At 42.6% G+C, this 138,173-nt stretch overlaps 3 protein-coding genes and 1 non-coding gene across 4 annotated transcripts in view; 2 read left to right on the top strand and 2 right to left on the bottom strand.

The window, feature by feature from the left end:
* Positions 1-32,704, bottom strand: part of jak1 (Janus kinase 1) — a 91,060-nt gene extending 58,356 nt beyond the window's left edge. The window contains exons 1-10 of the mRNA XM_039002827.1: positions 32,466-32,704; positions 25,866-26,071; positions 17,565-17,688; positions 16,539-16,692; positions 13,111-13,274; positions 12,083-12,428; positions 11,623-11,805; positions 11,065-11,222; positions 10,744-10,858; positions 9,397-9,595 (exon numbers count right to left, since the gene is read on the bottom strand). Of these exons, the coding sequence (XP_038858755.1) occupies positions 9,397-9,595; positions 10,744-10,858; positions 11,065-11,222; positions 11,623-11,805; positions 12,083-12,428; positions 13,111-13,274; positions 16,539-16,692; positions 17,565-17,688; positions 25,866-26,064 (1,642 nt within the window). The 5' untranslated portion in view covers positions 26,065-26,071; positions 32,466-32,704. The remainder of the gene's footprint in view (positions 1-9,396; positions 9,596-10,743; positions 10,859-11,064; positions 11,223-11,622; positions 11,806-12,082; positions 12,429-13,110; positions 13,275-16,538; positions 16,693-17,564; positions 17,689-25,865; positions 26,072-32,465) is intronic.
* A 6,351-nt stretch (positions 32,705-39,055) lies between these two features.
* On the top strand, positions 39,056-43,605 carry ak4 (adenylate kinase 4). The gene is made up of 6 exons (XM_039002004.1): positions 39,056-39,143; positions 39,617-39,798; positions 41,681-41,800; positions 42,382-42,554; positions 42,853-42,971; positions 43,315-43,605. Exons 2-6 carry the CDS (start codon positions 39,654-39,656, stop codon positions 43,442-43,444), a joined length of 687 nt encoding a protein of 228 aa, XP_038857932.1. The 5' UTR covers positions 39,056-39,143; positions 39,617-39,653; the 3' UTR covers positions 43,445-43,605.
* A 13,153-nt stretch (positions 43,606-56,758) lies between these two features.
* On the top strand, positions 56,759-120,940 carry dnajc6 (DnaJ (Hsp40) homolog, subfamily C, member 6). Its single transcript, XM_039001743.1, has 18 exons — positions 56,759-56,963; positions 67,763-67,913; positions 82,433-82,482; positions 84,967-85,115; positions 96,599-96,721; positions 99,968-100,101; positions 101,007-101,201; positions 106,609-106,726; positions 107,469-107,548; positions 107,805-107,998; positions 108,688-109,083; positions 109,276-109,431; positions 112,867-112,965; positions 113,354-113,488; positions 113,810-114,157; positions 114,377-114,525; positions 114,736-114,912; positions 117,979-120,940. The coding sequence occupies exons 1-18, from the start codon at positions 56,759-56,761 to the stop codon at positions 118,078-118,080; spliced, it is 2,961 nt and encodes a 986-aa protein (XP_038857671.1). The 3' UTR covers positions 118,081-120,940.
* Positions 69,658-69,712, bottom strand: LOC120055231. Its single transcript, XR_005477684.1, has one exon. It is a non-coding gene; the product is annotated as a U7 small nuclear RNA (small nuclear RNA).
* Positions 120,941-138,173: the final 17,233 nt, after the last annotated feature.

The raw sequence follows: 138,173 nt of genomic DNA, 5'->3' as shown, positions 1-138,173 counted from the left end.
TAAAAAGCATAAGCTCTACTCGTTTGTTTTTTTAAAGCATAAGCTCTACTCGTTTGTTTTTTAAAGCATAAGCTCTACTCGTTTGTTTTTTTAAAGCATAAGCTCTACTCGTTTGTTTTTTTAAAGCATAAGCTCTACTCGTTTGTTTTTTAAGAATAAGTAGTTTGTTTTTTTAAAGCATAAGCTCTACTCGTTTGTTTTTTTAAAGCATAAGCTCTACTCGTTTGTTTTTTTAAAGCATAGGCTCTACTCGTTTGTTTTTTAAAGCATAAGCTCTACTCGTTTGTTTTTTTAAAGCATAGGCTCTACTCGTTGTTTTTTAAAGCATAAGCTCTACTCGTTTGTTTTTTAAAGCATAAGCCATACTCGTTTTTTTAAAAGCATAAGCTCTACTCGTTTGTTTTTTAAAGCATAAGCTCTACTCGTTTTTTTTAAAGCATAAGCTCTACTCGTTTGTTTTTTTAAAGCATAAGCTCTACTCGTTTTTTTAAAAGCATAAGCTCTACTTGTTTTTAAAAAAAGCATAAGCTCTACTTGTTTTTAAAAAAAGCATAAGCTCTACTTGTTTTTAAAAAAAGCATAAGCTCTACTTGTTTTTAAAAAAAGCATAAGCTCTACTTGTTTTTAAAAAAAAGCATAAGCTCTACTTGTTTTTAAAAAAAAGCATAAGCTCTACTCGTTTGTTTAAAAAAAAGCATAAGCTCTACTCGTTTGTTTAAAAAAAAGCATAAGCTCTACTCGTTTTTTTAAAAAAAGCATAAGCTCTACTCGTTTAAAAAAAAAAAAGCATAAGCTCTACTCGTTTAAAAAAAAAAAAAAGCATAAGCTCTACTCGTTTTTTAAAAAAAAGCATAAGCTCTACTCGTTTGTTTAAAAAGCATAAGCTCTACTCGTTTGTTTAAAAAAGCATAAGCTCTACTCGTTTGTTTAAAAAAGCATAAGCTCTACTCGTTTGTTTAAAAAAGCATAAGCTCTACTCGTTTGTTTAAAAAAGCATAAGCTCTACTCGTTTGTTTTTTTAAAGCATAAGCTCTACTCGTTTGTTTTTTTAAAGCATAAGCTCTACTCGTTTGTTTTTTTAAAGCATAAGCTCTACTTGTTTTAAAAAAAAGCATAAGCTCTACTTGTTTTAAAAAAAAGCATAAGCTCTACTCGTTTTTTAAAAAAAAGCATAAGCTCTACTCGTTTTTTAAAAAAAAGCATAAGCTCTACTCGTTTTTTTAAAAAAAGCATAAGCTCTACTCGTTTTTTAAAAAAAAGCATAAGCTCTACTCGTTTTTTAAAAAAAAGCATAAGCTCTACTCGTTTAAAAAAAAAAAAGCATAAGCTCTACTCGTTTTAAAAAAAAAAGCATAAGCTCTACTCGTTTGTTTAAAAAGCATAAGCTCTACTCGTTTGTTTAAAAAAGCATAAGCTCTACTCGTTTGTTTAAAAAAGCATAAGCTCTACTCGTTTGTTTAAAAAAGCATAAGCTCTACTCGTTTGTTTAAAAAAGCATAAGCTCTACTAATTTGTTTTTTTAAAGCATAAGCTCTACTCGTTTGTTTTTTTAAAGCATAAGCTCTACTCGTTTGTTTTTTTAAAGCATAGGCTCTACTCGTTTGTTTTTTTAAAGCATAGGCTCTACTCGTTTGTTTTTTTAAAGCATAGGCTCTACTCGTTTGTTTTTTTAAAGCATAGGCTCTACTCGTTTGTTTTTTTAAAGCATAGGCTCTACTCGTTTGTTTTTTTAAAGCATAAGCTCTACTTGTTTTAAAAAAAAGCATAAGCTCTACTTGTTTTTAAAAAAAGCATAAGCTCTACTTGTTTTTTAAAAAAAGCATAAGCTCTACTCGTTTTTTAAAAAAAGCATAAGCTCTACTCGTTTTTTAAAAAAAGCATAAGCTCTACTCGTTTTAAAAAAAAAAGCATAAGCTCTACTCGTTTAAAAAAAAAAGCATAAGCTCTACTCGTTTTTTAAAAAAAAAGCATAAGCTCTACTCGTTTTTAAAAAAAAGCATAAGCTCTACTCGTTTGTTTAAAAAGCATAAGCTCTACTCGTTTGTTTAAAAAAGCATAAGCTCTACTCGTTTGTTTAAAAAAGCATAAGCTCTACTCGTTTGTTTAAAAAAGCATAAGCTCTACTCGTTTGTTTAAAAAGCATAAGCTCTACTCGTTTGTTTAAAAAGCATAAGCTCTACTCGTTTGTTTAAAAAGCATAAGCTCTACTCGTTTGTTTTTTTAAAGCATAAGCTCTACTCGTTTGTTTTTTTAAAGCATAAGCTCTACTCGTTTGTTTTTTTAAAGCATAAGCTCTACTCGTTTGTTTTTTTAAAGCATAAGCTCTACTCGTTTGTTTTTTTTAAAGCATAAGCTCTACTCGTTTTTTTTTTTTAAAGCATAAGCTCTACTCGTTTGTTTTTTTAAAGCATAAGCTCTACTCGTTTGTTTTTTTAAAGCATAAGCTCTACTCGTTTGTTTTTTTAAAGCATAAGCTCTACTCGTTTGTTTTTTTAAAGCATAAGCTCTACTCGTTTGTTTTTTTAAAGCATAGGCTCTACTCGTTTGTTTTTTTAAAGCATAGGCTCTACTCTTTTGTTTTTTTAAAGCATAGGCTCTACTCGTTTGTTTTTTTAAAGCATAGGCTCTACTCGTTTGTTTTTTAAAGCATAGGCTCTACTCGTTTGTTTTTTTAAAGCATAGGCTCTACTCGTTTGTTTTTTTAAAGCATAGGCTCTACTCGTTTGTTTTTTTAAAGCATAAGCTCTACTCGTTTGTTTTTTTAAAGCATAAGCTCTACTCGTTTGTTTTTTTAAAGCATAAGCTCTACTCGTTTTTTAAAAAAAGCATAAGCTCTACTTGTTTTTAAAAAAAGCATAAGCTCTACTTGTTTTTAAAAAAAGCATAAGCTCTACTTGTTTTTAAAAAAAGCATAAGCTCTACTTGTTTTTAAAAAAAGCATAAGCTCTACTTGTTTTTAAAAAAAAAAAGCATAAGCTCTACTTGTTTTTTAAAAAAAGCATAAGCTCTACTTGTTTTTTAAAAAAAGCATAAGCTCTACTCGTTTGTTTAAAAAAAAGCATAAGCTCTACTCGTTTGTTTAAAAAAAAGCATAAGCTCTACTCGTTTGTTTAAAAAAAAGCATAAGCTCTACTCGTTTAAAAAAAAAAAGCATAAGCTCTACTCGTTTTTAAAAAAAAAAAAGCATAAGCTCTACTCGTTTTTTAAAAAAAAGCATAAGCTCTACTCGTTTGTTTAAAAAGCATAAGCTCTACTCGTTTGTTTAAAAAAGCATAAGCTCTACTCGTTTGTTTAAAAAAGCATAAGCTCTACTCGTTTGTTTAAAAAAGCATAAGCTCTACTCGTTTGTTTAAAAAAGCATAAGCTCTACTCGTTTGTTTTTTTAAAGCATAAGCTCTACTCGTTTGTTTTTTTAAAGCATAGGCTCTACTCGTTTGTTTTTTTAAAGCATAGGCTCTACTCGTTTGTTTTTTTAAAGCATAGGCTCTACTCGTTTGTTTTTTTAAAGCATAGGCTCTACTCGTTTGTTTTTTAAAGCATAGGCTCTACTCGTTTGTTTTTTTAAAGCATAGGCTCTACTCGTTTGTTTTTTTAAAGCATAGGCTCTACTCGTTTGTTTTTTTAAAGCATAGGCTCTACTCGTTTGTTTTTTTAAAGCATAGGCTCTACTCGTTTGTTTTTTTAAAGCATAAGCTCTACTCGTTTGTTTTTTTAAAGCATAAGCTCTACTCGTTTTTAAAAAAAAGCATAAGCTCTACTTGTTTTTAAAAAAAAGCATAAGCTCTACTCGTTTTTAAAAAAAAGCATAAGCTCTACTCGTTTAAAAAAAAAAGCATAAGCTCTACTCGTTTGTTTAAAAAGCATAAGCTCTACTCGTTTGTTTAAAAAGCATAAGCTCTACTCGTTTGTTTAAAAAAGCATAAGCTCTACTCGTTTGTTTAAAAAAGCATAAGCTCTACTCGTTTGTTTAAAAAGCATAAGCTCTACTCGTTTGTTTTTTTAAAGCATAAGCTCTACTCGTTTGTTTTTTTAAAGCATAAGCTCTACTCGTTTGTTTTTTTAAAGCATAAGCTCTACTCGTTTGTTTTTTTTAAAGCATAAGCTCTACTCGTTTGTTTTTTTTAAAGCATAAGCTCTACTCGTTTGTTTTTTTAAAGCATAAGCTCTACTCGTTTTTTTTTTTAAAGCATAAGCTCTACTCGTTTGTTTTTTTAAAGCATAAGCTCTACTCGTTTGTTTTTTTAAAGCATAAGCTCTACTCGTTTGTTTTTTTTAAAGCATAAGCTCTACTCGTTTTTTTTTTTTAAAGCATAAGCTCTACTCGTTTGTTTTTTTAAAGCATAGGCTCTACTCGTTTGTTTTTTTAAAGCATAGGCTCTACTCGTTTTTTTTTTTTAAAGCATAGGCTCTACTCGTTTGTTTTTTTAAAGCATAGGCTCTACTCGTTTGTTTTTTTAAAGCATAGGCTCTACTCGTTTGTTTTTTTAAAGCATAAGCTCTACTCGTTTGTTTTTTTAAAGCATAAGCCATACTCGTTTTTAAAAAAAGCATAAGCTCTACTTGTTTTAAAAAAAAGCATAAGCTCTACTTGTTTTTAAAAAAAGCATAAGCTCTACTCGTTTGTTTTTTTAAAGCATAAGCTCTACTCGTTTGTTTTTTTAAAGCATAAGCTCTACTCGTTTGTTTTTTTAAAGCATAAGCTCTACTCGTTTGTTTTTTTAAAGCATAAGCTCTACTCGTTTGTTTTTTTTAAAGCATAAGCTCTACTCGTTTGTTTTTTTTAAAGCATAAGCTCTACTCGTTTGTTTTTTTAAAAGCATAAGCTCTACTCGTTTTTTTTTTTAAAGCATAAGCTCTACTCGTTTGTTTTTTTAAAGCATAAGCTCTACTCGTTTGTTTTTTTAAAGCATAAGCTCTACTCGTTTTTTTTTTTTAAAGCATAAGCTCTACTCGTTTTTTTTTTTTAAAGCATAAGCTCTACTCGTTTGTTTTTTTAAAGCATAGGCTCTACTCGTTTGTTTTTTTAAAGCATAGGCTCTACTCGTTTTTTTTTTTTAAAGCATAGGCTCTACTCGTTTGTTTTTTTAAAGCATAGGCTCTACTCGTTTGTTTTTTTAAAGCATAAGCTCTACTCGTTTGTTTTTTTAAAGCATAGGCTCTACTCGTTTGTTTTTTTAAAGCATAAGCTCTACTCGTTTGTTTTTTTAAAGCATAAGCCATACTCGTTTTTAAAAAAAGCATAAGCTCTACTTGTTTTTAAAAAAAGCATAAGCTCTACTTGTTTTAAAAAAAAGCATAAGCTCTACTTGTTTTTAAAAAAAGCATAAGCTCTACTCGTTTGTTTTTTTAAAGCATAAGCTCTACTCGTTTGTTTTTTTAAAGCATAAGCTCTACTCGTTTGTTTTTTTAAAGCATAAGCTCTACTCGTTTTTAAAAAAAAGCATAAGCTCTACTTGTTTTTTTTTTTAAAAAGCATAAGCTCTACTTGTTTTAAAAAAAAGCATAAGCTCTACTTGTTTAAAAAAAAAGCATAAGCTCTACTTTTTTTTAAAAAAAGCATAAGCTCTACTCGTTTGTTTTTTTAAAGCATAAGCTCTACTCGTTTGTTTTTTTAAAGCATAAGCTCTACTCGTTTGTTTTTTTAAAGCATAAGCTCTACTCGTTTGTTTTTTTAAAGCATAAGCTCTACTCGTTTTTTAAAAAAAAGCATAAGCTCTACTTGTTTTTTTTTAAAAAAAGCATAAGCTCTACTTGTTTTTAAAAAAAAGCATAAGCTCTACTTGTTTTTAAAAAAAAGCATAAGCTCTACTTGTTTTTTTAAAAAGCATAAGCTCTACTTGTTTTTTTTAAAAGCATAAGCTCTGCTTGTTTTTTAAAAAAAGCATAAGCTCTACTTGTTTTTAAAAAAAAGCATAAGCTCTACTTGTTTTTTTAAAAAGCATAAGCTCTGCTTGTTTTAAAAAAAAGCATAAGCTCTGCTTGTTTAAAAAAAAGCATAAGCTCTACTTGTTTTTTTAAAGCTCTACTTGTTTTTTTAAAGCTCTACTTGTTTTTTTTAAAGCATAAGCTCTACTTTTTTTTTTTAAAGCATAAGCTCTACTTGTTTTTTTAAAAAGCATAAGCTCTACTTGTTTAAAAAAAAAGCATAAGCTCTACTTGTTTAAAAAAAAAGCATAAGCTCTACTTGTTTAAAAAAAAAGCATAAGCTCTACTTGTTTTTTTAAAGCTCTACTTGTTTTTAAAAAAAAGCATAAGCTCTACTTGTTTAAAAAAAAAGCATAAGCTCTACTTGTTTTTTTTAAAGCATAAGCTCTACTTGTTTTTTTTAAAGCATAAGCTCGAGTTGTAAAAAAAAAAAAAAGCATAAGCTCTAGTTGTTACGGCTGAAATCCCGTTAACGGGATCCATATGACAATAGCCAGTGAAAGTGCAGGGCGCCAAATTCAAACAACAGAAATCTCATAATTAAAATTCCTCAAACATACAAGTATTATACACCATTTTAAACATAAACTTGTTGTTAATTCCACCACAGTGTCCGATTTCAAAAAGGCTTTAAGACGAAAGCATACCATGCGATTATGTTAGGTCAGCACCTAGTCACAGAAAAACACAGCCATTTTTCCAGCCAAAGAGAGGAGTCACAAAAAGCAGAAATAGAGATCAAATTAATCACTAACCTTTGATGATCTTCATCAGATGACACTCATAGGACTTCATGTTACACAATACATGTATGTTTTGTTCATTAAAGTTCATATTTATATCCAAAAATCTCAGTTTACATTGGCGCGTTATGTTCAGTAATGTTTTGCTTCCAAAACATCCGGTGATTTTGCAGAGAACCACATCAATTTACAGAAATACTCATAATAAACATTGATAAAAGATACAAGTGTTATGCATGGAATTATAGATAAACTTCTCCTTAATGCAACCGCTGTATCAGATTTCAAAAAAGCTTTTCGGAAAAAGCACACCATGCAATAATCTGAGTACAGCACTCAGAGACCAAAACAAGCCATACAGATACCCGCCATGTGGAGTCAACAGAAGTCAGAAATAGCATTATAAATATTCACTTACCTTTGATGATCTTCATCAGAATGCACTCCCAGTCCATCATTTATGTCCAAATACCTCCTTTTTGTTTGCGTGTTTAGTTCACAAATCCAAATTCACACGGCGCAGGCACTTAATTCAGACGACAGTTCCATTACAATTCGTAGAAACATGTCAAGAATCAATCTTTAGGATGTTTTTATCATAAATCTTCAATAATATTCCAACCGGACAATTCCTTTGTCTTTAGAAAGGAAAAGGAACGCAGCTAACTCTCACGGGCGTGCGCCTGACTGAGCTCATGGCAATCTGCCAGACACCTGACTCAATCAGCTCTTATTCTCTCCCCCTTCACAGTAGAAGCCTGAAACAAGGTTCTAAAGACTGTTGACATCTAGTGGAAGCCTTAGGAAGTGCAATCGGACCAAATTTTACACTGTATATTGGATAGGCAAAGACTTGAAAACCTACAAACCTCAGATTTCCCACTTCCTGGTTGGATCTTTTCTCAGGTTTTTGCCTGCCATATGAGTTCTGTTATACTCACAGACATCATTCAAACAGTTTTATAAACTTCAGAGTGTTTTCTATCCACATCTACTAATAATATGCATATCGTAGCTTCTGGGCCTGAGTAGCAGGCAGTTTACTCTGGGCACCTTATTCATCCAAGCTACTCAATACTGCCCCCCAGCCATAAGAAGTTTAAAAAAAGCATAAGCTCTAGTTGTTTAAAAAAAAAGCATAAGCTCTAGTTGTTTTTCAGCTTAGATTTACTCAAGAGGCTTATGCCTATAAAGCAGCATAGGCATAGCATATAGGGCCAGTGTTTTTATTTAGTAAATATACTATTATTTATTCATTCACAGTGCAGACCGAACCGAGGTCCCCGTACCGAACACCCCTACCATAAAAACACAAATGTGATGGGCCTCTCATAGCAGGTAACCCACTCACACTGTAAAAAGAGGCGAGCTGTGTGTGTGGAAACCACAGTACTACACAGTTTTCCTTCTCCTGATGCGCACACACACACAGAGAGAGAGAGAGAGGATACACAAGACAGGGTACTTACAGACACACAGTACATGCACACACACACGATTGCAAAAACACCCACATATAGACACTGTCCCTCCCTCTCACTGAAAAGCACACACACACACACACACAGTACACAGCAAAATAATGAAAACATTTGACAAGTTCATAACCTAAACAAAACCAAAAAACGGGAATTTAGAATGCAAGATTAAACATGTTAGTCATCTATTTCCAGTCAGTTTCCAACCAGGAGAACACCAAAATCTCCTAAGTGTTCAGATTTTACTTTCCTATCATCTTGTTTAGAGTGCATTTAGTCATTCGATATTGATGTGACTTTCCATGACTTTTATTTAGATCAGTGTTAGGAATGTCTGTCAACTAAACAGGACATTTGATTCAATACATCTTTTAAAATGTTTGTTGATCAACTGTGTTGAGTTCATTTCTGTTATCATATTTCCCAGCATCTTTTGCTGCAGGTAGATTTTTACAATTGTTTGTTTTAATATCTATGTTTCCTCATGCACATTGATTGATTTCAATCGTATACAAAGATAAATAACTTACATTGTTCTAAATTATCTAAAGTAAAATATTAATTGAAACACATTCCCTTATTGAATGCAACAACCATGTATATCACTAACAAACACAGTCATGGGTGGGTCTCTCTCACATTCACTCAAAAGGCACGCTGGGAAGTATGCAAATACAGCTTTACACCCTACAGTGTTAAAACAACACCCCCAGTGTTAGTGTTTAAAACCTAAACGCCTTTTACTGAATAATTGTGCTCATGTGTTTAAAAAGTGTTTCAGCGAATAAACATGTTTACAATCTAAACACTGTGACACATTTTCACTGAAATTCTAAACGCCTCGATGCGTTTAAAAAGTGTTACAGAAAAGTGTTTAGTTATGTGTTCAGATCCTAAACACTTGGTTTTACAGTGTATACATACGACAACACATAGCCACATCCAAACACGGTTGCACACAGCTACAAAACAGAGCTGAGGTATTGAGAGGGTTAAGCGAGTGGTAACCATGGTGAGGCAGTGTCGCTAAGAGAAACTAGAACTCATGGTGTAAACAGGCTTTAAAAAGGAACATCCTTTCAGCAGACCAGAGCCAAATCACACTAAGGGTTTAGGGCAATGTGTGTGTTTGACGCGTATACAAAGACATTCTGAGGGACTGCAACAAAAATACTAAAAACTGAAGTGAGTTTCATACTGACCAAGGTGTGTGTACGTATGTGTGTCTGTGTGTGTCTCTCTCCCCCTACCTCTGGGCTGTGGGGGGCAGCAGCGGCTGAGCTGGAAGCGGAGGTTGTCGGTACGGAGGTTCTGTCCAGACAGGTGGTCTAGCAGCTCTCTGAGAGATGACCTGTAGGTCTCTGTCCCGTACAGACGAAAACCCTCTGAACCCACCTCGATCTGGAAGTTCTTATACTGACGCACCTGTCTCGACTCACACAGATCCAACTGAAGACAGAGGGGGGGGGGGACATAGGGAGAGGTTCAGCTGGTAGTGAAAGATGTTACAACAACCACACAAGAGTTCAGCTGGTAGTGAAAGATGTTACAACCACTGTCAACAAAAGGCTAATAGATACTTTGAACAAAGCTAGGTCTTTTAAGCCTGTTTTCACTAATATGTTTAGATTAGACCCGAGTTAGCTGGATAAAACAAACTGTCCACTGGAACACCACATCCCAATCAGCCTGTACATTAAGTCACATGCTATTGACTGGAACTGAATTAATTTAATTGAGAATGGATGCCTCAAACAAGAACACACTCACATACTCTCTCTCTCTCTCACGCACGCACACTTGGAGCCTATGTTTGACCATGTGTTGTGCATGCATGTGAGGCTGCTCAGAGTGTTGACACTGAACAACAGTGTTTACTAATGTAGGTCATCTTACCATGATGATGTGATACAGACACCAGACCAGACCACCAGGCTCTGCTCAAAATCTACTCTGGTGTGTCACCTGGTATGTGCTTGTTTTGACAGTAACCACACATTGTCTGAAAGGGACTTTAATTGCTCTTCTGTCATCAACATGGTTCTCAGTACTCTTTATCAGACAATAACGGAACAGTCAGACAATGAGCAGTGTGTGTGTGTGTGTGTGTGTGTGTCATGTTTTGGCATCATCTGTGTTATATCTGTTCTTAGTCACTTCCTTGTGTAATGATCTCTGAACTCTGAACTTTGGCCTTTTATCTGACTTCTCCACTTGTTCCACCTCGCCCACTTCAGTCATTTCCACCCCACTCTCCCTGCCTGCAGAAATACATTGTTTGTGTTCTCAGTAGGGCTGTGACGATATCAATATCGCAATATTTTTTCCATGGCAAAAAATGAAAACACAAAGCAGACCAAACTCTTTGGTCCTTTAAAAACTTGCTGTATGTAAAATATTGTGTGCTATAGGTTAGAAAATAAATACATTTGACTCTGGAAGACAACATAATGATGCTTGTTTCTAACATTAGAGCCATTTTCCTAAAGAAGTTAAATCAGCTTCGTTTTTTGTTTACTTGCCACGATACTAACGAGTATCGCGATACTGGTATCATCCCGGACCTACTTCTCAGAGTGTGTATGTGTGTGTGTTACCTCGCTGCAGACCACGGTCATGATGATGTAATGGTAGTCAGTACAGGACCAGCGCAGGACGTAGGTTCCCTCCTCGTTGCCCTCCTGACGAAGCTTCTGGTTGGCATACTCCGTACTGCAGGGCAAACAAACAGAAACCAATGGTCAAAAACACAAAACTCAACGCTAGATTAAGAGAAATTAAACAGATAGAGGTGATGGAAGATAAAAATGGGTATGAAGAGAGAGAACAAAAGCCAGAGAGAGAGAGAAACAGTCAGAGAGAGAGCAAGCTAGAGAAAAAGAAATAGACACACACCGAGAGAGTGTCTGAGTACTGACCAGATAGGTCCATGACAGCAGTTCTGTAGGTTCTGCACCACAGAGGAAGGGGCCACCTCTGTACACAGGTAGTGGTGGGCATCTACCGTTAGACGGAAGTACCCATCCACCAGGGCAGCGAACGCCAACGCCTCTCCTTTAAACTCCAGCTGCACCTCCTGTGGGACAATAGGAGAATTAAACAATAGTAAGAAATACTTTATAAATCAATACATTTGATTATTTTTTCTTTATTTAGATCCCCATTAGCTTTTTCCTTTAGTCTGTGTTCCAAAACACTGCACTAGTGTCCATTCCTTAGTGTCCTGGGCCTGTATCGACAAAGCATTTCACAGTAGAAACTGGTCGATAATCTAAACACAGACTACTAATCACATTATTTGTCCCTTAGCTATGTTGGCTGGCTGTTAGGTCCGGTGACATTTGAACTCTGGCTGGCTGGAGCTAAGACGGTACAGTAGAGACAACGTTCATTAATCACTCATTAATATGCTACTGTCACTGCTTAATCTAGTAATCCAAGCTCAGGTAGTGTTTGGAAAGATGTGTGTGTCTCACCATCTTCTTGTTATCCTGTCTGAAGATGGTGACAGTGGACTCTTTGATGACAATGTGTGTGATCTCGTGGAAGTCACAGAATGTCACCCAGCCGTCGCTGGCGTCTTTCTTCTTGGGCTTGGTCTGTTTGCCCTCAAACTTGTTCTTTTTGGACTTGTTCTTCTCTTTCAGGATCAAGGTATTCTATTGCCAATGAAAGGAAAAATACATTTAAGAGATTTCTCTTAGATGAGTTTCAAAATACATTCAGATACTTCATCAATACCTTCCAAATTCACTCCAACTTCAGAGATAATATACCGTTTCTCAAGCCAACTCAAAATCACACCCACACAAGTACCACATTCTACACACTCAAATTAACAAAAAAACATTTGAAAATCTCCAAACATCTCACACCAACTCAACTCAAATCCCACACATCCTCCTTAACATAAAAAAGGACACAGTGACCACTCACATTAGGGGGCTTCCTCCTGTATGATATCCCTGTGGTGCCAGTAACCTGGACCTCCATGGCCAGGGAGGACTCCGGCCCGTGGCTCAGCCCCCCATTGGTCTCTACCTCTTGGGTAACTACCAGGGCCCTGGGCTCCAGCATCTCCCTCCCCAGGCCCCGGGTCAGGCCTTCCAGGGTGGACAGGTACTTGATCTTCAGGTCGTACAGTGTGATGTTACTGTCCTGAACAGTGCGACTGTTGAACTCATTCAGGAAGTTCTTGAAGACGTTGTTGATGCGGAGCCGGGTGAGAATGTTCCGCTGTTTGATTTGCCTGTTCAGTTTCTCCGGGATGAAACGCTTGTAGCTGGAGAGAGAGGGAGTAGCGATGGAGAGAGAAGGAGTAGGGAGGGAGCAGAGAGGGAGCAGAGAGGGAGCCGAGATGGAGCCGAGAGGGAGCAGAGAGGGAGCAGAGAGGGAGCAGAGAGGGAGCAGAGAGGGAGAAGAGAGGGAGAAGAGAGAGAGCAGAGAGGGAGCAGAGATGGAGAAGAGATGGAGAAGAGATGGAGAAGAGATGGAGAAGAGAGGGAGCAGAGATGGAGAAGAGAGGGAGCAGAGATGGAGAAGAGAGGGAGCAGAGATGGAGAAGAGAGGGAGCAGAGATGGAGAAGAGAGGGAGCAGAGATGGAGAAGAGAGGGAGCAGAGATGGAGAAGAGAGGGAGCAGAGATGGAGAGGAGAGGAAGCAGAGATGGAGAGGAGAGGAAGCAGAGATGGAGAGGAGAGGAAGCAGAGATGGAGAAGAGAGGGAGCAGAGATGGAGAAGAGAGGGAGCAGAGATGGAGAGGAGAGGGAGCAGAGATGGAGAAGAGAGGGAGCAGAGATGGAGAGGAGAGGAAGCAGAGATGGAGAGAGGGAGCAGAAATGGAGGCAGTGGAGGAATTAGGGACATTGTCATTCCTTTCCATTTGTGAAATATGTGTGTAGAGATTAGAGTATATCTGTGTGTGTGTCGTGTGTTAGAGATGTACATAGATATACACACACTACCTGATCTCATTGGAGGCAGTAGACAGGGGAATCTCTCTGGTCATAGCATAGTGAGTGATGGCCAGTACAGCCATGCCCAGGCACTCATTCTCTATCTCATGCTGCTCTGCCTCACTCTGGGGGCAACGAACCACAGCCAGACCCTTCTGGAAATCATGCTGGCCCTGGAAACACACCCACACACGATTGGCTGACTAATGTTCCAATGAAATGAAGAGTAGTGAATCATATCCAGGGCCTTCATATCAAGCTGTCCAAAAATGTCCAAAGACTTCAGCCACCCAAGACATAGACTGTTCACTCTGCTACCGTCCGGCAAACGGTACCGGAGCACCGGCTCTCGGACCAACAGGCTCTGAGACAGCTTCTATCCCCAAGCCATAAGACTGCTAAATAGTTCATTAAATGGTTACACGGACTATCTGCATTGACTCTGCACTGACTCTATGCACACTCACAAGACTATATATTAGAGGTCGACCTTTTATGATTTTTCAACGCCGATACCGATACTGATTATTGGAGGACCAAAAACAGCCGATACCAATTAAATCGGACGATTTTTGTTTTTTTTGTTTGTAATAATGACAATTACAACAATACTGAATTAACACTTATTTTAACTTAATATAATACATCAATAAAATCAATTTAGCCTCAAATAAATAATGAAACATATTCAATTTGGTTTAAATAATGCAAACACAAAGTGTTGGAGAAGAAAGTAAAAGTGCAATATGTGCCATGTAAGAAAGCTAACGTTCCTTGCTCAGAACATGAGAACATATGAAAGCTGGTGGTTCCCTTTAACATGCGTCTTCAATATTCCCAGGTAAGAAGTTTTAGGTTGTAGTTATTATAGGACTATTTCTATCTATACCATTTGTATTTCATATACCTTTGACTATTGGATGTTCTTATAGGCACTTCAGTATTGCCAGTGTAACAGTATAGCTTCCATCCCTCTCCTCGCCGCTACCTGGGCTCGAACCAGGAACACATCGACAACAGCCACCCTCGAAGCAGTGTTACCCATGCAGAGCAAGGGGAACAACTACTCCAAGTCTCAGAGCGAGTGACGTTTGAAACGCTATTAGCGCGCACCCCGCTAACTAGCTAGACATTTCACATCGGTTACACCAGCCTAATCTCGGGAGTTGATAGGCTTGAAGTCATAAACAGCGCAATGCTTGAAGCACAGCAAAGAGCTGCTGGCAAAACGCACGAACTGCTGTTTGAATGAATGCTTATGAGCATGCTGGTGCCTACCACCGCTCAGACTGCTCTATCAAATCATAGACTTAATTATAACATAATAACACACAGAAATACGAGCCTTAGGTCATTAATATGGTAGAATCCGGAAACTATCATCTCGAAAACAAAACGTTCCGTATTTTATCTAACGGGTGGCATCCATAAGCCTAAATATTCCTGTTACATTGCACAACCTTCAATGTTATGTCATAATTACGTAAAATTCTGGCAAATTAGTTCGCAATGAGCCAGGCGGCCCAAACTGTTGCATATACCCTGACTCTGCGTGCAATGAACGCAAGAGAAGTGACACAATTTCACCTGGTTAATATTGCCTGCTAACCTGGATTTCTTTTAGCTAAATATGCAGGTTTAAAAAGATATACTTCTGTGTATTATTTTAAGAAAGGCATTGATGTTTATGGTTAGGTACACGTTGGAGCAACGACAGAACTTTTTCACGAATGCGCACCACATCGATTATATGCAACGCAGGACACGCTAGATAAACTAGTAATATCATCAACCATGTGTAGTTATAACTAGTGATTATGATTGATTGATTGATTGTTTTTTATAAGATAAGTTTAATGCTAGCTAGCAACTTACCTTGGCATCTTACTGCATTTGCGTAACAGGCAGGCTCCTCGTGAGGCAGGTGGTTAGAGCGTTGGACTAGTTAACCGTAAGGTTGCAAGATTGAATCCCTGAGCTGACAAGGTAAAAATCTGTCGTTCTGCCTCTGAACAAGGCAGTTAACCCACCGTTCCTAGGCCGTCATTGAAAATAAGAATGTGTTCTTAACTGACTTGCCTAGTTAAATAAAGGTGTAAAAAAAAAATATATATATAAAAATTAAAAAATTCGGCATAATCGGCGTCCAAAATCACCGATTTCCAATTGTTATGAAAACTTGAAATCGGCCCTAATTAAAATCGGCCATTCCGATTAATCGGTCGACCTCTACTATATATACACACACATTCACTCATACACATTACACTCTCACACAAAACCCACACACATACACTAAATACACACACACACGCTGTTGCTACTCTTTATCCTTCCTCTTATTATCTATCCTGATGCCTAGTCACTTTACCCTGTCTTTATGTACATATCTACCTCAGTATTATCTATCCTGATGCCTAGTCACTTTACCCTGTCTTTATGTACATATCTACCTCAGTATTATCTATCCTGATGCCTAGTCACTTTACCCTGTCTTTATGTACATATCTACCTCAGTATTATCTATCCTGATGCCTAGTCACTTTACCCTGTCTTTATGTACATATCTACCTCATTATTATCTATCCTGACGACGTCTAGTCACTTTACCCTATCTTTATGTACATATCTACCTCATTATTATCTATCCTGATGCCTAGTCACTTTACCCTGTCTTTATGTACATATCTACCTCAAATACCTTATTATTATCTATCCTGATGCCTAGTCACTTTACCCTGTCTTTATGTACATATCTACCTCATTATTATCTATCCTGACGACGTCGTCACTTTACCCTGTCTTTATGTACATATCTACCTCATTATTATCTATCCTGATGCCTAGTCACTTTACCCTGTCTTTATGTACATATCTACCTCATTATTATCTATCCTGATGCCTAGTCACTTTACCCTGTCTTTATGTACATATCTACCTCAGATACCTTATTATTATCTATCCTGATGCCTAGTCACTTTACCCTGCCTTCATGTACATATCTACCTCAAATACCATATTATTATCTATCCTGATGTCTAGTCACTTTACCCTGCCTTCATGTACATATCTACCTCAAATACCTTATTTTTATCTATCCTGATGCCCAGTCACTTTACCCTGCCTTCATGTACATATCTACCTCAAATACCTTATTTTTATCTATCCTGATGCCCAGTCACTTTACCCTGCCTTCATGTACATATCTACCTCAAATACCTCATACCCCCTGCACAATGATCGGGTACTGGTACTCCCTGTATATAGCTGCACATTGTACTGGTACTCCCTGTATCTAGCATCATTCTTCTGTTACTATTTTTAAGCAAGCATTTCATTGTAAATTCTACATCCGTTGTAGTCAGCATATGTGACAAATAGCATTTTTACCTGCACAGTGTACACACCCTCCCATACAGACACACACCCACACGTACCTGGGCGAACAGGTAGTCAAGGGAGGCCGCGTCCAGTAGGGGTATACCTTCAGGGGCCCTCTGTGGGCCGAGACCTCCCCTCAGCTTACTGATACAGTGTCTCCACACTGGAGACTCACGCTCACTGGTACCATGCCAGTTAGTGAAGTAAAACCTGATGGATGGGAGAGAAGAGACAGGACCATGTTAATATCAAGACATGGCCGGGACTCGGTAGGTGGGTGAGGTGTGTGCATCCACGTATTTACAGTAAGTATACGCATTTGTTTGTATTTGTGTACAAAGGTTGACCATAATCTGTTGTTTGACCAAGTGTACCCTGGCTGTATGATGCAAATTCAACTCAACAATAGGCCTGCTCATTAAGGCTCTCACCACATTCACCCTCCCCTCCTCGCTCTCTATTTTCTTGTGAGAGAACAGAAAGAGGATGTCTGCGTGACACCACATGTTTGCTATCCTTCCTCTCGGAGTTAACAGTTTCTCTTGGATCATACACAACGGAACTGGCAAGGCAACTGAATATCTCCCGTTTCAATGCCCTCAGGTGTGCCAAACAAACACATCCACTTCATACTTTAAGCATTGGATTTCTTCCTACCTTGTATCCATGTTTACATGTGGATTGTAAAACCAGTTCACAAGTAAATCCTAATTAATTACATTCTACTGTATTTTAATCTTATCTGATGTAGACTAGTTTACCAGCTCAGCAAGTGCCAGTTGACTCTGCACAGCATGGTGCCAATGTCTCATACACCCTACCTGCATGACAACTCTCTGGTTACACAGAATCATGGTTGATGAATGATGGTTAAGTATCAGCCCTGTTGAATAATCTAGAACGTAGTGACAGGTGATGCTGAGAGCTCACAACAGCAACAGGTAACAGTGGTGGATAACTAAGTAAGTAACAATGTTAGGTGTATTGACGTATGGTGAATGGCGTCAGTGAGATATTCATCATCCATTAGAATGATTTGATAATGTAATAACACACACAACGCAGTAGGCCTGTCTAAGTACCTCATGCGGTAGTGCAGCTTGATGCAGGTCTCATCAGTAACCTTGATGACGTGGTTGGGAGCGTACCACAGCTGTTGGTTCTCATCATACAGACCAAACAGATTACAGCACAGGGGGGAGATATCTGAGAGAGACAGAGAGAGACAGAGAAAGGGGATACATTACAACATTATTCATCCCTTCATTCATTTTGACACTGACTCGTCAGTACCACAAAGTTCATACAGGAGTCATCGTATAAATAGCATAACATACTAGGGCTGGGCGACATATCGAATTAATTTGAAATGATGTTTTAGCGCGATGTTCAATAATGCCTGTATTGCAAGAATCAAGTTAAAAGAAAACAAATTATACAAGGGGGGAAAGTATGAGCGTTCTATGTATTTTTGGTCTGGTCTCCTAACCACCTACCGACAGAAACATTATTTTACTGTAATAGATGACAACTTAACCTTTCTAACTCCCAAAATGTAGAACAGAGCTTACCCTACTAAAACGAGAGCATCAATGAACATGATTGTGGAAAATGAATGCTCTGTTTGTCAGGCTTTTCATTTACCAAGTAACGCAAGCAGCATTTTAGTCACATACTGTTATGTGCTAGCTGTCTAGTCTGGGTTTTATAAATGTACAATGAGCATAAAAATACACATTTATTTAAGGAATTGGCAACTCGTTCTCATTCTGAGAAATACGCATCTTCTTATCCAGGTAGGCCACTGGTTTTCGATATGTAAACAAAGTGAACAGGCTGTGTTGTTCAAACTGTTGGAGACAGACAAGAGGGTGTGTTCATAACAGTTCAACTGTTCTACCTTTTTAGCAAGCAAATAGATCCAAGTTAGCTAGACTAAATAAAGATTAGCTGGCTACTCACTAGCATGTGGGCTTGTGCTTGATTGTTTATGAGACCGGTGTTAATTTTCTATAATGTCTGTTACAAGAAGTTTGTCATTGGGCTATTAGTGGATGTGCATGGTTCTAGTTAAATTTGTAACAAAAATGGCATTTTCATAAACAGACTTGAAAACTAGATCAGTGATTATTGCCAAAAAAAGCACATTACACTATTTTAATAAAATAATTACATTATTAGTAGGTCTTATGGTTGTGGAAGGCTTATATTTAGCCTATGTATTATTTTACAAATTTGAGGTATGATTTAGGCCATAATCGCCCATCCCTATAACATACAGTACAGCAGGCCTACTCAATAGGTGGACCGCAGTCCGGATCCCGACCCAGAAGAGTCAATACAGTGCAAGGAACTAAAAATTGGGCTTTCAATTTACTTCTGCTGAGAGTTGTAATAGTAGAATGCACAAGGTGCAACATTTGATAGTACATGGGCAGTTTTCCTCTTGTTAAACTATTTCAATCATTGACAGACCTTAGAGAGTTATTTATAAACTGCCAGAAATGTCCAGTTGATCAACTAGCTGTAGGTAGTAATGCTAGTCTAATCTAAGACTTGTAGAATAGTAGTTGTCATGGCCAGATTATGTGCCCAGGGACTCGACACCCAGGGAGCCCCCATTGATTTTGTTGAGTCACTCCGGTATCATATGAACAGACAAGACATGGCAAAATGTGTAGAATGGCAGAAAATTAGCTTTAAAACTGCAACATTTTCTCTCTGCGCCAACAATAGGGGTGTGAACAGTTTGGGGTCGCATAGGTTACGAGGTGCAGGTTTGTTACTACGCCGATAAATTATAATATCCATCCGGACCTTTGAGGGCAGGTTTCATTGGGTCAGAAATTCACTGGGCAGCCAAGGAGACAGGAAGGAAGGGAGTGGTGCACTGAACTGAACTGTGAGAAATTAGTTCCGCAAAACACACCGTGTTGGACGGAGAGAGGGAATCCCCCAACATACAGTGCCTTCGGAAAGTATTCAGACCCCTTGACTTTTTCCACATTTTGTTACATTACAGCTTTATTCCAAAAATGATTAAATTGTTTTTTCCCCTCATCAATCTACGCACAATAACCTACAATGACAAAGCAAAAACAGGTTTTTAGAATTTTTTGCAAATGTATTACTAATAAAAAACTGATATCACATTTACATAAGTATTCAGACCCTTTACTCAGTACTTTGTTGAAGCACCTTTGGCAGCGAATACAGCATCAAGTTTTCTTGGGTATGGCGCTACAAGCTTGGCACACCTGTATTTGGGGAGTTTCTCCCATTCTTCTCTGCAGATCCTCTCAAGCTCTGTCAAGTTGGATGGGGAGCATTGCTGCACAGCTATTTTCAGGTCTCTCCAGCGATGTTTGATCGGGTTCAAGTCCGTCTTGGTTGTGTGCTTAGGGTTGTTGTCCTGTTGGAAGGTGAACCTTCACCCGAGTCTGAGGTCCTGAGCGCTCTGGAGCAGATTTTCGTCAAGGATGTCTCTGTACTTTGCTTCATTCATCTTTCCCTCAATCCTGACTAGTCTCGAACTCCCTGCCACTGAAAAACATCCCCACAACATGATGCTGCCACCCCAGTGCTTCACCGTAGGGATGGTGCCAGGTTTCCTCCAGATGTGACGCTTGGCATTCAGGCCAAAGAGTTCAATCTTGGTTTCATCAGACCACAGAATCGTGTTTCTCATGGTTTGAGAGTCCTTTAGGTGCCTTTTGACAAACTCCAAGCAGGCTGCCTTTTACTGAGGAGTGGCTTCCAACTGGCCACTCTACCATAAAGGTCTGATTGGTGGAGTTCTGCAGAGATGGCTGTCCTTCTGGAAGGTTCTCCCATCTCCACAGAGGAATTCTAGCGCTCTGTCAGAGTGACCATCAGGTTCTTGGTCAATTCCCAGACCAAGGCCCTTCCCCCCGATTGCTTAGTTTGGTGGTTCCAAACATTTTCCATTTAAGAAATGGAGGCCACTGTGTTCTTGGGGACCTTCAATGCTGCAGAAATGTTTTGGTACCCTTCCTTAGATCTGTGTCTCGACACAACCCTTACCTCGGAGCTCTACAGACAAGTTCTTCGACCTCATGGCTTGGTTTTTGGGGGAACTTATATAGACAGGTGTGTGCCTTTCCAAATCATGTCCAATAAATTGAATTTACCACAGGTGGACTCCAATCAAGTTGTAGAAACATCTCAAGGATGATCAATGGAAACAGGATGCACCTGAGCTCAATTTTGAGTCTCATAGCAAAGGCGCTGAATACTTATGTAAATAATGTATTTTAGTTTTTTATTCTTAATAAATTTGCAAAAATGTCTAAAAACCTGTTTTCACATTGGCATTATAGGGTATTGTGTGTAGATTGCTGAATAAAATTAATGTTTAATCCATTTTAGAATAAGGCTAACACATGGAAAAAGTCAAGGGGCCTGAATACTTTCCGAAGGTACTGTAAATCAAGCCTCGATAACTCAGATTAAAATATCTGGATGTTACTCCATCTTAAAGTATTGCACTAAGCATGACTGTCATGAGTCTACTGTAGAGTCTCTAGACTGTCATGACAAGTGTAAGCTATTAGTGATAGTAACGGCAGCAGTAGTAGTCCTATAACATACAGTAGGAACTTTTACTACTACTACATAACCTATAGGCTAACACTTTAGACTTTACAGACGAACCCTTCTAATTGTTGCAAACAATAAAGGGAACATAGTGAGAGACAGGAACATGCCGGGGCCAGGATACTTCCTCTTATCTAAGCTCTCCTGTTTTGTTGTGACTGAGTGTGTGTAAACTACCTACCACTGACCACACAGACAGAAAGGCCCTTCACAGACACACTTGCTATAAACAGATCATACATTTATGTTGGCAGCTGCTTCGCTTGTTTAGCCTCTAAGGTCAACTAGTGAATGTTTGCATATGGACTATGGTAGCTGTGGAGCTGAACTCCTCCTTGGTCTCCCCTCTCGCTCTGCAGTACTGGGAAAATATGTTTTGGCTTTACACAAAGACAAAATTCCAGAATCTGGCCCATTCTGGCCAGACCCCAACCAGCCGCCATCTTGTCTTGGAGTGTCTGGCTGAAAGTAAGAGCTGGACGGACAGACCCACTCCTTTCTCGCTCCCTTTCTATCCATCCCTCGTCCCACTGGCAGATGTTCTGGACTTTTAGAGCAAGTATCAGAACAACGTTTTAAATATCGTCCAAAATGTGTCTGTCAAAAAGAAGGCTACCAAATAAGCATTTTTAGAATGATAAGAAAACAGATGCTGGATGTTAGTGGCCTTTCTCATGAGGGTTAGTAGCTGGGCTTTATCAATCAGTCCGTATTATGTGCCTTATATCTGTCAGTTACTGTAATAGCCTGTTAACATGGTTACTACTAGCATCAGAAGCATTTCTTATATTAGGATTTAGCGTTTCTTATCTTAAACATCGAGATTCAGCTGTAATAAAGAGCATCCACTGACAAACAGATTGTTGGCAATAAAACAAAGATCCACAAATAACACAGATAGGCCTACATCTTTGGAACATTTTCAGGTCCCGTATCATATAGACTAGAATCTACTGTATGACACAAATGAGCAGCACACAAAAGAGACAAAACATCTCCTACTATGAAGCCATTTCTTAGTTACTGTATTACTCCTTCTTGTCTCCTAGGTAACAGTTCTCATGTGACAGGGCCTATTTACAGTGGCACAGTGGACTTCTGTTGGCAGACAGGCTCAATCAGGATAAGTCTAATTTATCCCTAATTAGTTCAAAATGAGCAAATTTAAAGGTCATGAACAGTCAAAATCATGTTTTTCATGAAATTGGATGATATTCTAAGGAAACCAGATCACAGTTTAAAAATGACTTGATTCTACATTGTACATATAGTTTGATCAATAAAGTCACTGGTCCCCTCAAACACTTGGATTCATTATTAAAGGGAACAAGATGACATCACCTGAACTTTCATTTTAATACACTAATGGTAACATGATATTCTCTTAACTAATTTAAAAAGGTACCACCTCATAACCAACACCGGAGAAGGCGTGTTTGCAGAGGGGCGTGGTATACAGTAGCTAGATAGCTAATCTACGGGTGCAAATTTTTTTACTGTATGCCGTCAGCAAATATAATTAAAAGTTTACCCTATTCATATATGGCCAAGATACTCGTTTCCCCTTTCATCTGTGTCTGGTTTTAACAAGTTACTGTCTAGCTACAGTTGAAGTCAGAAGTTTACATACACCTTAGCCAAACACATTTAAACTCAGTTTTTCACAATTTCTGACATTTAATCCTAATAAAAATTCCCTGTCTTAGGTCAGTTAGGATCATCACTTTATTTTAAGAATGTAAAATGTCAGAATAATAGTAGAGAGAATGATTTATTTCAGCTTTTATTTCTTTCATCACATTCCCAGTTCGTCAGAAGTTTACATACACTCAATTTGTATTTGGTAGCATTGCCTTTAAATTGTTTAACTTGGGTCAAACGTTTCGGGTAGCCTTCCACAAGCTTCCCACAATAAGTTGGGTGAATTTTGAACTTGTGAACTTTTGAAGTATGCTTTGTCTATTGTCCATTTGGAAGACCCATTTGCAACCAAGCTTTAACTTCCTGGCGGATGTCTTGAGATGTTGCTTCAATATATCCACATCATTTCCCTCATGATGCCATCTATTTTGTGAAGTGCACCAGTCCCTCCTGTAGAAAAGCACCCCCACTACATGACGCTGCCACCCCCGTGCTTCACGGTTGGGATAGTGCTCTTCGGCTTGCAAATCTCCCCCTTTTTCCTCCAAACATAACGATGGTCATTATGGCCAAACAATTATATTTTTGTTTCATCAGACCAGAGGACATTTCTACAAAAAGTACAATCTTTGTCCCCATGTGCAGTTGCAAACCATAGTCTGGCTTTATTATGGCAGTTTTGGAGCAGTGGCTTCTTCTTTGCTGAGCGGTCTTTCAGGTTATGTCGATATAGAACTCATTTTACTGTGGATATAGATATTTTTGCACCTGTTTCCTCCAGCATCTTCACAAGGTCCTTTACTGTTGTTCTGGGATTGATTTGCACTTTTCGCACCAAAGTACGTTCATCTCTAGGAGACAGAACGCGTCTCCTTTCTGAGTGATATGACGGCTGCGTGGTCCCATTGTGTTTATACTTGCGTACTATTGTTTGTACAGATAAATGTAGTACTGTTGATGGAATTTATATGAATGACTAGAATAGTCCACCCTGAACCCTGAAGCCGTCTAAACGTATGAATATGAAATTGATTAGAATTATGTATAACCATAGTCTGTACAATATGTCTATAAACCTTATTTGAATAAAAGACAGACTGTCTGAGCAAGATTCAGTGTCTTCCCAGCGTCTCCCTATCTTGAGCGAGGATGGGGAGTAAGTCTCCCGGAATCCCCTAATCTTGTCGGCTGGGTAGCAGGACATTGTGTGCTATTGTTAGTGTGAATGTGTGTGCGTATGTTAGTGTGAATGTGTGTGCGTATGTTTGTGTAAATGGGTGTGCGGGAGAAGCCAGTATAAAATGTATTGTTTTGTACAATAGAGCAGCGCGTTCTCGTAAATAAATGTTCTGACTATCGTAGCTGGGCCTCCGTCTGATTCATTTCAACCAGTTTCCTACAAATTCTGGGTTTCAGGCTGAGTAGTTAATTGAATTGGGTTTATGAACATCGAGAACATAATTCTCGTGACAAGTACCTTCAGGCGTTTGGAAATTGCTCCCAAGGATGAACCAGACTTGTGGAGGTCTTAATTTTTTTTCCCTGAGGTCTTGGCTGATTTCTTTTGATTTTCCCATGGTGTCAAGTAAAGAAGTACTGAGTTTGAAGGTAGGCCTTGAAATACAGGTACACCTCCAATTGACTCAAATGGTGTCAATTAGCATCAAAAGCTTCTAAAGCCATGACATCATTTTCTGGAATTTTCCAAGCTGTTTAAAGGCACAGTCAACTTAGTGTATGTAAACTTCTGACCCACTGGAATTGTGAAACAGTGAATTATAAGTGAAATAATCTGTCTGTAAACAATTGTTGGGAAAATGATTTGTGTCATGAACAAAGTAGATGTCCTAACCGACAAACTATAGTTTGTTATTAACAAGAAATTTGTGGAGTGGTTGAAAAACGAGTTTTAATGACTCCAACCTAAGTGTATGTAAACTTACGACTTCAACTCTAGGTCTTCAGCCAGCATGGAACAAAATGGGGGGTGGGACGGGTCAAAACTTCTACAGTAATGTGAATTCTACCATGATTCCGGATAATTCTGAATGAATCGTGAATAATGATGAGTGAGAAAGTTACATACGCACAAATATCATACCCCTAAGACATGCAAATTTCTCACCATTACAATAACAGGGAGGTTAGCAATTTTGGGGGGGTATGATATTTGTGTGTCTAACTTTCTCACTCATCATTATTCACGATTCATTCAGGATTATCCGTAATCAAAGTAGCATCTACATTAATGTAGAAGTGTTTAGAAACATTCTATTCTTACCTACAATAAAAATGACTCCAAAATGACACAATACATGATTTTACCATTCATTTCCATTGAGCACTAAATGATCTGAAACAACCAAAAATAAACAGAAAATGCATTCAACAAATGTTTTGAGTCACTTTGATTCACAAGCTTGATGTAGTCATTATCTGCTATAAATATGGGACCAAAAACTTCACTTTGACTACTTTAATACACATGTAAGTGAATTTGTCTCAATACTTTTGGTCCCCTAAAATGGGGGGACTATGTACAAAAACTGCTGTCATTTCTAAACAGTTCACCTGATATGGATGACAATACCCTCAAATGAAAGCTGACCGTCTTCACCTTAACTTCATGGTCATAGACTTTTTTTTCAAATCCAAACTTTTGGTATATAAAGCCAAAATAAATGCTTCACTGTCCCAATAATTAATTATGGAGGGCACTGTTGGTGCAATTTCAATGTTGTTTGAGTTGCTTTTAGTATCACCGAATTAGCTTTAGAGGATTTTACTGCAACATTGCTCACTGCAACCAAGTTGCTTAACATAGGTGTTTCAAAGAGCTGTCAGTCAAGGCGAGCTCATGAACACAAGCTCCCCGCCCACTCAGCCTGTTGTTTTAAACTTCCTGGTAGTTAGCCATGAGAGAAAAAATACTTTTCAGAATGACTTTTCAGGACCTTTAAGATAGGATGTTCCTGAAAACTTCCCCCAATCAAATCATAAAAACACAGACTAGGCTATTTAATGCTCTGGCATACGGGGAAGCACACACTCGGATTCCCGCAGGCAGGCAGGCACACACACACACACTCAAACACACACACGGCAGGAGTTGAGACAGTACTTACAGCATCTTTTGGCGGCCTCCACACACAGCTCCTCAGCGGTGAAGCTGTCTTTGAGGAACTCCAGCGGGTGAGTATCTGGTAGGTAGAAATGAATCTCCAGACCTCTCATGGTCACAGTGACGGGGCCCTCGGCCTTCCTCGACCTCCTCATCTTCCCACACAGTTGCCTGCCCAGCTCCATCACCCCCAGACTTGGCATCCAGACTCTGGAAGGAGAGGGACGGTGAGTTGGAGTGGGTAAGTGTGTCAGGAGTGGTTAATGTATTGATCCAGAGGTGAGCTCACTGTAGCAGCGATGCAGAGTCCTGCATACCCTGATGACTCATGTTCCAACATGGGCTGCCCCCAACACACACCTACTGAGGCGACGTCATTCACAACACACACACACCTACTTAGATGATCTCACCAAAGCAAACACACACCTCTTGAAATGTCATTCACATACCTTCATAGATTAAATCAAAACACACACACACACACCTCTACCAAGGTAACCCTATTAATAACACACACGCCCAGTGAATTGAAGTCATCGAGAACAACCACAGAATTATAATTACTCTAGCCATGTTATTTCTAAGAGCACAACACGCCCTGTGGTCCCGTGATGTGGCAAGCCAAGGACAAGAGAGTTGACCGAGGATACACTGTCCCCTTTACCCAAATCTCCTACTAGAGGAAGAGAGGATGAAGGGAAGAGAGGAGGGGATGAGAGGAAGAGATGGAGGAGAGATAGTTCTCCTGCATGCAGATCATCACATTAGTTCTCCCAGCAGCGTTTCCCCTTCCTCTAGAGCGGCGCAGGCAGCACCCCAGTGGCTAGGACACAGCTTGTTTCATAACAGCCCTTATCAGCCTATCGCCCGTGGCGGCGGAACTCTGATCTACTGACTGATGATGCGATCAGCGGGGTCACAGTACACACACAGCGTTTACACAGGTGGCCCAATTTGGAACTTTTTTTCACTAATTGGTCTTTTGACCAATCAGATCAGCTCTGAAAAATATCTGATGTGAAAAGATCTGAAAATACCAATTATTGGAGAAAAAAAAATCAGAATTGGACTGACACACACACACACACAAACAAAATAGGCCAACATTAATCATACATCTCTCCACTGATAGGAATATAGCAGGACATAATAAGGATTACATTAAATATGTCTATGCGGAATATAACGCATCTCAACATCAACTTTTCAGAGGAGACTGCGTGAATCAGGCCTTCATGGTCAAATTGCTGCAAAGAAACCACTACTAAAGGACACCAATAAGAAGAGACTTGCTTGGGCCAAGAAACACCAGCAATGGACATTAGACCGGTGGAAATCTGTCCTTTGGTCTGATGAGTCCAAATTTGAGATTTTTGGTTCCAACTGCCATGTCTTTGTGAGACGCAGAGTAGCTGAATGGATGATCTCCGCATGTGTGGTTCCCACCATGAAGCATGGAGGCGGAGGTGTGATGGTGCTTTGCTGGTGACACTTCTAAATAAATCACAGACATTCAAGGAACACTTAACCAGCATGGCTACCACAGCATTCTGCAGCGATACGCCATCCCATCTGGTTTGCGCTTAGTGGGACTATTGTTTGTTTTTCAACAGGACAATGACCCAACACACCTCCAGGCTGTGTAAGGGCTATTTGACCAAGAAGGAGAGTGACGGAGTGCTGCATCAGATGACCTGGCCTCCACAATCACCCGACCTCAACCCAATTGAGATGGTTTGGGATGAGTTGGACCGCAGAGTGAAGGAAAAGCAGCCAACAGGGGCTCAGCATATGTGGTAACTCCTTCAAGACTGTTGGAAAAGCATTCCAGGTGAAGCTGGTTGAGAGAATGCCAAGAGTGTGCAAAGCTGTCATCAAGGCAAAGGGTGGCTACTTTGAAGAATCTCAAATCTCAAATCTATTTTAATTTCTTTAACACTTTTTTGGTTACTACATGATTCCATATGTGTTATTGCATAGTTTTGATGTCTTCACTGTTATTCTACACTGTAGAAACTAGTAAAAATAAAGAAAAACCCCCTGAATGAGTAGGTGTGTCAACTTTTGACTGGTACTGTATATAAAAGTACTATGTATGCTAAATGTATAAATAAAATGTATATGTAAAGTGTTATATGTAAAGTGTATGTATACATAGCAACAAAGCTGTAATAACAAACAAACATATTTGTGTGCGCCGAAGAGGGGTTAATAAAACTTAAATTCGTTTTCTAGAAACTATAAAATAACTAAAAAAGAGACATGCAACAATTTTTTAAATTTTACTGAGTTAGAGATTCATATATGGAAATCAATCAATTGAAATACATTCATTAGGCCCTAATCTATGGATTTCACATGACTGGGAATACAGATATGCATCCGTTGGTCACAGATGCCTTTTAAAGTAAGGGTGTGGATCAGAAAACCAGTCAGTATCTGGTGTGACCACCATTTGCCTCATTCAGCGTGACAAATCTCCTTCGCATAGAGTTGATCAGGCTGTTGATTGTGGTCTGTGGAATGTTATCCCACTCCTCTTCAATGGCTGTGCGAAGTTGGTGGACATTGGCGGGAACTGGAATACGCTGTCGTATGTCGATCCAGAGCATCCCAAATGTGCTCAATGGGTGACATGTCTGGTGAGTATGAAGGCCATGGAAGAACTGGGACATTTTCAGCTTCCAGGTATTGTGTACAGATCCTTGCGACATGGGGCTGTGCATTATAATGCTGAAACATGAGGTGATGGTGGTGGATGATTGGCATGACAATGCCAATCAATAAAATGTGTTTGTTGTCCGTAGCTTATGCATGTCCATACCATAACCACACCGCCACCATGGTGCACTCTGTTCACAACGTTGACGTCAACAAACCGCTCGCCCACACAACTCCATACACGTGGTAAGCAGTTAAGGCCGGTTGGATGTACTGCCAAATTCTCTAAAGGGATGTTGGAGGCAGCTTATGGTAGAGAAATGAACATTAAATTACCAGGCAACAGCTCTGGTGGACATTCCTGCAGTCAGCATGCCAATTGCATGCTCCCTCAAAACTTGAGACATCTGTGGCATTGTGTTGTGTGACAAAACTCCACATTTTAGAGTGACCTTTCATTGTCTCCAGCACAAGGTGCACCTGTGTAATGATCTTCTTCATATACCACACCTGTCAGGTGGATGGATTATCTTGGCAAAGGAAATATGCTCACTAACAGGGATGTAAACAGAAATAAGCTTTTTGTGCATATAGAACATTTCTGGGATCTTTTATTTCAACTCATGAAACATAGGACCAACACTTTACATGTTGGGTTTATATTTTTGGTCAGTGTACTTATTCCATTGTGTGGTAGGCCTAATATTAGCCTGGAGATGGGCCTACCACTACTGATGCACTACAATCACAATAATACAACATTAAAGCAAGGTTTATAATGTGAGATACAAACATCATTAATGCTCATTTCATATTTAGAACTGTGGTAGCTGGACTAGTGAAACATTGTATACATAATCAAAGGGACTTTTAAAAAGGCCCAATGCAGCCATTTTTATATCAACATCAAATAATTTCTGTGTAAAAATCAAGTAACTTACTGTAATAGGTAATAGATTCCCATTAAAATGGGAAAAACTATTTCTAAAGCAAGAATTTTGCTAGGTCTGTCTGGGAGTGGGCTGAGTGTTGAGGGGAAAACTGAAAACTGCATAGCTGTTATTGGCAGTGAGGTTTGGAACTTTTTTCTGATATTGGTCTATTAACCAATTGACCGCATGGTGTCACCATGGAAAGCTGAATCTCCCGCCCATGCAAACCTGCTGATTAAAAAAAATTTAAAAAAATAAAAAAACAACTAAATTAGATTTTCTAAGTCCACAACAATACTTAAACAACATCAGGAGACCACTTTTGAGGCCTGGGATTTTTTGTTGTTGAAATTACTAGTTCTGGGTGTAGTTACCCTTTAATCCCAGCGTCCACCTAGGAAGAGGCTATTGTTTAGTGGTGTTTTTATAGTGGCTACACAAAGTGGCAGCCTCGCGGACCACACATACAGACAGGGAATTCTCCTTGCCTCTTCAGAAAGTTGCAGGAAATACAAATCACTGATGCATTCTGTTCATGTCTTATGATAAAACTTGGGCAAATTACATTTAGTTAATTTCGTACTAAATTCAATAGACTATTGAATATTGTTAAATTGTGTTTTATTTACTGGATTCCGTGATTTCGTCCACGTTCTCCGCATCAAGGATTTTATAGGGCCCTATAAAACATTTTGACTGCACTGGGCGTATCAATACACCCAGCTACTACAAAGATACAGGTGTCCTTCCTAACTTAGTTGCCAGAAAGGAAGGACACCGCTCAGGGATTTCACCATGAGGCCAATGGTGACTTTAAAACAGTTGCAGAGTTTAATGGCTGTGATAGGAGAAAACTGAGGATGAATTACTCCACAATACTGGCCTAATCGACAGTGTGAGTGAAAAGAAGGAAGTCTCTATAGAATAAAAATATTCAAAACATGCATCCTGTTTGCCATAAGATACTAAAGTAAAACTGCAAAAGAAATGTGGCAAAGCAATTAACTTTTTGTTGTGAATACAAAGTGTTATGCTTGGGTCAAATCCAACAACCCATCACGGAGTACCACTCTCCATTTTTCAAGCATAGTGGTGGCTGCATCATGTTATGGGTATGCTTGTAATCGTTAAGGACTGGTGAGTTTTTCAGGATAAAAATTTTAACGGAATTGAGTTAAGCACAGGAAAAATCGTTGAGGAAAACCTGGTTCAGTCTGCTTGCCACCAGACACTGGGAAATGAATTCACCTTTCAGCAGGACAATAACACAAGTCCAAATCTACACTGAATTTGCTTACCAAGAAGACAGTTAATGGTCCTGAGTGGCCGAGTTACAGTTTTGACTTAAATCTGCTTGAAAATCTATGGCAAGACTTGAAAATGACTGTCTAACAATGATGAACAACCAATTTATAGTGCTGGGCGACTAACCGAAATGTCAGTTGACCGACATCGGTTGAATTATTTGAATTCCATTTTGTTCAGTTTTCTTCTGTGAGCTCAATACACACATTGCACAGTTCTCTATGGATAAATCAAATACAGCCTGAACTGTCTGATGTAATAGGGAGCTGTCGTTTCCAACTATTCTACATAGTTTAGCTCATAAAACATGACCTACAATGATATTTGTATGTTCACAGATTAAATTTCATGTTTCACCATGGCTTTTCTTATGATCCTAACAAATTATGCATGGATTTTCTTACGAGCCTAACGATGTGTAAGTTCGATGTGTAAGTTAAATTTTTTGGCAGCTATCTGGCTCCATAAACCCTTGCCTCCGTTCTCTTATATCGAGGCGAAGTTGGGTTTTAATGACTGGTCGCAGCAACAACATTGAGTCAAAATTTGTTGATTCTTGTAAATATGCTATTTCTGAAAACTCTTAGCTACATGTACCTATGTTTGTACTGTACAAATACGGTCCTTCCGCGGGGTGTTAATTCATCATTTTAATAAACTTTTAGTGAATACAATCACAGACTTTTCCCTCGCTGCTCATACTACGTAAACTGAACTCCAATTGGGTCCGTGCTATTCAGGTTCCTTGGGATGTCCCTTGCTGTGTTCAAGCGTTAGTCGGAACAAGGAAACTCAGAAAAGTCCGACTTTCTAACTGGTTGTAGTTATACACCTGCAGTTATACATTGAAGTTGACATTTTAAATGGTTACGGTAGAGATTAAAGCTGCAACATGTAACTTTTGAGCGAACCGTTATAGATCTGCCATTCTCATTTAAAGCAAGTCCAATAAGCGGTAGAACTGTTCTATGTGCGCCATTTCTATGCTTTCCGTTCTTCCGTTTTTGCGTCTTTTACTTTCGGGTTTGTACACCAGCTTCAAATACCTGAAAATATAATATTTTGGGTTATGAAAAATATATTTTTATTTTACAGCGGCTTAGATGGTTCGATTCTCTACACTGATTGTTTTGTCACAAACTTTAATTTGGCGAGCTATTCAAATTGGTGGAAATGGTGGAGCGATGTCTGCATATTGCACATTTAATATTAGGGTTAGGTACGTGTTAAGGTTAGGGCTATGGTTTAGATTAGGGACCTCCCAATGATGCCGGATAGCACAGACTCAATTGAATCTCAGTTTACGTTGTACGAGTAACGAGATAAAAGTCCGTGGTTGTATTCGCTAAAAGTTTTTATTGGAAGTATGAATTTCAGTACCCCTCGGAAGGACCGCAGTTGTACAGGACAAACATAGGTACAGTTAAGAGTTTTCAGAATTAACATTTTTACAAGAATCGACCGATGGTGACTCAATATTGTTGCTTGTAAATCCCGCGACCAGTCATCAAACTCAACTCCGCCTCGATACAAGAGAACGGAGTTGAGGGTTCCTCAACTATGAGATCCCGTGCATTTGTAACAGCCCGCAATAAGCAGGTGTGAATCTAATAACGATTCTAGTTCAAATAATATCAGCGGCTTGATGGCTGGTATTTTACTCAATATCAATTTAAAACAGATTGTATGTGGTTTTTACTCACCTAGCCGTTAGCAAGCTAGCCAGATGGCAAGTTTACTTCCGTATCGTTCTGTTTGTAGATCCAGAATATAATTATCCGTTGTGAAACTATAAAGACTGAGTTGATCTTGACAAGAAAATATCCTTAGGCATGTCAATATTCCAAACGAATTTGTTTTTGCCCGACGAGTTTCTTTCCCTTCTGGTCGAAAGCACATACATAATCTTTCTAGCTAACCCTTCCTGTCAAGTAACGTCCCTATTCCCGAAAATAGTGCATCATGCTCAGCTTTACGCATTCTGATTGGTGCATTGCTCCTTCAGTCAAGTGATCCTTTAGCCCACAGACACTGTCATATATGTTGTTAACCCTAGACTGGAGGGAGCAGTAAACTGAAGGAAATCACATCCATTGTAGTGTGTGTGTGTGTGTGTGTGTGTGTGTGTGTGTGTGTGTGTGTGTGTGTGTGTGTGTGTGTGTGTGTGTGTGTGTGTGTGTGTGTGTGTGTGTGTGTGTGTGTGTGGAGATAATAAAACTATTCCTCATCTTTCATGGGTCTTAAAATCCACACAAAACGGTGTGAGGTTATTATAAATGTCACAATTTCTGTTGCCATGTAGGCTTTTGGGAGTTCTTTGCATAGTAATGTTCTATGTATATTACTCATGTAATACACCATGCACAGTACCCTACCCTGAACCTTAGACACTGTCACTAGCCGGCTACCACCCGGTACTCTGCCCTGCACCTCAGAGACTGCTGCCCCATGTACATAGTCATTGAACACTGGTCACTTTAATAATGTTTACTGTTTTATCCACTTGATATGTATATACTGTATTCTAGTCATGGCTCACCTTATATAGCTACTGCTGTACATAACTGTTCTATTCATATACTGTCCATACTGTCTACACACCATTTACATACATACATTTAAGCAATAAGGTGGTATAGGGCCAATATACCACGGCTAAGGGCTATTCTTTGGCACTACGCAATGCAGAGTTCATTGATACATCCCTTAGCCGTGGTATATTGGCCATATACAACAAACCCCTGAGGTGCCTTGATGCTATTATAAACTGGTTACCAACGTAATTAGAGCAGTAAAAATAAATGTTTTGTCATACAGTCTAATATTTATTTTATTTAACTAGGCAAGTCAGTTAAGAACAAATTCTTAATTACAATGACAGCCTAGGAACAATGGGTTAACTGCCTTGTTCAGGAGCAGAAGGACCGATTTTTACCTTGTCAGCTCAGGGATTCAATCTAGCAACCTTTCGGTTACTGGCCCAACACTCTAACCACTAGGCTACCTGCCGCCCTGATATACCACGGCTGTCAGCCAATCAGCATTCAGGGCTCGAACCATGCAGTATTTATATTCCGGACTCTGACATTGCTCCTTCTAATGTGTCTTAATTTAACTGTTGGATTATGTGTGTATTGTTTTTGTATTCCTAGCTAATGCTGCATTGTTGGACCTGCAAAATTGTGTACATGACCAATAAACTTTGATTTGATTTGATGCATACATTAGTCTAATGTGGATTCGATACCCCAAAAATATATATACAGTAGATATATCTTGCCTCTTTAACAGGCACTCAGTGTCTGGTATAGCTCAATACAAATGCACCGAGACTCTAAAAGCATTTCATTATATAATTTGCAACACATGGAATGGTTAACAAAATCAATTCCTTCTAACTGTTACAGTAATATCACTTATATTTGCATGTCAAAAATCCATCTGTTGTGGGTTACAGGAAACATTGATTGTCCTTGGTGAGGAAAACTCCAGTCACAATTGTGTTTGTTTCTGACCATCTTCATAAATGATTTACATCTTTAATAAATAACCCTTTCTCTGTTAAAAAGATGGGAAAGGGCTTTTTCTGTTGCAATTGAGATGTAATAGGGAATTATGCTCCTCCATTTCTTTCCCATCTGATCATATTTCAAAATATGATCATCAACATTTCTTATTTACAGTATTGTCACGTAGTCCAAAAAGGAGGCCAACTGTCAAATGGAAACTGACATCCTCGTAGTGAGGTGGGAGGAAATAGAGAGCCAGGTCTTTTAAGATGGTCCAGTCTGTCTGTAGGAGAGGGACTTCCCGTCCCATATCTGATGTGTTACAAATGTGTTCGTTTTCCAGGAACCGTGGGCAGAAATTTCCCAATAATGTTGTAGTCACTGACACAATAAGAAAGTGCAAGGTGTAGGCCAAATGTATTACAAACCTACCATATTAAAACTAGCTTTTAAAAATACTGTATACAGGTATGTATGTTTTTTTTTTTTACATTCTATATGATTAATAGAACCATTCATATGTAACAGTCCCAAACGTGTCAATCACAGAAGTGCTTATAAAGTAGTCATTATGAGACTGTGGTGCTGTAAGTGTGAATGATGATTTGTTATAGCTTCAGCTGGAACTTCCAGGTTCACAGATATCCTGGGGTCTCCAGTAAACTGAAAGGCAAGGGAATGCCATTACAGTGTAGTGAACGAAAAGCAAAAACCACAGGTCACCATTAGCAAACCACTACTTTCTCACAGCTATAGGAGAAAATAAAACATTTATTTTCAAAATAGGGATGTGAAACAGAAGTCGACTTTTAACTACAGTTCTTTGTTTACCAAATTTCTCTGTCAGTGGTTTTATTATTTACCAGAATTAATGTTCCACTGATTGCCATATCTCCAAAGTTAAATTGTGTGATTAGGGTAATTCAGGAACCTTTTTTTTAATCCTCAAAACCATTTAAAACTTTGATCTGTCCAGTTAAACCGAACCGTGTGGATTGATATCTGTTGTGGTGAGTGAGTGGAAAAACATGTATGGGCAGAGAAAGGAGAGCGAGCGGGATAGAGAGGAGGGTGGGGGCAGAGACAGAGAAAGGGAGGGGGTAGAGAGAGGGGATAAGGAGGGAGGGGCCAGAGAGAGGGTGGAGGCAGAGGGAGGGAGAGTGAAAGATGTGATGTGACCTTTTGTTTGTCTGTGAGGGGATTTCCGCATTGACTTCCTGTATTGCTAACATTCTAAGGACATGTGTCAAACAGGAGTCTTATGTAAATACCTTTACTTATATGTTGTTATTTCTATTATACAATCATACCAAAAATGTATTATTAACTTTTACAAATATGTTTGTATTATTTATTATATACAAATCTAATCAAAGTTATTAATCAATTTGAAAATGTGATGTTTTTATTTTAGATATTTTATAGCTTTAATTATCAATAATTCCCCACAAAACATCACAGGCTATAATGTCTTTAATAATTGCATTTTATTTCTGGAAATTTAACAAAATTACTGTAGTCGCCCCACACTTGAGTATTAGTAATAACATGACTACATATTATTTTCAGTTTCTTTCTGATTTATTTGCATTTAATGAAAAACATTAATGAATCAAATGCTATAAAAGAAGAATTTGTTCACTTTCAACTTATGACATAATACATCATACATCAATTTTAGTCAAATAAAATTAAAATATATTAGGCTATAATCATACATTTTCTAATTATCCAAATATTTGTATGTGGTTTTGAAAAATGTAAGTCGGAGACACAACATTGTAATATCCCATATGTAATTATTTCAGAGACACAAAAGTTCCCCCCTTTTTCCTTCACTGCAGCACCAGTTCCCTCCCTCCATCCTTCCATCCATCATCACATAGTCAGTGGGTCAGGTGTGTCAAGATGGCAGCCATCCTTCAGTTATCACAGTACTGTACCTTTAAAATGGACAGCATCAGCACAGTGATAACTGAACCAGGGCAGCCTGGATGTCAGATTTAGCAGACAGGAGACATGAGCCAAGAGCCAGGGGCCCAGTCAGTCTGAGTTCCAGCACAGTGACGGTACAACATCAGCAGTGGTGGAGGCAGTGCAACCCAACGCCCTGCCAAGGTATCAGGATGCCATCCGTCTTCATAATACCAGGCCAGGGTCAAAGACACACACAGGACTGGGAGTCCAGAGCAACAATAATACCCCACAGTCAGTCACACTGTTTTATTGCAGATGGAACCATGCTATAAATAGGGGGGACAGGAGAATGAGAAGACGCTGTATACTATAGGGTTGGCAGGTGGGGGTGCCTTTGGAGATTATGAAAATATGCTAAAACCATAAATCATGTTTGTACTCATGTTTTCCACAGTCTCGAATTACATGAATGAGAACACATTCGCATGCAGAAGTAATGTACAGGCTTCTCTATACTATAGGTTACACAGGGAACTGCATTTAACAAAACCTGCAAATCTTGGTAATTATTCACAAGAGATAATTATGCATGTGCTATGAATTCCATACAGTGATTACATAATTCCAGAAAGGTATTTTACTACCATGAGTACGATGTCTTTCTCACCTCATATGAATGTAATCCCAATATCATACATGTGTAACAGCTGTAGTGTATCATCTTTTTCCTAAACTTTTTTGAAAATGTATTTTTACAGGAATAACAACTTGTTAATTGGTCGACGCCAGCACTGTTTACCCAGTACAATGTTTGAATTGCATAATTTATACCACAGAGCTGACGTAAGACTTGTTATGATTCTTGGGGCTCCGCCCTCAGCGCGCGAAGCCTCTCCAGCAGTCCAGTCGCGTAGTCTGATCGCAGAGACTCCTCCCTAGCTCTGTCCGCCCTCCGCTTCATGTAAACAACTCGATTAGCTGGTTCTGTTTGATATCACAGGATTGCACGAGCATTTGCCAACAATTATTTAAAAAATAAACAGCTGCACAATGTTGAGAGAACAGTTGATTCGAGCAAAACACATAACATTGGTAGCGTAATTCAATTGTAAAATGTAAATAGCCTAGCTACAAAACTTACCATAGATAGACTGTACTTCTTAGCCTTATCAGACCCTTCAATAATCGTGAAGAGCCCACCATCGTATTAAATAAACGTACTTTCTTTCAAAACATATGATCACTATTATAAGAAAATCGAATGCAATCAACAAATTTCAATTGCTTGTTGCTGTTTCTATAGCCTAAATAAAACAAGAGTAAGGTTATTTAAAAACCTTTGTAAATAGGCCGTCTATCATTTGACAAATTTGAAAATACATAAATTGCCATAATAACTTTAATATTCAATAAGTAGACCATGTCAAACAGCAATGCTATCTTTTCTATTGAGTCGTATTAATGTGCAGCAAACGCTAACGCCCAGCCTACACACACCCCTTTCTAGTTAAAAACAAGTATTATGTAGTCCACATTAACATCAGCAATTATCTTTTTATATTTACTTGCAGTACAATATCTGACATATTAGACTTACTTACTTGCATTTTGCGCGTTTCATTCCCGTGTTTCATTTTTTTTATGACGCAGCAAGACCCACATAGAACAACGTGATTGTCGCCATTTTTTGTTGTTATTGAAATCTCTCAACCATGTGACAAAAAAAACAGCTAGTGAGTAAATGTATAATCTTCCAATTTATTTCCGTTTGATGGATTAGGCAGGTTCCATTGACTGAAGACAACAATAGGCTGTGCATGCGCAGCATTTGACAGCTTTAGGACACTGACGCCGCCGTCTGGTTCGCAACAAGTAGGCTACATTCCTTGGTCTGCAAATGTTGCGCGGAATGACAGCGTCTCTGCGCGTAATGGTATGTAGCCTGGGTGCCAGTCTGTTTCTGTTATCTTGCCATCTCCTTATGGAATTGTCATGTTTGGCTTGACAATGACAATGGAGTAGGAGAAAGCACAAACAGATCTAGGATTAGGCTAGTAATGTGTGATGGCCAATGTTTCAGAGGGACACCCGAAATGCGAGAATTACCGTTGCGCGCGAGCTAGGCGACAATCAGCTATATTGACTGTTGCTGTCAACAATTGTGTCAATTTTGGGATTCACAGTGTTTTGTCAATAGGTGTCTTACGCATGAGTGTAAACATTAATTCGGATTTATACCATTCATTACGCAGTCATTGTCAAGATCCCACCCCCTCTCTACTCTCCCCTCTGGAGACGTGCCAATAAATATTACTCCCAAATAGTTCTGAATAGCTTTAATTGCATTCTAATAGAACATCAATGCACGAAGTTGGACTTTCATACAGTGAAGTAAACTTTCTGGCAACGCATTGATCCTTTAACCTAATAGTGTGTAATAGTGTATTGACCTAGTAGAGGTGGGTCACACAAACTAGGCCTATGCATGATTGATGACCTTACCTTAGATCTATAGACTTGTGATAGCTGCATAAACTGATGCCTGTAGGCGTTAGCTCAGTGAGCTAAAGGGATCTGCAGTCGTGCAGACGATCCAGGTTCTATTATTCTAATCCGTTATATTCTATACTCTTCTAGTCCTCATGTCTCAGCCATAGATTTACATATGGTTGCTTCAATGAATTCATCATGTCTCCCGCACAATAGAAAACTACAGGTACCAGATTCCTAAGCACCAAGAGTTCCTGCGCACATTTTTTCTGGATGATGTGTCGGGGCGGTGCTGAGAAATAGGGCGTTGTGTCAGCTCCTCCATCCATTCGCAGAGAGAATCCCTTTCTTAAAGACGCAGGCAACATACTGTCCTTTGAAAACAGGAAAAAAAATCTGACTTGGTCTGCGTGAACTACGTGCTTTATAACGCATACTTTTGCAGGACACACGCAGAAATCGGAGGTGAGGAGTGATTGTGGGCATCCGCGAGGTATCTCATTATGCGTGACTGTTGCCCTGTTGTTTTTCTCCATAGTTTAAATCCGACATCTGTACGAATATAAATCTACGAAGTTCGATTTCTCTCGCTGATTGGATGAATGAGGCTCTTTATCAACCTTGCTTCGTTTCGTTTTTCGTTTTTCTTTAGCCTTTATTAATCTTAATCGTAAGTAACCAATATGGAAAGAAATTGTTTGATTCTGCAATACTATTATACACTTCAATAACTATGATAAATTAAACTATTATAACTATAATAAATTATAATGCACTTTAATAACTATGTTCCTGTTAACTCAAAGGAACAGAAAGTCTCTGTGCACAGACTTTGATGATAAGTTGCACAGCGCACACCATGGGCAACATTGAAAGATGCTTATCAATGTTTCAATGAATGCAAAAAGTATGTTATGGTTTTCTTTTGTCTCCTCCAGATACAGATACAGTCCGTGGTGTCTCAGGCTATAGTGGATGATGGCCAAACTGTTCCGAGCTGTGATCATGGGTCCACCAGGTTCTGGGAAGGGGACCATATCTGAAAGAATTGCGCAGAGCTTTGGCCTCAAACATCTGTCCAGTGGCGACTTTCTTCGGGAGAATATAGCTGCAAATACAGGTTGGCCTATTCTTGATAAGTTACTCACCATCTATTTATCATTTACAATTTAACAATCTATGTTTACTTTATTATTTTTTCCATATTTTCTTATTTATATATATATATATATATACACACACACACACATTTAATTTGCCACACCTAAACCTTCACCCCCAGCAGCCTAAGCCTGTTGTCGGAGCTTTCACTTCTGTAAATTCCAATAATATTGTAACACCAGCAGAGGCCCAAGTTGAGGCGAAGTGAAGAGAGTGGCTTCCATGTTGGCACCATGCCGGACTGTATCCAATAACAGTGGAGCATTTCTCAAATCAGGAAACTCCTATCATCCAAGCCACAAAAACAATAGTTCAAGTTAGAAGCGATGGCAAACCTACTAAATTGTCCACATTAAAATACACATATTAAATGGTTTAAAAAAACAGCTATAAAGAGTTTACTTTGTTTAAGGCTGTGGCAGGTAAAAACTTGTTATAGTGTGTTTAAGATGTTGAAAAGCTGTAATAACGTTTATCCCTGAATTACCTTGCTGTTATAACAATGCTGCATCAGAATATTGAGGGATGTTTGTAACTTCTCTGATTTGACTTTTCTGAGTCCATTAAATGAAGCCTATTTTAATCAGAATGTGTGCCCAGCTCTTTAGCCCACAAATGAAATGTGATGCATTCAGGGCAAACCCAAAACACATGTGTATACTTGTAATTACAGTTGTCAGTACTGCTTTAAGACCATGCCTTACTAAACTAAACCCAGTTTCCAGACTTACTATACTGGAGTTATTTACAGTACATAGGCCTACAGTAGCACTTGTATAAACACATCATACTCTATATTGAACCATAGAAAAACCATAGAGATCTTCCGTTTAATTCTGTGGACACAACAATAGTATGCTTTGGCTTTATGTACTTCTATTGTTGCCACTGTAACAACATTGTCGTGATCCAGATTGGTCAGTAGGTCATTCAATGACATGAATCAATTATTGATGACTGTAGTTTAGAGACTGTAGTTTTGTCTGGAGATCTGTCTTAGATGCAAGTTACGTGACTGACTGCTGTGACTAAAGCAGGGGAAAAAGCGGGAAAAGAAAGCAGGGTGAATGGGTAATCGCTTAGGTGTTGTGTAACTGTCCAGTGAAAATGTCATTTTTAAAAGATAATATTCTGTTAACTCATACCCAAATAATGTTGTTGAGTCGTCCTATACTCATATTTGTGGCCAAAGCATAAATTGGAGGAAAAAACACTTAAAAAACACAACCTTGTATCTCAAACAGACTGTTTAAAAAATGCTTGCTATTTCCTCAAAGTATGATGTCATACTCCTGAAGAGGATGAGCTTAATGTAACAGGTTAGGAGAATTAGTTCAAGGTTAGGAAAAGGGTTAAGGTTAGGTTAGCGAAAATGCTCTCCTAACCTGCTACGAAAAGTCACTTTAATTATAGATGTATTGAAATGGTGTGGTTTTAGGGAGTCCCCTGGCCAATCAGCGGTCTACTCGCATTAATATTTTTAATGACCGGTATACGCCCACACCATTCTGTTGTTGGGGAATGCCCACATCATTCCAAAACAGAAAAGTTGCTTTTTAACATAATTAAAATTCTTTGGAGGAAAAATATTTCACTCATATTGTAAGTAATTATAGGTCATATTTCAAAGAAATCTGGAAACACTGGACAATTACTTTAAAGCTATAAATGGTATTCCTAGATGGGTTTGCTCTGCCCCCCTGCCTCTAGCCTAAAGTCCAGCTCTCTTATTAGAAATCTTTCAAAACGTATTAATGCGTTTTACTTATCAGGTATGGATGCCATAATCATCATCTTATTTTCTTCTTCATCCTCTCTCCCCTCCCTCCCTCTCTCCACAGAGGCCGGTGTTCTAGCTAAGACCTACATAGAGAGGGGTCTGATGGTGCCGGACCATGTGATGACACGGCTCTTACTGCCCAGGCTGGAGGAGATGACCCGCCACAGCTGGCTGATGGATGGTAAGACCACACACACACACACACACACACACACACACACACACACACACCTGATTGAGTTTACTGTTAAATATGACCATCGTCCAGATAGTGTAAGATATCATGTCAAACATTGACTGAATAGGTTTGTGGCTGAAAGCAGGCCAAGGTCTGTAAACATTAGTGCAATTTTACACCCTAATCTAGTCTAACAGGCCCAGCAGAACCAGTTTCCAGGAAGGAGGAGTTTGTGTTGGATAAATACAGTATTTGCAATATGTCTACCAATTTCATATCAGTGTCGGGTAAAGGGAGACATAAGGATCTTGTGATTGGATGTTTTATGATGTCCCACAAAATATATTCATATTTTCCTCAACGTTGTTGTGCAGGAGCAGTGTGAGATTCACACACACACACACACACACACACACACACACACACACACACACACACACACACACACACACACACACACACACACACACACACACACACACACATACTTGTAAACATGACTTGATGGGGACACATGTCAGACACACACATACAAACCCGCACCCTCCCCACAGTCGCCCTCATCCCTCTCTTCTCTCCCTCAGGGTTTCCCTGTACCCTAGCCCAGGCCAAGGCTCTGAACAGTACCTGTGATCTGGATCTGGTCATCAGCCTCAACATCCCTTATGAGACCCTGAAGGACCGACTGAGTGACCGCTGGATCCACCCAGCCAGTGGCAGGGTCTACAACATGGGCTTCAACCCTCCACACGTACAGGTCCGGAAGTACTGTAGTGATTCTCTCCTTTTAATCACCAGTTTGTCACCCTTTTCTCACCTTTATACGTGTTTAGACTTCTGGTTAGTCTGTCTGTTCCTCCCAGAACCCAGCACTAAGCATTGGTTTCTACAGAAGGCTGTGAAAATATGGTACCAGATTCTCTTGTATTTGTTTATGATCAGTACAATCTTTGAATAATTTGAATGTGAGGGGTTCAAGATAACTTTCTGTGTACAGTTTTCATGAGTTTACGCCATTGCTGTAAGAATCTCTCTGTGTTGTGTCGTCCCTCCAGGGCAGGGATGACCTCAGCGGAGAGCCTCTGATCCAGCATGATAATGACCAACCAGAGGCTCTAGTGGCCAGACTGAGGCACTACAAGGACGTGGCCAAGCCAGTCATAGACCTGTACAAGTACGTCCACTCTTCACATCACTGACACATCTTTAAAAGCACTGTGTAAATATCTTTCCCTGTAAAGTCTAGTCTAATCTTGTGTAGTCAGTTCATCATTAATGTCCATGGTCAGAAATAGTGTACCCACCTTCGTACTCTCTCACCATTGCTCATTTAAGGTTTTTGGCCATACTTTATGTTCTTACATGGACATTTCAGATGAAGTACATAACTGATCAGTTACATAGTAATTACAATTTAGTTTCAATATTATTATAATGTTATTACAATATAATGTGTTTAAGCTACATGGTATCAATGCAACTATGCATCGAAAAAGTGACCTTATTTTCCTCCCCAGGTCAAAGGGCATCCTGCACATGTTCTCTGGCACAGAGACCGACAGGATCTGGCCTTACATCAACTCTCTTCTCAGCACTAAGATCCCTAGCAGACCTGAGACAGACACACAGCACATCCCACTGCCCTGAGCGGAGCAGAGGTGACACAGTAGAAGTGCAGGCCGTGCACAGGAGCTGTTAGGAACCCCTTTAGCTTGGCAGTTGCTACCAAAACATGTCTGCAAATACAATCTTATGCACTACATACAGTTGAAGTCGGAAGTTTACATACACTTAGGTTGGAGTCATTAAAACTAGTTTTTCAACCACTCCACAAATTTCTTGTTAACAAACTATAGTTTTGGCAAGTCGGTTAGGACATCTACTTTGAGCATGACACAAGTAATATTTCCAACAATTGTTTACAGACAGATTATTTCACTTATAATTCACTGTATCACAATTCCAGTGGGTCAGAAGTTTACATACACTAAGTTGACTGCCTTTAAACAGATTGGAAAATTCCAGAAAATGATGTCATGGCTTTAGAAGCTTCTGATAGGCTAATTGACATAATTTGAGTCAATTGGAGGTGTACCTGTGGATGTATTTCAAGGCCTACCTTCAAACTTAGTGCCTCTTTGCTTGACATCATGTGAAAATCAAAAGAAATCAGCCAAGACCTCAGAAAAAAAATTGAAGACCTCCACAAGTCTGGTTCATCCTTGGGAGCAATTTCCAAACGCCTGAAGGTACCACGTTCATCTGTACAAACAATAGTACGCAAGTATAACCACCATGGGACCACGCAGCCGTCATACCGCTCAGGAAGGAGACGCGTTCTGTCTCCTAGAGATGAACGTACTTTGGTGCGAAAAGTGCAAATCAATCCCAGAACAACAGCAACGGCCCTTGTGAAGATGCTGGAGGAAACAGGTGCAAAAGTATCTATATCCACAGTAAAACAAGTCCTATATCGACATAACCTGAAAGACCGCTCAGCAAAGAAGAAGCCACTGCTCCAAAACCGCCATGAAAAACCCAGACTACGGTTTGCTACTGCACATGAGGACAAAGATTGTACTTTTTGGAGAAATGCCCTCTGGTCTGATGAAACAAAAATATAACTGTTTGGCCATAATGACCATCGTTATGTTTGGAGGAAAAAGGGGGATGCTTGCAAGCCGAAGAACACCATCCCAACCGTGAAGGACGGGGGTGGCAACATCATGTTGTGGGGGTGCTTTGCTGCAGGAGGGACTGGTGCACTTCACGAAATAGATGGCATCATGAGGAGGGAAAATGATGTGGATATATTGAAGCAACATCTCAAGACATCCGCCAGGAAGTTAAAGCTTGGTCGCAAATGGGTCTTCCAAATGGGCAATGACCCAAAGCATACTTCCAAAGTTGTGGCAAAATGGCTTAAGGACAACAAAGTCAAGGTATTGGAGAGGCCATCACAAGTCCCTGACCTCAATCCTTTAGAAAATATGTGGGCAGAACTGAAAAAGCGTGTTCGAGCAAGGAGGCTTTCAAACCTGACTCAGTTACACCAGCTCTGTCAGGAGGAATGGGCCAAAATTCACCCAACGTATTGTGGGAAGCTTGTGGAAAGCTACCCGAAACGTTTGACCCAAGTTAAACAATTTAAAGGCAATGCTACCAAATACTAATTGAGTGAATGTAAACTTCTGACCCACTGGGAATGTGATGAAAGAAATAAAAGCTGAAAGAAATAATTCTCTCTACTATTATTCTGACATTTCACATTCATAAAATAAATTGGTGATCCTAACTGACCTAAAATAGGGAATTTTTACTAGGATTAAATGTCAGGAATTGTGAAAAACTGATTTTAAATGTATTTGGCTAAGGTGTATGTAAACTTTCGACTTCAACTATAGATCAGGGGGCCCCACCTTCGGTCCTCAAGGGCTACAGTGTACGGTTTTCATCCTTACCTGTTGACCAGAGACTGATTTCCCCTCTCCAGATAATAAGTATGAAGCCCCAGGGGGAAATGGAAATCAGCAGGACTGCAGAACTTGAGAACCTGAGTTGTGCAACCCTAAGTATGCCTTTAATAGCCGGACATGCATAATTATGGTGGCCCCAATGTACTTACCACAAACGCCTAATTAGCTTTTTTTGCCGTATTATACAGTGCTCTCCATTACTCTTGTTTTGTGTAATGGAGTGTTACTGTATAATACGGCGCCATAGTTTAAAAACTCTGTGAGTAGTGCTAAAGCAATGACGTCATACCTGAATTGCTCCATCTTCATGCACCTTCGCCTCTTACATTCTTATTACTCTTACATAGATAGCCTAGCGGTTAGCGCATTGGGCCACTAACCCAATTGCTTGTTCGAGTCTCTGTGCCAACACAGTCGAATATCTGTTGATGTGTCCTTGAGCAAGGTACCTAACCCTAATTGCTCCAGGGTTGCCGTTGATAATGGAAGACCCTGGCCGAGGGTATCTCCGAGGGTATCTCAAAAAATACATTCACACTAGCATATTAATTCGCACTTGTAAGGGTAATTAACTAACTGTTGAATTCTAATTGTTCTTTCATTTAAACTGAAATGACAATTGTTGTCTTCTAAACAGCACACCCTATAATGTGGCTTACTTTTAGAGTTCCGTCAGATTAAGATGTTAATCTTTATCAAAGGTAGTTGGATTACATTAATATGTTTTTGTGTTCAATTTAAAACTGTTTTGTTGATTTTTGTTATACCAAATATAACCTTATAAGACTAAACAATGTAAAACTATTCTAATGAATTGGTCTATAACTGCATTAAAAGGGACCAAAGAGTGTTTTAACTAATTGAAAGTGTAATACGTCTGAATGGCTGTATCAGAAAAGGGATGAGTGTGGTCAGTGTGGTTGGACAGTGTTTGTGGGAGGATGTGTCTCCCTGTTAGATTTCAATAACACAATATGCAAACAGTCGCTGGTGTAAACTGTAATTGGTCCAGTATGAGTATGACAAGCCCATTATGGCGAATGAGTGACTAGGAAAGCTTTTCATACACTGTGTATTACTCCACCACCACACACTGAATGTTTTCTGTCCAGAAGTCATGTTGCTGTCCAAACTCTGGCATATTCCAAGGAAAATAAACATATTTTCTCAGAATTTCCTTTCAGGTCTTTGACTTCTCAAGGTCAAACACCAGTTCCAGGCACCATGCCTACTATATGTTTACAGTAGAAACTAAATGTCTACCATTCAAAGCTACATTCAGTTTCAGTTGCATTCTCTGAATAGTATTTGTATGTGCTACAGAATGAATTCACACCCCTTGACTTTTCCCACATTTTGTTGTGTTACAAAGTGGGATTAAAATGGATTGAATTGCCATTTTCTGTAAACAGTTTACATAAAATACTGCAATGTCAAAGTGGAAGATTATTATTTTTTTTTACATCCATTCTGTTCCCGAAAAACTTGTCAGTCCTTAACGATTACAAGCATACCCAGAACATGAAACACAACCCTGCCAAGCCGCACTGCTTCTTGACACACTGCCCACTTAACCCAGAAGCCAGCCAGACCAATGTGTCAGATGAAACACAGTACAACTGGTGACCGAGGTCAGCATGCATGCACCCGGCCCACCACAAGGAGATGCTAGAGTGCAATGGGACAAGGACATCCCGGCTGGCCAAACCCTCCCCTAACCCGGACGACACTGGGACAATTGTGTGCCGCCTCATAGGTTCTCCCAGTCGCAACGCAGCCTGGGATCGAACCCGGGTCTGTAGTGACACCTCAAGCACTGTGATGCAGTGCCTTAGACTGCTACGCCACTCAAGGCGTATGACTACTTTATGAAGGCACTGTATAGAAGACTGATGGGTTTCTACTGTGAGTGGTGAGTGGGAACACCATTGCTAACATATTAGAAATGCTATCATAGAACTCTATAGGCATACTGTGGTGATGCAGCATCTGTATGTATCCAGTCCACCATGCATTCTAATGAAGTATAATGTGACAGAACTCATCAGAGTCACACGGAACCCAAACCGGCTGCGCCCGTGCGCCATCGTGCGCTATCATGCATAAATTTATTTTGCCCCCCTACACCAAACGCGATCACGACACGCAGGTTAAAATATCAAAACAAACTCTGAACCAATTACATTAATTTGGGGACAGGTCGAAAAGCATTAAACATGTATGGCAATTTAGCTAGCTAGCTTGCACTTGCTAGCTAACGTTAATTTGTCCTATTTAGCTAGCTTGCTGTTGCTAGCTAATTTGTCCTGGGATATAAACATTGAGTTGTTATTTTACCTGAAATGCACAAGGACCTCTACTCCGACAATTAATCCACACATAAAACAGCCAACCGAATCGTTTCTAGTCATCTCTCCTCCTTCCAGGCTTTTTCATCTTTGAATTTATATGGTGATCTAAACTTTCATAGTATTATCACGACAACCGGCAACAAAGTTCGTCTTTCAATCACCCACGACGGTATAACCAATGAGGAAATGGCACGTGGGTGCCTGCTTCTATAAACCAATGAGGAGATGACTTTCAGCGCAATCTCCGTCAGAAATAGGAACGACTTCTATTTTAGCCCTTGGCGTTGCAGACGCTCGTTGGCGCGCGCAAGCCGTGTGGGTGCAATAATTGAATAACATGGATTTCTAAATGTATTTTGCGACGCTCGCGCACGCGACATGTCCGGTCTGGTCAGCATGTTACAGCACCCCCTCCCTTATTTTACCTGAAATGCACATGGTCCTCTACGTCGACAATTAATCCCCAGATAAGAGTGTAAACCAAATTCGTTTCTAGTAATCTCTCCTCCGTTAGGCTTCTTCTTTTTCTGACTTTATATGGCGGTTGGCAACCAACTTTAGGTTGCATTACCACCACCAACTTAACTGGAGTGTGGACCTCAGTTCACCTTTCAGTCACCCACGTGGGTATATGCTGCTAAAAAAACAATGAGGACATGGGAGAGGCAGGGCTTGCAGCGGCCAAACGTCACAAATATAATCAAGTATATTTTAGTGCCTGGCTATGCAGACTCTCGTTGACACGCGCAAACAGTGTGGATGCAATGATTGAATAACATGTATGTGTACATTTATTTTTCAACTATTGGGCACATAACAAGTGGTGTGGTCAGCATGGCAGTCTCATGTAAATGTCAGCACATGTGAGTTAATTTAATTTCCATCTATCCAGTCCCCAAATTCCTACTCAGATTTTGCTTGCCTATGTTTTATTAGTAGGCTACAGCAAGATATGATGCACTGTGTAGTCAGCATTCTGAGGCGCTAATCTGCTCATTTTCCCAGTATATGGATCTATGTGACATCCGGAACATTTGGGCTCACATGGATAGGCTTCATATTGTTGTTAGATCAGCGAATTGAGGTCGCTGGATTCGTTTCAGTGAAGCTCACATTAAATATAAGGTGAGGATATGATGATGTCGTAGTCATTAGTAATTGTAATTTTAGCCAAGCGCAGGAGCTGACATTATACACGTCGCCCGTGCACCGCCACCACTTACAGGTTGAGGTACAGAAGGAAGTATCGGTCGTTTGACCTTTGACTGCTCTGGCGGCGAATGACAAATCAAAGGTTGGCATTTCTCAGAGCGCAGCTGGGGTCCCCGCGCGGATCTCAGGAGCTGAGGACGTCGGCGTTCCAGAGATAATGACAGCGAGCGCTCTGAAAGGTATGCGAAACGGGCTGTATTTTTTAACATTTTTTTTTTGCATAATTCGTTTTAAACCAGATAAGTTTTGTATCAAATGACACTGAAATGATTGTTTCGGAGTAGCATCGTCGTCATGTGTTTCTCCCCGATTAGATTTGAATATTACATAATGATTATCTTCTCTGCCCCAGGAATTCTGTTGGCTAGATCTGCATAAAGATATTCTGCATATGATGGTTTGGCAATCAGTAGAAGTCTATCTGCGTTTTTACCATAATATTAGACATTTGAATATCCCATAGCATCGATGATGTTTGGTTCTATTCGGTGCAGGTGTTATGTCGGGTTACAGGCCTATCTTTAGGCGAGGAAATGCGTAACGATGGGATAACAGCCCGGTGCACTCAGCCTCTGTATGACGTTACATACCCTGTCCTGTTGCTGCTTTAAGCTTTTTTTATGCATTTGCTAATAATTATGAGCCAAAAATGGTGAAACCGCCGTAGCCTAAACAACCAACATTCCAGGCGCACTGAATGACAAATATGACCGGGGGTATTGTTGGGCATGATCTGAGATTATTAATGACTCACTATTTTAAATGGGGGGAAACCCTAAAATATTTTATATGTGCTTAGCTGATCATTCTCATAGTTTTTAAAGACACTGACTCATTAAAATGGAAAACTACATGCTAAGTAAAAGAAAAGCTGGCTATGCCGGGGATGATTCATGTTGCTGAATACGCGTTTACTGGCAGTGGAGGGGCAGGTTGAAGAAGACGACGACAATATACAGAAACCAACTAAATATTCTACTAATTATTTGCTATCATTTTTAAATGAATTATTTATCTGAGATTTCAAAGGAAACGGGTTTTGCTGAGGAAATAATTGTAGGGAAATCCCTTGCATGATCCGGGTCCTGAAGCGATGGCCAGTTCTGGTTTCATATGGTGGCAGTGTCGTGCCGCCTCCTGTCCTATGCCGCACGGTGGTGTCACATGATGAGATGCGTGGTTTCCGTTTCACACCAGACTAGTAAAACCGTTAATACTGACTATTACATTATATTATCGAAACTAGATACATTCAGGACAACATTTTTCAGTGCAGGTGTTAGTGTAATAGCCTATTAATATGATGTATTGATATTACTTGCCTATAGGCTAATTAAGAGCAAATAACCACATGTAGGCTTAACTTGATTTATTACCCTTTAAAGAGCATATTTCTCTTATGCATACATTTCAACGAAATGACGTTGAACCAACGTGGAATAGACATCGAATTGACTTCTGTGCCCAGTGGGTTGTGATATATAGCAATACTATGTTTTATTTTCATTCCATCATGATTCCTTTGATGATGATTGGAAAGATGTTTAGAGATTCTTCATTAGGCTAAGCAAGAATCTATTTAGTTCAAAATGTAAAGACAGCTGCATGGACAATAGGCTACACACAGATCAAGTAATTTAGGCTACTGTCTGCCAGTGAACCCTAACCCTAGCCAGCAGATTTTACAGGTCAATAAAGCTTTAACCTGTAGGGATAATCATTAATCCACTGTCCACCCTTAAATATGATGGCAAATCCACCGAATCAAGCAGAAAATATTATTTTAGGTCAGTCAGTTTAGTGAAGATAATGGCTGTATGGCTGGACTGGATTCAAGTAGCCTATTGTTGTCCTCAATATCCATAAGTCTTAAAAATCATGAAGTATAGCGATTGTTGAAGAGGCGTAGTTGGAAGACTGAAATAAACTTCTGTTTATGAGGCGAAGGTCTTGTAAAACATCACAAGGTCTTTGTTAAACTACAACTTCCTTAACCCACGGTGCTTAAACCTCTCCTGTAAAGGAATGAAGGAATGCAATGTGGCATTTAAACCTATATAGTAAGTTAATAAAGGTAGTAGTAGGCTCGGTTATAGAGTTAGATTTTTTGAATGGCTGTCATTTGTTTTTTATGTAGCAGGTTTACGATAATCTCTCCCTGTTTGTTCATATTCGCTTATCTGTCCATTATTCTGGATTATGTGGAAGTGTAGTTGTCATTGTAGTGTGATTTATTCTGCTTTTCGAACTTGGATCCCAAATAGAGTAGAGTGGGCACTCTCATCATCCAAGTGATCCCTTCTTGCATCACACAGTTCTGTGACCATAGACATAAAATAGTACCACCAGTGGTCAAAAGGTCAATGCCAGGACATTACATTGCTTTTGATGCCCAAGTCCAGTCCTCTCAGCGAGTGAGGATTGTAACCATTTGTACTGGAGACTGACTGCAGGAGTTGACTTCATGAAGTAGTGCATCTGGGGTAAATGTCTGATGTTGGGAGGTTAGCTGTCAGAGGAAACTAAATCCTACAATAGAACGGCACTTTGCATCCGGTTACGTCTGGAATAATTTCTCCTTTTAGACATTCCTTTGCCTGCTGTGCTTTCAGTCCAGGGCTCCTGTTGTAAAGGGTTTCCCAGGCCCGGGTTCTGCTTTGAGAAACCATGCAGCCCTTTAGTTGCCAGGGAACTGGGCCAAGGAAGGAAGCATGCTGCACAACGCCAAGTAGCTGTCTTGGTGTGCGTCCCAAATCGCACCCCATTCCCTATATAGTGTAATACTTTTGACCAGTGGTAGAAAAAGTACCCATTTGTTATACTTGAGTAAAAGGAAAGATACCTTTTAATAGAAAATAACTCAAGTAAAAGTGAAAGTCACCCAGTAAAATACTACTTGAGTAAAAGTCTAAAAGTATCTGGTTTTAAATGTACTTAAATGAGAAGTTTACCCAAAATCCAGAAACTCCCAAGTGATTCCATACATTGAAACTAGTTCAGTGGAGCTTGCCCTCTCCCCCTCTCTCTCCCTGTAGCGCTGTACTGAAACCAGTGCAAAAACGGGTCACGTGACTCGTGACATTGCTGGATGCAGGCCTCGCTTTGCTCCTTTGCCATTGAATTCATGATTCAGAAATCAGCAAAGTGTGGACAAAATCGTTGTTTTATTGAAAGCGTATGGCCAAATTAGCTATTTAGGTCAAAAGTACTACATGTTTTGAGTCACAAAATGTGTACTTTTCCACCTAAAACAATTTAGATTTATTTTTGATAATTATTTTATGTAGCCGACTGCTAAAATACAGCTGTTGCTACTGTATGTCCATGGACTGGATCTGGAGCAGTGCCAAAATACAAATGCGCGTTTGAGAAGAGAAAGCGACAAATCAAGTGCGCGGAGGTATGTAGCCCAGTCTGACTCTTGAAGTTTGCGGTGTTCTTATTGTGTTAGTACCATTGCATCAAATAATGTAGACATAGAGGCATAGGTGCTCTACAGGTTAGCATATGTTCCCTATATATTTATGACAGCTGGGGTTGAGAGACAATAGACATCGTGTCACCTTTATTTGCAGAATAGAATACTCCAAAACATTGTGATAAATAAACATAGGCTATATAGTGTTTCGGGCTAATATGAAAACATAAACCCACTAACAGTCCCGCTCTTAGAGGTTGATCATAAGCGATCATTCAATAAAGTAAAGTTGCCACTTACTCGTTAGATAACTGTCCATTTGACCCAGGTGAAACAGGGATGCGTCTCCAATTCGTTTTTTTTGGAACATGGGACCAAAAGGTCCGCAAAATCCCCTTGGTTGCAAAAGAAAACTAACTGCTCCTCATCATCATTACGTTCCTCCATTTTTGTAGGAATTGTAGTCACATGTTTGAATTCTCTGCAGCACAAACATTCCTAATTTGCAGCATTGGAGCACAATTGCCACAACTGCACCACCAGTCTGTGTTGATCCTGGGGATGGGTTGGGGCTGTGGTCCAGCTACTGCTGCAGCACCAGTCTGTGTCGATCCTGGGGATGTGTTGGGGCTGTGGTCCAGCTACTGCTGCAGCACCAGTCTGTGTTGATCCTGGGGATGGGTTGGAGCTGTGGTCCAACTACTGCTGTAACACCGGTCTGTGTTGATCCTGGGGATGGGTTGGGGCTGTGGTCCAGCTACTGCTGCAGCACCGGTCTGTGTTGATCCTGGGGATGGGTTGGAGCTGTGGTCCAGCTACTGCTGCAGTACCAGTCTGTGTTGATCCTGGGGATGGGTTGGGGCTGTGGTCCAGCTACTGCTGCAGCACCAGTCTGTGTTGATCCTGGGGATGGGTTGGGGCTGTGGTCCAACTACTGCTGCAGTACCAGTCTGTGTTGATCCTGGGGATGGGTTGGGGCTGTGGTCCAGCTACTGCTGCAGCACCGGTCTGTGTTGATCCTGGGGATGGGTTGGGGCTGTGGTCCAGCTACTGCTGCAGCACCGGTCTGTGTTGATCCTGGGGATGGGTTGGGGCTGTGGTCCAGCTACTGCTGCAGCACCGGTCTGTGTTGATCCTGGGGATGTGTTGGGGCTGTGGTCCAGCTACTGCTGCAGCACCAGTCTGTGTTGATCCTGGGGATGGGTTGGGGCTGTGGTCCAGCTACTGCTGCAGCACCAGTCTGTGTTGATCCTGGGGATGGGTTGGGGCTGTGGTCCAGCTACTGCTGCAGCACCAGTCTGTGTTGATCCTGGGGATGGGTTGGGGCTGTGGTCCAGCTACTGCTGCAGCACCAGTCTGTGTTGATCCTGGGGATGGGTTGGGGCTGTGGTCCAGATACTGCTGTAACACCAGTCTGTGTTGATCCTGGGGATGGGTTGGGGCTGTGGTCCAGCTACTGCTGCAGTACCAGTCTGTGTTGATCCTGGGATGTGTTGGGGCTGTGGTCCAGATACTGCTGTAACACCAGTCTGTGTTGATCCTGGGGATGGGTTGGGGCTGTGGTCCAGCTACTGCTGCAGCACCAGTCTGTGTTGATCCTGGGGATGGGTTGGGGCTGTGGTCCAGCTACTGCTGCAGCACCAGTCTGTGTCGATCCTGGGGATGTGTTGGGGCTGTGGTCCAGCTACTGCTGCACTACCAGTCTGTGTTGATCCTGGGGATGGGTTGGGGCTGTGGTCCAGCTACTGCTGTAACACCAGTCTGTGTTGATCCTGGGGATGGGTTGGGGCTGTGGTCCAGATACTGCTGTAACACCAGTCTGTGTTGATCCTGGGGATGGGTTGGGGCTGTGGTCCAGCTACTGCTGTAACACCAGTCTGTGTTGATCCTGGTGATGGGTTGGGGCTGTGGTCCAGCTACTGCTGCAGCACCAGTCTGTGTTGATCCTGGGGATGGGTTGGGGCTGTGGTCCAGCTACTGCTGCAGCTTTGGTGTCTAGAGGGGCTGCGGCCATCTGAAGCTCACTTTGCCTAAATTCTTCGTCTGCATACTCACACTCCAAACAATACGGTTCGACGAGACCATCAGCGCCCCTCAAGTAGTTTTCTTCATCACTCGCGAGTATTTAGTCATCAGACATATTTGTAACTTGTTGTTTATTTATATAACTAATGTGTAACAATGTCTTCACCTCCGAAAAAAACTTGCATCTGTGAATAAGGGCCTAACGTGCAGTTTCTACACTTTCAATAAAACAATGAATTTGTCCCCACTTCGCAGATTTCTGAATCATGAATTCACTGGTAACGGAGCAGAGGGAGGCCTGCATCCAGCAATGTCACGAGTCACGTGACCCATTTTTGCAGCTGTTTCAGTACAGCACTACAGTGAGAGAGAAGGGGGAAAGATGGCAAACTCCACTGAACTAGTTTCAATGTATGGAATCACTTGGGAGTTTCTGGATTTTGGGTAAACTTCTCCTTAAAGTACAGTGGTGGAAAAAGTACTAACTTGTTATACTTGAGTACAAGTAAAAAGTAAAAGTTAATGCTATGCATCAAAACGTATTATATTAAGCAAAGCAGACGGCATAATGTTCTTGTTTTTTTAATTTACGGACAGCAAAGTGTAACGGATGTGAAATGGCTAGCTAGTTAGCGGGTACGCGCTAGTAGCGTTTCAATCAGTTACGTCACTTACTCTGAAACCTATTAGTAGTGTTGCCCCTTGCTCTGCAAGGGCCGTGGCTTTTGTGGAGCGATGGGTAACGACGCTTCGTGGGTGTCAGTTGTTGATGTGTGCAGAGGGTCCCTGGTTCGCGCCCGTGTCGGGGCGAGGGGACGGTTTAAAGTTATACTGTTACATTGATGCTGTTGACCCGGATCACTGGTTGCTGCGGAAAAGGAGGAGGTTGAAAGGGGGGTGAGTGTAACGGATGTGAAATGGCTAGCTAGTTAGCGGGTACGCGCTAGTAGCGTTTCAATCAGTTACGTCACTTGCTCTGAAACCTAGATGTAGTGTTGCCCCTTGCTCTGCAAGGGCCGCGGCTTTTGTGGAGCGATGGGTAACGACGCTTCGTGGGTGTCAGTTGTTGATGTGTGCAGAGGGTCCCTGGTTCGCGCCCGTGTCGGGGCGAGGGGACGTACTAAAGTTATACTGTTACAAAGGCACACATTCCAACACACAGACATCCTTTACAAACGCAGTATTTGTGTTTAGTGAGTCCACCGGATCAGGGGCAGTAGGAATGATTGATAGGTGTGTGAATTGTACGACATTGCTGTCCTGGCTGAGCATTCGAAATGTAACGAGTACATTTGGGTGTCAGGGAAAATGTATGGAGTAAAAAGGTACATATTTTCTTTAGGAATGTAGTGAAGTAAAAGTAAAAGTTGTCAACAAATATAAATACTAAAGTAATGATACCAAAAAAAAGGACTAGTGATACTTTCAAGTATTTTTGCTTAAGTACTTTACACCACTGCTTTTGACCATTGGTCATTTTGACCAGAGGTCTATGGGCAATATGGTGCCATTTGTGGGATCTCTTTTTTGTGAGGGCTGGGGGGGATCGCCTGGGGCTGGGGGGAGAGTCGAGATCTTTAGTTATCAACTGACTGAAGTGCTCCCCCTCCCTGACAAAGCACTATGCTGTCGTACAGTGCTGACTAAAATACTTCAGCACTTTAATTCCTTTATTATCCTCCTGTGGAGGTGCTATACTGTATAGCCTACAGCTGGTCCATACATGGGTCGAATTAAAGCCCCTTAGCAATGGAGACTGTCGCCTATGTAGATTATAAGAAACTGAAATCATATCAAATCAAAGTTTATTTGTCACGTGCGCTGAATACAACAGGTTTAGACCTTACAGTGAAATGCTTACTTACAGGCTCTAACCAACAGTGCAATTTTTAAGTGTTTTGTATTGTTAATTTAACCCTTATAATTAGTTATGAAGATATCTTGTTAACTACTGTAGGCTGTTAAAATACGTTATTAGAAATAGATATGTGAATATTTTCGTATAGAATAGAATCCTGTGTAGGATATCCAGTGGGCTATCATCACATCAGCCTATCCATCATGAATGTATATTTTCTGACAAATATTACTGCTTTGTAAATAAATAACTATGAATCAGGCAATCAGGCGATCAGGCGATCATTTAGTCACCTACTGCCGGCATGGTATTGTCAGGATTGGCTTGGAGCCAGCATAAAGCCGGAAAGGACCCTTCAACTCAACCGGGACTGGCAGCCAGAGCAACCGTGGATGTTCGGTGTAGTGAATGCGGACCTGATGACAGCGTCCTGCTCTTGATATCCTGGAGAGAAAAAAATCAGGGAGAGACGGTGCTGGAACTACTAACACATATCTGGTGGATTATTTCTAAGAATATATCTGAGATTTATCGTCCAGAATATGTGCATTCACGCCATTCAGTAGCTGTTTTTGTCTTTTTTTAATGTAATTCTCAAATCCACGGCGCAGTGCTCATGAGATGAGCCTACTGGGTGGCTATAAGAAAAAGCCATGCAGTTATGATGGCTATGAATCTTTACAGTTGGTCGATAGCAGCGGAGGCTTCAATAACGGAGGAGGGAGACGCAGCGGAATCGGTGGAGGCTTGGTATCAGCAGCAACCCTAGGAGGACCGAAGGCAGGCCCACTGCGGGAGAACGACTGCAGCACCATGGACAGCTCAGGTAAGCGGTGGGTCTCCATGGGAAGCGATGTGGCTCACGCGCAGCAAGCAAGGCCAAGCTGGAGATAATGCCGATCTGTTGCATGCGAGGCAGAGCACGCCTGTCGCTGTGTGATACTCCCTGAAATACATTTAATTTGAATAAGATCAGTGTAAATAGGTTAAAATAGATTATCTAGACATTTCTGTCTTAGTGTTTCCGTGCATTGCATCATGTAATCGTGGTGTCTCCTTATATTGTAGCCTATATTGTTCTGATTTCATTTTTATTTTGTGTGAGTAGAGCTGATCTCATCATAGCAGTGAATAGTAGTGATCTCATGTTAAGTCTTTTATTAAGCTACCAATATTTTAATAAAACTTAAATTAACGTAATTGAACATGCACACATTATGATTAGCTTTTGGAGAAGTCATTAGCCTAGTGGGTCTACATAGTCCCTATCAATCATCCTGATGTGGTGTAGCCCTAAGACTTGATTAACAGTGACAGTAATAGACAGCTTGACAATAGCTAACATGGCAACAACAAAAAAACACTAACCCAATAATACTCTATCCTTCCTTGTGCCTTTTGAAGAAGTGTATGTAGGGAATTTCCTGCATACAGTTGTCTGTATGTCATGTGGCCATTGGAGAGTTAAAAAAACACAGTTCATTGTCAGTGAGTGAGTGGTAGTGTTGTGAACAGGGATATATCAACCAGGGCCCATATTCACAAAACACATCTTAGCAAAATTTAAGAAGCTTCTTAAGAAAAAAAATAAGTTCATAAAGTAGTTTAAGTGCAATTCCTCAATTGCACTCCTCTATCTTAAGATTGAATGATTTTCTTAAGAACTTCCCAAATATCTTCTTACAAATCTTCTTAAGATGTTTGTTGCTAGGCAACCATTTTAGCTAGCTATCTAGCTAGCAATGGCAATCATGTTAGCATATTTCTTACTGAGATTACTGTTCTAAACATGTTCTTGGGTTTAAAATAATCAGTACTGAAACTTTCAGAGGAAGTTTGTGAGTCAATTAAACATGTTCAATTGCTTTCATGAGCTTTTTCTCTCACTGCCCTGAGTTTAAGACAACGGTTTAGCTATCTTGGAATTAACAACATTTCCAATACATTTATTTTCAACAATCTAATTTGTGGTCCTCCTGAGTGGCGCAGCGGTCTAAGGCACTGCATCGCAGTGCTTGCTGCATCACTACAGATCCTGGTTTGATCCCAGGCTGTGTCGCAGCCGGCTGCGACCGGGAGACCGGGTTTGGCTGGCCAGGTTGTCATTTGGCACATCGCGCTCTATCGACTCCTGTGGAGGGCCGGGCGCAATGCACGATGACACATCGCGGACAGATAGCCTTACATTCCCCTGCAAAATGTCTTGATAAACTTGGGAATCCATTTTTCCGTCGATGATAGCAAGCTGTCCTGGGCCTGAGGCAGAAAAGCAGCCCCAAACCATGATGCTCCCTCCACTATACTTTACAGTTGGGATGAGGTTTTGATGTTGGTGTGCTGTGCCTTTTTTTCTCCACACATAGTGTTATGTGTTCCTTTCAAACAACTAGTTTCATCTGTCCACAGAATATTTTGCCAGTATGTGGAACATCCAGGTGCACTTTTGCAAACTTCAGACGTGCAGCAATGTTTTTTTTGGACAGCAGTGGCTTCTTCCGTGGTGTCCTCCCATGAACACCATTCTTGTTTAGTGTTTTACGTATCGTAGACTCGTCAACAGAGATGTTAGCATGTTCCAGAGATTTCTGTAAGTCTTTAGCTGACACTAGGATTCTTCTTAACCTCATTGAGCATTCTGCGCTATGCTCTTGCAGTCATCTTTGCAGGACAGTAGCAACAGTGCTGAACTTTCTCAATTTATGGACAATTGGTCTTACCATGGACTGATGAACATCAAGGCTTTTAGAGATACTTTTGTAACTCTTTCCAGCTTTATGCAAGTCAACAATTCTCAATCTTAGGTCTTCTGAGATCTTTTTTGTTTGAGGCATGGTTCACATCAGGCAATGCTTCTTGTGAATAGCAAACTCACATTTTGTGAGTGTTTTTTATTGGGCAAGGCAGCTCTAACCAACATCTCCAATCTCGTCTCATTGATTGGACTCCACGTTAGCTGACTCCTGACTCCAATTAGCTTTTGGAGAAGTCATTAGCCTAGGGGGTTCACATACTTTCCCCAACCTACGCTGTGAATGTTTAAATTATGTATTCAATATAGACAAGAAAAATACAATAATTTGTGTGTTATTAGTTTAAGCTATTAAGCTATTATTAATTTGTCTATTGTTGTGACTTAGATGAAGATCAGATCAAATTTGATAACCAATTTATGCAGAAATCCAGGTAATTACAAAGGGTTCACATACTTTTTCTTGCCACTGTAAATCTGAGACACTTCATTGAGTATGATATATCACATTTCGTCTGGTATGTATTCATTTGTGGAAGTCCTTTACCCATTTCGTATAATTTGTTACGAAAATGTAAAATATTTTATGAATTTGCAAAACGTATCACATGTTACGAATTTTAGCTAGGTGGCTAGGTGTGTAACATTAGCTAGCTCGTTAATATTAGCTAGGCTTGGGGTTAGGGTTAGGTTTAGGAGTTAGGTTAAAGTTAGGATTAGGGGAAGGGTAAGCTAAAAGGTTTAAGGTTAGGTGAAGAGTTAGCTAACATGCTAAGTAGTTGCAAAGTAGCAAAACAATTGTAAGTAGTTGAAAAGTTGCTAAATAACTAAAATGCTAAGTTGTCCATGATGAAATACGAACTCTCAACCTTTGGGTTGCTAGACGTTTGCATTATACGCCCACTCTCCTTTTGTTTTTGCCTTAAGTAACCATCTGTCTTATGAAACCATATCAAATGTAGCATATACCTAATGGAGTGTCTCAGATTTATGTATAGAATAATACGAAATGCTCTGAGACCAGGTTGGATATATCCACAGCTCACTGCAGTGCACTGAAAGACCTGGCCTTAGGTACTGGATCTATCTGAGCTGAGGGGAAGTGTACGATGGGGAGGGGAGAGGAGAGAGAAGGGAGGAGAGGGGAGGAGGGAGAGGGGGACATAGACATCTGAGTGTCAGGTGAGTCTGCCTGCGCTGGCTGGCTGGCTGTATGTGGTCTGTATCTCCTGCTCCCTCTGCTTCTCTGTGTGTCTGTGCAGTGTAGCTCAGTACACATCAGAGCTCTGCAGACTCCCATCTCCATCTGGTCAGTCGTGTTTGGCAGGCAAGCCAGCACACAAGCAGACTGAACAACTGACTGACCAGCTGACACAGAGGCAGACACAGAGGCAGACACAGAGGCAGACACAGAGGCAGACACAGAGGCAGACACAGAGGCAGACACAGAGGCAGACACAGAGGCAGACACAGAGGCAGACACAGAGGCAGACACAGAGACAGGTGGATAGACATGTTGCAGCTAAGTAGTAGGTGTTTGGTTAGTGGTTAGGGTCTGAGACTGCATTGGAGGTTTTCCCATTGTCTTCCCACATAGCAGAGTCTATGTTAGGGATAGGTAACGCTCTTCGTGGAGTGCTAAAAGTACTGCAGGATTTTGTTCCAACTAGGCACCACATCTGACCAACTGAGCTAATTGATCAGTTCAGTGATTGCCTAAATTCAGCACACCTGGTCTTCCAGGTGATGCGGCACGCCTAACCCTGGTCTATGTACTGTAAATCTCCAGTGTGTTTGAAAGGAATTGGTGAGACCACCAGGCACCATCAGCGCACCATCAGCTTAGCATCAGAAAATGTATATTATGTGAGAAATTTCCCATTGGAAATGCAAACTTACCCATCTCCCCAACTCCAGGGCAGCGCTCTTACATTAGAGCTGTTTTATTGACATTAAGTGAATAATAGATGGCTGGATGATGTCACTTCAGTCCGCTGTAAATATTTAAGTCTTAAAGGAAAATTGTGCATCATACAGGGATGATTTCTGTATTTTGAAAGTTACATATCTTGGAAACTTGATTACTGACAAGCAAAACATTTTGGGACTTTGTCAACAATGGACTAATGAAACAAATGGCAAAATATAGTTTAGTATTGTGCATATCTGCTGCTATATCAATCATGTTTTGTGGGTGTGTATCTCCCACATAGTCAGTATTGATGCCAAGCTGCCTGTCCCTTCCAGACAGATTAATCATAGACTCTTATCAGCAGCATCTATAATAAAGAGCTTAGAGCCTGTTTGTTGGGAAAGTTCCTGTTCCTGTTTGACCCACAATAGAGGTCCACATGTCACTACTGCAGTACACAGGCCTGTCTGTCTGTCTGTCTGTCTGTCTGTCTGTCTGTCTGTCTGTCTGTCTGTCTGTCTGTCTGTCTGTCTGTCTGTCTGTCTGTCTGTCTGTCTGTCTGTCTCTGTCTGTCTGTCTGTCTGTCTCTCTGTCTCTCTGTCTCTCTGTCTCTCTGCCTGTCTGTCTGTCTGTCTGTCTCTCTGTCTGTCTCTCTGTCTCTCTGTCTCTCTGTCTCTCTGCCTGTCTGCCTGTCTGTCTCATTCACCCTGCACCGGATAGAAGGTATAAAGGATGAAGGTTGGGACTGTTGAAGGAGAGAGAGAGGCACATTGAGACTGTGTCTGTATTGATCTCCCTGACCGGGGCCAAGTCTCTTTCTGGGCCAGCGGCTCTCTGACTGGGCCTTTCTCTCACATCAGAGGTGCCTGACTGGAGCAGGGAGGATGGAAGGATGAACAGGAGGAGAGTGAGGGGGGCGTTTTGGTCGGGGTTCAGAGAGCAGTAACCAACTATAAGGGATGGCTGTGGAGGAGGCTTTGAAGTGTTCCTCTAGCATTAAAAGAGGGACAAGCGGACTGGTTAAATAGTCTGAAGGAGGATGCTAAGTAATGTCCAAGAAGTACAATGAGTCTTAAAGCAACTGTCCAGTGAAAACCTCACTTTTAAAAGTTAATATTCTGTTAACTCATACCCAAATAATGTTGTTGACTCGTATTTGTGGCCAGCGCATAAATTGGAGAAAAAACACTTAAAAAACCTTACAAACTTGTCTCTCAAATAGACTGTTTCAAAAATGTTTGCTATTTCTTGCATATATCCTGCCTCATTGCCTGAGCTGGCTAATCAGCAGTCTTTTAATGACCAGAATACACCCACACCATTCTGTTGTTGGGGTATGCCCACACCATTCCAACACAGAAAAGCTGCTTTTAACATATTTAATCATTCTTTTTCGAAGGAAAAGTATTTAACTCATTTTATAATTACACTACATTACCCAAATCAAATCAAATGTATTTATATAGCCCTTCTTACATCAGCTAATATCTCAAAGTGCTGTACAGAAACCCAGCCTAAAACCCCAAACAGCAAGCAATGCAGGTGGCAGGGGTAGAAGCACGGTGGCTAGGAAAAACTCCCTAGAAAGGCCAAAACCTAGGAAGAAACCTAGAGAGGAACCAGGCTATGAGGGGTGGCCAGTCCTCTTCTGGCTGTGCCGGGTGGAGATTATAACAGAACATGGCCAAGATGTTCTGGAGTATGTGGACACCTGTTTGTCAAACATATCATTAGAAAATCATGGGCATTAATATGGAGTTGGTCCACCCTTTGCTGCTATAACAGCCTCCACTCTTCTAGGAAGGCTTTCCACTAGATGTTGGAACATTGCTGTGGGTACTTGCTTCCATTCAGCCACAAAAACATTAGTGAGGTCGGGCACTGATGTTGGGCGATTAGACCTGGCTCGCAGTCGGTGTTGCAATTCATCCAAAAGGTGTTCGATGGGGTTGAGGTCAGAGCTCTGTGCTGGCCAGTCAAGTTCTTCCACACTGATCTTGACAAACCATTTTTGTGTGGGCCTCGCGTTGTGCACGGGGGCATTGTCATGCTGAAACAGGAAAGGACCTTCCCCAAACTGTTGCTACAAAGTTGGAAGCACAGCCGCGAAGTAATAGGCCAAACAAGTTCACAGAATGGGACCGCCGAGTGCTGAAACACGTAGCGTGTGAAAATCGTCGGTCCTCGGTTGCAACACTCACTACCGAGTTCCAAACTGCCTATGGAAGCATCGTCAGCACAATAACTGTTCGTTGGGAGCTTCATGAAATGGGTTTCCATGGCCGAGCTGCCGCACACAAGCCTAAGATCACCATGCGCAATGCCAAGCATCGGCTGGAGTGGTGTAATGGCTTGCCGCCATTGGAATCTGGAGCAGTGGAAACGCATTCTCTGGAGTGATGAATCACGCTTCACCATCTGGCAGTCCGAACGACTAATCTGGGTTTGGTGGATAACAGGAGAATGCTACCTGCCCAATGTAAGATGGTGCCGACAGACATGGAAGCTCTTCTAGCTCCTAAGCAACTTTGCAGTATTTCGTTTTTTTGTGTGTTATATCTTACATTATTAGCCCACAATGTTATTTTGTGTAATTACATACAGACGGAAATAAATCTTGGATATCAGAACGGCGGTAACTCACCAGCATTATGACCAGGAATACGACTTTCCCGAATTGGATCCTTTGTTTTTACCCCGAGGGCCACTGAACTTATCCCAGAGGCTGCTCCAAGATGCTGCCGGCAGAGAAGAGGTATTCGGAATGGACTTCTAGTCTGACTCAGGAGACGTGCACACCATCCACCGCTTCCGAGGATATTACTCGCTAATGTTCAGTCTCTGGACAATAAAATAGACGAGCTCAGGCCGAGGAACTCCTTCCAGAGATACATCAGGGACTGTAACATACTCTGTTTCACCGAATCATGGCTCTCTAGGGATATACTGTCCCTGTCTATACAGCCAGCTGGGTTCTCAGTACATTGCGTAGACAGGAGTAAAGAACTCTCCGGGAAGAAGAAAGACGGTGGTGTATCTTTCATGATTAACTACTCATGGTGTGATTGTGATAACATACAGAAACTCAAGTCCTTTTGTTCACCCAAGCTAGAATACCTCACAATAAAATGCCGACCATGTTACCTCCCAAGATAATTATCTTCGGTAATAGTCACAGCCGTGTATATTCCCCCTCAAGCCGATACAACAACGGCCCTCAAGGAACTACACTGGACTTTATGCAAACTGGAAACCACAGATCCTGAGGCCGCATTTATTGTAGCTGGGGCAAATCAGATCACGACTCCATTTTGCTCCTCCCTTCCTATAGGCAGAAACTCAAACAGGAAGTACCCATGCTCAGGTCTATTCTGGTCTGACCAAATGGAATCCATGCTTCAAGATTGTTTTATTCACGCGGACTGAGACATGTTCCGGGTAGCCTCTGAGAATAACATTGACATATACACGGACACGGTGACTGAGTTCATCAGGAAGTGTATAGGGGATGTTGTTCGCACTGTGACTATTAAAACCTACCCAAACCAGAAACCATAAATAGACGTACAGTTGAAGTTGGAAGTTTACATACACTTAGGTTGGAGCCATTAAAACTCGTTTTTCAACCACTCCACAAATGTCTTGTTAACAAACTATAGTTTTGGCAAGTCAGTTAGGACATCTACTTTGTGCATGACATAAGTAATTTTTCAACAATTGTTTACAGACAGATTATTTCACTTATAATTCACTGTATCACAATTCTAGTGGGTCAGAAGTTTACATACACTAAGTTGACTGTGCCTTTAAACAGCTTGGAAAATTCCAGAAAAGGATGTCATGGCTTTAGAAGTTTCTGATAGGCTAATTGACATAATTTGAGTCAATTGGAGGTGTACTTGTGGATGTATTTCAAGGCCTACCTTCAAACTCAGTGCCTCTTTGCTTGGCATCATGGGAAAATCAAAAGAAATCAGCCAAAAAATTGTAGACCTCCACAAGTCTGGTTCATCCTTGGGAGCAATTTCCAAATGCTTGAATACCACGTTCATCTGTACAAACAATAGTACGCAAGTATAAACACCATGGGACCACGCAGCCGTCATACCGCTCAGGAAGGAGACGCGTTCTGTCTCCTAGAGATGCACGTACTTTGGTGCGAAAGTGCAAATCAATCCCAGAACAACAGCAAAGGACCTTGTGAAGATGCTGGAGGAAACAGGTACAAAAGTACCTATATCCACAGTAAAACGAGTCCTATATCGACATAACCTGAAAGGCCGCTCAGCAAGGAAGAAGCCACTGCTCCAAAACCGCCATAAAAAAAGCCAGACTACGGTTTGCAACTGCACATGGGGACAAAGATTGTACTTTTTGGAGAAATGTCCTCTGGTCTGATGAAACAAAAATATAACTGTTTGGCCATAATGATCATCGTTAAGTTTGGAGGAAAAAGGGGGACGCTTGCAAGCCGAAGAACACCATCCCAACCGTGAAGCACGGGGGTGGCAGCATCATGTTGTGGGGATGCTTTGCTGCAGGAGAGACTGGTGCACTTCACGAAATAGATGGCTTCATGGGGTAGGAAAATTATGTGGATATATTGAAGCAACATCGCAAGACATCAGTCAGGAAGTTAAGCTTGGTTGCAAATGGGTCTTCCAAATGGACAATGACCCCCAGCATACTTCCAAAGTTGTGGCAAAATGGCTTAAGGACAACGAAGTCAAGGTATTGGAGAGGCCATCATAAAGCCCTGACCTCAATCCTATATCACATTTATCGGCGGAACTTCCTTGCAAGCAAGGAAGCCTACAAACCTGACTCAGTTACACCAGCTCTATCAGGAGGAATGGGCCAAAATTCACCCAACTTATTGTGGGTAGCTTGTGGAAGGCTACCCGAAACGTTTGACCCAAGTTAAACAATTTAAAGGCAATGTTACCAAATAGTAATTGAGTGTATGTAAACTTCTGACCCACTGGGAATGTGATGAAAGAAATAAAAGCTGAAAGAAATAATTCTCTCTACTATTATTCTGACATTTCACATTCTTAAAATAATTGGTGATCCTAACTGACCTAAGACAGGGCATTTTTACTAGGATTAAATGTCAGGAATTGTGAAACTGAGTTTAAATGTATTTGGCTGTATATGTAAACTTCCGACATCAGCTCTATGTGGCAGGGTCTAGAGACAATCACGGATTACAAAGGGAAAACCAGCCATGTCGCGGACACGTCTTGCTTAACTAGAACTAGAACACACCGTTAGAACAAAGAATTAGAATTCTATCACACCCTTAGAATTAGGAATTAGAACTCGATCACGCCCTTCATTTAGGATTTAGAATGCTGCGTTTACTCAACTTGGCTTTAAACACAAGCATATTCAGGTGGAATTGGAAATGATTCTGCCTGTCAGATACCAGACACCCCATAGGAGTGTTGGCAGTCTGAATTTAGAGTTGAAGGAGAAGAGGGAGAGACATATTTCTGCATCATCAGTGTGTAGGAGAAGGTTAGCAATCTCTCTCCTTTAGCAGTGGCGTTTCCCAATGAGATTGCTGAATGAATCCTGTCAACAGTCTCAAGTGCCTGTGTCTCGAAAAGAGGCTTGCTGGCTATCACTCTCACTCTAACTGTGTGTGTCTGCATGCGTGCATGCCTTTGTGTGGTATGGTAAAGCTGTTTTCCCCACACAACTATCCTCCACACACACACACTTTATTCAGGACATAAAGGCAGCCCTCCATTTCAGTAGGAATTCCCACAAAATGTCCCTTTTACCATCATGATGGATTTACTGTCTTCTGAGACTCCATTAAATGTGTTGCAATCAAGTCAAAGGAATGCAGTCCCTAGATGCCAGAATGGAGCCCCTGCTCAGGCTTAATCACCCACTTGAAGCTCTCCTTTGCTTGATTGATAAGGTCTTAGATTTAAATTGCTCTGTAAAGACCATAGAGCTACAGCACTTGATAACTACTGTCAAAGACCTTCTATAGAGGAACACTGTGTGTGTTGAGGCTCTGACGTTTGTGTTAGTGGTAGTAGTGATGGTGGTAGTTTTTATTTTTATTTAATAACCTTTATTTATCGAGGAAATCCAAGTGAGATCAGGAGACCTCTTTTATAAAGGAGACCTGACCATGTCCTCCATCTCCAGATATGGACGCCAACAATGGAGGAGTGCTGCTGCTGGACATGGTGGAGGGCTGAGCTGGCAAGTAGTGATAATGGTAGTGGTGGTGGTAGAAGTGGTAGTGGTGGTAGTGATAGTAGTAGTGGTGGTGGTAGTGATAGTAGTGGTGGTGGTGGTAGTGGTAATAGTTGTGGTGGTGGTGGTAGCGGCAGTGGGAGCTCGGTGCCATGTGCTTTGTACAGATGGATGGGATGGGGAAGGGAGGAGTGTGCTTTGACCAGGTTGCTGAGTCAGATATAGGACTTGGGTGAGGTCCAAGAGGAGTGCTTTCTCTTGAAGTAGCACAGTACCACAGTTGACTGCAGCTCTCTCTTTCTCGCTCTCTTTCTTTAACAGTTTATCAGTCCAGTTAGTGTGCTTGTTACTGTACATGTTGTATGTTGTCTCTGTGCCCATGTTGTTATATTTGTTTGTCTGTGCTGTACTGCATATAGTTGTCTCTACATGCATCTACATGTCTGTCCCCATCTGTCTCCTTTCCGTCTGACTCCGTCTGTCTCGCTCTGTCTCTGTCTGTCTCTGTCTGTCTCGCTCTGTCTGTCTCGCTCTGTCTGTCTCGCTCTGTCTGTCTCGCTCTGTCTGTCTCGCTCTGTCTGTCTCGCTCTGTCTGTCTCGCTCTGTCTCGCTCTGTCTCGCTCTGTCTCTGTCTGTCTCTGTCTGTCTCTGTCTGTCTCTGTCTGTCTCTGTCTGTCTCTGTCTGTCTCTGTCTACATTCTCATTGTGTTTCTGTGTGTTTCTCCTTTCATTCTTAATTGTGAAGGTCCTCCATCTCCAGATATGGACGCAAACTATGGTGGAGGCCTGCTGGACATGGTGAAGGGCGGAGCCGGCAAGTTCTTCAGCAACTTCAAGGATAACCTGAAGGACACTCTAAAGGACACCTCCACCAAAGTCATGCACCAGGTGGCCACGTAAGTCCCAACAACCACCCCCATCCCCTTACCCCGTACCTTTCCTGACCCCAGAACACTACCTATCCCCTGGCTCTGGTAAGGGGAATATGTTGTGACTGTGCCCCACATTGGAGCTCCTTGGCTGGGGTAAGTTGACATGCCCCTGCCCCTGCCAATAGCTCTGTTATAGCTAATATCCCCATATGAAAAAATACTATAATGTATACTATGGTAGGAATACTATAGTATTCACTGTAGTGTTTTTGCTGACTGAAGACCTCTTTTACAAGGGAGACCTGACTTAAGTGTATGTCCGTTTATACTATAGTATAAATAATGTAGTATAAAAAAGAGTAGTATATACTATAGTAATTAATGTAGTGTTTTTGCAGACTGTAGTATTTAATGTAGTGTTTTTGTGGACATGATTAGTATTTACTGTAGTGTTTTTGTGGACATTACTGTAGTATTTACTGTAGTGTTTTTGTGGACATGACTGTAGTATTTACTGTAGTGTTTTTGTGGACATGACTGTAGTATTTACTGTAGTGTTTTTGTGGACATGACTGTAGTATTTATTGTAGTGTTTTTGTGGACATGACTGTAGTATTTACTGTAGTGTTTTTGTGGACATGACTGTAGTATTTACTGTAGTGTTTTTGTGGACATGACTGTAGTATTTACTGTAGTGTTTTTGTGGACATGACTAGTATTTATTGTAGTGTTTTTGTGGACATGACTGTAGTATTTACTGTAGTGTTTTTGTGGACATGACTGTAGTATTTACTGTAGTGTTTTTGTGGACATGACTGTAGTATTTACTGTAGTGTTTTTGTGGACATGACTGTAGTATTTACTGTAGTGTTTTTGTGGACATGACTGTAGTATTTACTGTAGTGTTTTTGTGGACATGACTGTAGTATTTACTGTAGTGTTTTTGTGGACATGACTGTAGTATTTACTGTAGTGTTTTTGTGGACATGACTGTAGTATTTACTGTAGTGTTTTTGTGGACATGACTGTAGTATTTATTGTAGTGTTTTTGTGGACATGACTGTAGTATTTACTGTAGTGTTTTTGTGGACATGACTGTAGTATTTACTGTAGTGTTTTTGTGGACATGACTAGTATTTACTGTAGTGTTTTTGTGGACATGACTGTAGTATTTACTGTAGTGTTTTTGTGGACATGACTGTAGTATTTACTGTAGTGTTTTTGTGGACATGACTGTAGTATTTACTGTAGTGTTTTTGTGGACATGACTAGTATTTACTGTAGTGTTTTTGTGGACATGACTGTAGTATTTACTGTAGTGTTTTTGTGGACATGACTGTAGTATTTACTGTAGTGTTTTTGTGGACATGACTGTAGTATTTACTGTAGTGTTTTTGTGGACATGACTGTAGTATTTACTGTAGTGTTTTTGTGGACATGACTAGTATTTACTGTAGTGTTTTTGTGGACATGACTGTAGTATTTACTGTAGTGTTTTTGTGGACATGACTGTAGTATTTACTGTAGTGTTTTTGTGGACATGACTGTAGTATTTACTGTAGTGTTTTTGTGGACATGACTGTAGTATTTACTGTAGTGTTTTTGTGGACATGACTGTAGTATTTACTGTAGTGTTTTTGTGGACATGACTAGTATTTACTGTAGTGTTTTTGTGGACATGACTGTAGTATTTACTGTAGTGTTTTTGTGGACATGACTGTAGTATTTACTAAAGTGTTTTTGTTTTATTATGTTTGGCACTTGAAGTGGAGGCTTTCTCCTTCAGGAAGCCTACTGGAGAAATACTAAAAGAGCAAATGTTCCATAACCTGTAGGTAGGTAGGACTAGGTTCTGAACGGTGAGTTCATAGCTTCTGCTCTTTTTGTATAACCATAGGGAACACAATATATGGCCTATACTTGGCATGTAGGTTTCTCACTTACGGGGGGCACAAATTGGGAAATGGGGGAGGGGAAAGGGTAAATTTAAATACTGTAGTATTTAGTATAGTTATTTTTGTTGTTATGTTTTTGTAGATATTTCTGTAGTATTTACTACAGATTTTTTTTTGTAGAGAATGCTGAAATATTTATTATACTATTCTGCAGTATAGTACAAAATTAAATACTAAGTACTACAGTCGTGGCCAAAAGTTTTGAGAATGACACAATTATTAATTTCCACAAAGTTTGCTGCTTCAGTGTCTTTAGATATTTTTGTCAGATGTTACTATGGAATACTGAACTATAATTACAAGCATTTCATAAGTGTCAAAAGGCTTTTATTGACAATTACATGAAGTTGATGCAGAGTCAATATTTGCAGTGTTGACCCTTCTTTTTCAAGACCTCTGCAATCCGCCCTGACATGCTGTCAATTAGCTTCTGGGCCACATCCTGACTGATGGCAGCCCATTCTTGCATAATCAATGCTTGGAGTTTGTCAGAATTTGTGTGTTTTTGTTTGTCCACCCACCTCTTGAGGATTGACCACAAATTCTCAATGGGATTAAGGTCTGGGGAGTTTCCTGGCCATGGACCCAAAATATCAATGTTTTGTTCCCCGAGCCACTTAGTTATCACTTTTGCCTTATGTCAAGGTGCTCCATCATGCTGGAAAAGGCATTGTTCGTCACCAGACTTTCCTGGATGGTTGGGAGAAGTTGCTCTCGGAGGATGTGTTGGTAACATTCTTTATTCATGGTTGTGTTCTTAGGCAAAATTGTGAGTGAGCCCACTCCCTTGGCTGAGAAGCAACCCCACACATGAATGGTCTCAGGATGCTTTACTGTTGGCATGACACAGGACTGATGGTAGCGCTCACCTTGTCTTCTCCGGACAAGCTTTTTTCCGGATGCCCCAAACAATCGGAAAGGGGATTCATCAGAGAAAATTACTTTACCCCAGTTCTCAGCAGTCCAATCCCTGTACCTTTTGCAGAATATCAGTCTGTCCCTGATGTTTTTCCTGGAGAGAAGTGGCTTATTTGCTGCCCTTCTTGACACCTTCACACCTGCCTGCTGCCATGCCTGAGCAAGATCTGTACTGGTGGTGCCCCAATCCCGCAGCTGAATCAACTTCATGAGACAGTCCTGGCGCTTGCTGGACTTTCTTGGGCGCCCTGAAGCCATCTTCACAACAATTGAACCGCTCTCCTTGAAGTTCTTGATGATCCGATAAATGGTTGATTTAGGTGCAATCTTTCTGGCAGCAATATCCTTGCCTGTGAAGCACTTTTTGTACAAAGCAATGATGCCGGCACGTGTTTCCTTGCAGGAAACCATGGTTGACAGAGGAAGAACAATGATTCCAAGCACCACCCTCCTTTTGAAGCTTCCAGTCTGTTATTCGAACTCAATCAGCATGACAGAGTGATCTCCAGCCTTGTCCTCATCAACACTCACACCTGTGTTAACGAGAGAATCACTGACATGATGTCAGCTGGTCCTTTTGTGGCAGGGCTGAAATGCAGTGGAAATGTTTTTTTGGGATTCAGTTAATTTGCATGGCAAAGAGGGACTTTGCAATTAATTGCAATTCATCTGATCACTCTTCATAACATTCTGGAGTATATGCAAATTGCCATCATACAAACTGAGGCAGCAGACTTAGTGAAAATGTATATTTGTGTCATTCTCAAAACTTTTGGCCACGACTGTACACGTGACCGAGAGATTCTACATTGTGTAGTATAGTATTCTACAGTATACTACAGTTTACTACAGAATTCTATATTAAGTACATTAGTATTCTATAGTAAACTGAAGTATTTTTTTATGTGGGTCAATTCAATGGTGTCTATTGTCTAAGGCTAGAAATATCACTGCCTCCCCTCCACCCAAGTCTGACCCAAGTCTGGTTCCCATGCTAGACTGACCCAAGTCTGACCCAAGTCTGGTTCCCATGCTAGACTGACCCAAGTCTGACCCAAGTCTGGTTCCCGTGCTAGACTGACCCAAGTCTGACCCAAGTCTGGTTCCCGTGCTAGACTGACCCAAGTCTGGTTCCCATGCTAGACTGACCCAAGTCTGACCCAAGTCTGATTCCCATGCTAGACTGACCCAAGTCTGACCCAAGTCTGGTTCCCATGCTAGACAGACCCAAGTCTGACCCAAGCCTGGTTCCCATGCGAGACTGACCCAAGTCTGACCCAAGTCTGGTTCCCATGCTAGACTGACCCAAGTCTGACCCAAGTCTGGTTCCCATGCTAGACTGACCCAAGTCTGACCCAAGTCTGGTTCCCATGCTAGACTGACCCAAGTCTGATCCAAGTCTGGTTCCCATGCTAGACTGACTCGTGGGGCGGTAAATTAGATTACAAAGTTTTTTTTTACTGACCATTGCCAGCCAGTACTTTTTAAAAATGCAAAAAAATTGTTATTTTGTTGAAAAGACTAGCTGTCTACTTATGGGAGATATACAGCTGGTGGGAGTTGTAGTTCATGTGTGTAGTTCTAATGAAACGGTTGGAACTTTTCGGCATCGTTCTTCTTCTTGGCCGTCAAATTAGTTGAATACCGGCATATGGTAGGTCAATTCACTCTGAAACACGTATACATTTTAATATACAGTGTATCTTAAATGACCATGTTTTTATGACTTTGACGATGCAAATGTGAGGTTTGTTCTTAGCCTACAAAACGAGGATCCTGGAAGTGCCACTTTCTTACCGTATAGCGCTCTGAGACTGGGCCTAGTAGCGCTCTGTGTGTCTGCTGGGCTCTAGTATGAGAGGAGGAGACTGTGTTATCACCCAGCTGAGATCTTTACATGTCATCCCCTGGTTGCCGGGGTTCCTTGAGCTGTGAAACATGGAATGGAGTAACAATACCCGGGCTGATTACACATGGTTTTACACACAGCAATACACCGCTATGGTTCTACAGTTACATTACAGCAACAATGAGATAACACTTTAGACTATATTGCCACTGTGATACACTTAAGCAATAAGGCATGAGGGACTGTGTTATGTGGCTCCGCGTTGTGTCGTGACAAGAACAGCCCTTAGCCGTGGTATATTGGCCATATACCACAAAGCCTGAGGTGCCTCATTGCTATTATAAACTGGTTACCAACCTAATTGGAGCAATAAAAATAAATGCTTTGTCATACCCACGGTATACGGTCTGATATACCACGGCTGTCAGCCAATCAGCATTCAGGACTCGAACCACCCAGTTTAAAATGAGAGGTATTCTTTGAGCTGTATCTGTATCTGAGATAAAATATTAGCTAATCAGATAGCTGATAGAAAAGACTAGAGGGAAAACAGATGAGTGGAGGAAGAGAAGGGGAGGAACAGTAGAAGGGGTGTACAGGGATGAAGGACAGGCGGGGGAGAGGAATGAGGGAGAGAGAGGCTGTCGAGTTTGGCACCGCTGGGTCCTGAGAGAGAGTATTTCTGCGCAGGCGTCTTCACCAGACACACAGAGGGGCCTCTGTACTGTCAGACTGTGAGCAGGCCTCTCGAGACTCACACCTTGTCCACACACATAAATCCCAAATGGCGTCCTATCGCCTAATGGCACCAAACACAAATACACACACACACACACACACACACACACACACACACACACACACACACACACACACACACACACACACACACACACACACACACACACACACACACACACACACACACACACATCTCTCTGGACCCTTTGGAACAGTGTCATTCACAGAGCAGGGACTGGGCAGAGCTGGGGCACATTGATTCAGTGTGTCGATCACAATTTTCTGCTGATAAGATTGTCTCTGGCCTAGTCTCGTCTTGTCTCCTCCCTTCTCCCATCCTTTCCAGTGGTGGAAAAAGTACCCAATTGTTATACTTGAGTAAAAATTAAGATACCTTAATGGAAAATGACTCAAGTGAAAGTCACCCAGTAAAATACCACTTTTTGGTTTTAAATATACTTTTTGGTATTTGGTTTTAAATATACTTAAGTATCAAAAGTAAATGTAATTTCTAAAATATACTCAAGTATCATAAGTAAATGTAAATGTATGAATCATTTCAAAGTCCTTACATAAAGCATACCAGACTGCACCGTTTTCTTGTTTTTTAGCCAGTAGCACACTCCAACACTCAAGACACTTCCTGACGGGCCGCACCCAGGTGGTAAGGGTAAGCAACAACAGATCTGCCACGCTGATCATCAACACGGGGGCCCGTAAGGGGTGTGTGCTTAGTCCCCTCCTGTATTCCCTGTTCACAGTGGTAGGCCCGATTACCGACAATATAGGGAGGAGGTCAGAGACCTGGCCGTGTGGTGCCAGGACAACAACCTCTCTCTCAACGTGATCAAGACAGGAGATGAGATGAGGAGGGCCGAGCACGCCCCTAATTCTCTCGCTGTATTGGAACAGGTTGAGAGCTTCAAGTTCCTTGGTGTCCACATCACCAACAAACTAACATGGTCCAAGCACACCATGACAGTTGTGAAGCGGGCACGACAAAACCTATTCCCCCTCAGGAGACTGAAAATATTTGGTCTGGGTCATTAGATCCTCAAAAGGTTCTACAGCTGCACCATCGAGAGCATCCTGACGGGTTGCATCACTGCCTGGTATGGCAACTGCTCAGCCTCCGACCGCAAGGCACTACAGAGGGTAGTGCGAACGGCCCAGTACATCACTGGGGCCAAGCTTCCTGCCATCCAGGACCTCTATACCAGGCGGTGTCAGAGGAAGGCCCTAAAAATTGTCAAAGACTCCAGCCACCCTAGTCATAGACTGTTCTCTCTGCTACCACACAGCAAGCGGTACCGGAGCGTCAAGTCTAGGTCCAAGAGGCTTATAAACAGCTTCTACCCCCAAGCCATAAGACTTCTGAACATCTAGTCAAATGGCTACCCAGACTATTCACATCCCCACCCCCTCCCCTCTCCACACCATTGCCACTCTCTGTTGTCATCTATGCATAGTCACATTAATTAACTCTACCTACATATACATACTACCTCAACTAACCGGTGCCCACGCACATTGACCCTGTCCCGGAACCCCCCTGTATATATTGTTCATTTTTTTTCTTCAGCTGCTCTTTAATTACTTGTTACTTTTATCTCTTATTCTATATTCTTATCTCTTATTCCATATTTTTTGAAACTGCACTGTTGGTTAAGGGCTCGTAAATAAGCATTTCATTGTAAGGTCTACACCTGTTGTATTCGGCGCATGTGACTAATACAATTTGATTTGATGTGTATAATACTACAACTACCACAGGCCTTAGTACAGAAAGATTCTGTGTAATTATTGAGGTAAAATTCAAAAAGAGAAAAACCCTTTAATCAACCACAAGTTTTCTTTCACCCAACACCATGTCCCTAGACCAAATGCAGTTGTGACAGGCAGACAGACTTTGCATGGTACTATGGTGTGATAAGAGTGTCTGCTAAATGAACTAAATATGAATGTACAGTGCCTTCAGAAAGTATTCAAACCCCTTGACCTTTTCCACATTTTTTTTCGCAAAGAAGGGTACCTTCTAGATGGGTCAAATAAAAGAAAAAGCAGACGCTGAATATCCCTTTGAACATGGTGAAGTTATTAATTACACTTTGGATGGTGTATCAATACACCCAGTCACTACAAAGATACAGGTGTCCGTACTTACTGAGGTTTTGGCGAGGAAGGAAACCTCTAAGGGATTTCACCATGAGGCCAATGGTGATTTTAAAACTGAGAATAGATCAACAACATTATAGTTACTCCACAATACTAACCTGCATGACAGAGTGAAAAGAAGGAAACCTGTACAGAATAAAACTATTAATCTACTATGCATCCTGTTTGCAATACGGCACTAAAGTAAAACTGCAAAAAAAGTAACTTTATGTTCTGAATACAAAGTGTTATGTTTGGGGCAAATCCAACAACACATAACTGAGTAGCACTCTTCATATGTTCAAGCACAGTGGTGGATGCATCATGTTATGGGTATAATTGTCATCGGCAAGGACTAGGGCGTTTTTTAGGATAAAAAGAAACAAAATAGAGCTAAGCATAGGCAAAATCCTAGAGGAAAACCTGCTTCAGTCTGGTTTCCAACAGACAATGGGAGACAAATTCCCCTTTCAGCAGGACAATAACCTAAAACACAATGCCAAATATACACTGGAGTTGCTTCCCAAGATGGCATTGAATGTTCCTGAGTGGCCTAGTTACAGTTTGACTTAAATCGTCTTGAAAATCTATGGCAAGACTTGAAAATGGCTGTCTAGCAATGATCAACAACCAACTTGACAGAGCTTGAAGAATTAAAAAAATAATAGTGTGCAAATATTATACAATCCAGGTGTGCAAAGTTCTTATAGACTTCCCCAGAAAGACTCACAGCTGTAATCGCTGCCAAAGGTGTGATTCTAAGATATATTGACTGGGAAGTGTGAATACTTACTGTATGTACAATAAATTAGATTCTTGTATTTCATTTTCAATACATTTGCAAAGATTTATAAAAACCTGTTTTAACTTTTTCATTATGAGGTATCGTGTGTAAATTGGTGAGAATAAAAATCTATTTAATCCATTTTGAATTCAGGCAGAAACATAATTTTTTTTGGAATAAGTCAAGGGGTATGAATACTTTCTGAAGTCACTGTATATGTAAAAATGAACAGTTGCAAAGCATTCTGTTTATTATTCTAATGAGCTCCGCCCCAGAACAAGGTCAATAATAATACCCAGAGTGCTTTGCATTTCATTTTGGTATCTGCATTTTCACATTTACATTTTGATCATTTAGCAGACGTTGTTGCTGTTCGGCCAGCTACTTGCAAATTTATTTTTGTATGTCAAAATACATGTATTTTAATTAAATACATAAAAAATATACTTTTTAGTTTATTTTGATCTTTGTGGTATTTTGTATTAGCATTTTCAGATTTTTGCCCATCCCTGGTCATGATGAGGTCATATGGAAACCTGGGGAGTCACATAACCCCATCGTGGCCTGGGTTGAGCTAGGGTTATCTAGGTGACCGATATAAACGGGATGATAAGTGGGAGACCGGTACAGAGAGCTGTAATGCAATGGCCACGGGGGTTTAACCCACTTACAGTGGTTTGCTTTGCTGTGTTGTGACCACACAGCAGTGTGTGAGGTATTGCCACAGGAGACTCACTCACTGTTAGAGCACAGCTCTAATGTCTCTAATGTAATACAGCCAAGGGCAGCTGTAGCTCTCCTGGCCTAATGCATGCTTGTGTTTTTGTGTGTATCTGGCAGGGCACAGAATACAGTAGCCTATGCACCTTTGTATGTGTACATCTACCACACCTCTCCTACCCTCACCAAGATACTAGCAAGTCTGTTTAGTGTCTACTGTAACGATCTGCTTCACAAGGGGAGTCAGGGTGCACACGCTCCAGCATCCAGTCAGAGGCTGCTAATCTGCATCGCTACAGCACCGCTGGCCTCATGCGTCGATGCAACACAACACCTGCTTCTGCTAAAATAGCCTGGGCTGGATCTGCAGTCCTGAAGCCATCAGTGGCGGTCGGTGCCGCTTGTTTTTTTTAATGAGCATGGCCTTATTTCTATTACAGCATATTGGATCACTGTCTTTCATATTCCATTCACCCAGCTCAATGTAACATCAATAGGTTAAGCTACTACATGAAACTCAAATTTTCCCTATACCCATCATGAGGTTGCATCCTAGCCTAGGAATCAACGTTCACAACGTAGGTGCATAAATTTGAGTAATCAAGGTCACAAACAGTGACACATTCAATACCGCCTTGCACACACTTGCCTGCATCTAGCTGATCTAGGATGTAATCATTATTCCAACAGTTGCAAACGAGGGATTCTGTTTCGTTCCGTTTGTTTCCGTTTTAAGAAATGTTTTTCAAGAGAATCGGTGGAATGAATACACCCCTGGTCACAAGCAAACATAGTTCACTTTCATAGCAGCCACATACAAACCGCATGATCACTTTGCTAATTGATGACACCATTCTGTATACATCTGGCCCTTCCTTGGACACTGTGTTAACAAACCTCCAAACGAGCTTCAGTGCCATACAACACTCCTTCCGTGGCCTCCAACTGCTCTTGCTAGTAAAACTAAATGCATGCTCTTCAACCGATTGCTGCCTGCACCCGCCCGCCCGCCTAGCATCACTACTCTGGACGGTTCTGACTTAGAATATGTGTACAACTACAAATACCAAGGTGTCTGGTTAGACTGTAAACTCTCCTTCCAGACTCACATTAAGCATCTCCAATCCAAAATTAAATGTAGAATTGGCTTCCTATTTCGGAACAAAGGATCCTTCACTCATGCTGCCAAACATACCCTGGTAAAACTGACTATCCTACCGATCATTGACTTCGGCGATGTCATTTACAAAATAGCCTCCAACACTCCACTCAGCAAATTGGATGCAGTCTATCACAGTGCCATCCATTTTGTCACCAAAGCCCCATATACTACCCACCACTGCGACCTGTATTCTCTCGTTGGCTGGCCCTCGCTTCATATTTGTCGCCAAACCCACTGGCTCCAGGTCATCTACAAGTCTTTGCTAGGTAAAGCCCCGCCTTATCTCAGCTCACTGGTCACCATAGCAGCACCCACCCGTAGCACGCGCTCCAGCAGGTATATTTCACTGGTCATCCCCAAAACCAACACCCCCTTTGGCCGCCTTTCCTTCCAGTTCTCTGCTGCCAATGACTGTAACGAATTGCAAAAATCACTGAAGCTGGAAACTTATATCTCCCTCACTAACTTTAAGCGTCAGCTGTCAGAGCAGCTTACCAATCGCTGCAGCTGTAGACAGCCCATCTGTAAATAGCACACCCAACTACCTCATCCCCATATTGTTATTTTTTTCTTTTCTCTTTTGCACCCCAGTATCTCTACTTGCATATTATCATCTGCACATCTGTCACTCCAGTGTTGTGATAGGCCTCTATGGCCTATTTATTGCCTTACCTCACTAATCTTACTACATTAGCACACACTGTACATAGATATTTCTATTGTGTTATTGACTGTACGTTTATTCATCCCATGTGTAACTCTGTGTTGTTGTTTTTGTCGCACTGCTTTGCTTTATCTTGGCCAGGTCGCAGTTGTAAATGAGAACTTGTTCTCAACTGGCCTACCTGGTTAAATAAAGGTAAAATATTTTTTTTAAATAAAAAATTGTATAATTCCTTCTCGCATCTACACGCTCTCCTCCTCTCACCTTTTCCCTTCGCTTGTGGACTTCAGTGCACAACACATCAGCTGTCTGTGTCCAGGCAAAACAATACTTTCCAACCCAAACCTTCATATCATAACCGCTAACCTTTACACACATCCTACAGCGTTGTCACCATATTAGCTAACGTCATAGTCAACATAGCTACTTAAACTAACGCATTAGTAAACCCGCTACAATCATGGAGTACAGTGTACAGTCAGCAAGCTGCAGCTTATTGTTTCAGTACTATATTCATTCTCTGATCCTTTGATTGGGTGGACAACATGTCAGTTCATGCTGCAAAAGCTCTGATAGGTTGGAGGATGTCCTCCGGAAGTTGTCATTATTGCATTGTAAGTCTATGGAAGGGAGTGAGAACCATGAGCCTCCTAGGTTTTGTATTGAACTCAATGTACCCAGAGGAGGATGGAAACTATCAGTCCTCCGGCTACACCATGGTGCTATCCTACAGAGTGCTGTTGAGGCTAAAGTAGGCCTTCATCGCAAAAGTGTGTTTTAATCAATTATTTGGTGACGTGAAAATATTTAGTATAGTTTATCTAAAAATGCTAACTTTTTAAATATTTCACTATTTCTGTTTTTCTGAAATTCACTGAGGAGGATGGTCCTCCCCTTCCTCTGAGGAGCCTCCACCAGCAGCCATAGTAAGCAGAGCTAGCACTAGCAGCAGCTACAGTAGTACAGTTAGCAGAGCTGGCACTAGCAGCAGCTAGTACAGTTAGCAGAGATTAACTATGCAGTATTTTGTGTTTTATGTAGTATTTCTTACACTGTTACCCCAGGAAATCTTAAGTCTTATTACATACAGCAGGGAGGAACTATTGGATATAAGAGCAACGTCAATTTACCAACATTACGACCAGGAATAGGACCTTCCCGAAGCGGATCCTCTGTTTGGACCACCACCCAGGACAATGGATCGGATCCCAGTAGGCGACCCAAAACAACGGCGCCACAGAAGGGGCAGACGGAGTGGTCTTCTGGTCAGGCTCCGTAGACGGGCACATCGCTCACCGCTCCCGAGTATACTACTCGCCAATGTCCAGTCTCTTGACAACAAGGTAGAGGAAATTGGAGCAAGGGTTGCCTTCCAGAGAGCCATCAGAGATTGTAACATTCTCTGTTTCATGGAAACATGGCTCACTCGGGATACCTTATCAGAGTCGGTACAGCCACCCGGTTTCTTCACGCATCGCGCCCGACAGAAACAAACATCTCTCTGGTAAGAAGAAGTGCGGGGCCTTATGATTAACGAGTCGTGGTGTGATTATAACAACATACAGGTACTCAAGTCCTTTTGTTCACCTGACCTAGAATTCCTTACAATCAAATGCAGACTGCGTTATCTAAAAAGAGAATTCGCTTAGATTATAATCACAGCCGTGTATATCCCCCCAAACAGACACCTCGACGGCCCTGAAAGAACTTCATTGGACTCTATGTAAACTGGAAGCCACATATCCTGAGGATGCATTTATCGTAGCTGGGGATTTTAACAAGGCTAATCTGAAAACAAGGCTGCCTAAATGTTATCAGCATATCGAATGCGCGACCCGGACTGGCAAAATTCTGGATCATTGCTACTCTAACTTCCGCGACGCATACAAAGCCCTCCCTCGGCCTCCTTTCGGCAAATGTTACCACGACTCAATTTTGTTGCTCCCAGCCTATAGACAGAAACTAAAACAGGAAACGCCTGTGCTCAGGTCTGTTCAACGTTGGTCCGACAAATCTGATTCCATGCTTCAAGATTGCTTCGATCACGTGGACTGGGATATGTTCCGGATAGCCTCAGACATTAACATTGATGTACACGCTCACAAACTTTTACAGGTGCACAATCGAGAGCATCCTGTTGGGCTGTATCACCACCTGGTACTGCAACTGCTCCGCCCACAACCGTAAGGCTCTCCAGAGGGTAGTGAGGTCTGCACAATGCATCACCGGGGGCAAACTACCTGCCCTCCAGGCTCCCTACACCACCCGATGTCACAGGAAGGCCAAAAATATAATCAAGAAAAACAGCCACCCGAGCCTCTGCCTGTTCACCCCGCTACCATCCAGAAGGCGAGGTCAGTACAGGTGCATCAAAGCAGGGACCGAGAGACTGAAAAGCAGCTTCTATCTCAAGGCCTTCAGACTGTTAAACAGCCATCACTAACATTGAGTGGCTGCTGCCAACATACTGACTAAAATCTCTAGCCACTTTTATAATAAAAAATTGGATGTAATAAATGTATCACTAGTCACTTTAAACAATGCCACTTTATATAATGTTTACATACCCTACATTACACATCTCATATGTATATACTGTACTCTATACCATCTACTGCATCTTGCCTATGCCGTTCGGCCATCGCTCATCCATATATGTATATGTACATATTCTTATTCATTCCTTTACACTTGTGTGTATAAGGTAGTTGTTGTGAAATTGTTAGATTACTTGTTAGATATTACTGCACGGTCGGAACTAGAAGCACAAGCGTTTCGCTACACTCGCATTAACATCTGCTAACCATGTGTATGTGACAAATCACATTTTATTTGATGATTTGATTACGCTAGCAGCAGCTAGTACAGTTAGCAGAGCTGGCGCTAGCCATATTATCCAGATGAGCTAACACTGTTCACGCTGCAGAAGAGCACAACAAAACACTGGATCAAAGTAAAATGCTGCTTTTGGTCCAATGACCTCGTTAAGAGGAATTGCCCACTGATGCTTCCTCCTGTTCCCGCTTCCCCTCCTCCCAACCTCCCTCTCTGCCCTCCCTTCCTGCCTCCCCCTCTTCCCTCCCTGCCTCCCTCTCTGTTTCCCTGCCGGCCCTCCCTCCCTGCCTCCTCCTTCCCTGCCTCCCCCTCCTCACTGCCTCCCTCACTGCCTCCCTGCCGGCCCTCCCTCCCTGCCTCCCCCTACTCCCCTCTCTCCCTGCCTCAGTTTACCCAGGTGGCTGGGCTGTTGGGTAATCATGCAAGGCCAGGATGGGAAGCCCTCAGGGCTATATGGCACTTCACTAACAGACCAGTGGCCTAGATAGTGAATTTACATTTACACCACAAGCAACAGGGCCCCAGCCTCATACACTTTAGGCTACTTCTATTGTCACTTGTATTGTGTAGCTTTGGCCAGTAGGCTACTGACCCCTGTCTGTGTATGTCTACTCCTCTACAGCTTGCTACAATGTAATTTTTAACCATTACATTAGATACAAATGTGACAACACAAAACAGTCGACACAGTGTTCTAAACACTGTAAATACATAATCTGAATTGCATTATATGTTATTTGACAAAACATCTCTGTTTACAGATACACAAAAGGAGAGCTGGACATTGCCTACATCACATCACGAATCATAGGTGAGTACTGTATAGAAACATCATTCTCGAACTGTAGTTTATTTTTCTCATTATGGGGAACAGTAAGCCTGTCTTCGGGCTTCAAAGGTTTCTTCTCAACCTAGCCAGCGTTAGACATCTGGATCTCTCAGTCTCCAGCCTCCTATAAATATTGCCTCACTTTTTCCCCTGCACAACATCTACTTTAAATCTGCAGGTGACAGAGGGTGAGATGTCTGGGAGAGTGGGTGTACCGTTACACCCCTAATAAAAACACAAATGATGCTCCACCCTTGTGATGGGCCCCTCATAGCAGGCAACACACACACACACACACACACACACACACACACACACACACACACACACACACACACACACACACACACACACACACACACGCCTCCACCTCCCACACCTGAGTGCTGTAAACAGAGGAGAGCTGTGCTGTGGAAACAGTACTACTCTGTCTTCCTTCTCCTGACACACACACACACACACACACACACACACACACACACACACACACACACACACACACACACACACACACACACACACACACACACACACACACACACACACACACCTGAGTGCTGTAAACAGAGGAGAGCTGTGCTGTGGAAACAGTACTACTCTATCTTCCTTCTCCTGACACACACACACACACACACACACACACACACACACACACACACACACACACACACACACACAAATCAAATCAAGTTTATTTTATATAGCCCTTCGTACATCAGCTAATATCTCGAAGTGCTGTACAGAAACCCAGCCTAAAACCCCAAACAGCAAGCAATGCAGGTGTAGAAGCACGGTGGCTGGGAAAAACTCCCTAGAAAGGCCAAAACATAGGAAGAAACCTAGAGAGGAACCAGGCTATGAGGGGTGGCCAGTCCTCTTCTGGCTGTGCCGGGTGGAGATTATAACAGAACATGGCCAAGATGTTCAAAATGTTCATAAATGACCAGCATGGTCAAATAATAATCAGGAATAAATGTCAGTTGGCTTTTCATAGCCGATCATTAAGAGTTGAAAACAGCAGGTCTGGGACAGGTAGCACGTCCGGTGGACAGGTCAGGGTTCCATAACCGCAGGCAGAACAGTTGAAACTGGAACAGCAGCAAGGCCAGGTGGACTGGGGACAGCAAGTTGTCATCATGCCCGGTCGTCCTGACGCATGGTCCTAGGGCTCAGGTCCTCCGAGAGAGAGAAAGAAAGAGAGAAGGAGAGAATTAGAGAGAGCATACTTAAATTCACACAGGACACTGGATAAGACAGGAGAAGTACTCCAGATATAACCAACTGACCTAGCCCCCCGACACATAAACTACTGCAGCATAAATACTGGAGGCTGAGACAGGAGGGGTCAGGAGACACTGTGGCCCCATCCGATGATACTCCCGGACAGGGCCAAACAGGAAGGATATAACCCCACCCACTTTGCCAAAGCACAGCCCCCGCACCACTAGAGGGATATCTTCAACCACCAACTTACAATCCTGAGACAAGGCCGAGTCACACATACACATACACATACACACACACACACACACACACACACACACACACACACACACACACACACACACACACACACACACACACACACACACACACACACACACACACACACACACACACACACACACACACACACACACACTCGTTCAGTGTTGTGAGGTTGCATGTAACAGCAGTCTGTCCTACAGATGCAGAGGACACAGTCACGCAGGCGTTACTTGGGGGGCCCTATCCCATCATGCATAGCGTGTCACCTCTGACCCCTCCTCTCACTGAAAACTCATAATTATTCTCTATAACACCCCACATGTAGTTGCACATGCCAGTCAAACCTGTTATAAAACACCTGCAGTTATATTGTTTTAAACCCAATTTTAAACAGAAGAATATAACTATACATAAATCACAAACTGTACTCTCATCTTTTCAATATTTAGTATGATTCCCTGCCTGTTTTATATGTGTACAGCCTTCCTACTGCACATGAAATCCCCAATCTGGCCCTCATCATCACCAGCTTCCAATTGGCTCGTTCATCCCTCCTCTCCCCTGTGACTATTTGCTAGGTCATTGCTGTAAATGAGAATGTGTTCTCAGTCAACTTACCTGGTAAAATAGGAGTTAATAGTATGGATCAAATCAAACACTGTCATGGAACGCCATGACAGTGTTTAATAATAGCATAGTACTGTACATCCTGGCATACCTCATCATCACCTCTATGGTGACTGGGAATGCCCATATGTCTCCCTCTCTGTCCCCTGCCCATGTCTCCCTCTCTGTCCCCTGCCCATGTCTCCCTCTCTGTCCCCTGCCCATGTCTCCCTCTCTGTCCCCTGCCCATGTCTCCCTCTCTGTCCTTTTCCAATGTCTCCCTCTATGTCCCCTGCCAATGCCTCTCTCTGTCCTCTGCCAATGTCTACCTCTCTGTCCCCTGCCAATGTCTCCCTCTCTGTCCCCTGCCAGTGATGTCATATCCTGCAGAGGCTTTGCAGATCGGCAACCAGAACCATGTGGAGGATATGCGCTCCTTTCTGGACTCACGGCACGCTGACCACTACACTGTCTTCAACCTGTCACAGCGCAACTACCGCGGCGTAAAGTTCTCCAACCGGGTGAGACAGAGAGAACGAGATGGAGGTCTACCAAGGCCTACCAAGATCAACACACAGAGATACTATACTTAGCCTCAGTTCAGACACTCTCTGTTATACGGTAATGCTAAAACACACTATGCCAACATGTATGCAATGATTTATAATACATTACAACACATTACCCATAGCCCAGGGGTGTCAGACTCATTCCATGGAGGGCAGAGTGTCTGCAGGTTTGTGGATTTTCCTTTCAATTATGAAGTAGGCAACCAGGTGAAGGGAGTTCCTTACCAAGTAGTGACCTTAATCCATAAATCAAGTACAAGGGTGGAGCGAAAACCCGCAGACTCTTGGCTCTCCGTGGAATGAGTTTGACACGTGCCATAGGCACCAGGTATTGTGTTTCATGGCAAACATAGCATACCCACTGAACACTGTGAAAGTGCATTGTCCTATGCATAGACCTAAATCAGAATCAAAGACTGAACTTGGAGAGTAAGACTTGGCTCAGTTTCTCTCACAGTGAGGCAGAAGGTATAGAGTCTACACAGGACTCCAGTCACTACTATGTCGGCTTCCCACTTCAACTGATTTACTGTTCAATTAGATACAGTTAGTGCATTCATCTTAATATAGCTAGTTGAGACCACCACATATCACAGTCGTAGTGAGTACATTCTTCCTCAATAAAGAAGTTATCAGCAAAGTCAGTGCTAGTTGGAAAATATGTGCACTTTGTTTTTGTTGGGTGGGGAATTAGAAGACTGATAATTCTTATTTAAGATACTCTTTGATGAGTTCTGAAGATGGGAAGGGACTCCTGTCCTAGCACCATTGGGGTACCAGTACAGAGAAAAGCTTTGACTGGACTGAGCAGGACCTGCCCTCCATTTGAGGTGGGACGACCAAGAGAGCAGAGGTGTCAGAACAGAGTGCGTTGGTTGGGATGTAGGCTTGGAGCAGAGCCTGAAGGTAGGGAGGGGCAGTTCCTCTTGCTGCTCTGTAGGCAAGTACCATGTCTCGTAATGGATGCAAGCTTTGACTGGAAGCCAATGGAGTGTATGGAGGAGCAGGGTGACATGGGAGAATTTAGGAAGGTTGAACACCAGGCGGGCTGCAGCATTCTGGATACGTTGCAGGGGTTTGATGGCACAAGCGAGGCGCCCAGCCAACAGTTACATTTTTACGGAGGACCAAGGCACTCTTCATAAAATTAATAATAATGCCTTTATTTGTATGGGCATGTTCAATAGAAACAAAGTTTAAAAAATCTGACACGTAAAACTTTGTTTCTATTGAACATCCATACAAATAAAGGCATTTTAATAAATTATATGAAGAGTGCCTTGGTCCTCCTTTCTTTTTGATGACCAATCTACCCCTTTTCCCAAAGAGCATCTTCTATCTACCAAAATGTACTATTGTGTACCTTAGTAGCGCTTCCCTTCCTCCTCTTTCTACTAATTATATTTTTACATTTATATTTTTTAACCTTTATTTAACTAGGCAAGTCAGTTAAGAACAAATTCTTATTTACAGTGACGGCCTACCCCAGCCAAACCTTGACAACGCTGGGCTAGTTGTGCGTCGCCCTATGGAACTCCCAATCACGTCCGGATGTGAAACAGCCTGGATTCGCACCAGGGACTGTAGTGACGCCTCTTGCACAGAGATACAATGCCTTAGACTGCTGCGCCACTGTCACACCCTGACCTCTGTTATATTGATTTTCTTTATTAGTTTAGTTAGGTCAGGGTGTGACATGGGATGTTTGTGTGTTTTGTCTAGTTTAGGGTGTGTGTATTGTTTAGGGGTTGTGTATAGTGTATGGGGTTGTGTTCAGTATAGAGGTTTAGGAAAGTCTATGGTTGCCTGGTTTGGTTCTCAATCAGAGACAGCTGTTTATTGTTGTCTCTGATTGGGAGCCATATTTAAGGCAGCCATAGGCTTTAGGTGTTGTGGGTAATTGTCTATGTCTAAACGTTAGTAGCTTGTGTGTGCACTTTCGTTTTGTAGCTTCACGGTCGTTTGTTGTTTTGTATAGTTTGTAAAAGTGTTTCGTTTCGTGTTCATCTTCGTTATAAATAAAAGGGAAGATGTATTCATATCACGCTGCGACTTGGTCCACTCTTTCACCAGAAGACGATCGTGACAGAATTACCCACCATACCAGGACCAAGCAGCGTGATACAAGGCAGCAGCAGCGATCGCAGGACTATGGGAATTGGGAGGAAATATTAGATGGCGGAGGACCCTGGGCACAACCAGGGGAATATCGCCGCCCCAAGGCAGAGCTGGAGGCAGCGAAAGCAGAGAGGCGCCGGTATGAGGAGCTAGCACGGCAGAGCGGCTGGCAACCCCAAAAATGTCTTGGGGGGGGGGCTCTCGGGGAGTGTAGCTGGGTCAAGTAGGAGAATTGATCCAGCTCCCCGTGCTTCTCGTGAGGAGCCGAAGAAAGAACCAGAGACAGTCGGGCTGATATTGGAGGTGAGCAATGGGAATGAAGCTGAGACTGTGGATGAATTAATGGGGAAATTGGAGGAGAGAGAGAAGAGGGATTTGCTGTTGTGGAGCATAAAGCACCGCATCCGCTTGAAGGAGCGTGTGCGGGATTTGATGTCACCGGGAACAGCTCTCCATACTCGTCCTGAGGTGCGTGCTAGCCGTCTGGTTAAGACAGTGCCTACACCACGCACCAAGCCTCCTGTGCGTCTCCAGAGCCCTGTTCCTCCTCCCCGCACTAGCCCTGAGATGCGTGTCCCCAGCCCGGTACCACCAGTTCCGGCACCACGCACTAGGCCTAATGTGCGTCTCCAGAGCCCTGTACGCACTGTTCCTGCTCCCCGCACTAGCCTTGAGGTGCGTGTCTCGAGTCCGGCACCACCAGTTCCGGCACCACGCACCAGGCCTACTGTGCACCTCAGCAGGTCAGAGTCGGCCGTCTGCCCAACGCCGCCTGCACTGCTCGTCTGCCCAGCGCCGTCTGAGCTGCCTGCCTGCCCAGCACCATCTGAGCCATCCGTCTGCCCAGCGGCGCCTGAACTGCCCGTCTGCCCAACGGCGCCTGAGCTGCCCGTCTGTCCCGAGCCGTCAGAGCTGCCCGTCTGTCCCGAGCCGTCAGAGCTGCCCGTCTGTCCCGAGCCGTCAGAGCTGCCCGTCTGTCCCGAGCCGTCAGAGCTGCCCGTCTGTCCCGAGCCGTCAGAGCTGCCCGTCTGTCCCGAGCCTTCAAAGCCGCCCGTCTGTCCCGAGCCTTCAGAGCCGTCCGCCAGACAGGAGCCGCTAGAGCCGTCCGCCAGACAGGAGCCGCTAGAGCCTTCCGCCAGACAGGAGCCGCCAGAGCCTTCCGCCAGACAGGAGCAGCCAGAGCCTTCCGCCAGACAGGAGCAGCCAGAGCCTTCCGCCAGCCGTGAGCAGCCAGAGCCTTCCGCCAGCCATGAGCAGCCAGAGCCTTCCGCCAGCCATGAGCAGCCAGAGCCTTCCGCCAGCCATGAGCAGCCAGAGCCTTCCGCCAGCCATGAGCAGCCAGAGCCTTCCGCCAGCCATGAGCAGCCAGAGCCTTCCGCCAGCCATGAGCAGCCAGAGCCTTCCGCCAGCCATGAGCAGCCAGAGCCTTCCGCCAGCCATGAGCAGCCAGAGCCTTCCGCCAGCCATGACCAGCCAGAGCCGTCAGCCAGCCATGACCAGCCAGAGCCGTCAGCCAGCCATGACCAGCCAGAGCCGTCAGCCAGCCATGACCAGCCAGAGCCGTCAGCCAGCCATGACCAGCCAGAGCCGTCAGCCAGCCATGACCAGCCAGAGCCGTCAGCCAGCCATGACCAGCCAGAGCCGTCAGCCAGCCAGGATCCGTCAGAGCCGTCAGCCAGCCAGGATCCGCCAGAGCCGTCAGTCAGCCAGAATCCGCCAGAGCCATCTGCCAGCCATGACCAGCCAGAGCCGTCAGCCAGCCAGGATCCGCCAGAGCCAGCCAGCCAGGATCCGCCAGAGCCGTCAGCCAGCCAGGATCCGCCAGAGCCGTCAGTCAGCCAGGATCCGCCAGAGCCAGCCAGCCAGGATCCGCCAGAGCCGTCAGTCAGCCAGAATCCGCCAGAGCCATCTGCCAGTCCGGAGCTGCCCCTCAGTCCGGAGCTGCCCCTCAGTCCGGAGCTGCCCCTCAGTCCGGAGCTGCCCCTCAGTTCAGTGGCGCCCTCTGGGATGGTATTCAGTCCGGGACTCGCCGTTCCAGAGGCGCCACCAAAGCGGGTAGTGACTATGGTGGAGGGGGGTCCACGTCCCGCACCCGAGCCGCCGCCATAGGAAGGCCCACCCGGACCCTCCCCTTCTGTGTCAGGTTTTGCGGCCGGAGTCCGCACCTTTGGGGGGGGGGGGGGGGGGGGGGGGGTACTGTCACACCCTGGCCTCTGTTATATTGAAGAGGAGGATCTGATAGAGCCTGAGACACCCAGCCCTGAGAGGGTGGAAAGGAGGATCTAATAGAGCCTGAGACACCCAGCCCTGAGAGGGTGGAGAGGAGGATCTGATAGAGCCTGAGACACCCAGCCCTGAGAGGGTGGAAAGGAGGATCTGATGGTTCACCGTGTGGAAGCCAGCAGATAGATCTAGGAAGATGAGAGCAGAGGAGAGAGAGTCAGTTTTGGCAGAGCGGAGAGCCTCCGTGACAGAGGAGAGCAATCTCAGTTGAGTGACCCTTCTTGAAGCCTGACTTGTTAGGGTGAAGAAGATCATTCTGAGAGAGTTGGTCAGAGACAGCACGCTCAAGTGTTTTGGAATGGAAAGAAAGGATACCGGTCTGTAGTTTTTTTACATCAGAGTTTTTTTTTACATCAGAGGGGTCGAGTGTTGGTTTCCTGAGTGGTCTACTATTATCACCCCTTTTTCATTACACACACGCACCAGGGGAGAACCCCTCGCATTTAGGATTTCAAGTGGACGGACGACCATGGTACTGTTTCCAGAAAACAGGATCCACATTATAGTTTATTTTATTTTATTTCACCTTTTGTAACGCTCGTCGTTGGAATGAGGTGAGGACCAGAGCGCAGCGTGGTAAGTGTTCATCATTATATTTATTAAACATAGAACACTAAACAAAATAACAAAGGAGAACGAAACGCAACAGTTCTGTAAGGTGACATCCACTACACAGAAAATAATCACCAACAAAACACAATGAAAAACAGGCAACCTAAATATGGCTCCCAATCAGAGACAACAACTGACACCTGCCTCTGATTGTCTGATTGACAACCATACTAGGCCAAACACATAGAAAAGGACAATAGAACAAAACATAGAAAAAACAACATAGAATGCCCACCCCAACTCACGCCCTGACCAAACTAAAATAAAGACATAACAAAGTAACTGAGGTCAGAACGTGACAGTACCCCCCACCCCCCAAAGGTGCGGACTCAGGCCGCAAAACCTGAACCTATAGGGGAGGGTCTGGGTGGGCATTTACCGCGGTGGCGGCTCTGGAGCGGGACGAGGACGCCACTCCACCATAGTCTCGCCCCACTTCTGTGACACCTTAGGAGCGGCGACCCTTGTCACCGACCCAGGATTGGAGACCCTAGTAAAGGGCACCACTGGACAGACGGGCGGCTCGGGCGGCTCAGGACAGACGGAAGCACCTGTAGGGAGGAGACGGAGAGACAGCCTGGTGCGTGGGGCTGCCACAGGACCCACCAGGCTGGGGAGACCTACAGGAGGCCTGGTGCTTGGAGGAGGCACCGGAAGGACTGGGCTGTGGGGGAGCACTGGAGCTCTGGTGCGCAGCCTTGGCACCACTCCCCCAGGCTGGATGACTACTCTAGCCCGGACCCTCCAGAGTGCAGGCACAGGTTGAACCGGGCTGTGGGTGAGCACTGGAGATCTGGTGCATCCTACGTGCACCTCCCCCTTAGGCTCAATTCCCACATTCCCCCGGCACGAGCGGAGCGCAGGCATAGGACTCACTGCACCCTCCCAGCGCCCCGGAGACACAGCACGCAGAGCCGGCGCAGGATACCCTGGACCATAGGACAATAGATCAAAAACATAAAAAAAACAACATAGAATGCCCACCCCAACTCACGCCCTGACCAAACTAAAATAAAGACATAACAAAGTAACTAAGGTCAGAACGTGACGCCTTTATTTAACCAGGTAAGCTAGTTGAAAACAAGTTCTTATTTACAACTGCGTCCTGGCCAAGATAAAGCAAAGCAGTGCGACACAAACAACAACACAGAGTTACACATGGAATAAACAAGCATACAATAGAAAAAAAGAGTCTATATACAGTGTGTACAAATGGCGTGAGGAGGTAGGCAATAAATAGGCCATAGTAGCGAAATAATTACAATTTAGCAGATTAACACTAGAGTGATACATGAGTAGATGGTGGTGTGTAAGTAGTGATACTGGTGTGCAAAAGAGCAGAAAAGTAAATAAAAACAATATGGGGATGAGGTAGGTAGATTGGGTGGGCTATTTACAGATGGACTATGTACAGCTGCAGCGATCGGTTAGCTGCTCAGATAGCTGATGTTTAAAGTTAGTGAGGGAAATATAAATCTCCAGCTTCAGCGATTTTTGCAATTCGTTCCAGTCACTGGCAGCAGAGAACTGGAAGGAAAGGCGGCCAAAGGAGGTGTTGACTTTGGGGATGACCAGTGAGATATACCTGCTGGAGCAGGTGCTATGGGTGGGTGTTGTTATCGTGACCAGTGAGCTGAGATAAGGCGGAGCTTTACCTAGCATAGACTTATAGATGACCTGGAGCCAGTGGTTCTGGCGACGAATATGTAGCGAGGGCCAGCCGACTAGAGCATACAGGTCGCAGTGGTGGGTGGTATAAGGGGCTTTGGTAACAAAACGGATGGCACTGTGATAGACTGCATCCAGTTTGCTGAGTAGAGTATTGGAAGCTATTTTGTAGATGACATCGCCGAAGTCGAGGATCGGTAGGATAGTCAGTTTTACTAGTGTAAGTTTGGCGGCGTGAGTGAAGGATGCTTTGTTGCGGAATTGAAAGCCGATACTAGATTTGATTTTGGATTGGAGATGTTTAATATGAGTCTGGAAGGAGAGTTTTGGGGATCTTTGGGGATCTCGGACGATCTTGGATGATCGGACAATCTTTGGGGATCTCGGACGATACGAAAGAGAGAGGTTGAACAGACTGGTAATAGGGGTTGCAACAATGGCGGCAGATAGTTTTAGAAAGAGAGGGTCCAGATTGTCTAGCCCAGCTGATTTGTACGGGTCCAGGTTTTGCAGCTCTTTCAGAACATCTGCAATCTGGATTTGGGGGAAGGAGAAGCTGGGGAGGCTCGGGCAAGGGGGACGGAGCTGTTGGCCGGGGCTGGGGTAGCCAGGAGGAAAGCATGGCCAGCCGTAGAGAAATGCTTATTGAAATGTTCGATTATCATGGATTTTTTGATGGTGACCGTGTTACCTAGCCTCAGAGCAGTGAGCAGCTGGGAGGAGGTGCTCTTGTTCTCCATGGACTTTACAGTGTCCCAAAACTTTTTGGAGTTAGAGCTTCAGGATGCAAATTTCTGTTTGAAAAAGCTAGCCTTTGCTTTCCTGACTGACTGCGTGTATTGGTTCCTGACTTCCCTGAACAGTTGCATATCACGGGGACTGTTTGATGCTATTGCAGTCCGCCACATGATGTTTTTGTGCTGGTCAAGGGCAGTCAGGTCTGGAGTGAACCAAGGGCTATATCTGTTCTTAGTTCTACATATTTTGAAAGGGGCATGCTTATTTAAGATGGTGAGGAAATTACTTTTAAAGAACGACCAGGCATCCTCGACTGACGGGATGGGGTCAATATCCTTCCAGGATACCCGGGCCAGGTCGATTAGAAAGGCCTGCTCGCAGAAGTGTTTTAGGGAGCGTTTGACAGTGATGAGGGGTGGTCTTTTGACCGTGGACCCATAGCGGATGCAGGCAATGATGCAGTGATCGCTGAGATCCTGATTGAAAACGGAAGAGGTGTATTTGGAGGGCAAGTTGGTCAGGATAATATCTATGAGGGTGCCCATGTTTACAGATTTAGGGTTGTACCTGGTGGGTTCCTTGATGATTTGTGTGAGGTTGAGGGCATCTAGCTTAGATTGTAGGACTGCTGGGGTGTTAAGCATATCCCAGTTTAGGTCACCTAACAGAACGAACTCTGAAGATAGATGAGGGGCAATCAATTCACATATGGTGTCCAGGGCACAGCTGGGAGCTCAGGGGGGTCTATAACAGCGAGAGACTTATTTCTGGAGAGATTCATTTTTAAAATTAGATGCTCGAACTGTTTGGGCATAGACCTGGAAAGTGTGACAGAACTTTGCAAGCTATCTCTGCAGTATATTGCAACTCCTCGCACTTTGGCAGTTCTATCTTGATGGAAAATGTTGTAGTTGGGTATGGAAATCTACACATTTTTTGTGGCCTTCCTAAGCCAGGATTCAGACACGGCAAGGACATCAGGGTTGGCGGAGTGTGCTAAAGCAGTGAGTAAAACAAACTTAGGGATGAGGCTTCTGATGTTAACATGCATGAAACCAAGGCTTTTTCGATTACAGAATTCAACAAATGAGAGTGCCTGGGGACACGCAGGGCCTGGGTTAGCCTCCACATCACCCGAGGAACAGAGGAGGAGTAGGATGAGGGTACGGCTAAAGGCTATCAAAACTGGTTGTCTAGTGCGTTGGGGACAGAGAATAAAAGGTACAGATTTCTGGGCGTGGTAGAATAGATTCAGGGCATAATGTGCAGACAGGGGTAGTGAATTTGGAAATGGTGCTCTTTGTGGTCAATATTCGTGGATATAAAAAGAAAATTAGAACACAATCATGTAACCAATAATTTGTTGTATTTCACCAGATGTATGTCTTTGAACCGATTACTTTGAAATCCCACACAGACTAAGTTATAAGGATCATTTAGTTGCTAATGGCAGCCTGCAGTACCCTGGTTGGCCTTCAACTTGAGATATTCCATGAGAGGTGGCAGCACTGAGCCTGCAACCTCACTTCCTAAAGTAGTACAAACTGAGCATGCAATGTTTCCAAAAACTCCTCCATGTAGAAAGATGGCGACACACTGAAATGACACTTCCTGATCATAAAATGCGCCACTGAGCAATCAAATCAAATCAAATCAAGTTTATTTTATATAGCCCTTCGTACATCAGCTAATATCTCGAAGTGCTGTACAGAAACCCAGCCTAAAACCCCAAACAGCAAGCAATGCAGGTGTAGAAGCACGGCGGCTAGGAAAAACTCCCTAGAAAGGCCAAAACCTAGGAAGAAACCTAGAGAGGAACCAGGCTATGAGGGGTGGCCAGTCCTCTTCTGGCTGTGCCGGGTGGAGATTATAACAGAACATGGCCAAGATGTTCAAATGTTCATAAATGACCAGCATGGTCAAATAATAATCAGGAGTAAATGTCAGTTGGCTTTTCATAGCCGATCATTAAGAGTATCTCTACCGCTCCTGCGGTCTCTAGAGAGTTGAAAACAGCAGGTCTGGGACAGGTAGCACGTCCGGTGGACAGGTCAGGGTTCCATAGCCGCAGGCAGAACAGTTGAAACTGGAACAGCAGCAAGGCCAGGTGGACTGGGGACAGCAAGGAGTCATCATGCCCGGTAGTCCTGACGCATGGTCCTAGGGCTCAGGTCCTCCGAGAGAGAGAAAGAAAGAGAGAAGGAGAGAATTAGAGAGAGCATACTTAAATTCACACAGGACACTGGATAAGACAGGAGAAGTACTCCAGATATAACCAACTGACCCTAGCCCCCCGACACATAAACTACTGCAGCATAAATACTGGAGGCTGAGACAGGAGGGGTCAGGAGACACTGTGGCCCCATCCGATGATACCCCCGGACAGGGCCAAACAGGAAGGATATAACCCCACCCACTTTGCCAAAGCACAGCCCCCACACCACTAGAGGGATATCTTCAACCACCAACTTACCATCCTGAGACAAGGCCGCGTATAGCCCACAAAGATCTCCACCACAGCACAAACCAAGGGGGGGCGCCAACCCAGACAGGAAGATCACGTCAGTAACTCAACCCACTCAAGTGACGCACCCCTCCTAGGGACGGCATGAAAGAGCACCAGTAAGCCAGTGACTCAGCCCCTGTAATAGGGTTAGAGGCAGAGAATCCCAGTGGAGAGAGGGGAACCGGCCAGGCAGAGACCGCAAGGGCGGTTCGTTGCTCCAGAGCCTTTCCGTTCACCTTCACACTCCTGGGCCAGACTACACTTAATCATATGACCTACTGAAGAGATAAGTCTTCAGTAAAGACTTAAAGGTTGAGACCGAGTCTGCGTCTCTCACATGGGTAGGCAGACTATTCCATAAAAATGGAGATCTATAGGAGAAAGCCCTGCCTCCAGCTGTTTGCCTAGAAATTCTAGGGACAATTAGGAGGCCTGCGTCTTGTGACCGTAGCGTACGTGTAGGTATGTACGGCAGGACCAACTCGGAAAGATAGGTAGGAGCAAGCCCATGTAACGCTTTATAGGTTAACAGTAAAACTTTGAAATCAGCCCTTGCCTTAACAGGAAGCCAGTGTAGGGAAGCTAGCACTGGAGTAATATGATCAAATTTCTTGGTTCTAAGTCAGGATTCTAGCAGCCGTATTTAGCACTAACTGAAGTTTATTTAGTGCTTTATCCGGGTAGCCGGAAAGTAGAGCATTGCAGTAGTCTAACCTAGAAGTAACAAAAGCATGGATAAATTTTTCTGCATCATTTTTGGACAGAAAATTTCTGATTTTTGCAATGTTACATAGATGGAAAAAAGCTGTCCTTGAAACAGTCTTGATATGTTCGTCAAAAGAGAGATCAGGGTCCAGAGTAACGCCGAGGTCCTTCACAGTTTTATTTGAGACGACTTTACAACCATCAAGATTAATTGTCAGATTTAACAGAATATCTCTTTGTTTCTTGGGACCTAGAACAAGCATCTCTGTTTTGTCCGAGTTTAAAAGTAGAACGTTTTCAGCCATCCACTTCCTTATGTCTGAAACACAGGCTTCTAGCGAAGGCAATTCTCATAGGAAACAATGGGGGGATGTCATCGATGGATTCATCCATATTTTTTTGTCTGCTAAAGTCATTATAATTACATGACTCATCATGGTAACTCGTGATTTGTGCACATGTTGCTTTCACTGCAAGGACGTTACTTATAATCGTTCTCTCCTCTCTCTCTCTCTCTCTCTCTTTCTCTCTCTTTGTCTCTTCACCCCTCTTCTCTCCCCCTCTCTTACCCCCCCTCTCTCTCTCTCCCACTCCCTCACCCCCTCCCCTCCCTCTCTCTCTCCCCCCTCTCTCTTTCTCTCTCTCTGTCTTCACCCCTCTTCTCTCCCCCCTCCCCATCTCTCTTATCCTCCTCTCTCTCTCTCTCTCTCTATCTCTCTCCCCCCTCTCTCTCTCTCTCTCTATTCACCCCTCTTCTCTCTCCCCTCCGCATCTCTCTTACCGCCCCCCCCCCCCCCATTTCCAGGTCTCAGAGTGTAACTGGCCATCCCGCCAGGCTCCCAGCCTGCACAACCTGTTTGCGGTGTGTAAGAACATGCACAACTGGCTCAAACAGAACCCCAAGAATGTGTGTGTCATCACCTGCTCGGTAAGATGAGACCCACAGGAATGTTTATTCACATTCACATTCTTCACTCTGTCCTTTTTCCTCTGTTCCTCATCTCTTGTTTACACACCATTCCTTTCTCTTCTCCTTTCTCCCTCCATCTCCTACCTCCTCTTTCCCCCCCTCTTATTGTTGCCTCGGTCCTGAGAACCATCATTCACACTCATCCTCACTTCTTTCTTGTTTACACAACATTCCTCTCACTCCATTCTCCTTCCATCTCCTCCTCCTCCTCCTCCTCCCCCTCTCATTGTTGCCTCCCTACCAGCCTGGGTTTGTCCTGGGTTTGTTCTGGTTTTGTGGGACTGCCTGGGGTCCAAGAGAAACACAGCTTGGAATACTGCTCCAATTGTTTCTGTTTCAGCTTTAGTTTCCACTGAGCTCTTTCACTGGCATTGCAGACCTTAAGCAAAGACAGATGTTCTCTGTATTCAAGAGAGAAGTATAGACTACAGTAGAATAGCATATAATACAAATCCTGGTCCTGTCCATTTGCTGTAGCAAAATAATTATGGATAAAGAAAAGTATACTGTACATGTTTCAAAGTATACTGTACATGCTTTAAAGTATACTGTACATGTTTTTAGTTATGTACTACAGTACAATATGACTGGACTGTAATGCTTTCCATCTTTTTGTATGTGATTTCATTGTGGTTGGCAAGTTCATCTGTGTTGAGCAATCACTTTTAGTTTATATGAGAGTTCCTCAAATGTCTTCCTCAACGTTTTGTGCTGAAGGAAGAATGTTGCTCTCTTAGAAATACTTGGCCCAGTTTTATGATCTTAACATTACCTCAACCAGATGTATTTATAACTGTATAACTTTCTTAAGCAAAAGAGATACGAGTTATATTTAGATACTGTGGCAGCAGATAGTGACAGACAAACTCTGTGTGAAGAGTCCCTGTTTAGTGATATTGGAGCGATGTGGGACTGAAACCAAAAATATTGGCCATGCACAGAGAACATGGAAGGGCCCTAGCTTCTAAGAATCATAAAGACTATCCTAGCTTCTAAGAATCATAAAGACTATCCTAGCTTCTAAGAATCATAAAGACTATCCTAGCTTCTAAGAATCATAAAGACTATCCTTGTCACGTTCCTGACCTGTTTTCCCTTGTTTTGTATTTATTTAGTTGGTCAGGGCGTGAGTTGGGTGGGTTGTCTATGTGTGATTTTCTATGTTGGGATTTTGTATTCGGCCTGGTATGATTCTCAATCAGAGGCAGCTGTCAATCGTTGTCCCTGATTGAGAATCATACTTAGGCAGCCTGGGTTTCAAGTGTGTTTTGTGGGAGTTTGTCTACCGTGTTAGTGTTTTCACCACACGGTACTGTTTCGGTTTTCTGCACTTCGTTTATTGTTTTGTATTTCAGTGTTCAGTTTCGGTTTTAATAAATCATCATGAGCACGAACCACTCTGCATATTGGTCCGATCCTTCTCGCCTCTCCTCGTCCGATGAGGAGGACGACATAGACTATCGTTACAATCCTAGCTTCTAAGAATCATAAAGACTATACTCGCTTATAGGAATCATAAAGACTGTCCTAGCTAATTGGAATCATAAAGACTATCCTAGCTTATAGGAATCATAAAGACGGTCCTAGCTTCTAAGAATCATAAAGACTATCCTCGCTTATAGGAATCATAAAGACTATCCTAGCTCATTGGAATCAAAAAGACTATCCTAGCTCATTGGAATCATAAAGACTATCCTAGCTTCTAAGAATCATAAAGACTATCCTAGCTAATTGGAATCATAAAGACTATCCTAGCTTATAGGAATCATAAAGACTATCTTAGCTAATTGGAATCATAAAGACTGTCCTAGCTTATAGGAATCATAAAGACTATCCTAGCTAATTGGAATCATAAAGACTATCCTAGCTTATAAGAATCATAAAGACTATCCTAGCTTATAGGAATCATAAAGACTATCCTCGCTCATATGAATCATAAAGACTATCCTAGCTTATAGGAATCATAAAGACTATCCTCGCTCATAGGAATCATAAAGACTATCCTAGCTTCTAAGAATCATAAAGACTATCCTAGCTTCTAAGAATCATAAAGACTATCCGAGCTTCTAAGAATCATAAAGACTATCCTCGCTTATAGGAATCATAAAGACTATCCTAGCTTCTAAGAATCATAAAGACTGTCCTAGTTAAAAGGAATCATAAAGACTATCCTAGCTTATAGGAATCATAAAGACTATCCTAGTTTATAGGAATCATAAAGACTATCTTAGTTTATAGGAATCATAAAGACTATCTTAGTTTATAGGAATCATAAAGACTATCCTGGCTTATATAAATCATAAAGATTATCCTAGCTTCTAAGAATCATAAAGAGTATCCTAGCTTATAGAAATCTTAAAGACTATCTATATTAGCGTATAGGAATCATAAAGACTATCCTAGCTTATAGGAATCATAAAGACTTTCCTAGCTTATAAGAATCATAAAGACTATTCTAACTTATAAGAATCATAAAGACTATCCTTGCTCATAGGAATCATAAAGACTATCCTAGCTTCTGAAGATCATAAAGACTATCCTAGCTTGTAGGAATCATAAAGACTATCCTAGCTTATAAGAATCATAAAGACTATTCTAACTTATAAGAATCATAAAGACTATCTATCTGTCAAATGTCTAGGTGATGCTGGTAAGGCGGAGTCAGGCGCAGGACACAGAGAGGAGTAATGACCTTAACTTTACTCAAAAACAATATTCCATGAAGGAGACAAATAATCCGGTTTACAAAACGAGACAACTTGACAATAACAAACACGCACAAAACCAAGGGGGAAACCAGAGGGTTAAATAGGGAACAATGATATTGGAATGGAAACCAGGTGTGTACAATGAAGACAAAAAAAATAGAAAATGACGTGGATCGGTGGCGACTAGAAAACCGGTGACGTCGACCACCGAACGCCGCCCGAACAAGGAGAGGGACCAACTTCGGCGGAAGTCGTGACACTATCCTAGCTTATAGGAATCATAAAGACTATCCTTGCTTATATGAATCATAAAGACTATACTGCCTTTTTTTGCAATGCATTGAGTTTTGTAAATTGAAGTACTGTAAGCTTGCTGCAGCTTCCTTCTCTTCTGTTAGTTATCCTACATGACAGTTTATGTTGGCATGTTGCTGCTCGCTTGCTAGTGTTGTCTTTGTGTATCTACTGCCTACTGACTGTCTGTGCCCTCCTTAAGGACGGCCGTGCTCCGTCGGGTGTGTTGGTCTGTGCCATGTTCTGCTTCTGCCACCTCTTCTCCAACCCAGTGCCCGCCATGCAGCTGCTCAGCGCCAAGAGACCCGGCTCTGGCCTCTGGTCCTCGCACCGGAGGTAGGACAACACAGAGGGCGTGTTTGTGGAGTGTGTGTGTGTGTGGTGTGTGTGTGTGTGTGGTGTGTGTGTGTGTGTGTGTGTGTGTGTGTGTGTGTGTGTGTGTGTGTGTGTGTGTGTGTGTGTGTGTGTGTGTGTGTGTGTGTGTGTGTGTGTGTGTTTACATTGATTGCTGTTCATTGCAGTGGAAAACAGGAGAAAAAGATTATCCACATAAACAGTCTTCACCTCCATGACTTTGACTTTGTTATTTTTAGATGATGGATGAACTTAAAAACCTATCTCCCTCCTCCTTCCTTCTCCCCCTGCATTACTCTCCTAAATCCTTTATCAACCTATTTATTTTCCGATGGCTGTTGCGGTACATGGCGCATTAGCCACGATGCTAACGAGGTGCCAGAAATATACAGCAGCCAATTAATCAACATGCCAGAACGAACACGCACACACATGCACATGCACACGCACACACAAACACACACACACACACACACACGCACGCGCACGCGCACGCGCGCGCACGCGCGCGCAAACACAGCCAGCTGTTTGGCCACACAGCTGCTTCTCATAATAACAAAGACTGCTTCATCCTTCAGCCCAGACAGAGAGAGGCTGATGGATGAAGACAGTGGCAATCAAGCCTCATCTTTGTTTTTGTTCTGTTGTGTTTCTCTAAACTGAAAAAGCAAACGATTTTGTGCAAGAATCTGTACACATAGGAACTATAATTTCAAGTATATACTGTAACTTTAAGATGGATAGTTTTGTGATATTTTCTAGCACCAAAAAAAATCCCATCCTCTGTATTCATGTACATAGACAATGTATTTTTATTTTTAGATAGTACTCAGTGCTTATGGTAGTTTAGTGTCCGTAACCTTACATACTCTGCCTCTCTTCTCCAGGTACATAGGCTATGTGTGCAGTATGGTATCAGAGAAGCCCTCCCTGCCACACTCCAAGCCCCTGGTGGTCAAGGCAGTCACCATGAGTCCAGTACCTTGTTTCAACAAACAACGCATCGGCTGCAGACCCTTCTGTGAGATCCTCATAGGGGAGACCAAGATCTTCTCTACTGCACAGGACTATGAGAGGATGAGGTACAGTAGGTGCAGATACACACACACACACACACACACACACACACACACACACACACACACACACACACACACACACACACACACACACACACACACACACACACACACACACACACACTGGCAGCTGTTTGTTCACACGCACCCGCCCGCAATTGCTAATACCACATCCACAATCACCTGACTATATGTGACAAAGTGAACATCTGAGGCCCGCAACCGACCCTAACCTTCTATTATAGAAAATGCGCTGTAGGCTACAGTTAGACAACAGATTATTTTTGACAGGCAGTGCAGATTTCTTTTTGCCTGATTTAGATATGTTTCTGTTTATAATTTCCAACATGTTGGTAGACTATTTGTTAGTCAACTGGTCTATAATTAGATACATGCAGCTTCTCTTCTGTCATTATATGTTGCCCTAGAAGACTAAATAAACCCCTGCTCACCAGAATGTCATAAATCGACAGAATGAATGCTTCAAGTTGACATCGGTAAAGTTTTCTCTGTCATCTCTGCTTCTTTCATGGAGAAAGGACCGGGGAGAAAATGCTCCAGTTGGACCAGTTGTAAGGAAATAGGAAGCTGTGAAAACAACCCATCATGTTTCTGATAAGATTTCAGTTCGGCTTGGATGCATATTTTATGTGTTTGAAATACTATCAGCTTTTATGATACTGATAAAGATAGCACCTCTACAGACGGTATCTAACTGCACATTCACATTCTCTCAAGATGTTAAAAGAAAGAAATCCTCATAGCCTATTTCTCCACTCCTGTTCCCGTGAAGACATAATAGTGAAGATAAGTTACAGCCTTATTGGACATGATTTGGAGGCCACTGAATATCTCGTACAATGCTGTGTACTACTCCCTTCACAGAACAGCACGAACTGGCCCTAACCAGAATAGAAAGAGGAGTGGGAGGCCCCGGTGCACAACAGAGAAACAGACGCCTCACAAGTCCTCAACTGGCAGCTTCATTAAATAGTACCCGCAAAACACCAGTCTCAACGTCAACAGTGAAGAGGCAACTCCGGGATGCTGGCCTACTATTTACTATTTAATGAAGCTGCCAGTTGAGGACTTGTGAGGCGTCTGTTTCTCAAGCTAGATATTCTAATGCAATTGTCCTCTTGCTCAGTTGTGCACCGGGGCCTCCCACTCCTCTTTATATTCTGGTTAGAGCCAGTTTGTGCTGTTCTGTCAAGGGAGTAGTACACAGCGTTGTACGAGATCTTCAGTTTCTTGGCAATTTCTCGCATGGAATAGCCTTCATTTCTCAGAACAAGAATAGACTGACGATTTTCAGAAGAAAGTTCTTTGTTTCTGGCCATTTTGAGCCTGTAATCAAACCCACAAATGCTAATGCTCCAGATACTCAACTAGTCTAAAGAAGGCCAGTTGTATTGCTTCTTTAATCAGAACAACAGTTTTCAGCTGTGCTAACATAATTGCAAAAGGGTTTTCTAATGATCAATTAGCCTTTTAAAATTATAAACTTGGATTAGCTAACACAAAGTGCCATTGGAACACAGGAGTGATGGTTGCTGATAATGGGCCTCTGCACGCCTATGTAGATATTCCATGAAAATCAGCCATTTCCAGCTACAATAGTAATTTACAACATTAATAATGTCTGCACTGTATTTCTGATCAATTTGATGTTATTTTCATGGATAAAAAATGTGCTTTTCTTTCAAAAACAAGGACATTTCTAAGTGACCCCAAACTTTTGAACGGTAGTGTATATACAGTTGAAGTCGGAAGTTTATATACACTTAGGTTGGAGTCATTAAAACTTGTTTTTCAACCACTCCACAAATTTATTGTTTAACAAACTATAGTTTTGGCAAGTCAGTTAGGACATCTACTTTGTGCATGACACAAGTAATTTTTCCAACAATTGTTTACAGACAGATTATTTCACTTATTATTCACTGTATCACAATTTCAGTGGGTCAGAAGTCTACATACACTAAGTTGACTGTGCCTTTAAACAGCTTGGAAAATTCCAGAAGATTATGTCATGGCTTTAGAAGCTTCTGAAAGGCTAATTGACATAATTTGAATCAATTGGAGGTGTACCTGTGGATGCATTTCAAGGCCTACCTTCAAACTCAGTGCCTCTTTGCTTGACATCATGGGAAAATCAAAAGAAATCTGCCAAGACCTCAGAAAAAAAATATTTTAGACCTCCACAAGTCTGGTTCATCCTTGGGAGCAATTTCCAAACGCCTGAAGGTACCACGTTAATCTGTACAAACAGTAGTACGCAAGTATAAACACCATGGGACCACGCAGCCGTCATACCACTCAGGAAGGAGACGCGTTCTGTCTCCTAGAGATGAACGTACTTTGGTGAGAAAAGTGCAAATCAATCCCAGAACAACAGCAAAGGACCTTGTGAAGATGCTGGAGGAAACAGGTACAAAAGTATCTATATCCACAGTAAAACGAGTCCTATATGGACATAACCTGAAAAGCCGCTCAGCAGGGAAGAAGCCACTGCTCCAAAACTGCCATAAAAAAGCCAGACTATGGTTTGCAAATGCACATGGGGACAACGATTGTACTTTCTGGTCTGATGAAACAAAAACAGAATTGTTTGGCCATAATGACCATCGTTATGTTTGGAGGAAAATGGGGGAGGCTTGCAAGCCAAAGAACACCATCCCAACCGTGAAGCACGGGGGTGGCAGCATCATGTTGTGGGGGTGCTTTGCTGCAGGAGAGACTGGTGCACTTCACAAAATAGATGGCATCATGAGATAGGAAAATGATGTGGATATATTGAAGCAACATTTCAAGACATCAGTCAGGAAGTTAAAGCTTGGTCGCAAATGGGTCTTCCAAATGGACAATGACCCCAAGCATACTTCCAAAGTTGTGGCAAAATGGCTTAAAACTTCTTCTGGCTGCAAGCCCGAAGCCGGGCACAATATGACAACAGCCACTTCAAGTGCAGGGCGCGAAATTCAAAATATATTTTTTAGAAATATTTAACTTTCACACATTAACAAGTCCAATACAGCATATGAAAGATAAACATCTTGTGAATCCAGCCAACATGTCCGGTTTTTAAAATGTTTTACAGCGAAAACACCACATATATTTATGTTAGCTCACCACCAAATACAAAGAAGGACAGACATTTTTCACAGCACAGGTAGCATGCACAAAGCCAACCTAACTAACCAAGAACCAACCAAACTAACCAAGAAACAACTTCATCAGATGACAGTCTTATAACATGTTATACAATAAATCTATGTTTTGTTCGAAAAATGTGCATATTTGAGCTATAAATCAGTTTTACATTGCAGCTACCATCACAGCTACCGTCACAAATAGGACCGAAGCAGCCAGAGTAATTACAGACACCAACGTCAAATACCTAAATACTCATCATAAAACATTTCTGAAAAATACATGGTGTACAGCAAATGAAAGACAGACATCTTGTGATTCCAGCCAATATTTCCGATTTCTTAAGTGTTTTACAGCGAAAACACAATATAGCATTACATTAGCTTACCACAATAGCCAGAAACACAAGCCATTCCCCAGCAGCAAAAGTTAGCGATCGTAACAAACCAGCAAAATATATATAATTTTTGACTAACCTTGATAAGCTTCATGAGATGACAGTCCTTTAACATCAGGTTATACATACACTTATGTTTTGTTCGAAAATGTGCATATTTAGAGCTGAAATCAGTGGTTATACATTGTGCTAACGTAGCATCTTTTTCCCAGAATGTGCGGATATTTTTATGGCACTCAACTATTCTGACCAAATAACTATACATAAACGTTACTAAAAAATACATGTTGTATAGGAAATGATAGATACACTAGTTCTTAATGCAATCGCCGTGTTAGAATTCTAAAAATAACTTCATTACGACATCCAGCTTAGGTATAGCGAGAGAGTACCCAAAATCTGGGCGCAAACGACTATTTCACATGTTCGACAGATATATGAAATAGCATCATAAAATGGGTCCTACTTTTGATGATCTTTCATCAGAATGTTGTACAAGGGGTCCTTTGTCGGGAACAATCGTTGTTTGGATTTAGAATGTCCTCTTCTCCAGTCAATTAGCACGGAAAGCTAGCAAAGTGGCGCTAATCTCTCCTTCCTGAACAAAGGCACACAACGCAACACGCCTAACGTCCCGAATAAATTTCAATAATCTAATAAAACTATATTGAAAAAACATACTTTACGATGATATTGTCACATGTATCAAATAAAATCAAAGCCGGAGATATTAGTCGTCCATAACGACAGCTTATCAGAAGGCAAATCCAGGTCCCTTCACGCGCTCTCCAGAAAACAGGAAACTGGTGACACGTCATGCCGAGAGCTATTATTCGACCCCAGATCAAGTTACACACTCCATTTCTTCTCTCACTGCCTGTCGACATCTAGTGGAAGACGTATGAAGTGCATGTATTCTAATAAATATCAAGGACATTAATAGGCAGGCCGTAGAACAGAGCATCGATTTCAGATTTTCCACTTCCTGTCAGGAAGTTTGCTGCAAAATGAATTCTGTTTTACTCACAGATATAATTCAAACGGTTTTAGAAACTAGAGAGTGTTTTCTATCCAATAATAATAATAATATGCATATTGTACGAGCAAGAATTGAGTACGAGGCCGTTTGAAATGGGCACCTTTTATCCGGCTACTCAATACTGCCCCTGCAGCCCAAACAGGTTAAGGACAATAAAGTCAAGGTATTGGAGTGGCCATCACAAAGCCCTGACCTCAATCCCATAGAAAATGTATGGGCAGAACTGAAAAAGCATGTGCGAGCAAGGAGGCCTACAATCCTGACTCAGTTACATCAGCTCTGTCATGTGGAATGGGCCAAATTCACCACACTTATTGTGGGAAGCTTGAGGAAGGCGACCCGAACCGTTTGACCCAAGTTAAACAATTTAAAGGCAATGCTACCAAATACTAATTGAGTGAATGTAAACTTCTGACCCACTGGGAATGTGATGAAAGAAATAAAAGCTGAAATAAATCATTCTCTCTACTATTATTCTGCCATTTCATATTCTTAAAATAAAGTGGTGATCCTAACTGACCTAAGACATGGAATTTTTACAAGGATTAAATGTCAGGAATTGTGAAAAACTGAGTTTAAATGTTTTTGGCTAAGGTGTATGTAAACTCCCGACTTCAACTGTATACATATATATTTTTTCCTTTTTTATTTACCACTAACCCTACCACCCCTCCCCTAATTGGAGTAAACTAATGAACAACAAGGGGTCTGAATACTTTCCGAGTGCACTGTATGACACCATCTCTGAATACCTTTCTCTTTTTCTCTTTCTCCTCCTTTCTGCTTGTCTCTCTCACCCCCCCCCCCCCCCCCCCCCTCAGAGAGCACAGGGTCCAGGAGGGGAAGGTCGTCTTCCCTCTAGGTGTGAATGTCCAGGGTGATGTGGTCATTTCTGTCTATCATATGAGGAACACAATCGGAGGACGACTGCAGGCCAAGGTACAGCATGGGGCTAGCCTAACATGCTAAGACAACACTGACACACGCAGGCCAAGGTACAGCATGTGGCTAGCCTTGCATGCTAACATAACACTGACGCACACACAGATTATGATATGCTATGAGAGATTCTGTTAGCTCTGATTGTATGGGACCATGTCCTGATACCTTGTTATTTACAGACAGAGATCGCACTCTGGGAGATACTGTCACACTAACACAATGATGTACATTGTGTGCCCTGAATGAACATAAACACAGCACTAATGCATTGAGACTAAATTAAAATCTAGATGGAATCTAGACAGAAACTCCTTCCCTTACGATCATAAATATCCACAGTGTAATTGTTTGAATCTATCTATGTGCTTCCTGAATCTATCTATGTGCTTCCTGAATCTATCTGCTTCCTGAATCTATCTATGCGATTCCTGACTCTATCTATGCGATTCCTGACTCTATCTATGCGATTCCTGAATCTATCTATGCGCTTCCTGAATCTATCTATGCGATTCCTGAATCTATCTATGCGCTTCCTGAATCTATCTATGCGCTTCCTGAATCTATCTATGCGATTCCTGAATCTATCTATGCGATTCCTGAATCTATCTATGTGCTTCCTGAATCTATCTATGTGATTCCTGAATCTATCTATGTGATTCCTGAATCTATCTATGTGATTCCTGAATCTATCTATGTGATTCCTGAATCTATCTATGTGATTGCTTGTTGGTGTTTGCAGGTGTCCAACACCCAGATATTCCAGATCCAGTTCCACACAGGCTTCATTGCTCCAGGGACCACCGTGTTAAAGTTTACAAAGTGAGCCCCTCTCTCATATAATATCTGTACAGTACATATGTGAAGTATTAACACGTAAATGTGAAATACTATATCATGTTTACATGTTGGTGAACGTCATGATATGGAACATGGCTCTTTTTTGAAATAGTGAATGGAGAACTAACTAACTATTTGTCTGACACACACACACACACACACACACACACACACACACACACACACACACACACACACACACACACACACACACACACACACACTCACACCTGTCTAGGCCGGAGCTGGATGCGTGTGACTCTCCAGAGAAGTACCCTCAGTTGTTCCATGTGTTGGTGGACATCGAGGTGGAGAGCACTGACAAGCAGAAGGACCTGACCCCTCCCTGGGAACAGTTCCCTAATAAAGACCTCATCCCCAACGTACTGTTCTCCTGTCACCAGGAACACCAGGACGCACTGGCCATAGCAGGTAGGGCAGAGGGGAGGTCAACATACAAGCACACAGGCAGAGGCATACAGGACAGATGGACACACACACAAACACACACAGACACACACAGGCAAATATGTACACACAGATGCACACACTCATACACACATGCATGCATACGCATACAAACGGACACAGATGGGCACGCACATGTTGGTACATAGGCATAGATACATGCACTGACATAGGTCCACACAGAGGTCCACACAGAGGTCCACACACTCCAATGTCCAGATGGACCAAGGCACACACACAGAAACTATGCACACAGACAGCTAAACACACACAGATATTGACATGGTCACCACTAATGAGAGCTGCTGTTAAACAGTCTTTCTTACTCTAACGTTAGTCTCATTCTCTCCTCCCAAGATGAGATGGAGGGACTGGACTTGGAGGGTAGGTCTAGAGTAGAGGAGACCACAGACCAGTAACGATACTAGCTGCTGTAGTTAGAGGAAGTCAGCATATTGTTAGATGCAGTTTCCCCTGGGTGATGTACAGTACGTATGTGTTAGTTTAGCTTTGTCACGCTGCTGTGGTGGCTAGCAATACGGATACCTATAACAAAATATCTCCTGTTCTCCTGTGGAATACTTTGTGGGAAGCAAACCTATTTACTAAATCAAGACCAAGTTTTCCTTATGTGACCTTCCCCCCCCATGTAGAGCCAAGCCGGTCCCAAGGCGGTCTGGACGGTCGTCCTCACGGGGAGGACAGCGAGCCGTCTGATGACGAGATGCTGTCCCTTTCCAGCCAGCAAAGCCACGCTAGCGTAGAGAGACCTGGAGGGGCTCAGGCTGGCACCAGGGGCCCCAAGAGACCCGAGCAGCCCCACGCCCCCCCCGCTGCTCCTCCTCCTCCCCCAGAAGAGGTGGACCTCCTGGGCCTGGATGGGGTGGCAGTGAACTGCCCCTCGCCCCAGCCCCCGACCACCAACACCACCACGGACCTCCTGGGGGATCTGTTTGGGGCCTCCCCCCAGACAGGGAGTGGGCCCACTTCGGCCCAGTCCACCCCACAGAAAATAGCTCCTCCCTCCACCCTCCCCTGCCCCTATCCAGGTATGTAGTCAATGATTACTATAACACCATATAGCCATAGTTACTGATCAACTCAATTCAGGTTTATTTGTCTGTTTTTTACAAAGTCATTTTAACACATATGTGTACATAGTATGTTAATCTAGAGATTAATAAAATGTATTGAATTGAATAGTAAAGTAATGGTTTATGCTTTTCTCTCTGTCCACCCAGCGTTGGACCCGTTTGGGGCGGGTCCAATGCCCAAGCCCCAGGAGCTGATGGGGTCCTTCCTGGGTCCAGCAGGTAATCTTGCTAACCTGGGGCAGTCTGGCCCCCTCCTGCATGCAGCTCACTCTCTATCCCCCACCATGCAGAACACTGGCATGGGTAAGGCATGACCAGACTGCATCTGTAGAGGCACTGTCTACCAATTAACGTTTCACTCTTTCCACTATTCACTATGTGACTGCTGTCTTTACACTGATATCTTTCCACTAACGTTTTACTGTATCCACTATCCACAATATGACTGCTGTCTTTACACTGATACAGGTGAAGTCGGAAGTTTACATACACCTTAGCCAAATACATTTAAACTCCGTTTTTCTCAATTCCTGACATTTAATCCTTGTAAAAATTCTCTGTCTTAGGTCAGTTAGGATCATCACTTTATTTTAAGAATGTGAAATGTCAGAATAATAGTAGAGAGAATTATTTATTTCAGCCTTTATTTATTTCATCACATTCCTAGTGGGTCAGAAGTTTACATTCACTCAATTAGTATTTGGTAGCATTGCCTTTAAATTGTTTAACTTGGGTCAAACGGTTCGGGTAGCCTTCCACAAGCTTCCCATAATAAGTTGGCGGAATTTTGGCACATTCCTCCTGATAGAGCTGGTGTATCTGAGTCAGGTTTGTAGGCCTCCTTGCTCGCACACGCTTTTTCAGTTCTGCCCACACATTTTCTATAGGATTGAGGTCAGGGCTTTGTGATGGCCACTCCAATAACTTGACTTTGTTGTCCTTAAGCCATTTTGCCACAACTTTGGAAGTATGCTTGGTGTCATTGTCTATTTGGAAGACCCATTTGCGACCAAGCTTTAACTTCCTGACTGATGTCTTGAGATGTTGCTTCTATATATCCACATAATTTTCCTCCTCATGATGCCATCTATTTTGTGAAGTGCACCAGTCCCCCCTGCAGCAAAGCACCCCCACAACATGATGCTGCCACCCCCGTGCTTCATGTTTGGGATGGTGTTATTTTGCTTGCAAGCCTCCCCCTTTTTCCTCCAAACATAACGATGGTCATTATGGCCAAACAATTCTGTTTTTATTTCATCCGACCAGAGGACATTTCTCCAAAAAGTATGATCTTTGTCCCCATGTGCAGTTGCAAACCGTAGTCTGGCTTTTTTATGGCGGTTTTGGAGCAGTGGCTTCTTCCCTGCTGAGTTGATATAGGACTTGTTTTACTATGGATATAGATACTTTTGTACCCGTTTCCTCCAGCATCTTCACAAGGTCCTTTGCTGTTGTTCTGGGATTGATTTGCACTTTTCTCACCAAAGTACGTTCATCTCTAGGAGACAGAACGCGTCTCCTTCCTGAGCGGTATGACGGCTGCGTGGTCCCATGGTGTTTATACTTGCGTACTATTGTTTGTACAGATGAACGTGGTACCTTCAGGCGTTTGGAAATTGCTCCCAAGGATGAACCCGACTTGTGGAGGTCTACAATTTTTTTTCTGAGGTCTTGGCTGATTTCTTTTGATTTTCCCATGATGTCAAGCAGAGGCACTGAGTTTGAAGGTAGGCCTTGAAATATATCCACAGGTACACTTCCAATTGACTCAAATGATGTCTATTAGCCTATCAGAAGCTTCTAAAGCCATGACATCATTTTCTGGAATTTTCCAAGCTGTTTAAAGGCACAGTCAACTTAGTGTATGTAAACTTCTGACCCACTGGAATTGTGATACAGTGAATTATAAGTGAAATAATCTGTCTGTAAACAATTGTTGGAAAAATTACTTGTGTCATGCACAAAGTAGATGTCCTAACCGACTTGCCAAAACTATAGTTAATAAGAGATTTGTGGCGTGGTTGAAAAACGAGTTTTAATGACTCCAACCTAAGTGTATATAAACTTCCGTCTTCAACTGTATCTATCCACTAACGTTTCACTGTATCCACTATCCACTATGTGACTGCTATCTTTACATTGATATCTTTCCACTAACGTTTCACTGTATCCACTATCCACTATGTGACTGATGTCTTTACACTGCTATCTATCCACTAACGTTTCTCTGTATCCACTATGTGACTGCTATCTTTACATTGATATCTGTCCACTAACGTTTCACTGTATCCACTATCCACTATACGACTGCTATCTTGATGATGATCCACTAACGTTTCACTGTATCCACTATCCACTATACAACTGCTATCTTTACACTGATACTAGTCTGCTGCTTCAGCCATGCTGTTGTGTTTGGTAATGTACAGATGTAGGATCTTAATTTGAACAAGTTTGCTAAAGCAGGAAACTAATCCTGCAGCAACAGGAAATGTGAATTGTTGTGTGAATTATAATTAATGGATATTGTTGTAGGGGTTGATACATTTTTTGTTAGGGCAAATCAAGTCTGCCATTTTTAAGTGGAAATTAAAAACTGTAGACACCTTTTTAAACCTTGAATACAATACAAGTTTGCATTTCCTGCCATGCAGGAAAATTCCTACTACAACAGGATGTCAAATTAAGATATGGCATCTGTATATGCATGCACATAATGAGTGATGATCAATGGGAATTCAAGCTGCAAGTTTTGAGGGAGATCTGAATGGAATGGCTATTTTATGGTTACAGTTATTGCTATTGGTATGGTTCTGACCCTAGTTGGTTAGCTTAACAGTCATGGTATGCTGTTGTTAGCTTGTACGTTCTGGTACAATCCAGTCGGACACCAAAATAAGCTTAAATTTGATTTATTCACCACACTGGGCAATGTAGCTGCAAAACACTAATACAATTCACACAAGCATATATTTATACCTTCCGGTTAGGCAGAGTCACCTCCTTGTATTTCTAGGATAAACAATCAGTCTCTATTACTGGGCAACAACCAAGTCAGTTCCTCCTATTGGTGTTATAGTGGCCCAGCCTGAGTCTGGAACCTTCGTGCTCCTCCATTCCTTTCACAGGACTTCTTATCAGTAGGGTGTTATAGTGGCCCAGCCTGAGTCTGGACCTTCGTGCTCCTCCGTTCCTTTCACAGGACTTCTTATCAGTCAGGAGAGGCCTTGAGTTCTTGGGAGTACACATTCCTACAGTCCACTGCAGTCCACTAAATACTGTAATTACACTTCTCATACACAAAGAGCTTAAACCTAACATTACTTTCAATCTCTAAGAATACATAAAAAACTGTATATAAGAGTATATAACTATATGAAACAGTAAAGATATTAGACAGTGTTATAGAACAGTAATTATGATCTGTCAGCTCTAACCCCAGACACATGGCTCCTATTCAACCCTTATAGAATCGTTCTTACACTCAGAGAAATGCCCCCTTTGTACTTTCACTCTGCCTGAATACAATGCACATAGACCAATGATAATTACTACTGCTAGGCTAATTATACAATTACAAACAGAGGGGCTCAATTCAGGGGCTCAAAGGAATTTCAAGTCAGATAGTATCCAACACTATGGTCATTGGTGATAATGTGGTCATAATTTGCATGACTTCATATCTCCTTCCTCCCATTGTCTGTGAGGTCTGTCACTGACGTTTCTGTGTTCTGATAGGCCGCAGCTCCCCAGTCCCGCCCACCACCCCTGTAGTCACTATTCAGCAGCCTCCCAACGCCATGGGAGGATGGGACTGGAACAAACCTGCAGCTCCAGGTAAACTCTATTCATGTGTAACATTCATGGACAACATCTGCAGAGACAGGGGTCTGAGAACAGAGGAATAACCAGCTGCCATGAGCAACAGAGAGCTATGGCATGCCATCATCCAGGGTGCTGTGCTGCCATGAGCAACAGAGAGCTATGGCATGCCATCATCCAGCGTGCTGTGCTGCCATGAGCAAGCAAGCGTGTGTAATATCAGAATGGACTAAATAGGGACCTCTGCTGGTGCATATGATAATCATATTTATAGAACTTCAGTGCCTACTTCTTTGGAAATAAGAATGTGTTCTTAATTGACCTTCCTGGTAATATAAAGGCTAAATAAAATAAAGTATTGTATAGTATTTCAACTGTGTTATTGTGTGTTCTGTGTGAGGAGGTGGTTTCAGTATGGGCTGCAAGTCAGCCAGTACCAGTCCTACTGGGTCGGTCAACAACACTCCCACACACCAGGCCAAACCCAACACTCTGGACCCCTTTGCTGACATCGGAAACCTGGGGGGAAGTCTGGGAGGTCAGTGAAGGCTTTAAGTACTGTTCTAACTGATGCTTTAAATATGTTATGTCCAGGGGAGGCTGTTGGGAGGAGCTGTAGGAGGACGAGCTCATTGTAATAGCTGGAATGGAATCAATGGAACGGAGTCAAACGTGGTTTCCATGTGTTTGATGTGTTTGATATAGTTTCATTGATTCCATTCCAGCCATTACAACGAGCCTGCCCTCCTATATATCCTCCCCCCAGCCTCCTCTGGTTATGTCATGTCATGCTATGTTATGTTATGATAGTTGAGTTACAGTTTCTGTAAACACTCCACTTACATCTCTCTCTCTATAGGAGGATCTGGGTTCTCCAGTAAGCCCACCACCCCTACAGGCACCACCCCTGCTGTCCCCCCCATGGGCTCCCCCTCACGGCCTCCTCCCTCGCCCCAGCACGGTGGGGGCTGGCAGGCCAACACAGGCCTCCCCTCCTGGAAGCCCGGCGGTGGTGGTGTTGGAGGGCAGCCAGGGTGGCAGCCCCAACCCCAGGGTCAGAGTGGTCCATCCCCCCAGGCCAAGCCCAGTACCAGCCACTCCATGCCCCACACCTCCCCCTCCAACAGACCCAACTACAACATCAGCTTCTCTGCCATGGGAGGAGGAGCTGCTCCCAATGCAGCCGGGAAACAACAGCCCAACATGGGTGAGTCAGTGGGAGACTGGTTGTTATCACACTGGGATGGATAGACTGTTGGGTTGTGTTCCCCCCAAAAGGACTCCTGTTGCTCTGTATTAATGTACAAATCTGCCACTTGAAACTGACCTGCATGTGTGTGATCTGTGCAGGTAGTCATTCATGATATGACTGCACATATACTGTATTATAAGTGGATGAGACAAGATGTTACTTTCTCTCTCCCAGGTACCAAGCCCAAAGTTGCAATGGCTAACTTTGATGACCTGCTGTCTGGCCAAGGCTTTGCTGGAGCCAAAAAGAAGGAAGGTCCCAGGACAATAGCAGAGATGAGAAAGGAGGAGATGGCTAAAGAGATGGACCCCGAGAAACTCAAGGTAGTCTTACAGTGGCCAATCACTAGCCTTGGACCGAGAGTTGGAGAGTGTAGTGAAGATATAAATACAGGGGGGAGGAGGGTCCAATGTTGGACTGTCTTTCGACAAACAAAGAAAAACTAGCTAGCTAGCTAGCTATCTCAAGATTTTGAAGAAGCCCTGTGAGCTCCGTGTTGTATCTGGCCCAGACTCTCCCCCCTCTACCACCAGATTCTGGACTGGATCGAGGGGAAGGAGCGTAACATCCGGGCCCTGCTGTCCACCATGCACACGGTGCTGTGGGAGGGGGAGACCCGCTGGAAGCCTGTAGGCATGGCTGACCTGGTGACCCCAGAGCAGGTCAAGAAGGTCTACCGTAAAGCTGTGCTGGTGGTCCATCCAGACAAGGTGAGAGGGAAGGAAGAGGTTAACTCTACACACACATGCACATGTACCTCATACACACGCACGCACACACACATACTCATGCAATCACACACACACGCGCGAACACACACACACAGGGGGCATCATGCACCCCAAAAATCTGAGGGTGCGTGAGGATGGCTGGGAGGTGGACTGGAGGCTAGGCGCCCCATCCTTTAAGTTGAAGCATTTAGCATTTTTCAAACACCTCAAATTTCCTTGTAGGTAGAACCTATTTTGGTTTTAGTTAGAAGCCTTTTGGGTTCTATGTAGAACCCTCTGTGGAAAGGGTTTTTCATGGAACCCAAAAGGGTTCTACCTGGAACTTAAAATGGTTCTTGAAAGGGTTCTCCTATGGGGACAGCCGAATAACCATTTTAGGTTCTAGATAGAACCTTTTTTTCTAACATTTACATTTACATTTAAGTCATTTAGCAGACGCTCTTATCCAGAGCGACTTACAAATTGGTGCATTCACCTTATGATATCCAGAGTTTAGAGCTATAATCACTATGCTTAATTCTATTTTGTATTTTTCTGTATACCTCTTGAGCTGTCTGTATCCTCTGTTGTGGAATATTGAGTCAAATATTTACACAGATACCGGAACTTGTGAATTCAATATGCAGAGGCAGTCGGCACCCCAGATGAGTTCCGGTATCTGTGTAAATATTTGACTCAATATTCCACAACACCTCCTGACTGGCAGTTCTTTTTTTTTTTTAAAGAAACCAAATATGCTTCTCTGCATTTCTGCTAAAATCTAGGTAAAAGATTGAAAGGAATGTGTCTTATTCAGTACCTTTAGTTATTTATTGCTTTTCTAAAGCAGGGGTCTAAAACCTTAACTTGCCCAGGGACGCCGATCATGTTAGCAAAACATCATCCGGTCAATGATAATGGCAAGGACAAGTAATCAACATTTTAAAATGAATAGATTTGATTGATAGTCTTTCATTATTCTGACCTCCCCACATAATTGGAAGAAGTATAAACTCTAACATAGCCTATTAGCTAGACAGGTAACTCAAACTAGGGCTTTGACGATTAGGAGATTTGGGGTAATGATTCATTGTCATGCAGTTATTTTCATAATTGTTATTTTTGTTGCATTTTTTGTTCTTGCTTGTAATGCATCATAACATCTTACAAAATTAGCTACTATACCTAATAAATACAACACAGCTTTCTCAAAAACAAATGGACTGCTTAGAACTTTTGGAAATGAAGCTTCTCCTCCCAACTGTGCTGTTCTCCTCATGAGATGATTACCAACTTTACCCACTTCATGTAAAAATGTAAAACTGCTTTCGGGTAAACTAAATCTACTTTAATATTAAGTTGAATCCCCCTTCTCTTAAAATGTATGTATTAAGACGATTGTGGTGATTATTATACGATAGCTGTGCTCCAAACACATTCACTAATAACAGGTGTTTCAATGGTTGAACAAAGGTTAGCAATGTGTTGACAAAAGTTAATGTTCAAGTCAAGAAAGCTTGCCAGGAGCCAGCGTCACTTGCCGTGACTGGTATTGGTGGGTGCTTTTTCAATGCCTACTGTCAGATTCTCCAGTGAATATAATTAGCTCCAATGAGTGTAATTTGCTACCGTTCAAAGTTTGGGGTCACTTAGAAATGTCCTTATTTTTGAAGAAAAGCTATTTTTTTGTCCATTAAAATAACATCAAATTGATCAGGAATACAGTGTAGATAGACATTGTTAATGTTGTAAATGACTATTGTAGCTGGAAATGGCTGATTTTGAATGGAATATCTACATAGGCGTACAGAGGCCCATTATCAGCAACCATCACTCCTGTGTTCCAATGGCACGTTGTGTTAGCTAATCCAAGTTTATAATTTTAAAAGGCTAATTGATCATTAGAAAACCCTTTTGCAATTATGTTAGCACAGCTGAAAACTGTTGTTCTGATTAAAGAAGCAATAAAACTGGCCTTCTTTAGACTGGTTGAGTATCTGGAGCATCAGCATTTGTGGGTTTGATTACAGGCTCAAAATGGCCAGAAACAAAGACCTTTCTTCTGAAACTTGTCAGTCTATTCTTATTCTGAGAAATTAAGGCTATTCCATGCGAGAAATTGCCAAGAAACTGAAGATCTCGTACAAAGCTGTGTACTACTCCCTTCACAGAACAGCACAAACTGGCTCTAACCAGAATAAAAAGAGGAATGGGAGGCCCCGGTGCACAACTGAGCAAGAGGACAAGTACATTAGAGTGTCTAGTTTGAGAAACAGACGCCTCACAAGTCCTCAACTGGCAGCTTCATTAAATAGTACCCGCAAAACACCAGTCTCAACGTCAACAGTGAAGAGGCAACCCCGGGATGCTGGCCTTCTAGGCAGAGTTCCTCTGTCCAGTGTCTGTGTTCTTTTGCCCATGTTAATCTTTTCTTTTTATTGGCCAGTCTGAGATATGGCTTTTTTTTGCAACTCTGCCTAGAAGGCCAGCATCCCGGAGTCGACTCTTCACTGTTGACGTTGAGACTGGTGTTATTTTGTTATTTACTTTCTGCAAATAAATGCTCTAAATGACAATATTTTTATTTGGAATTTGGGAGAAATGTTGTCAGTAGTTTATAGAATAAAACAAAATGGTCAATTTTACACAAACACATACCTATAAATAGTAAAACCAGAGAAACTGATAATTTTGCAGTGGTCTCTTTTTTCCAGAACTGTATATATATACAGTATATACTGTCTAACTTGATTGATATCCTGAAGTGTCTTCTTTGTAGCTGGTTATGAGGTTGGGAGATTGAGAACCTATCTGGGCTAGCTAAAGACAACTTCATACAATTACTATATGGCTAGTAGTATTGCAGAGAAAGAAAAAAAACATTTACAGGACAAATCTGTGTGGGGAAAGTGCCCCTGTACCCCCTACGGGTATAATGCTACTACACACACACATAAACAAACACCAGATATGATATAGTGAGGTTCTGTACAATAGACACTTTTCACCTCTGCAGTAAATTACAACGTGACTGACTGATGTTTTCCTCCTTGTCCCCTCTCCCAGGCCACTGGACAGCCCTATGAACAATATGCCAAGATGATTTTTATGGAACTGAATGATGCCTGGTCAGAATTTGACAGCCAAGGACAAAAAGCACTCTACTAAGCTGAGACAGAGAGAGAGGGAGAGGGAGAGAGAGAAAGAGTTCCTGCCGACCCCCTGTGATCAATAATCAAGCCCCCACCGGATCTGACTCCCCCCCTCCTTCTCTTCTTGTCACTGTCCTGTGGACTCTACTCCATAGAGACTTCAATATCCAGACTAACAGAAAGATACCTGCCTACCAACCTACCTATGTATCTGGTGGCAGCACTGTCCAACTGTCCAACAAGAACTGTTCAACCCTGTCCTACATGTCCGAGTCCTGAACCAAGCAAAGAGTCCTGAACCAAGCAAAGAGTCCTGAACCAAGCAAAGAGTCCTGAACCAAGCAAAGAGTCCTGAACCAAGCAAAGAGTCCTGAACCAATTAATGCAGAGTCATCCAGCTGTCTATGGAGACATCACCAGAGTGATACTGTCCACCTAACACCGGACATGGGTGATAATGACATACCTGTGGTCACAGTGTTGTTAGCCAGGTGCTATATAGAGCAAGACGATGCCAATGTTTTACACACAGTAGCATTAACACAGTGTTCCTGTCAGTCACCTGTCAAGACGATGACAATGTTTTACACACAGTAGCATTAACACAGTGTTCCTGTCAGTCACCTGTCAAGACGATGACAATGTTTTACACACAGTAGCATTAACACAGTGTTCCTGTCAGTCACCTGTCAAGACGATGACAATGTTTTACACACAGTAGCATTAACACAATGTTCCTGTCAGTCACCTGTCAAGACGATGACAATATTTTACACACAGTAGCATTAACACAGTGTTCCTGTCACAGTCACCTGTGTGACTTTGAAGTGAAGATCTGGAGCCAGTGTTGGGAGTGGATGGCCTATTCAATTAGGCACTGTACCACTGACTGTAAGGTCTATACACCACAGTGATCTCAGAAATACCATGTCAAAGAATTCAATATAGAGCAATCTCACAGAGTTTCCACCTGAGTTGTCTATCTTCATGGAAAAGCTACTGTTATCTATGTTATTTGAATTACCAATTTGGATCAATGTGCTTCCACAGAACTCCACAGGAGACTTCTAGGAGACAACAAGACAATTGCAAGCCAAGGGTATCATGTTTACGTTCTGACAACAACCTAGAGACTCAACTTGACATACAGTTAGTAGGTGAAGGTAGGCAGGATATTCGTTGTTGCACCACCCCCTTTACTACCTACGGTGGTTGGTTCTTGTGTTTTCTTGCCCTCAGTCTCAGAAAGGTGCAACATGTCTTTAGCTATAACACAGAGAGTAAACTCAGCTGCAGTCTATTGCCAGTCTTAAAGCTGGAATCCACATTAGGTGAAACACCGCCACCGGTCGCCCCAGGCGCATTTCTTATTGGTTTTGTTTTGTTGATGAAAAGAGGAGAGGAGTCTAGAGAGCGAGATATCCAGCATCTAGCATCTTGGTTTTTAAAAACTCTGCTGTTCTATCGAGTGTGCAATCATGTCCGAGGGGGAAAAAAGCAGTGTTGGTTATTTGAAGTAACGCCTTTGTAATATCGCAAACGGATGTGGCAGTTTGACCGCTACGGATTCCAGCTTTAAACATACAGTACTCACTCTCATCTTTACCGTCACTGGCTAGTGGGCAGCAGGTAGCCTTGCGGCTAAGCACGTTGTGCTAGTAACCGGAAGGTTGCTGGTTCGAATCCCAGAGCTGACTAGGTAAAACATCTGTTGATGTGCTCTTGAGCAAGGCACTTAAACCTAATTTCACCTGTAAATGTAGTGTCTACAGTCTGAAGGAACCAGTGTGTAAAGGATATTATCCATATCAGAGAAAGTAACCCATATCACACTGCTGTACTTATCTAAGTACTTAACTGCTGAAGTTTCATCATCGTTACGTGCAGTTTTACTTCATATTATGTTCATTTATTGACTCATTTCAGATGCTTCAGTCCCTCCTAATGAAGAATCTTTCATTTTATTGTGGGTAATGTTTAGTAACATGCAGGTGGTGTATTGTCCTATTCATCCTTTGCTGTATCCTCTAAAGCATGTACTTTTAAATCATGACAAATATTTGAAGTGAAATTCTGATTGATCAAAGGCAACTTGTCATTGATGAGGGCTTTTATATTTACATTAGTTTGAAGCATATCTTTTTTGCATGCACTGACTGGGCGAACTAGTGGAAGGACTACAAGACTGACTATATCTTTCTACACATGGAGGCACATCATTCCATAATACATTACTATACTTGAGTGTATTGGACCACTATCAAGCTTGTGAGATCCTAATGTAGGCCCCCTCTAACCCTTATCTTTGTAAAACAATACATTTGGTAGACTGGCACATCTATTTCATCTGATACAACCATTTCCCTGTTTTATCCCCTGCATACTGATGTTGTCAACCAGAGGAGTCGGGTGGGATACGCTATAGGAGGACCAGCCTACTCTGTTGTCAACCCTTTCCTCTGTGAAAAGGCCACACCTGAGTTGTGGACTAACGTGAGCACTGACTGACCTCTGACCAGTATAGAACTAAAGAGACTGTCTGTCCACTGTAGGCTCTGCTTTCTCTGGTGATTATACCAATGGCAGAAGCTGTGGCTGTGTAGTATGTATGTATGTACTGTGTGTGTGTGTGTGAGAGAGAGAGAGAACCCCTATAAGCTCCCTAGCTGACTGAAATCTCTTGTCTATCTGCTAACTTAAGGCAATGTTAAAACGCTAACCTCTCTCTATATAGTGGATGAGTGTTGTTGAAACTGTTGTACGTGAGGATGTGATACGATTTGGATACAACTACTGTATGTGTTTGCTTGTCGGCTGTAAAAGTATTACTACTAAAAATGTAAACCGTTTCTGTCAGTGGAGGCTGCTGAGGGGAGGAAGGCTCATAACAATGCCTGGAACGGAGCAAATGGAATGGTATCAAGCACATGTAAACCATGTGTTTGATGTATTTGATACCATTCCACTTATTCCACTCCAACCATTACCATGAGCCTGTCCTCCCCAATTAAGGTGCCACCAACCTCCTGTGGTTTCTGTGTTTCTCTTTGTGGGTTCTGTTTACCCTTGATAAAGTGATATCAAGTGCAATGCACAAATAAATAGAGAAAATGAAGGTCAGAAACAACAAACAAACGTCATCTGTGTCTGTCTTCGTTCTTAGTGGCACAATCTAGCCAATGGCATAGTGGAAGGGTTCTACTGTGTTAAAGAGCTGTAGCTGTACATACATGTAGATGATGAGGACATTACTGTGTGTTATGAAGAAATCAGATTTGTAAAGTGATTAGTCTGTGTAAGTCAGAAGGAGCAGAACCATTTATTACCATCCTGTTCAGCAGTGTTTCCCAACTCCAGTCCTCCAGTACCCCCCCCCCCCCCCCCCCCCCCAACAGTACATATTATCGTTGTAGCCTTGTGCAAGCATACCTGATTCAACTTGTCATCAAGCCTTTGATGATTTGAATCAAGAGTGTTTGTCTGGGGCTACAACAAAAATGTGTGTGCAGTTTGAGGTACTGGAGGACTGGAGTTGGGAGCCATTGATGTACAGCTAACTGCTTGATTAAATGAGGGATACAAAGTGTATTGAAAGCTGGTGCTTCCACACATGGTGTGGTTACTGAGTTAATTAAGCAATTAACATCCCACCATAAGTAGGGTCATGTATAAAAATGCTGGGCAGGCCATTATTTTGGCTACCATGGCTATGCCCCCATAGGATGATGATGCCCCCATCCACAGGGCATAAATGGTCACTGAATAGTTTGAATAGCAGGAAAAAGATGTAAACCATATGCCATTGCTGTCTCAGTCACCAGATCTCAACCCAACGGTGAACACGCATAAAGATGGCAGAATTCAGATATGACGTCATTGTTTTAGCACTATCCACAACATACTTTTCAGTTTTCTGAATTGGCGGTGTCTTGAAGCAAAAATTGGGATCATGTAAACAATGCTAATGACCATACAATAAAAGATTAACGGAGAGCACTGTACAATACGGAGAACTTAGCAAAATGAGGAATTTGTGGTAAGTACATGGGGGCTGCCATATTCACCTCCGCTATTGAACACTTATGGGAGATTCCGGAGCGGCGCCTGAGACAGCGTTATCCACCAACATCAACAAAGCACCAAATGATGGAATTTCTCGTGGAAGAATGGCGTTGCATCGTTCCAATAGAGTTCCAGACACTTGTAGAATCTATGCCAAGGTGCATTGACGCTCTTCTGGCTTGTGGTGTCGCCCTACTAAGACGCTTTATGTTGGCGTTTCCTTTCGTCAGTTACCTGTAGTATATACAGTAAATGGCTCTGGGAAGGAGTAAAGCTATTCATGTTCACCACTAGAGGACAGGGGCAGGCCAGTTTAGAGCACCCTCTTCCATCTTCTTGTCCTGCCTTAGGGTTTCGTGTGGCTCAGTTGGTAGAGTGTGACGCTGGCAACACCAAGGTTGTGGGTTCAATTGCCACGGGGGACCAGTAAGAAAAAAATGTATAGAAGTATGATCTCGCTATTGTAAGTTGCTTTGAATAATAGCATGTGCTAAATGCTGTAAATGTGTAGATATGACTGAAACTGAATGTGTCTATATGACTGATGCTGTGAATTTATGGACCTCTATGGCTTCATTCATTTGATGTTCCAACCTCCTACCATGTCTCTCCTTAAAGTAACTGATCTGAGATGAATGTATAGGTGCGGTTTCTGCGCTGTGCTGTCAACTAAATCCAGACTCCTCCATATCACTGTCCCAAGGACAGCCTGATACCCATGAAAAATATCCCATGTTTTGTGATTAGTGAAGATGAGAAACAAGGGAGTTGTAAATGAAGGAAACCACTTGCAGATGTGATTTACCCTGCGCTGTGGGTACAGCTCCTAGTCTTATTTCTCACCCCCTCCACACACCTGATGTACTTCCGGAGGGGTAATCTCTGATGATCGATGATATCTTCTGCCCAGAGTGACATCTTATTTGTCACGACGACCTACTGTCATGACAACCTACACCATCGAGCAAGATTCTAATCTAATAGGTTGCATTCTGAGTTTCTGTCCTGCCACCTATGCACACACATGCTTGCGCATGCTTGCACGTACAAACGTACACACACACACACGTACACACAGACACACATACACTCAGACACACACACACACGTACACACAGACACACATACACACGGACACAGACACACACAGACACACACAGACACGTACACACACAGACAGACACACAGACAGACACACACACACATACACTCACAGCTGCAGGTAATCACATATTGGAGCAGATTAGGCTCTGTGCCAGTGTGGATGCGTAGCAGGGGAGGTACCAAGGGATATTACAGTAGTCATAAAGGATTCTTACGCACGCAGAGAGAACAAAATGATGAGGTTAAGTCTGACACTGATCTATAGCATCTTGATCTAATGATGATCCATGGTGACCAAGCACGTCATTAGACAATGCTGGAGCACACTGCGCAGTGTTATGGATATTAACATTATCAGAGCCTGCGTAAGTCATTTAGAGAAATCCTCAGGCAGGGGAGAGAGGCCCCGTGTGAAGGTTGTGTAAGCCTATGTATTGCATCAGACCTGGTGCCAGGATAAAGTGACTAAGGGGGCAGTTGAAATCGGTGAGGGGGATACATTTTGGTGGGTTCTTGCCTTGGAATTATATTGAATTCGGCTTACTTCAGACTATACCACAATTAACATAAAGTTCAAATGCAGAGACTCCGAGACCATGGATTGAGTGCTTTTGAAGTAGCCTATCTCCGCTGCGCTGTATTATCACAATGGACAGCGCACTATACACTAAAGCAAGGCTGTTTTGGCCATTAATATAGGCTACAAGATAGATAGGCTGTTTGTAATTGGTGAATTACCCTACGTGAAGGCAGCCGTACACACAGCTGTCTTACCTAAATAATGCAAACTAAATGCTGAAAGTAGTAGCCTAGTTATTCATGCATGCAAACAAAAATACTGAAGATCAGTTTAGCTTAAAATACCAACACAACTGCGCATGCGGTACCAAGTAGGCCTAGTAAACAAAATATCAGATCGATAAAGGCATGCATCTCAGTGCTAGATTGAGGCGTCACTACAGATCCTGGTTCGATTCCAGGATAGATCATAACCGGCCATGATTGGGAGTCCCGTAGGGCGGTGCACAATTGGCCCATTATTCACAATTCATTCAGGACTATCTGTAATCATGGTAGCATCCACAATAATGTATTGAGTGCTTTTGAAGTTAGGGTTTGGCCGGGGTAGGCCGTCATTGTAAATAAGAATTTGTTCTCAACTGACTTGCCCCCAAAAATACAATAAAAAAGGCCAATCCATGTCCTCTCCTTCACTGTCTGTCTGAATGTTCCTAGTTGAGTCCCTGGTGTTGTTAGACATTGCAAAGATGATTCCTTAGTCAGTGGAGACATAATATCTCCACTGAGCGATTAGATGAGAGGAGCAGAGAGCATAGGAACTCCAGCTGGACCCCATCTTATGTGACTCAGTCCATCTCCACAGGTAGCAGTGTGTTTGTGAGAGAGAGAGCGCATCTGAAGCTAACAAGGCACAGGTGTTTGGACTTACCTCACTGCATGGTTTTGCATTTAAAAATTGTTTTGCACAATCTGTCCATTGACTTTACTCTGTCAGTAGCTTGAATAACGTTTTGCAAAAAAGAAAATCAGAGTGAATCCACACATAAAAGAATTGGGCCAGTACAAAGGCTGTGTTGTGGTCTAGTGGTATCACTCCTGGACGGTCACATACAGTGCCTTCAGAAAGTATTCAGACCCCTTGACTTTTTCCACATTTTGTTATGTTACAGCCTTATTCTAAAATGTATTAAATAAAAACAAAATCCTCATCGATCTACACACAATACCCAATAATGACAAAGCAAAAACAGGTTTTTAGAAATTTGGGCACATTTATAAAATATTAAAAATAAACACCTTATTTACATAAGAACAAAAAGATGGTGCGGAGGGGATGGCTGCCGTTTTATGGGCTCTTAACCAACCGCGCTATTTTGATTGGTTTTTCGCATTGTTCGTAACTTATTTTGTACATAATGTTGCTGCTACCGTCTCTTATGACTGAAAATAGCTTCTGGACATCAGAACAGCGATTACTCACCTTGAACTGGACAAATATTTTTTTTTAACGAGTCAGACGAGAGGGATTTACTCCAGACACCCAAACAGGCCCTCATCCCCTTCGCCGAAGGAGATCGGGGCGCCTTGTGAGGATCCGGCGACGAGTGGCTAATCTGCCTTTGCCATTGGTACTATTGGCCAATGTACAATCACTGGATAATAAAGTGGACGAACTACAATCACGTATATCCTACAAACGGGACATTAAAAACTGTAATATCTTAAGTTTAACCGAGTCGTGGCTGAATGATGACATGAATAACATACAGCTGGCATGTTATACACTGTATCGGCAGGATAGAACAGCAGCCTCTGATAAGACATGGGGTGGCGGTCTATGTATATTTGTAAACAACAGCTGGTTCACGATATCTAAGGAAGTCTCGAGGTTTTGCTTGCCTGAAGAGTATCTCATGATAAACTGTACTCCACACTATCTACCTAGAGAGTTTCCATCTATATTCTTCATAGCTGTCTATTTACCACCATAAACCGATGCTGGCACTGACCGCACTCAATGAGCTGTATACGGCCAAAAGCAAACAGGAAAAAGCTCACCCAGAGGCGGCGCTCCTAGTGGCCGGGGACAGGGAAACTTAAATCCGTTTTACCTAATGTTAAATGTGCAACCAGAGGGAAAAAAGCTCTAGACCACCTTTACTCCACACACAGAGATGCATACAAAGCTCTCCCTCACCCTCCATTTGGCAAATCTGACCATAATTCTATCCTCCTGATTCTTGCTAACAAGCAAAAAATTAAAGCAGGAAGCACCAGTGATTCGGTCAATAAAAAAAGTGGTCAGATGAAGCAGTTGCTAAGCTACAGGACTGTTTTGCTAGCACAGAATGGAATATGTTCTGGGATTCTTCCAATGGCATTGAGGAGTATATTACTTCAGTCACTGGCTTCATAAATAAGTGCATCAATGATGTTGTCCCCACAGTGACCGTACGTACATACCCAACCAGAAGCCATGGATTACAGGCAACATCCGCACTGAGCTAAAGAGTAGAGCTGCCACTTTCAAGGAGCGGGACTCTAAACCGGAAGCATGTAAGAAATCCTGCTATGCCCTCCAACGAACCATCAAACAGGCAAAGCATCAATACAGGACTAAGATCGAATTGTACTACACCGGCTCCGGACGACTGTGTGATCACGCTCTCCGCAGCCGATGTGAGTAAGACCTTTAAACAGGTCAACATTCACAAGGCCACAGGGCCAGACGGATTACCAGGACGTGTACTCTGAGCATGCACTGACCAACTGGCAAGTGTCTTCACTGACATTTTCAACTTCTCCCTGTCTGAGTCTGTAATACCAACATGTTTCAAACACACCACCATAGTCCCTGTGCCCAAGAGCACTAAGGTAACCTGCCTAAATGACTACTGACACGTAGCACTCACATCTGTAGCCATGAAGTGCTTTGAAAGGCAGGTCATGGCTGACCTCAACACCATTATCCCAGAAACCCTAGACCCACTCCAATTTGCATACTGCTCCAACAGATCTACAGATGATGCAATCTCTATTGCACTCCACACTGCCCTTTCACACCTGGACAAAAGGAACACCTATGTGAGAATACTATTCATTGACTACAGCTCAGCGTTCAACACCATAGTGCCCTCAAAGCTCATCACTAAGCTAAGGACCCTGGGACTAAACACCTCCTTCTGCAACTGGATCTTGGACCCCCATGTGGTAAGGGTAGGTAGCAACACATCTGCCACACTGATCCTCAGCCCCTCAGGGGTGCGTACTCAGTCCCCTTCTGTACTCCCTGTTCACTCATGACTGCACGGCCAGGCACGATTCCAACACCATCATTAAGTTTGCTGATAACAACAGTGATCACTGATCAACTGATCACCGACAACAACGAGACAGCCTATAGGGAGGAGGTCAGAGACCTGGCCGTGTTGTGCCAGGACAACAACCTCTCCCTCAACGTGATCAAGACAAAGGAGATGATTGTGGACTACAGGAAAAGGAGGACCGAGCATGCCCCCATTCTCATCAACGGGGCTGTAGTGGAGCCCACATCACCAACAAACATGGTCCAAGCACACCAAGACAATCATGAAGAGGACACGACAAAACCTATTCCCCCTCAGGAGACTGAAAATATTTGGCATGGGTCATTAGATCCTCAAAAGGTTCTACAGCTGCACCATCGAGAGCATCCTGACCGGTTGCATCACCACCTGGTATGGCAACTGCTTGGCCTCCGACCGCAAGGCACTACAGAGTGTAGTGCGAACGGCCCAGTACCTCACTGGGGCCAAGCTTCCTGCCATCCAGGACCTCTATACCAGGCGGTGTTAGAGGAAGGCCCTAAAAATGGTCAAAGACTTCAGCCACCCTAGTCGTAGACTGTTCTCTCTGCTACCGCACGGCAAGCGGTACCGGAGCGCCAAGTCTAGGTCCAACAGGCCTCTAAACAGCTTCTACCCCCAAGCCATACGACTCCTGAACATCTATCAAATGGCTACCCAGACTATTTGCATTGCCCCCCCTTTTACGCTGCTGCTACTCTCTGTTATTATCTATGCATAGTCACTTAATAACTCTACTTACATGTACATATTACCTCAATTACCTCGACAAACTGGTGCCCCCGCACACTGACTCTGTACCAGAACCCCCTGTATATAGCCTCGCTATTGTTATTTTACTGCTGCTCTAATTATATGTTACTTTTATTTCTTTTTTTATGTATTTTTCTTAAAACTGCATTGTTGGTTAAGGTCTTGTAATTTCACTGTAAGGTGAAACAGCTCCTGTTGTATTCCGCACATTTGACAAATAACATTTGATTTAGATTGATTTCATCCTCTTTGCTATGAGACTCTAAATTGAGCTCAGGTGCATCCTGTTTCCATTGATCATCCTTGAGATGTTTCTACAACTTGATTGGGGTCCACCTGTGGTAAATTCAATTGATTGGAAAAGATTTGGAAAGGCAGACAACTGTCTATATAAGGTCCCACAGTTGATGGTGCATGTCAGAGCAAAAACCAAGTCATGAGGTCAAAGGAATTGTCCGTAGAGCTCTGAGACATGATTGTGTTAAGGCACAGATCTGGGGAAGGGTACCAAAATATTTCTGCAGCATTGAAGGTCCCCAAGAACACAGTGGTCTCCATCATTCTTAAATGGAAGAAGTTTGGAACCACCAAGTGTTATGCGTGTCCGCGGAGGTGAAGTCAGTTGCAGGAGAGCAGAGTGTAGCAAACAGGCGCACTTTATTTCCGTTCCAAATTGACAGCACAATAAACATATAAGTGCCAAAACTATGGAAAATAACAACAGTAATGCGCCTGAACAAACCACGTAACAATAAAAAATGACACACAAAGACATGATGGGATACAGAGGGTTAAATACATGTAGATTGATTGGGGAAATGCAAACCAGGTGTGTATGGAACAAGACAAGACAAATGGATAAATGAAAAATGGAGTGGCGATGACTAGAAAGCCGGTGACGTCGATCGCCGAACGCCGCCCGAACAAGGAGAGGAGCCGACTTCGGTGGAAGTCGTGACACCAAGACTCTTCCTAGAGTAGGCCGACTGGCCAAACTGAGCAATCGGGGGAGAAGGGCCTTGATCAGGGAGGTGACCAAGAACCTGATGGTCACTCTGACAGAGCAACAGAGTTCCTCTGTGGAGATGGGAGAACCTTCCAGAAGAACAACCATCTCTGCAGCACTCCACCAATCAGGCCGTTATGGTAGAGTGGCCAGACTCAAGCCACTCCTCAGTAAAAGGCACATGACAGCCCGCTTGGAGTTTGCCAAAAGGCACCTAAAGGACTCTCAGACCATTAGAAACAAGATTCTCTGCACTGATGAAACCATGGTTGAACTCTAGCCTGAATGCCAAGCGTCACTTCTGGAGGAAACCTGGCACCATCCCTACGGTGAAGCGTGGTGTCAGCATCATGCTGAGGGGATGTTTTTCAGCGACAGGGACTGAGAGACTAGTCAGGGTCGAGGGAAAGATGAACGGAGCAAAGTATAGAGAGATCCTTGATGAAAACCTGCTTCAGAGCACTCAGCACCTCAGACTGAGGCGAAGGTTCACCTTCCAACAGGACACCGACCCTAAGCACACAGCCAAGGCAATGCAGGAGTGGCTTTAGGACAAGTCTCAGAATGTCCTTCAGTGGCCCAGCCAGAGCCCAGACTTGAACCTGATCAAACGTCTCTGGAGAGACCTGAAAATAGCTGTGCATCGACGCTCCCCATCCAGCCTGACAAAGCTTGAGAGGATCTGCAGAGAAGAATGGGAGAAACTCCCGAAATACAGGTGTGCCAACCTTGTAGCGTCATACCCAAGAACACTCAAAGCTATAATTGCTGCCAAAGGTGCTTCAACATAGTACTGAGTAAAGGGTCTGAATACTTATGTGAATGTGAATTTTCATTTTTTTATTTTTTATATTCAAACATTTCTAAAAACCTGTTTTTGCTTTGTCATTATTGGGTAGTGTGTGTAGATTGATGAGGGGGGGGGGGAACAATTGAATGTGGAAAAAGTCAAGTGGTCTGAATACTTTCCGAATGCACTGTATGCTGCTCCCCACTGGAGACTGTGGTTCAATCACTGCGTCCAATCACTGCATCAATTAGTGTTGTGCCTGTGACTGGGGTAAAATGAAGTCTCAGCCTGAGTTTTTCCCCTGCATTACCTCCTTCCACGGTTGGCTCTGTTAATATTTTGATTAGTTGCTTTGATTATAATTTTTTCAGAAAATACAGGTGAGTTTGTGTGTGTCAGAGACAGAGAGTAAGTGGGAAGGGAAACGACTGTCAACATGCTCTCAAGTGGCCTTAACATTTTCAAAGGATCATTTCAGTTTCACCCTGTCCTTTCACTCTGTTTGCTGTGAAGCAACTATTTCCACCCACCATCTCACACTTTGTACTTCATTTTCTATGTCCATTGTTCTCTTTCCTGGACATTTGGTCTCCTCCGATAGCTCCTCATCCTTGAACATGAAAAGTAACTACTGCTAATGGTCACCAGAGCTACAATGAACTACTAATGCAACGCTTAGTAATTCATTCACAGTGGTACACTTCATTCTGTGTACAGAGTAAACACATTTAAAACCATATCCAGTCAATGAAATGTCTTATATTATGGATATATTTATATATTATGGGTTAGGAAGCAGAAGAGCACTTTGGTGAGCTGTGGTGGAGTTTCTTGGCTGTGTAAGTACTATATGGTTGGATTCTTCTACGCATCTGTGGCTATTTTCCCATCATAACCACGACTCCGACTGCTCAGTAAATGATGATTCAAATCCACCGGCATCATAAAGCCTCTGTGTGGACACGTGTATAGGCCATTAGGGACTTTATGAGTGCAGAAATCACAATCAAGGTTGTTTGTAAATGGGCTTTTAATGACAGCATTTAATGGCATAGTACCAGAGAACTCTGATTGGTGGCGAAAACAAGATTTTGATAGAATGATAGGGTCGAATTGACGTATTTGCATACCTCCAGAAGTCATTTAGTCTAGTATTTTAGGACATATACTGATGTAGGATCTTAATTTGAGCCAGTTTGCTACAGCAGGAAAATAATCCTGCAGAGACAGAAAATGTGAATTATTATGTGGATTCTAATCAATGGCCAATTTTGTAGGGGTTGATCAATCTGAAATTGCAAAGTGGAAATTACAAACTTCAGAAGCCTTTTTAAACCTAAAATACAATCAAAGTTATCCTGCAACAGGGTGATCAAATTTAGATCCTACGTCTGTATGCATACATGTATTGCATGGTACTTGAGTACATTATGTATTCGTACTTCGAAGGAAAGATTTGGCCAAACAGGGTGTTGTGTACTTTTGAAATGTAATTTTTTTAAACCAATATCCAAGTCTTACGTGATTGTAATATGGATTGTAATAGGGATTGTAATTGCTTTTGTATGAGAGCTTATTTTGCTCTCTGCTAGTTCTTCTAAATCAGACAGCAGTGTTTATCTCAACCATCCCATAGTTAAAGTGCCTTCCCTAAACCCTCCAATGCAATTAACAACTGTCACTGTTATGGGTTTCAACTTCTTATTTATTCATTCAGCTCAGAGCACTAAGTTAGAATATTGTAAAGTTGGCCTCCTGAGTGGCGCAGTGGTCTAAGGCACTGCATCGCAGTACTAGCTGTGCCACTAGAGATTCTGTGTTCGAGTCCAGGCTATGTCGCAGCGGACTGCGACCGAGAGGCCCACGGGGCGGCGCACAATTGGCCCAGCGTTGTCCGGGTTTGGGGAGGGTTTGGCCGGCAGGGATATCCTTGTCTCATCGCGCACTAGTGACTCCTGTGTCGGGCCGGGTGCAGTGCACGCTGACACGGTGGCCAGGTGTACGGTGTTTCCTCCGACACATTGGTACGGCTGGCTTCCGGGTTGGATGGGCATTGTGTCAAGAAGCAGTGCGGCTTGGCGGGTTGTGTTTCGGAAGACGCACGGCTCTCGACCTTTCCCTCTCCCAAGTCCGTACGGGAGTTGCAGCGACAAGACTATAACTACTATCAATTGGAGAGAAAAAAAGGGGTGAAAATACAAAAAAATAAGAATATTGTAAAGCTATAGAGCTGTTGCTAGACTAGTCTTGGGCACCAAACACTTCCTTTCCAAGCTCTGTGCAGGATGTAAAGTGTTCTACTAGCACTAATTGGGCTCCCGAGTGGTGCAGAGGTCTAAGGCACTGCATCTCAGTGCAAGAGGCATCACGGCAGTCCCTGGTTCGAATCCTGGCTTAATCACATCTGGATGTGATTGGGAGTCCCATAGGGCAGGTGCACAATTGGCCCAGCGTCGTCCGGGTTTGACCAGGGTGTGCCATCATTGTAAAGAAGAATTTTTAACTGACTTGCCTAGTTAAATAAAAAATGTGCTGCTACTATTACTACTAGCTCTGGTAGCTCAGAGTACTAAGCTAGAATACTAGAACGGTTTAGAGCCAACTTCATTCATTTTTACATACATATGAGATGTGTAAAGCAAAAATATGTAAACATTATTAAAGTGAGTAGTGTTCCATTATTCAAGTTGCCAGTGATTTCAAGTCTATGTACATGGGGCAGCAGCCTCTAAGGTGCAGGGTTACGTAACCGGGTGGAAACCGTCTGATGGCCTTGAGATAAAAGCTGTTTTTCAGTATACTTTGTATCCGTGGGAACCAGGGCTATCACTCAATGCAAGCCATTTCAATCTACAGTGTCCACAGATCAATTTATATGCGAAAATGTTGGTCAGAAAACGGTACCAGAACCACGCAGGTCCCCTAAACGGGACTTTACATCTAAGAGGTTTTCAACTCAGCATCTTGAATCAAATCACGCTCACCTGAGCAAAGGCCTATGGTCATTTAATTGAATTGAATAGATAAGTGTGTGTCGTGAGAGACTACAGATCATTTAATTTAATTAGTTATTGACATTGCGGAGACTGGATGTTTTTGTCTGCTTGAACTAGAGTCTCTTCTACCACTGAATACCTTGTGTTGTGTGTTGTGTGATTATCACAGTTATTCATAGCCTGCTCACTATGGGGATGGTGCATTTGTTGCATTACATAGAAGCAGACACTGCTGGGCCTAGCGCATGTTTCCCTGTCACTGTGGATTACGGCCCAGACCACTGACATTTATAAACACTAGGTCATCTGGCTCCCCTGTATTTGGAGTGTTATTAAATTGTCATTATTTTGGTAGCAACTAAGCTCGGACGGTGATTAATTGAACGTTATTAAGTGACGGAGGATAACTCCCATTTATAAATGCTCCTTTTACAGAAGAAATTAATCACAGACACATTTGATTTGCTCATGGTACAGCTCTCCCTTCTTCTAACATAGAATTGGCACTCGGGCAGATTGAGACACAGTACTTCTGAGAACCCAGTCAATTAAACACTCCTGTCTGAAGTGTGTCTGTTAGAAATTGTTGAGCCTGGTTGTTGGGAAGTAGGGACTAGACAAGAGCATGTCTATGTCACGGGTAGGATCTGAACCGTGGTCTTCCACAGGAAAAAACAACATCTTGACCAAGATGGAATTTCCTTTTGGGCCAAGGGTGACACTGATTTTGAAATGACAGGCATGGCTACCTCACCCCGAGACCATGAGCCTGACTCATGTCTGCTAAATCTATGGGGATGTTGTTAGTGTGTTGTTGTAAACATTCTGACCATCCTGTTGTCTCTCTCTCTCTCTCGGCATGATGGTCCTTAGTGTCCAAACTCTCCAGTTTGGAAACATGAACCTTTTTATAACCATGTTTGTGACCGTAACCTGCCATAGGATCTCTTCCAGTAAGATTGGTCTGCGGTTTACAGGGAATTCATGAATGAGAAACTTCTGATTCAGAACCTAAAATGTGAAAGTGATAATTGGAAAATGCTGCTGCTGCAGGTCCAAGACCAAGTGTACTGCAGCTAGATACCTTCCTGGAAGCCTAAGAATAGAAGGGCACACATTGGCTGGTAGTCTGTTCACAGGCATGGCACAGGATCAGTGGAGTTACAGCTGCCAAGAAGGAAAATAACAATACTAAATGCCATTAACAGTAATAGTCACTTTCATAGACGTTTATCGGAAATTGGCTCATGATCTTTTCTGCCACAATTCTCAAATAAAATGAACAGCTGTTAGTGGGACCTGCTCTGTTGTTGGGGATTTTTGGTTATGACTGATTTAGATTTTAAGAACTGAAGTACAGTGCCATTACTGTATGTTGTCCTACTGTAGGAACTTTTATCTTCTCTGAATTAAATAAATAAACTGAAGTATATTAACTTATGAAACATTTTCAGCATCATTTGATTTTTTTTTATGTACAATATAATTTTTATTGAGAAAGGTAGGGACTACTATGGGATAGCCTGAACACTGCTGCAGTACTGTACATATCCTGGAACCAAGTTAATGCAAATATGCTGTTATACTTATCGGAAATAAGTAACAAGACAATAATAAAACAATGTATTTTATAAATAAAACAGTATCCCCAGGCCTCAGGGCAGGGGGTGTTGTTTGCAGTCATTGCCTGGACCCCCTGGTGATGGAGAGGTGAGCTGAGTTTAACAGGGCTCTGGGCCAGCAACAGATGTCTCTACAGATGACACTGTTGTTACTGTGATCATTCTCCCAATAGGACAGAGGAGTGTTAGGGCTCACCACCAACCACCCACTCTGAACTCCCTTACACAACCCCCACTATCTATCCATCACACTCTCATATGAGCCAGGGTAGGGTGGGGTGGGGTGGGGAGAGGGCAGTAGCAGCCAAGGTGCCAGGTTGCTAAGCTGGCACGTTTGCCATTCTGACCAACTTAGGGGGCTTGTGTGTGTGTGTGTTCTGTGTGTGTGTGTGAGAGCTGGCTTTCAGTCATCATTAAACCCCCCTGCCCCCCCTGCCCCCCCCCAGCCCCTCCTGGCATGCCAGTGTCAGTGCAGATGATTGGTGTGTATTCCTATCCCTCTCTCCCAGAATAACTGTACGTTTGCCCAGCGACCTGCGAGGAAGCGGCGATATGCTCAAAAACAGAACTACACACATGTTGTACTACACACCTTTTAGGCCGTAGACAAAACTTCCCAAACATCTCCTGCTCTGGGACATATCTTCCTTCACTCTCAGCTGGCTGTCCTGAATATCAATACTACTCAACATCTACCTTACTCTCCAGACTCATCAAGCCTGTCTATTTATCCACTGGCCGGACTGTGTGAAGACCCTGGCTCTGTGAAGACAGTGGCTCTGTGAAGATCCTGACTAAGCAGTTGGTGAGTAGCAAACCTAGGCCTCAGAATATGCTGTGTCATAGGATTGTTTTTATTTTATTTGACATTGTTTTATCTGAGACGAAATAGCACCTGCTTTAGTAACTAAGCTAGTACCTGCTGATTGGTTGATCCAGGGACAATATATACTGGACAAAAATATAAACCAATATGCAACAATTTCAACGATTTTACTGAGTTATAGTTCATATAAGGAAATCAGTCAATTGAAAGAAATTCATTCGATCCTAATCTATGGATTTCACATAACTGGGCAGGGGCACAGCCAGGGGTGGGCCTGTGAGCCAGGCCCAGCCAATCAGAACGAGTTTTTCCCCACAAAAAGGGCTTTATTACAGACAGCAATACTCCTCAGTTTCATCAGGCTGGCATGGTTACACGTGGTCTGCGGTTTGAGGCTGGTTGGTCGTACTGCCAAATGTTCTAAAACGACTTATGGTAGAGAAATTAACAATAAATTCTCTGGCAACAGGTCTGGTGGACATTCCTTCAGTCAGCATGCCAATTGCACGCTCCCTCAAAACTTGAGACATATGTGGCATTGTTTTCTGTGACAAAACTGCACATTTTATAGTTGCCCTTTATTGTCCCCAACACAAGGTGCACCATTGTAATGATCATGCTGTTTAATCAGCTTCTTGATGGATTATCTTGGCAAAGGAGGAATGCTCACTAACAGGGATGTAAACAAATTTGTGCACAAAACTTGAGAGAAATAAACTTTTTGTGCATATGGGAAATGTTTTGGATCTTTTATTTCAGCTCATGAAACATGGGACCAACACTTTACATGTTGCGTTTATATTTTTGTTCTGTAAAAATAAGGACGATCCGCAAACTTGTACTACTTGATGAAATTAGGACTTGTGACTCTTTCATTAGACCAGTAGAAACAGGGAGGGAAAAGCTCTCCACTGATCCAGAAATAGAACAGCCGGGGTCAAGGTTGACAGTAAACAAGGGATATAACACAGATTCATTAGTATGGCGGAACCATGAGACGGGCCAAATCAACCTGATACCTTGAAAGTGGTGGATAAGAAGAGAGAGAATACGGAGATGAGCGAGAGAAGAAGTGGTGCAGAGGAAGAGAGACTACAGAGAGGAGAGAGAGAATGAGCAGATGAAAGAGAAGGAGGTATCAGTAGAGAAGAGAGAAACTGAAGAGAGAAATAGTGGCAGGTAGAGTGAAATAGAGAGTGAATCTGCTCCTTTATTTTGACTTCAATTAATCAATAGGATGTCAACAAATCGATGTTGCTGCCTATGTTTGCAGTCATGGACCTACTAAACTCAGCTGACCTCTCCAACACTAGGGGGTACCGTCTAGGGCCAACACTGCAAACAAGTCCCCGGCAAGAGCTGTCTCAGTGGGCAGCTCATATGGGCAGCTATGTCCCAATTATCTCTCCATCCTATTGTTCTCACTTGTTCACTTCCCTTCATTGATTTGAAAGGAAATGACTGGTATGAGAAATATGGTGGAAACCCCCACTAACACTTGCCTTTTAGATTTGTGGAAAGTACTGAACGAGCGCAAACTTCAGGAGTCAGGAGATATACACACACCCATAACCACTAGCAATTAGCACTGGAGCTCAACACTCATCACCACCAGTCCAGGGACTCATCACTCATCACCACCAGCCCAGAGACTCAATACTCAACACTCATCATCACCAGCCCCCAGCCCAGGGACTCAAAACGCAACACTCATCACCACCAGCCCAGGGACTCATCACTCATCACCACCAGCCCAGAGACTCAATACTCAACACTCATCATCACCAGCCCCCAGCCCCCAGCCCAGGGACTCAAAACGCAACACTCATCATCACCAGCCCAGGGACTCATCACTCATCACCACCAGCCCAGAGACTCAATACTCAACACTCATCATCACCAGCCCCCAGCCCAGGGACTCAAAACGCAACACTCATCACCACCAGCCCAGGGAGTCATCACTCATCACCACCAGCCCAGAGACTCAATACTCAACACTTATCATCACCAGCCCCCAGCCCAGGGACTCAAAACGCAACACTCATCACCACCAGCCCAGGGACTCAACACTCAACACTCATCACCACCAGCCCCCAGCCCAGGGACTCAACACTCATCACCACCAGCCCCCAGCCCAGGGACTCAACACTCATCACCACCAGCCCCCAGCACAGGGACTCAACACTCATCACCACCAGCCCCCAGCCCAGGGACTCAACACTCATCACCACCAGCCCCCAGCACAGGGACTCAACACTCAACACCACCAGCCCCCAGCACAGGGACTCAACACTCATCACCACCAGCCCCCAGCACAGGGACTCAACACTCAACACTCATCACCACCAGCCCCCAGCACAGGGACTCAACACGCAACACTCATCACCACCAGCCCCCAGCACAGGGACTCAACACTCAACACTCATCACCACCAGTCCCCGGCACAGGGACTCAAAACTCAACACCACCATCCCAGGGACTCAACAGTCAACACTCGTCACCACCAGCCCAGGGACTCAAAACTCAACACCACCATCCCAGGGACTCAACACTCAACACTCATCACCACCAGCCCCCAGCACAGGGACTCAACACTCATCACCACCAGCCCCCAGCACAGGGACTCAACACTCAACACTCATCACCACCAGCCCCCAGCACAGGGACTCAAAACTCAACACCACCATCCCAGGGACTCAACACTCAACACCACCATCCCAGGGACTCAACACTCAACACTCATCACCACCAGCCCCCAGCACAGGGACTCAACACTCAACACTCATCACCACCAGCCCCCAGCACAGGGACTCAACACTCAACACTCATCACCACCAGCCCCCAGCACAGGGACTCAAAACTCAACACCACCATCCCAGGGACTCAACACTCATCACCACCAGCCCAGGGACTCAACACTCATCACCACCAGTCACCAGCCCAGGGTCTCAAGACTCATCACCATGACATTAGCAACTAATGACAACTAAGGACCGTTAATGAAGTCATGGTCTCGGCCTGTCCGTATGGTGTTGTTGTTACTGCGGCAGTCTGCCAGCCACCACTGTTGTTGTTTTTGTTGAT

The sequence above is a fragment of the Salvelinus namaycush genome, chromosome 10 (assembly GCF_016432855.1).
Source record: "Salvelinus namaycush isolate Seneca chromosome 10, SaNama_1.0, whole genome shotgun sequence".
Taxonomy (NCBI): Eukaryota; Metazoa; Chordata; class Actinopteri; order Salmoniformes; family Salmonidae; genus Salvelinus; species Salvelinus namaycush.
Note: the sequence above shows the minus strand (reverse complement) of the source record. Positions and strands in the feature narration are given on the sequence as shown.

Bases quoted from the DNA above. Each gene is read 5' to 3' on its own strand.
- ak4 (XM_039002004.1), top strand. From the start codon at position 39,654: ATGATGGCCAAACTGTTCCGAGCTGTGATCATGGGTCCACCAGGTTCT. The intron at 42,555-42,852 runs GTCCGGAAGTAC...TCGTCCCTCCAG, and splicing joins TCAACCCTCCACACGTACAG to GGCAGGGATGACCTCAGCGG. The intron at 42,972-43,314 runs GTACGTCCACTC...TTTCCTCCCCAG, and splicing joins CCAGTCATAGACCTGTACAA to GTCAAAGGGCATCCTGCACA.
- dnajc6 (XM_039001743.1), top strand. From the start codon at position 56,759: ATGAGCCTACTGGGTGGCTATAAGAAAAAGCCATGCAGTTATGATGGC. The intron at 56,964-67,762 runs GTAAGCGGTGGG...TTAATTGTGAAG, and splicing joins CAGCACCATGGACAGCTCAG to GTCCTCCATCTCCAGATATG. The intron at 109,084-109,275 runs GTATGTAGTCAA...CTGTCCACCCAG, and splicing joins CCTCCCCTGCCCCTATCCAG to CGTTGGACCCGTTTGGGGCG.